Consider the following 144179-nt stretch of genomic DNA (forward strand, 5'->3'; position numbering starts at 1 on the left):
CACCTCTGCGTGATTGCAGTCACAGTCGCAGTAAAGGGCCTAGCAGCCAGCATTGTGATGTAACCCAGGTCTGTGGTTGGAACGGTACGGGTTGAACATTACCTGGGGACACCACAGTGATGTAGACAGCTTTCCCCGGATGAAGGATGTGGGGAGGGGGGTGCTTTCAGATTGTGTTGTGCTGTTACAAAGTAGAACTTTGTTGGAAGAAGAACTAGCAAAGATGAGGTGGCAGAGGAAGTATGTCTGAAAAGTTACAGGTCCGTGTATGAGCCTGCGCGTGTTTGTGGGTATCAACTTCAGTTTTGGAAAGGTCACATACTTCCTCTTGCCCCCCCCCCCCCCCCCAGTCCATTCCTTTGCTAGGCAACAAGACTTCTTCCATGAGCAAAAATATGAAGGAAAGTAGGTTTGAGTCTGGTGATCTTCATTTCTCCTGCATCTTTGGGGCCGAACGCCCCTCAATCTGTCCCTGAACTGTTCGTCGATGTTGGATATGCGCACAACCTTTGCCTCCCTCGATCAGAAAACAATGACCTAATTTTCTCTGCATGGCCAGAAGAAGCTGAACGGATCCTCAGTTCACAGACAGGTCTTCCTCGATGAAAAAAAAAATACATGGCAATGTCACGTAGCTAAAAAAAAAGGATTTAAATATCTTGAAAATGTAGTCTTGACAGAATAAAGAAGCATTATCGCTGAAGACAGTTTGCTCCACCCCTACAATGTTGATGTTTAACCACTTTTGATGCGACTTTCAGTCAAGCTGGCATGAGGAAAAGGCCAAGCCAGCAATGCTGGACCGGAGAGCATGACTGAGGCTTGCTGGGATATCGGCGGCATGGCCTTGTTGTTAGACGGACCCAGGGTTTTGTGGAATTGTAAGAAATCAGCTTGTGTGGAGGTGGGGGTAGTGGGGAAAGGGGAAAGCTGTCCCACTGGTGGTGGACAGCAGAGTCTTGGACATCTTGGAATAGGGCTGGATTTAGCACAGACACGCTCTGTGTTTTCTTATGGGATTCGCAGGTTACCACACAGGAGAAGACAGAGTGTAGAAATCAAACATGCAGTGATTCATTCCCAACTGGAGTTTCACCACCCCCTCGCAGAATAGACTGTGGTCCCCGTTCACTTTCCGCCTGCATCCGTTCTAAACTCCCCCTTCATGGTGACATGAGATTCTCTACCTGTGTTGCCAGGCAACCCAGGCCTGCATGGCCAGAAGCCTCCTACAGCTTGATACCTATGGTTAAGACCATAGCTGGATAGTTCAGGTCCAGAAAGTAAAAATCCGGACCAAGATTTTGTTTTCAACCAACCAGTTGAATATAATGAGTCACAGTCACAGGTTATTCAACTGGTAGGTTGAAACAAAATTAATATAGACCAAAACAAACAAACAAAACAATTATGAACAGCGGCACTCCCAGATCTTCAGAAGAAATGTGTGCGGTGGGTTAACGTAGACGAGCGACACTGTAAGATACACAGAACCCTGGTGGTGACAAGTGGGTGGACCTCAGGCTCCCAGTGTTGCTTTGACTAAGAAGGTCCAAATGGGATAGGTAACGGAGGAGCACAGCTGGGCAGACCGTGGAGGTGCTCGCTGCCCTCTTTGTTGTGGCAGCTGTCTGCCAGTGACACCTCCTCCACAGAGACCAACCCTAAACATGGGGGGTGTTTCTCAATATGCATACTTGACTGTACTTTTGTTCTCATGTCCCTGTTCTACGTCATCTTCCATTGCTGAAGACGAGTTCCAGTACTCAAGATCCGAAGTACACTGGACGGTAAAAATCCCCAAATGACGTTCTTGCCCTTCTCCAAATATCAAGGATACATCACTTGCATCCTTGTACAATATCAATCCCACGATTCATTGTGCCTCAAGTTTGTTCTTGAGGGGCAAGTTAGCAAGCGCGGTCTTGGTTTTCAGAAAGACCCAGGATCTCCCAGCTGACCCCTCTTGTGGGACCATGTGATGATGAAAGAGTCTGGGGTCTTGTGGCAGACACCTGCGGGCTACTGGCCATCTGAGATGCCAGACAGGGGGAGTCAGAATGAGGAGCATCACTAGAGGTTTATGAAAAGGGGGGGCGGCTAAACCTTTACTAGAGGGGGTCCTGATTGAAATTGGCCACATCCAGGTGAGGACTGGCCAACAGGAAGTTTGAGAATTTTTCTAGTTGGCCAAACTTTTTTTTTCATTTTTTTTATTTCCTCCACCACCACCCCCCCCTCTTTTGAATTAAGACAACAAACATCTACAGCAGTAATAGCAATAACAACTGCAGCTGAATATGTGATAACACTCTGCAAATGCCTCTACCTTTGTATGTGTGTACTATTGGCTATGTGTGTGTGTGTGTGTGTGTGTTGGCCAAACTTGGGAGGTCCTTCTGCCCCCACCCTGGCTTTATGTAACCCATGTAACAGGCTTTATGTGCTCAACAACCCGTCAGTTGATCTCGGCATGTTTCCAGGTCGATTGCGGGAAACGATTCATGGATATTGCTATTATTTATTTGATGCTATTATTTATTTGATGCTATTATTTATTTGGTGGCCAACCAGTTGGTTGTGATCTGCAAAAATATCCCAAGGTCAACCCTTCCCAGCGAATTCCTGGGCTACTTTTTTGTTCCCAGTCCATCCTTGCCCACATCATTCAGCGTTGGGGCTAAAAACCCCCTAAGACAGGTACAGTGCCACTCCTGACCAGAATCAACTTTATTCACCAGGAGCAGCCCAAGTACAAGAAAATTGTCTCAGTCTAATTGGTCACATTAAAGTAAAACATGACAAAAATAGCAGTAGCATAGAGCAATATCCAACCACCAATGGATGGGTGATTGGACGTCTATATCGCCCATTAACCTCTGCTTGATTTTGTCGCATTTAGAATGAGGTCACGGCCTGACCTTGTCAAGCTGTTATTGCCTGGTCTGAAATTCACACTCGCCCTCCTACCTACCATGTTTATGTTTCACACATACAGCAAAATCTAGAGAGCCCCAGTGTGCATTTCTGATACGTGGTAACAGTTCACACACCAGCCGCACTCGACCGAGGAGGGCCAATCAGGACGGCCTTCACGCTTACCTGGTTAATCTCATTCCTGACAGGAGCCCCTTGTGACACCAGCACCCCCATGGAAAAGAAGCGACGATGCTACCCTGGAGAATTTTATCCTGAGCTGTATGATGTGGGGACAGAATTTGCAAATGGGGGGCGCGGGGGGGCGGCGGTTGTTACTATTGAGAAAGGGGGTTTTAATCAGTAGAGAGATGACCTTTATCACAAGGGACATCTCTGTGTTTGCTGCAAACCTGTACGCAGATACAACATAGCTGTACAGTACATGGTGAATAGGCGACTCAAACAACGACGCTCTTAAGGCCTGACATGGATCTGGCTTGTGCAGAAAGTGGGTGCAGAGTATAAATTAGGCAAATGTAAGCACCGTTAAGTCAGACATGCAGCCCCGATAGTAACACAATTTGTTAGATGGAATAAGAACTTAATAAACAAGCTCCGTTTCGTGTATTTCAGAGGGATTTTGTTTCATAGAGCACCCTGGAATGCTACAACGCCTTAGAGACTGTAGAGTGACTAAATGCACATCCCTCCATTTTTTTTAACCAAATGATTAAATGCACATTCCTCTATTTTCATTAACCATGTGACTAAATGCACATCCCTCCATTTTAATTAACTGTGTGGCTAAAAGCACATGCCTCCAGTTTTGTTAATTATGTGACTAAATGCACATCCCTCAATTTTCATTAACCATGTGACTAAGTGCACATCCTTCCATCTTCAGTACCCTCTTATCCAGTTACAACCCTTTTTAGGACAGCAAATCCACCAGAGTGCACTTACACCCAGTCCCAATGCCTCACACAAACCAGTTTAGGGCAGCCAGTTTTAACTATAGAGCGATCAATGCAGAAGATCCAGCAGGGGTCAGACTGAAGCCCACAGCCCTGCAGCCCCGGAGCCCAGAGACTGGCGTCACCGATGGGACAGTTGTGACAATAGTAGCTGGCTGATTCCTTAACTTGGAGTCCGCTGAAGGAAATTACATCTGGTTGTCAGGGCGACATTGTTGACCACCCCCCTAGGACTTAGGATCAACCACTGGGAAAAAGAGGCGTAGATAAGGGGGGAGACAAAAAGCAAACTTCGGGATAATTTTTTTGCTCCGAACCAGAATTTAGTAGCTTTGAGGGATTTCTGGTACCTTCTTGTCCCATTCAGGGTTACCGGTGGTTCAGAGCCTGCAATGTCAGAGAAAAGAGTGCAGCCCTGATACAGTTTTGTTCCCCAAGGTACAAACAGCATTAATGTACCGCCAATGGTAAAAAATGTCTGCACCTTAAATTCGACTAAGAGCTAAATGAACCCATTGCTCGGGTTGCCATCCGCCCAGGATTTTCTGTGACCATCTTGGATTTTGGTCGTCTGTCCTGGAAAAACCACTTTCATTCTGGGACAGGGAACGTCCCCATGAATTTCCCTATCAAACAGACCTAAACAAACCTTTGGAACAGTGTCGCTACGTCCGAGATTTTTAGTTAATGACCGGGCACCTGGGATTTTATGGGACTGAGGTGGCAACCATAGCTAAGGCAAAGCTGGCAGACCCTTGCGGGTACAACCCCAGTGACAAATAATTGTCACCGGGAAGGTAGAGATTAATACTTTTTTGATACTGTTTCCCAGATATAGAAGATGTCCGAAAATGTAAACATTTCACCTTATATTACTTAAATATGTTTTGCTGGAAGCATGATAGTTTATCGAATCAGGGATATGGATTTGAATGTCTTTTTTGCTCTTTATTTAGAGTGCATGTGTATAGATACATGTAAACAACTTAAAATCTGGGTAATTGTGGTTGAGACATGAGTGATGTGGAGCTGTTGGTATGGCAGACAGCTGCGAAAACTGCCTTATGCAGCCTTGTCATGTTTATCGCCTGTCAACATTTGTCAGCGACGCCTGTGTCTGCTCGTGGGAGTTCGTCTGTTTGTTCTGTACCCGGACAACAATGTTGGCAGTAACCCCACAAAAGTACAGGTGGACGCCCAAACTGGCTCCCCAGTGACTCGACTTGTAAACATTTTTTTTTTTGTTATTGCCTTTCAAATGTGACCTGTGTCACTTGTAAATGTCGCGCGAGGCCACAGCTGCTGACTGGAGCTGATGCGAGTTTTAGTTTATTGACCTTGGGGGTCAGAAGAAGTTTTTGAAAAGGAAAATGTTTATCATTAGCCAAAGATGTACAAAAATTTAACTCAAAATAAAGAAAAAGTGATAGACGAGCATTAAAAAAAAATCCTTCACCGCAAAATAGAGCGACATTTTTTGGAAACTGGAGCTTTAGCGCCATCTTGGGAATAAAATATTTCGTTACATAACTTTTTAATTTGAGTAAAAAATGGTTAGATCGAAAATCGTCTTTAAATTAAACTAAAAACTAGACATTTCATATAAACTTGAGATTAACTTCTCCGTTTGTATTGGCTTCATACTGACAAAGGTTCTAACAAATTTGTCACAATACAGTGATATTTATATTAGATTTAATGTACAATTATTACAATACAAACTAAAGTGAAATAAACGAAAACAATAGAAAGACCACTGTTAATGCCTGCATTTTACAAACATTCACGTGGGAAGCGTTTTCCGGAATTTAGAAGGTAGCAGGAATTGTACCAAAACGTAACGACGAACTTATAAAACAAAGGCAATGCGTTAAAGTCTGTACTAATTTTGAATTGCGTTGCAACAAGATTGCACTATTAGTGCCACCTAGTGCTCATCTAAGGCATCGCTCTTAGGCCATTTGTTGATTCAACACGTAAGGGATTCACAAAGAAGATCGCGCAGGGTTACAGACAAATAGATATTCAAGGGAGCTAAGAATGAATGAGAAGAAGCCTTTTTCTTTCTGGATGTATGCATTTTCGAAAGTACAATGGAACTGGCAATGATTAAAACGGACAGGAATTGGGAAATGGAGATTTTGGAGAGTGAGGGCCGATAGTGGAAGCGAAGTAAATAAAGGCATATTCAGGCAACCGAAGTAAAAGCAAACATCTGCAAAGTACCAATAACCAATGGCCGGCAACCTGGAGCCTTCGAATGGGGCGAATGATTGGAGTTACTTATCAGCCAATTAGAGCAACCAATTACTTATCAGCTGATTAGAACACTCAATCACATATCAAGTGACACAGTGGTTCCTATGAAGGAAGAAAACCTGGTGATATATTCATAATAACATATAATGATATTTTATTCTGCCTTATTAATCTTTCATGCCCCATATATGACCTATAAAGACAAGGCAAAGTATTAATAATTTACCATCGAACATAATCATAAATCACTTTTGGAGTTTCTAAGGAATACAGCTGCATATTGAGGGCTATGTGGTGATCGAAACCATAACTACAGAACCATGACAAGACGTCATTCGATGCCCAAGGGAGGACTGTTGTGCTCCTGATATCATGAGACCTGGGTTCACCAATCCAAGACGCAGATGGTAGTTCTGCTCATGCAGCTCAATGCTTCCCCTAGTTAGGGTCACATGGGGAACTGCAGCCTGTCGCAGGCAGCACGGGTCACACGCTGGGGTCCAGCCCGGACGGAATTCCAGAGTATGACAGTGCAGAATATCAGCATATAAATATATTTAGCATAACAGCAGCATCGGCTTGGGAGGAGAAATATTTTGGTCAGAGAAATACACATATATATATGATATTTCTGTTTGATGCCATTATAGCAAACATACACTACATGGACAGAATATTGGGACACCTGGCCATTACACCTACAGGAACTTTTATGGCGTCCTATTTCAAATCCTCACACATCAGTATGGAGTTGCCCCCCCCTTTGCAGCCATAACAGCGGCCCCTCTTCTGGGAAGGCTTTATGGAAAGTTTATGGAGAGTGTCTGTGGGGATTTCTGCCCATTCATCCAGAAGAGCATTTGTGAGGTCAGGCACTGATGTTGGACGTGAAGGCCTGGCTCACAATCTCTGTTCTAGTTCATCCCAAAGGTGTTCAGTGGGGCTGAGGTCAGGACTCTGTGTGGGCCAGTCAAGTTCTTCCACACCAAACTCACTCAACCATGTCTTTATGGACCTTACTTTGTACACTGGGGCACAGTCATGCTGGAACAGAAAAGGACCTTCCTTCCCCAAACTGTTCCCATAAAGTTGGAAGCACAGAATTGTCCAAAATATCTCGGTATGCTGAAGCATTAAGAGTTCCCTTCACTGGACCTAAGCGCCTTAGCTCAACCCCTGAAAAACACCCACATATCATTATCTCTCCTATACAACCCAGTCAGGCAGGTTACGTTCTCCTGGCATCCGCCAAACCCAGACTCGTGCATCAGACTGCCAGACAGAGAAGTGTGATTCATCACTCCACAGAACACATTTCCACTGCCCCAGAGTCCAGTAGCGCTGTTCCAATACTTTTCTTCAATATGTGTGTAAAATCATATTGTGCAACGTGAGGTTAACAATACAAACCCAAGCAACGAAACTTTTGGCGCCCTCTAGTGATAGTATGAAGAAGCCAAATTGCCCTCAGTTTCCTACTCTTGCTGCTAACGCCGCTGAAGTTTTCTAATGAATAACAACATAATCCAAAACCAAAACTGCAAACAGTTCAAGAAAATCCTTCACTCCTTGTAAAAGACTTGCCACCACACCATGCATTACAGAAAATTCGAAAAAGAGCTTTTTTCCAGAAACACTGACTTTTCATAGACTTACGCTGAAACCAAGTTGAATGTAAACATGAAGACTGGAGGCCATGGCTGATCTGGTGCAACAGCTAATTCACACAGAAAGCAAGAAACTATAAATGGCTATGTGGCAAATGCAAAAGCCTGTAGTTTATCTTGGCAAAAAGCAGACCCAGGAAATGACGTTTGCCACTCACAGCATTTAATCGAATGTTCCCCTTTCTGTGTTTTGAGCTTTGAGTTGCTGCAAGGTCCAAATTAGGAATATGGGGTAACAGAAACTATGTTTTATTTACCATTACAGCAGATAGCAGGCAGACCAAAAGTTTTGGACGCCCATACATAGTAACATATATAAGGAGGACCGTCAGATGTCGTTCTGAAGAGATGTTGCAGCTGTTAACATAGATAAATGACATGTACCCACATGTCCCAGGAAATAGAACAAGGAAAATACAGCTTAAATTAATTAATCACAAAAAAAGGTTCCTGCTCTTAACTGGCAGGACTACAGCCCGAAATGAGTTTGGGGAGGGGAGGCTCCCTCGGTAGATTTTGTCGACCTGGGGAGAGGAAGTAAATTCTTTGCATCCCACACTTTCAAATTTCCAAAATACCTCTTCAATGGTCAAATCCATGTAAAATCACATGGAGGTTCCAGGAACATTTAGCCCCCCCCCCCCCCCAAAAAAAATAAATAAAAAATCACTATTGCAGAAACATGCAAAAAAAACATCACAAACAGCGATGGGTGGTAGGAGCCTCAATATCATTCTTTCAATAACGGGCCTATCACAAAGCTTCCTGAAGAGTCACATGACACACGGCAACCACATCCTGGTGTTGAATTCCAAACCGTTACTTCCACTATAGACTATTTCAGTACTGGGAAGCACCAGGTTATATATTATGATTTTTTTTTCTCTGTTTCATATAATGAAGAGGATTTTTTCACATGATGACTTTAACTCAAGGACGGATTTTAATGCACATTTAATGCACAATTAAACACCCATCAGGAAATTTGTGAGTTTATAAAATTATATGTAAATCCCAGTCCTGAAACTTGCAGAATTATAGATAACAACAACAAACAACAAATTTATTTTTATATAGCGCATTATCACAACATTACATTGTCTCTAGAGGACAGCCACTGACCACCTCTTAATTAGGATAATGGTTGTTTCTGCCAGTTGTGGCAGGACAACGGAGGCAAGGAATTTACAAAATGCTGATCGGATTTGCTTGCAAACACAGAAAATCCCGTGTTGGTAGGTCACAGTCTCATCTCAGGGACGGAATCGCACGGCTGATGCTCCATAAACCCGTTTCTTAATCCCAAAGCCTTTTTCATATCATGGAAAGAGAGCTTAGTCTGCTGCAAATCCAGTGGTCACCTTCGTCCAAAGACATGCTGTCATCAGCACGTTTTGCATTTTTTTTATTTAAATGACATATCTGTTCAAAAGACACATTATGGAAGGATGAACATCGGTAACATAAATCAGGAAAGATTAGTAATTACTAAGGATTGTAGGAGTGCAACTTGTGTGACCTACAAAAATAAAAGAGATTTTCATGTGTTATACCCCAAAAGCTGAGAGGTCGTGTACACACAGACAGCTGTAGACAGCAAATGTAACGTTTACGTTAAATCAGTGTCAAAGTAGTTGAAATAGGTCTGTTGAAATATCTGATTAAAATGCTAAAATTTGAAGTTTAAAACTGTGCTGTTTTCGGTAAACAATTATATATTATATGCCATTGTTTTTGATTTCTGAGAAAATTAAGTACTTAACCGGGGAGCTGGGAGAGATGCAACCCACCAGATATGGCCAAAATGTTTCTGAGAAAAAAAAGAAGTTATTTTTATGAATTGATCATTATAAAAATTAGTCATAATAACATATGGGGTTAAAGGTGTCGTCGAGCCGTTAGATGAGTTTTTTTTAGTCTTGTATTTCAGGCATGACTATGAGGATGCAGCAGGAAGGCGCAGGCCAATGAAACTCAGCGCGCCTCCGAAAGGGGATCTGTGAAGGACGAAGGCGCGCGGCCTCTGTGCATCACAAGCGTCCCGTCCCGTCCCGGCTCCTCAGGACACGGCACTCCGCTCCCCGGGGCTGACAAACTCCTCAAGCGAACTCACTGAATAGAGCATGCTTTCAACATCCCAGACAGTGATCGTCACAAAAAATCCATAAAGACCGCTGGCAATCTATAGAAGAATGAATTGGAGAAGACTGACCGCAAGCTTTTTAATTTTACTCGGTTTTCAACACTGCTCATCACGTAAGTCATGTACTGTTATTCATCATTTGTGCATATTCCATATATAGTTAAAGTGGTGGATTAAACCACCCTGTGCTGTGACAAGGAGTTAAAGTGAGGAAGTGCATCTGGTGCTGGAGAAAAATATTATAAAGGGGAGTAAAAGCGCTGCTCGCAGCTGAAGTCGCGGCTGCGCACGTCAGAAGTCGAAGTGACAGCAGAGTCCTTCGGCGGTGAGTCGCCCAGCATCTCTTTCTGCATTGCAGTGCTTTTTCCCGAAGCTCCAGGCATGAAACGCAGAGGAATTCAACTCCCGCGGAACATCTATCCATAACCAAGCATGCAATTAACTATATGTGTATTAAAGGTACCTTGGGGGGGAGGGGGGGGGGGGGCGTAAAAATGTCATTTATTTGCCGATGCAGCGTCCATGGAGCACCTCGTAAAGCGCATCCCTGAAGACGTGCTCTCTACCTGCGCTTAAGGTCCAAACCTGATATCGTTTTGGTCCGATGTGTGCGTGAAGGAGCCGGAACGAAACAATAACCCCTTAAGGGTCATTCGTAATGGGGCTGAAGGACGTGCTGTCATGCTTTTTAAAATATGTTACTCTACGCCGTCTATTAAAGTTTGTATGACTGCAAGGCATATAATAGACAATACTGCGTGTTTGTTTTTATCTTTATCTTTCTACCCCGACGCCCGGTATGACTCCTAGCTGTGTGTATGTGTTTTCCTGAGCTGTGATCGCGCTCCCGTGTTGCTCCGAGGGGGGTGACAGTTGTCTAGACGCGGATTATACTGAATGTGCCTTATTGGTATGGTAAAGTTTTGCAGTCCCTGTGCTTTCGAAGGAAGTTGCCGCTTCTTGCCGTCGACTTCCCCAGTTTATGTGCGCAGAAAGTGCATTTTATTTCTGCGCTGCTGCGATTTACTTCTGGAAAGAGGATATCGCTCTTACGATGGATATACTATTGCCTTCAGGTGTTGTTTTTTTCTGGGTGAAACGTGACTAATTTGTTGTAATCCTGCTATGAATCAGTTAGATATTGAGGCTTGTGTCCAGGGTGAAAGATACAGGCTGGAATTCCCTGGCTGATTCACCTTAATTGTCCACAATGATACCTGACATTCTGCAATAATATACCTTATGCATTGACTGCTGTCAGACTCCAACTAAGCTGCCGATGGAGCGCTAGACGTTGATAAGGGCGATGTATAAAACCAATAATTTGTCTGTGTGTGTGTGTGTGTTTGTAGTTGGCAGAGGGCAGACATAAAATTAGCTATTCTATTTTTACATGCTGGTAGATTATTTGCGCTACATGCGACATATATTTTTTTTAAATCGTGTTTTTTGTCCTTCTTTACAAAATTCAAATCCTCGTATTTCTGAGACTTGGATCGCCTTTACTTTGCATTGCAATATTTGCGGTACAGACCCCCATCCCACCAAAAGCAAGCTGCCGCTTGTCTACAGTCTATGGGAGAAGTTCTGACGGCTATTGCCGTGTCGACTTGCTTGCAGCAATGCTGACTCCTCCTGGAATTCCCATGCTGACCCTGAAATCCCCTTTGCTGGCACTGAGAGCTGCCTTCCTCGTGATTCTGTCCCTAGTGGCCGTGGGTGTGACCTGAATGTTTAAGGGCAGAGTCAGAAGACGTATCTCCGGATGCCCTTCACACAGGTGGAGCCTGGAGATAAGCAAGGGGGGGGGGGGGGCTGGAATGAAGCAGATGATCGTCTGGAAAGTTTAGCAACTGAAACAAGTAAAGTCGCTGGTATGAGCAGGGAAATAATATATATTAAAACACACAATTATCCTTTTACAGTTCTTGCTATTGTCATGTTTTTTATTAATGTATTTTAAAGCTGTTTATGCATGTTAAGGATGTTACGGTGTACTTATTTGTGTATGAAGGTGCATTTAATATACAGTGTTGCCATGTATTAATTTAAATGTATTGTAAAGATTTGAGTCTTTAAAGGATATTTATGTCCTTCTGCTTTGATTTAATAAGCTTCCCTCTGAAATTACATTAAATTGCTGACCTACAGATAAAATCCTCTTGCATAAAACGGTAGGAATTAGAGGGAGGCTTGTGTTGTCTGCTTAGCTTATGAGGCATTCAAAGGCTCTGCTTTGATACCGATCACACTGTGAAAGAGGCATCTGAGAGAGATTTTCAGTAACTCAGCTTGTATTGACGTATTCTATAAAGTTACTGAGACGGGACTGTAGTAACGAATAGGCTTGTAGGTATAACATGAATAAACGTAACAGATTCAAGTTTGCACTGGTACTGCGTGGCTCCTGCTGTGTATTTAGAAATCTGAAGCTGAAAAACACGAATGTGAACATGCGTGCATGTGCGCGCGCGCACACACACACACATACACACACACACGTACACACATTCATATCTTTGTGGGGACCATCCATTCATAAAACTATCAATTATTATTATTATTATTATTACTTTTTATGGGAAAAACCTTAATCCCAACAATGAAAAGCTATACCTCTACCCAGCTCTAAGCTTAACCATAAGTAACCAAACAAAATACAATACATTTGACATGTTTAGTTTTTGATTGCAATTTTGTTTGGATTTTGTTTCAACCAGTCAGTTGAGTATAAAGAGTCACAGTCACAGAGCAACTGACTGGTTGACACAAAATCCCGGTCTGGACTTTCACTCTCTGGACCTGAATTACCCAACTCTGTGTGTATGTGTGTGTATATATATATATATATATATATATATATATATATATATATATATATATATATATATATATATGTTATAAATTATTTGATTATAAAGAAGGCTTATAAATATTCCAGTATTGCTATGGCAATAGTTTAGTATTTCTGACTAATGCTTTGGTCAGAATGAAATATCTGGTGGTTATTTATGTTTCCAGAGCTTTCTGGTTTCCAATTGTGATTTAAAACTCATCCTAACTTAATATTTCTGAGTGTTAGAAAAAAAAAAATCTGTGTATTCAGAGAGTGAGGAATGCAGGGTGTTTTTTTCTCTCAGTATTTAGTACTCAGTTTAATAATAATTCAGTTCTTTGTTCATAACATGATCCGATTTTAAGGAAAAAATGTAGTGTAGTTAGAACCGACACCTATAAACGTTGCACTGAAGAATGGTGATTGTTTCAGCAGCAGATTAATGTTTTATCTTCAGCATCAGTCTGTGTTGCAGACAGTAATGTGGCATTTGTTTAACTGATGATTTCTTCCTCATCCCAGGCCTCAGAGCTTCTGTGCACCTCGTTTCCTCTTCACGGAACTTTCCTGACAGTTACCTCCTCAAAGTCACAGTTCATTATGTCCTGATACCACTAATATTTCGGATAGACCACGGGCCACATTATTCACCAGTCCATTCATTCCCACGGGGTTTTTATTGGAATGAGAACGGATGGAGAATCCGTGAATTCCGGTGTCAGGTGACAAAGCAGATTCCGGGGAGGAGGGGCTGCGTGACGTATGGGGCCGCATCGAGCAGCCGGGCACTGAACTAACATCCTAGCCTCTCCTGATTTGCTGTGTTAGTGCTCTAGAGCAAGTCCAGGTGGTGCAGAATAGGTGTCCCGGCTTTCACAGGGTCACAGACAGAGGGAGACACAGGTCAGATATGAACCATAACCCAACCCCCCCTGCCTCAACTATTGGCCTGTTTTAACATGGAAAGTCACACTATATATGCATATGTGTGTTTAAGGAAGGTTAAAAAGTAGAACTGGCAGCCCTGTAAAGGATACGTAGTTGTAACTTGGGTGGATGGATGGCTGGATGGAGGAAAGATTGATGACTCAACTACCTGATAGTGTCAGATAGCATCTAAATAGTGGTTGGAAAATGGATGGATAGATGGATGAATGGATGGACGGATGGATGATGACTCGACTACCCAGTAATGTCATAGCATCTGAACCGGGGGTGTCAAACTCCAGTCCTGGGGAGGCTGGCTCTCGAGCAGAATCATTCATGGTGGAACAGGGAAAGAGCTAAGATACACAGGACTCTGGCCCCCCAGGACTGGAGTTTGACACCCATGATCTGAACTGTGGTTGGAAGATGGATGGGTTGGTGGATATATATAAACTGGATGGATGGAGGAAAGGTTGGTGACACAACTACCAAATAATTTTGTAGCATCTAAATAGTGGTTAGAAGATAGGTGGGCGTAGGAAGCTGATATAGATGTGTGTAGGTAGGTTCCTTTGGGGCGTATTGCTTGTGAAGACCCTGAGAGTTTGCTGTCCTGCTGGGGGTGCCCCTTGCGAGAGGCGGAGCTTTGCATTAAGCCTGGCTGCCTCTGGCTCTCCTTTCCACCCCCCAGGAGACTGTGTTGATCCCTTGGTGTCCCCTCTCTATTCGTCCTCCTTCTTGGCCTCCTCCAGATATAACTTCCTGTACTCAGCAAACTTCGCCAGATTGTACGGTAAGCACTTCTTCCCCCCCGATCATGTTGTGTGCATTAGTTTAACATGTTCATGTGAAATGTAATCATGCACTCACCAACCAGCACATACATACAGGGGTGCAATGGGGGGGGGGGCAGATGAGGGAGGTGGGGGTTGGTGGGGGCGTGTACTCCCCAATATTTAATTTGGATTCATTCAGCCCCCCCAATAAATACACCTTTGTATTTATATTATAATTCTACCTAACACCCCCCCCCCCAACCCAATATCAAACTCTGTCCATACATATTTCCAGCGTTAAGTCACAAACCAAAATAAATGTTGTGTTGGGCTGGGAGGGAGGGGGTGTCATTTTTTTTAAAGCACACTCTTCACAACCCAGCGAAAATGGTCTCGCTTTTGTGTCATGACCTACCAGCTGAGAAACGCTGCTGTGCATCACAATAATGTTGGATACGATCACACTGGCATGTTTAGTGCATAATGCTTCTGTATCCACTCTGAGTCTGAATTCAGCTGCCTTGTTACTCTCACATGCACCCTACACGCGTGTTTAGGGAGCAGCGGCTGGTCCCCTGCCCCCAGCGACCGCCATCCCTGGCTGCAGATCGACTTCCGCAGGAAGTATCGCTTCGTGGCCATCTCCACCCAGGGCACCTTCAACTCCTACGACTGGGTTACCAAGTACACCGTCCTGTATGGGGACCGTCCTGACGCCTGGACGCCGTACATCCAGAGAGGGGGGAATTCGGTAACGTTAATACCTTACGAGTAAAGCGAGAAAAGGACAGATGGTTCGTTTTCAAATATAAATATGTCAGATACAACTAAATAACCTAAAAATAGGTGGCTGCAATAGAAACTACACAGGGGATCTACACACGGAATGCTAATTAGTAATACGGGATCTTCAGTTTTAATTGGATTTTGAGCAACATTGAATAAGGTTTCCTCACATCATTGCTAATAAAACGGCAGGCGTGGACGACCAAAGATTATGGAATATTTTAGGGAAGACCTTTCTGTCTCCTGAATTAGAGTTACCTGAGTCGAACCTACAGAGTCAACATTCATTAACCCGTTCGGTAACACTTTACTTAAAGCACCCATGTATAATTCATTATAGATACGTTCATAATGCATTATAGATTAGAGCTTCACAGACAGTTCATAATGCATAATAAACATGGCCAATAATGCGTTGTGCCTTTGTATAAACAGTTAAAGCTGAGCTTATAATACTTTATGTACGCAGTATTGTGCATTATGAAGGTGTCTATAATGCATGACTGCATATATATATATATATATATATATATATATATATATATATATATATATATATATATATATATATATGTGTGTGTGTGTGTTGTCCTTGTGCAGACGCTGTCGGGGAACTGGAACTACTACCAGGTGAAAAGGCATGTGTTCCATCATGCCTTCACCGCCAAGCACCTGCGCTTTATCCCCCTGGGCTGGAACACCGAAAACGGGGGCAAGATCGGAGTCCGCCTGGAGGTGTATGGGTGTGCCTACGGTGAGTCAGTCGTCACCCTGATGGGGCGGAGGCCCTCGTGACGGGGAGGTCAGGGGATGCGGGGAGGCCAGGGGATGCGGGGAGGTCAGGGGATGACACTGCGCCGTCATTAGGACTCCGGGGTGAGCAGGACAAATACCAGTGGCAGCTGTTTCTGCATTAGCAGGACACCAATAGACGGGGAAAACATGAGAGTCAGAATGTATGGACAGAATGTAACGTCTGATCTCCGTAGAGAGGTCTCTCTCACCTGCTCTCTCTGTCACCTGCTCTCTCTGTCACCTGCTCTCTCTGTCACCTGCTCTCTCTGTCACCTGCTCTCTCTTTCACCTGCTCTCTCTCACCTGCTCTCTCTCACCTGCTCTCTCTCACCTGCTCTCTCTTTCACCTGCTCTCTCTCACCTGCTCTCTCTCTCACCTGCTCTCTCTTTCACCTGCTCTCTCTTTCACCTGCTCTCTCTCTCACCTGCTCTCTCTCTCACCTGCTCTCTCTCGCTCACCTGCTCTTTCTCTCACCTGCTCTCTCTCTCACCTGCTCTCTCTCTCACCTGCTCTTTCTCTCACCTGCTCTCTCTCACCTGCTCTCTCTCTTACTTTCTCGCTTGCTGACTCTCAAGAGAGAAATCTCCTACTAATTTGTGACTGATTGTAGGTGAGCAGTAGGACTTGACGCACTGGGACTAGGAACACTCCATGACATACATTTAGCTTATGTAACAGGCACTTTTGTCCAATGCAATAAACATTTTGAGAACGCAAGGTGTGACAATCTCTGCAGCAATTGGAGATTAAGGGCCTCGCTCAAGGGCCTAAAAGTGAGATCACTTTACCAACTGCGGGATCTGAACCAGCACACGTCTGGTCACAGGCGTAACATCCCGCCCCACTGAGCCACACAGCGCCTCCACCCTGGGGTTTATTTTTGCACTAACATTGTTCGAGGCACCAGCCGGCTGGCCTCCTTTGGTGCACATTCCTGTGCCTATGAATTAAACGCTGAACGTGGTTTCAGCTGTCCATCCGGTGCCTGTCTTCCAGATTCCTACGTCATGATGTACGACAGTGACGACATGGCAGCCTACATGTTTCCGGGGAAGAGGCACCGCACGATAAGGGACCACATCGCCATCAACTTTAAGACCCTGGAGCGGGACGGGCTGCTGCTGCACAGCGAGGGCATACAGGGCGACGTCTTAACACTGGAGCTGAGAAATGCGCGTCTCTACCTGCACATCAGCCTTGGTGAGGGCTGATACATGAACAGTGGCCCACTGACGGACTGTACCACATGGATCAGCTGTCGAGGGGGAAAACAGCAGTGCTGAATCATATTCTCTCTCATATGCGGACCTCTAAGCTCTTATTGAGGGTCTCTGCGCTCTTATAATTCTGTTAAATCACTGATCATTGGTTAAATTTGGTCTGTCTCTGTTGGTGGGCAGATGGTCCATTTGGGTTGGCAGTGCCCACCCCGACATGCCCCCAGTGTCATGCTCCTGATGTGGTTGGACTCACATTGTAAACAGTGGAGCGAAAAGGCATCATTTACAATATGTTGTACATGCACACTCTACCTGTTTAGAGCATGTTGACTTAACCAAGTTAAGTATCTTGCTGAAGGGTTAACAAAGCAAGCTCCTCTGAAAAGTACTATTCACAAGAGGGTTCGTTTCTTCAGGATACAGGCTGGATGGTAACCATTCCGTGTCACGGAATCTGAGTTTTAGTTAATCTGGATAATTTTTTTCTAAAAAAAGCAACAGGCATTATTCTGAGTGTAGCTTTAGTGTGATCAGACTACCCCTCTGGAGCTGAAGATATATATTTTCACCTTTAATAGATATTCCTCTGAAATTATTTTAATTATGCAATAATTGTGCTTTTGTAAAGCTGAATATGTATTGCTTGAGGTGGGAATAACATTGATATCACTATATACTATACTATACTATACTATACTATACTATACTTTCATATTCCAGAAGCTCAGAAAATGTGAAATGAAATGGTTTTACTAGAACAGACGGTAATTTTTTATTTATTTATTTTTTTTGGGAAATGAAAGGCTCTCTCTTCATGCACACAATTTGATGTCTTTCATGGAAATTGTGGGGGTGGGCTTCCCATTTAATAGAATTTGAACAGAAAGGGTCCAGAAGACTCAGCGGGATACGGCTTGGCCCCGTCAGACCTGCCAGGAGACCTGTATTTCTAGGGGACTTCAGTGCAAGCTTGGAGAATCCCACCCTCCTGTGGACCAGCGTGCACCTGGCTTGGTGATTCGATGGTCTGTGTATCTTGCAGGCAGCAGCACGGTCCATGAGGTGGAGGGTTTAACCACACTGACCGCAGGCAACCTCCTGGATGACCAGCACTGGCACTACGTGACCATTAAGCGATACGGCCGGCAGGTCAGCCTGACGGTGGACAGCCAAACAGAGAGAGCTATATGCAACGGAGACTTCAGCTACTTGGACCTAGACGATCAGGTGGGGGGGGGGTCGCTGGGCGGGAGCCCCAGCTTTTGGGTTGGTTACATTTGACATCAGGCTGACCAGTCATAGCAGACCAGAAACTCATTTTTAGTCTTTTTAGTATGTCAGCAGGTTACTGACGAACTGTACGTCTTAACAGAAAACGTTAACAGAAGTTCAACATGCTGTCCTCCCAGCTCTATGTGGGGGGAGTGATCGAGCCAAACATGCCTCACCTTCCTGACAAGGACAACTTCCGCGGCTGCCTGGAGAACGTATTCTTCAACGGGATCAACATCATCGACATGGTGCAGAGGGAGGACCCACAGATCCGCCTCCCACACCAGAAGGTGCTGCTCCGTGTGACACCAGGCAGCATCCACCCATGCTGCTCGCCGCCCCTAAGCTCTCAACTTCCCTTATGTAGAATTTTCTGCATAGTCCCCCTTCTAAATATGGAGTGCAAGGAAAGACTGTTGATTGGGACAGAATGACTCTTATTCTCTTGCAATTTGCACTTTTTAGCGTCTTTGGACTGTTCTGCGGTGATCACTTGTGCTTCAGTCCCTGCTATTTCAACCCTCCTCCAGAAAACTATGGAGTTCGCCTGTGCGGACCTCCTGTTGAAACCACTCACCTTCATCGGGCCCAACAACTACCTCCAGTTGCCGGGGCTTTCCAGAAAGCCCCGCATGTCCGTCAAGTTCAAATTCCGCTCGTGGGACTACACTGGCCTGCTGATGTTCACCCGGTTTGCGGATAACCTGGGCTCCCTGGAGCTGGGCCTGAGCGAAGGTCAGGTGAACATCTCCCTCATACAGTCTGAGAAGAGGCTGCAGTTCGCTGCAGGTATGTTTTCAGGCGGTTCCTACAAAGCACCGATTCTAAGAACCTGACAGAAATACTTCTGTTGGAAAAATCCAATACAGTTTATTGAACAAATCAATATTAGACAAACACATTGTCGATGCTGGTGTGCATTATGGAGCCTGAGCCGCTTATTCTTAGACAACCTTGACTTGGTGTTTTTTTAAGACACAGGGAGAGAACATAAGAAATTTACAAAAGAGAGGAGGCCATGGACACCCTATATTCTATTTTCCACAAGTTGATTCTGCCAGTATTGTCCCATGGGTGCTTTAGCCTAAATTTCTGTAATTAAATTGTCCTTTATGCAGTGAACATGTCAACAACTTTCATTGTTTGCCCAGGTTACCAGCTGAATGATGGATTTTGGCACATGGTGGATTTGGTGGCACGGGACAACTTTGTGACGGTGACCATCGACGAGGACGAAGGCTCTCCCCTCAAGATAACCAACGTCTTTACAGTACGAACAGGGGACCAGTACTTTTTCGGAGGTACCTTGAAGAGTGACACAAAGCAAATGTACCTTAAATTGCTTCCCCGAATACAGCACATCCGTGACTTGAGCATTAATCAGCATTTCATGCTCCTGTAGATTTATTAATAAGCATCGATATCTTTTGATTTTCTTTGATGAGACTTGTTGCTTATTAAAAATGTGGATTTAACAGGAAAATGTCCTCATAGAGCTGGACATAAAACACTTGTGGGAGTTTTACTTACACAAAAATGTTCTGAGGGCAGAAGGAAAAATGATTGCTTCAGAGAGATAACCAATCAGACTGTAGAGAAAGTGGGACCAAGACTCTGATTGGTTGGTGCTGCCTCCTCTAGTTGTTTGTACCCACTTATTCTACAATCTGATTGCTTATCTCTTTGAACCAGTTATTTTTCTTTCTCCCCTCAGAACATTTCTGTGTAAGTAAAAATCCCATAAGCATAAAAATGCCCTGCTGGGGAGTCTTATGTGGGCTCACAATGGCCTTAAGGCAACGTAGAGCGACAGACGTGTTCTTTCCTGGTTCAGCCTGCACTGGGGCCCCTATGATTCCCTCTCTCTTCCCCCCAGGCTGCCCAAAGACCAACGACGAGATCAAGTGTGAGACCAAGCTGAATGCATTCCACGGCTGCATGCAGCAGATCTTCATCGACACTGAGCCGGTGGACATTGACGCCATACTGCAGGACCGCCTAGGGAACTACATGGAGGTGCTACTGGGTACCTGTGGCATCACGGACAGGTGAGGCCTGTGGGTGGGGGGCTGGGAATAATGGCCAGAGAACCATCACCCTGTGGCATTAGAGGGTATGTACCTTTGGTCGTCCACGCCTGCCGTTTTATTAGCAATGATGATTGTTCCCCATCAGTTTATGACCCCACTGGTAACACTTGCTATGAATTCCATGTCTATAAGAATCTATGACACATTCATAACACATTATAATGCATTCATAAAGCATTATAAACATGGCTATACATATTTATAAAAAGGCACATATTAGCCATGTTTATTTTATGCATTATGAATTCTTTATGAAGCTCTCATCTATAATGCACCATAGATACCTACATAAGGCAGTGCAAAACATCCATTATTTTTATGCCAACTATTATAATGCATTATGAAGGTGCATTATAGATGAGAGCTTCATTGGAGCTTATGAAACATTATAATCAGCACCATAATTCCTTATGACTGTCAGTTGAAGAGGCTGTAATACTTTATTCATTCTTATACCGGCCATTATAATGCATTCTCGGTATCTATAATGCAATATAGGTGACAGCATCAAGTTAAGTTGGACCATGCTGTTTAATTGCACCTGATCCGGCTCTTAGACTAAGGCATAAGCCGTTCTTTCTGTAAATGCACTTATGCGATGCTTAGTAAGGAACAACCCTCTGCAAGTATTCCAGCAGGCTCAACGCGAGTGCTGTGACTACATGCATTTTAATGTCAGGGGAGTACTGTCGAGCGGCCGGGGGTGAGTACGGGACACGCTTTGCTCTCCTGTAATGCGACTCCCCAGGTGCACGCCGGACCCTTGCCAGCATGAGGGCCGGTGCATCCAGTCGTGGGACGACTTCATATGCATGTGTGAGAACACGGGATACAGAGGAGAAGTGTGCCACAGATGTGAGTGTCACCCACTTCTCCGGGTCTTACTGTAGGTGCAGGACATGCTTTCCTGCAGAGTGGCTTCTGCAGCTTAGTGCAGTGCGACCCACACCCACGGGGGACCCGCACCCACGGGGACCGATACCCACGGGGACCCGCACCCACGGGGACCGACACCCACGGGGACCCGCACCCACAGGGGACCCGCACCCACGGGGGACCCGCACCCACGGGGACCCACACCCACACCCACGGGGACCCGCACCCACGGGGACCCACACCCACACCCACGGGGGACCCGCACCCACGGGGACCCACACCCACACCCACGGGGACCCGCACCCACAGGGGACCCGCACCCACGGGGACCCGCACCCACGGGGACCCGCACCCACAGGGGACCCACAGTCACTTCACATTTTTGCTCCCTCCCAGCTTCCTAGACCCAAACTGTCTGCGGGTCCCCGAGGACCAGATTAGGAAACATTGGCTTAGATCATCCTGTTCTCGCTATCTGTGCACTACATACACAAGAATTCCTAAAGATTAGAGAACTGATGAAGAACACGAAAGGCACTCATTAAGTCATATAATTCTTGAATAACCTGTCATGTTAAGACTGAGAAGGTTTGTAAGGCAAAGGCACAAAAAGATTGAAATAATGAACATGTGTATGTATGCGGTCTGTAACAGACCACTTTGTTCAGGATGTTACACACTCAGAAGATATGTTGGTTCAGCCTGCACTGGGGCCCCTATGTTCATGGCTGACAGATTACTGGTTAAGAACTCGATAAATGTAGTTTAAAGCCGTTTAATTTTCCCCACCTGTTCTTGGCTTTACAGCATCTTACTATAACAAAGTGACAGTAGCGTGCTAAAGGATTAGCACTGATCTTGCTCCACCGTGTGTTGCAGCACGTGGTGTTATTCAGCTTGACATGTGACATTATCAGTTAAACATGCTGAGGCCTCTCTACCAAATCCTTGGCCAGATATTGTTTATAGAATGTTTTATTTCGTGTGTGTTTGAGTGTCTGACGGCGCTCTGCAGTGGTTTGAATTCATTCCCAGTTAAATGAATGTTTGAGGAGATAAAGAAGTAATTCAGATTTTTTTTCTCCCTCTGTTGACAGCGGTCTACAAAGAGTCTTGTGAGGCATACCGACTCAATGGAAAGTATTATTCAGGCAATTACACCATCGACCCTGACCTTAGCGGACCACTGAAACCTTTTTCTGTTCTGTGCAATATGAAAGGTAGCCTTTTCTTACTGTATTGTGTCTCTTAGGGTCGGTTTGCGTAGTGATACTGCGTCTGATACAGTTTGAAGCGAGACAGAATATGACATTAAGCATTAATGTCAGGTAGCATGAAAAGCAAGTAAGTATATGCTGGTCTCCATAGTAACTAGCAGTAGATAAAAACCTACGGTATACTCCAAACTTTGGATCTAAAGTAGGAATATACAGTTTTGGAAAATATTAAGAGACACCTCCATATATGTATAGTAAGACAGCAGTACAGAAGAATAAGGTGAAGCAGGAGATACTGGGAACCACCAGAAACCAGCCAGGTAGAGGGAGGAACTTTCTAATGACCGTTAGCTTCTGAAAGTTTCTCATCAATTGGAGGATGACCTCAAGTGACCTTCAGTGCACTGCTAGGACGGTTGGTATCAGGCTCCTAGAAGCTGGACTGAAGTCCCATAAGGCAAAGAAGAAGCCCTTCATCACTGAGAAACAGGGAAGAACCAGGCTGCAGTTTGCAAAAGCAAATATATTATTCAAAGATACACAGATCCATAAAGTGAGAAATGAATGAAACAATATATTCTGCTGTGGTCTCTTAATTCTTTCCAGAGCTGTATATAAACCCAATTGGTCTTTAGCCTTAATTAAGGGTGAGTCAAACGAAATTATTGTCTTGTGGTGCTTTGAAAGATGTGGTCCATTAAAGGTGAAATGGAGAACCTCTATGCCTTTTCATTGCCCTTCTACAGCCGACAAAGCCTGGACAGTGGTGAGGCACAATCGGATAGACAATACCAAAGTGACAGGCAGCACAGTGCAACAGCCTTACTTGGGTGATGTCCAGTACTACAATGCTTCATGGGATGAAGTCACTGCCCTGGCCAACACCTCGGAATACTGCGAGCAGTGGATCGAATACGCCTGCTACAAGTCACGCCTTCTCAACACGCCCAGTTGAGTCTTCCGGCTGTTGGCGCCGGCATGGCTACTGTCAAGCCAAAAGCCGTATGGCGCCAGGCACCGGTTTAGCACCGATGGCAAGATCTTTGTTCATCTGGGCTCTGCTCCAGAAATAACGGGAGCCACCGCGAGTTAATCAGCTTAAGCTGATTAAGCGTTGATCTCTTATTATGTAATCTGCCTTGCAGAGGTAATTTAGCCTTGGGGTAATAAGATATGTAGGATTTCGTAAGAGTTTTGTTGAGGGCCAGCATGGTGACAGGGTAGCTGTGTTGCTTTACACCTACAGCTTTCGGGGTTTAAGGGTTTTGCAGTGTGTGTATGGAGTTTGCAATGTCTCCCCTTGTATGGGCTCCCTCTGGGTACACCAGTTTCCTCCACTAAATCGCCCATAGCGTGTGTCATGGACTGGCGTCCCAGATCCAGGCCTCCCATAAACCTGCCCAGGATAAGTGGTTAGAAGATGGATTTTTGTTATACAGTTTTTCAGGTAAAAGTTTTCATGCTAATATGCTAAAATCACATCCTCTAATGCAGTGTTTCTCAACCCAGTCCTCAGGACCCACAGGTAGTCCATGCTTTTGCTCCCTCTCAGCTCCCAGAGCTAGGAGCAAAAATGTGGACCGTCTGATAGGGAACTTGGACTGTGCGTCCCTGAGGACTGGACTGGGAAACGATGCTCTAATTGGAAACTCTTTCTGCCTGTCAGACGGAAGACCGTATAGTTACTGGGTTGGCCGCCACGGCGAGAGTCAGGATTACTGGGGCGGTTCATTCCCAGGTGTCCAGAGATGTGCCTGTGCCGTCAATAGGACCTGTAAGGACAGCAAGTTCTTCTGTAACTGTGATGCAGATTACCGCCAATGGTAAGACAACCGTATGTCCATTTCAAATGGGGCTCCATTGCTAGTGTGGCTACACTCTTGCATTGGCTTGATTTCTCATTCTTAAGACCCCATGCTCTTGAGTGCAACCACAGCTTGAGTATGCTTCGAAATAGGTACGCGGACAAGGGATGGCTGAACTACAGGGACCACTTGCCAGTTAGAAGAATTGTCATCGGGGACACCAACCGGACTGGATCAGAAGTTCATTTTAGCCTTGGGACTCTACGCTGTCATGGAGACCGTAAGTGACGTCGCTCACAATGCTGTTTTAGGTATGAACCGGTGGATAAAGACTAAGGGCTACAAATGACTATCGGAAAATGACTGAATTGCGGAATTGATTTGTTGGCTAGTCTGAAGAAAACGTATTTTTAAGAGACGGAGATGTTTTTCGCTGAGAAAGCAGTTACAGAACACCATAGTTTGGTTGGACTTCTAGGATACGCTTGGATATCTACGGAGAAAAATGCCCTGACCTAGGATTAGGAATCAAGTTACATTTTCTTGAACATGATAGTTGTCCAATTCCATGCTACAGGAAATACCTGGAACACGGTCGCATTCACGAAGCCCACCTACATCAAGTTCCCCACCTTCAGACCAGGCACAACTGCTGACATCAGCTTTTACTTTAAGACAACCGCTGACCACGGCGTCTTTCTAGAGAACTCGGATGACCACCATCGCTGCTTCATCCGAGTGGAGCTCAACTGTAAGTCTGATTACCCTCCAGCATTTTAGGCATGATATTCTGTATTGTACTTTATTTTAGTGTGCAGTCTTTAGTATGCGCTGAAAATACTGAACTGTACGTGAAAAGGCTATTCTGGTAGGTAGTTTATCGGTCTCTCTCCGGACTCATGCCCTGATTGTGTCACCCTCCTAGCCACCAACAACCTGCTGTTTGTCTTCATGGTGGGGGACGGCATCATCAACGTCACTTTGCGCTCCCCCATGGCCCTTAATGACGATGAGTGGCATTACGTTGAGGCCGAGATCAACGTGAAGCTAGCCCGCCTTAAGGTGGACGACCAACCCTGGGCTATACGTCGATTCCCAGGGCAGACCTACGTCACCATGAAGTTCACCCAGCCGCTCCTTATTGGTGTGTGCTGTAGGCCGTAGTCATTAATTCACTGTAAATATGGTAACAATTCACATGACCTTAAATGACTATTTAGAAGTATAGCTAAAAGTCTTCTAGATGGACACCGAGCGAAACTTCAGCAGCTCGCTCAATAAATATGCTAATGAATAGAGCATGTGGCTAAATATAGAGAATAATCACTAAACAGAGTAGAATTCTGAATGTGGTTGTAGTTAGCAGTGTTGGACATTTCAGGTCCAGAAGCTATAAAACCAGGATTTTATTTCTACCAACTAGTTGAGCATAAAGAGTCACAATCACAGAGTACTCACCGGGTTGGTAGAAACAAAATCTTGGTCTGGATTTGTAGCCTCTGGACTCGAAATGCCCAACACTGATAGTTCGATAATGTCACGTTTGCTCGAATCAGGTGCTGCAAAGGACAAACTGAGGGCCTTCCTGGGCTGCATCCGAGGCCTGCGCATGAACGGTGTGGCCCTTGACCTGGAAGGCAAAGTGAATGAGGAGGAAGGCATCAGGAAGAACTGCACCGGAGGGTGTCTCGACCCAGTGATACTGTGCCGTAATGGTGGCCGCTGCATGGAGAGTTATGCGTCCTACTACTGTGACTGCAACAACACAGCCTTTGAGGGCTACTACTGCCACGAAGGTGGTTCCACGCAGCAAGCTCTTTACCTACCAACACGCTGAACCATATATTCTGCTTTCAATATTTACCTGCTCTTTCTGGAGGTGCTTTTGAGAATCACACCAGGGAATGGCCAATAGCACACTGGGTAACGCTGTAGTCTCATACGCCTGGGGTTGGGAGAAGAGTTGCTAAGCCTAAATTTGTGATTTAACTGCCTGTCTGTTTTTACTAACATGACATGCTTTCTACTGACACCATATTTTTACTTTTTGTGAGCTTTAAAATGGACTTACAGATTTACAGGCAGGGTGAATCCGATGCCTTTTTTTTACAGGCTGCTTGTAAATTTATAAATGATTGACAGTCCTGGGTCTGTGCATGGAATTTGCATGTTCTTTGCAGGTGTTTTCAGCACTCTAGGGTCCTCTCATAGTTAGGTGCATTTGTGGCCCTTAAATTGGCCTAAATCTTGTGTGTCCTTTGGCCTGGAATCCCATTCGTGGAGTTTCCTTTGCTTCCTTGGATAGGCTTCAGGCTCATGTGTTGGATAAACAGTTACTGACAATGGATGGATAATTACACTGTTAGTTAACAGCATGCCAAAACTCACTATCCCATCTGACATGCTGTCATTTGTTGTGGATCATTGTCTTCATCATACTAAGATATCGGAGGCTACTTTGAGGCTGGTGCTTGGCTACGATACAACATCCGAAATGAGGCGATCTCCGATGAGGATCTCTGGGCCAACTGGCTCGATCCCCACAACTTCAGCCTGGGATACAACCAGACCAGCGACGAGATCGAGTTCAGCTTCAGTACAACCCAGGCACCTGCTGTTCTGATCTACATCAGCTCTTTCACGAAGGACTACATCGCTGTCATCCTTAGGAATGATGGTATGGACTGGCCGGGGCCAGCGAGGAGTACGAATGGTAACATGGCCAATTCAAACATACCTGGCTGCTCTTTTCTATAGCCATCCTAACATCCCTAACTCCTTACTTACAATTATTTCAAGCTGTGGCTGCAGCAAAATTAACCTATACTGTGATATCGGCTTCTAAGACATTTGACCTCCTTGCTTCAACAATTTTTAGTGAAACACATTTGCCGAGATCGGCAGACATTCACTGGGTATCAGCTCGTAAGAATAAAGTTCTTTAAAGAAAAAATTATTCAATTCAAAACCACTTATAGGTCACATGCAAGACACAAATAAGTAGCTAGGATGTGGAATGATCATTTCCTTTACCAGTGAGTGGTGATGTTACAATGGAGTGGATCCTTCTTTTGATCCTTGACAGTAGCACTAGCTCTCAATGCCTCCGATTACAGCCTCCTTTCTGGGTCCCTTGGCCAGTTTCACTGCCTCTTTCACTTCATTTCCCAAGGAAGGCCAGCCAGTGCCAAACCCGAGACTGACACACAGCAAGGCCTCACCCTGAGACCCAGGTTACACTCAACTGAGCCAGAATATCCATAGCTCTTCTTCTGTATGCTTAGACAGGCTATGAATTCATGGTCAGAACCAGGGGCATCGTTAGGCCTATTTCAGGGGTGGGGCTTTAGCCCCCCTAAAATGTTTCTTTGTCTCCCCAAATAAATGTGTATTTCTTGGTTTACACCATTAATTGTTTGCTATAACTCCCCCCCCAATCACCTGCTGAATAAATATTCTGCTGAAAACCATGAACACCGAAGAGATTCCACTTTAAAAATAGCATTTGGACATGCTCCCGGTTACAGGAGCCAAGGTGACTTCAGAAGCAAACGTCTTCCTGTCTGGGTGCCGTTTAACCTTGTTTACTTGTCATTCATCCCTCTCCAGGCAGCCTACACCTGCGGTATCGACTGGGCTTGATCGCCTACAAGTTCCAGCTGTCCTACCTCAACCTGGCCGATGGGTTTCCGCACTTCGTCAACATCACCAGACACAACCGAACCATACGGATGCAGGTGCGACACGTCGCTTTGCTTAAAACATGCATGTGCACCGGAGAAGCTTTTCATAATTCTGTTACTTTTATGATTTCTAAATTGCCTGAAGTGTGTAGCTGTACGTCTGTTTCTGTGTGCCCTGCAATTGTACCTGAATAAGTTTCAGGGCCCAAGACCTTATACTAGATAAGCAGTATGGAATATGAATGGATGGATGGATGGAATCCCCATAAACACCATCCATCCATCCATTTTCCAAACTGCTTATCCCACTGGGTCGCGGGGGGCCCGGAACCTATCCTGGAAGCAATGGGCACGAGGTAGGGAACAACCCAGGATGGGGGGGCAGCCCATCGCAGGGCACACTCACACACCAGTCACTCACACATGCACTCCTACGGGCAATTTAGTAACTGCAATCAGCCCATAAACACCAAACTTCCTTAAAAAAAAAAAATTATTATATATCCATAAAAAGTATTGTGTATTTTGTGTAGCATATGTGGAAATGATTTGCCTACTCTGCTGACTACAGTATCTTCACAAACGCAGTTAACCACCGAATATTGTCACAACTGCTTCCTGTCTATGAAAAGATGAAAACTGTTAAGAATGTGAGAACCCACCAAAGATCTCCAATACGGCTTTCGAGAAATTAGTCAGCAGGCTCTGCAAACTGCTCCACTTTAATCAGCAAGTGGCACTCAACCACATGTTGTCAGTTCATGGTTCCACAGTCCTTGTGAACTGATGTGCTCCACACAGGTCGATTATTCAGATTCAATTTGGGAGAAGATCCTCCCTTTGCAGGATTTTCGGTTCGATTCTCCCAAGGCCGTGTTCTTAGGACGGGTGATGGGTAAGTGTTGTCTCTGTAATTGGCTGTAATGAAGGACATCTGAAGAAACGTTCAGTAACCTCAAAGCAACAAAAGCTTCTGATCTCTACCTTCTATCATTCATGCTGTCTGTAGTTCTGTCTCAAGAGTAAAGATGACTGATATTTGAAAAGTTCATGTATTGCTTTTCTTTAGTGGACGTGGTCTTTGAACGGCATCTTTTTTATACTGCTGCAGAGATGGGGGACATCGATTATGAGGTCCAGAGGCACAACAGTCCTGGGTTTGAGGGCTGTTTGTCGGGGGTACGATACGACATCTACGCCCCTCTAAAGACCTACTTCCGGCCTAATGAGACAGACCCTCCAGTGACCGTCCAGGGTTTCGTAGTAGAGTCAAATTGCGGGGTCTTCCCCTCTGTTATGGGTGACATACCCCTGGAAGCGGATCCATGGTTTACAGGTTTTGGTGAGTCCACGGCTCATTAGACAGTCCTGCCAAACCTCGTTCCTGTTGATGACATGTGTGCTTTTCAAAATTAATTAAGAAGACTGAAATGCATAGCAAGTCGTTAAATGATGCATTGTGACACTTGAACGGTGTGATGATTTCGGTTAATATCTCAATCAAAAAAAACGTTAATGAGGACCCGACTATGCCGAGTGTCTCTAGTATGGGATTCATAAGCCCTGATTTTCGCTGTACTATAAATTTTCCAGTACAAAGGACGTATTTCCCCACGTCACACTCACAGTGGATTCCTGTTGTTTGCACCCTTTTCTATGAACCTGCAGGATTCAAATAATTAATTTAGCAAAACCTGTGTAGATTTTATACCTACAGCACTGTTTCTGGTAATTGTCATTACAGACCTCATCTACATTCACGATGATATGCCTAGTCCACCAGTTATGGCATGTAAGTCCTGCTGAACATGTGCAAGTTTGTGTATGTAAAATCACATTACCAGGCCCAAAATGCAACGTTACTCTGGATTGAAAATGTGCAATATTCAAAAGAATGCAATCAATATTTGTGAAATGTCAGGTCCTATACCTGTATTGCTATGGAAATGATAGAAGATCAAACACTAATAATAACGGATCAGCTACAATCATAACCCTAATTTTCCTCTTTCAGTCATCATCCTCCTCATGCTGGTGCTGGTGTTTGGAGGACTGTCCGCTCTCTACTTGTACCTGTACCGCTACAAAGGGAGTTACCACACCAACGAGCCCAAGAGCGTGGGGTCGCCGGGCAGCTCCCGGGCCCTCACAGAGTCCAGCCGCAGGCAGAGGAGTTTGACGGAGATACAGGAGGAGCCGAGGAGCGAATAACGTCCTGGGGTGGAGTGAGTGTGGGACAACAGCTGCTAAGCCTCTTCGAATTTTCTAGTCCATCGTTGCCCATCGAAAAGTTATTTTTTTCATCTATGTGATGTCGTTCATTTCTTCTCCCCCATGTTGTATGTGAGGAACAAAAACAGACCTGCAGTGTACGATGCACATACCTAACACTCTATATCTAATATAACATGTATTTGATTCACTCATAACCCCACTTTAATCACATACCAGTTTAGCCCAGATTTTAAGGGTTGACTCTCTGAAGTGCCTGAAACGTTTCACGCTTTTCCGTTAACGGTTCGGTTCTTCGCATTCGTTGCTAACTGGACTGTCATAACAAGTCCGATTATTACTAAGCATATATCTATAATATAGCCAGTACTATAGACAAATGGTTACAATTACGCTGTGCTACAAAGCTGTTCATATTTGAACTTCGGGCTACAGCCTTGAGTGCTCAGACGCACCCCGAACACCTATAGGGTATCTCCTCTTTGTGATAACAATGAACCGATTGCTTATGTTTGCGGTTTCTATCAATTCCGTAGTGCTCAGTTCAAATGGTGCTCTTGTACATTTAGAATGAACGACAGCTTTCTAGCCATTAGCATTGCATAATGGGAAATTTTGCAATAGATAGACGTATCTCTAGGAAGTCCTTGAATAAAGTCTAGTATGAGTAAAGAATATGTCTTTAGGCTAATGCACTTGTTATAGGCTTGTATACTTGCATCAGTGCTGTTGGTCTTAAGTGTGGTTGACGTGGGTCTTTTGTCGTCCGTGAAAAGGTTGGTTATCCCCTTATTTCAGTTGTCATTAGTCAACAGGCAGCACGATCATTGCTTTCTGCTGAAGTACGTAGTCGACGAGCTTTAAATGCAAACTATACGAAAATCAGTGTCACAGGGTACAACACCTCACCGCTGGGAGAGGTCTGATCAGATCCTTGTGAAAAGCAAACCACAGTAGGTTCACACTGTATTCCCGGTCTGATCTTGAAAGACTGTGATCAGAGCAATAGGATCTGTGATCAGAGCAATAGGATGTGTGACATGCAGAAAGTACAATTTTTTTGCCACCTTTGCAGTGTTGAGGGGTTGATTTGTTCTTATAAGTTAAAAAACTTACTTTACCATCTACTGGAGAATTTAATAATTTGGTTAGGCAACCTGGATGCGTCATGGATGTTTCATTCTGTTCCAAAATGGGTGGCATATGGCCAATTACCTGCTACCCTTGTGCCCCAGGGTTGGTTCTATCACTATTATATAGAGTCAGTCCGGTCCTCAGGGACCCACAGATGGTCCATGTTTTTGCTCCCTCTCAGCTCCTGGTAGGATGCAAAAATGTGTACTGTCTGGCAGGGAGCTCGGAGGGAGAAAAAGCATGGCCCGACTGTGGGTCCCTAAGGGTCAGATTGGTAAACACTGACGTAGAGAAGATCCACTCATAGATATTTGCAGCTCAGTGTTTATTAAAAGAAATGCAAATATTCTCCAGGGACTCCGTAAATCAAACTCAATGATATATCTTCAGTTCATTAGCGCACATGGAGTTTTGTCATACTTTTCATACAATTGCTGTGTTACTCCTACTTTAAACCAAACGATTTTGGGCTTATTTTTATTTTAATTAGTTTTATTACCGTAAAATCATGCAACAGCTGATCGACATGCAGCCGGTATCTGCTCATGTTGCACAAAGGGCACAATGGCGGAGTCACCAGCAATATTACAGCGGAGCATTTGAGGTACCGGCGAGAGTTTATTGGAACATACGTAGGAATTAGCAGTAGGAAATGCATATTGGAGAATGTGGCGGTGAAGCTCATTTGAATTTTACTTACACAAAAATGTTCTGAGGGCAGAAGGAAAAAGACTGGTTAACTCTCTGAACCAATCAGATTGTAGAGGAGGTTGGTCCAAGCAACTAGAGGAGGCAGGACCTTCGATTGGTTGTTGGCACTTCCTTTAGTTGCTATTACCCACCTCCTCTACAGTCTGATTGGTTATCTCTCTAAACCAATCATTCTTCCTTCTGCCCTGAGAGCATGTTTCTTTAAGTAAAATTCCCATGAACAGCAGTGAGCAATGCATAGGAGTCAAGCCCTGTTAGTTCACAGCAACCCAGTGGCATCTGGATTGGACAGACATTGATTATGATCTTTAAGGATTCCTTGTTCTGCGTTGCGTGATTTTGAAAAAGACCCAGCATACAGATGTAGATACATTCAGTGGTTCTTTCTTTGCTGTAGCAAAGGGATACAACTGCTGCCGTCTGACAGCAGAGAGAGTGGTGAGGCTTAGACCAGGTCCACACGCCGTTCCCTTGGAAACCAGAAGCATTGGTTTTCCGCTAAGTACATCTGCAGAGTTATTTTTCACAGCAAGCCCCGAGAATGTTTGAAGTGTTATGCAAGATGAGCCAAAAATATGAAAAATAACACTGGTAATTTAGCAGTATTTTAAGATCTAATTGATTGCGAGCCCAGCTGGCAGTCAGAGAACCGTATCTTGGGGTCGCCAAGATCTATAATTGGATGGCACTTACATGCTAATAAGGTATTTGTAAGGGTTGTCGGAAAAAATAACCGAGAACAATTGAGAACTGAAAGAAGTAAATCATGTGAGTTTGCTGTAAGATATTGGCATTCAGGCGGGAGTCATGTGTGACAGCGATGAGAACACTGCACAACAGCATATTATCACACCTGCTCTCATAAACGACATGAATCATCGATGTGATAGTTATGGTTGTTTCCTGACTATTTAATAATTACAAAAAACATTCCACGTTGTTAGAAATGGTTGTGCATTTTACCCATTTTATGCATCCGATTTTTGAAAATGACTGTTAATCCTACACAGAAATGCGGCATTAGATTGTTCATTGACTGCGGGAATACTGTGTAAGCGGAAAACCGCTATGCACTTTCACACAGCTGTGACACGCACTCTCATTTATATAAAAGAATTATTGGGATTTAGTGTCACGGATGATCGGCAGCGATAGCGGGCAGAGCGGCGATCGTGCGGGCAGGCAGGTAAAAAGCAGACAGACAGCCGGGAATCAGGGCAAACGAGGGGTTTAATTACGGAGACGAGGGCACGAACATCGACTGACATCAGGTAACATCAATGACGGACCCTGGACTCGGGTAAGACACGGACTGAAATACACAGGACTGAGCAAATGAACTAGTTACAGCTGGGTACAATCGGGAGAAAACACGTGGGTAATCAGGGGGCGTGGCACACAGGAGGAGCGGACGAGCCGGGCATGACATTTAGTCACACTTATTTGTTTTTCTATCATTCAAGGTCATTATTTGCAGTAATTTCTTTTGAATTCCATCGTAGCTGATGTGTGTTATTTTTCTCTGTAAATTCAAATGAATCATTTTCATAATTATTTGTGATGGTCATTATGGGTTGCAGGTCCTGCTGTGATAAAGGATGTGGCCTTGTAGCTACGTTCGCTGGCTCTCACCTTAAGATAGAATAATATTTAACTGTATGAATATTTAGAAACGGTTTTGGATAAACATCTAATAGCAGCTCTTATTGGGGAACCTCAGTTTCAAACATTACTTTTAGTGTTCAGGTAGCTATGAATAAGTCAAAATTATGCAAAAATTGCTTTCAAATTCTGTTCAATAATCAAGCCTACAACATTGATAATATTTGTTTATTTTGTTACAGTTGAAAGGGAATTAAGGGCAATTAATGGATTACTACTTATTATTCACTTCTCATTATTTAGGATCGATCCCATTCTTGTCTCTTTTGATATTTATTTATTATATGTTGATGTGAAAAATGTTGAGACATTGTCTGCATTGAACAATGAGCGATGGTGTTATGGTGCTTGACTCCTACAGCATTCAGATTTTAAGCATAACCATGTCATCAGCACGAACTCCAGGTCCCTTATACACCGTCAGTGTTTAAAGGCTATTTGCTTACTCCCACCATCATCAAAAACGAATCACTGTTGGAATCAAAATGAAAGTTATTTTTGTATTACGCAAAAGGATATATATTTTGAAGATAACTTTAAGGGATATATTTTTGAGGATGTGCAGGGAAAAAACCGAAATCCAGGTTGTTGTCGATTTTATTCTCATTCTTAACAAGGTCTCATTTACATTACCTAGGTAAAGTGACTGTTACTGGCAGAATTTCGAAACATTAACTGGTTTGGAGCGCTTAGCGAGATGTAAGGCTAAAGGCTAAATTAAAAACACAAGCCATATTACGCTGAAATTATTGCGACTAGCAGAAAAGGGGAGCAGGGATACTAGCCACACACATGTACTGAAATTCTATCCATGTACTCTGTCGCTCGCAGATAATGGTCAATTAACACAATGCTGACGCGTACAAGAAGCCTGGCTACGGCACAATCGCATCACTCCCGTGTGGCCACCAAATCCGTTGGTGTCTGTACACCGCCTTTACCGAAAAGTACCGATATTTGGACTTAAGAAGTGCATTTGCACGGATAGCGAAAAAAAAACCTGCCTTCCTCTTTCCCCCAAGAGCAAGAGGTGGGGAGGGTTGGATTTGCTCCAGATCACTAGTAAATGTCAAAGGGATTGTTTGTTTCTGTGTACGCAGATAAAAGCCCAGTGCATCTCAAAGGAGGTGCGGAGTGATGCGGTGGGTTTAATAAAGTGGTGTTATAAATGTAAAAATGGTGTCGTCTTCTTTTTAAATATACTGCATCATGTACAGTAACACACCAACAGAATATATTTAATGATTAATTATAACTAAATTGACGCAAACGTATTCATAACCTGAATGGGCTTAAATCCAAGCAAAAACTAAAAGGGTTTAATAAGGACATGCACACTCAAGAGATAGTTTTAAAGTAATTTTAATGGATTTTTTAAGCATTGTGAATAATTTGTGTGATGTTACTTTTTCTATAAGGGTACCTGCTGGAAAATTATCGCCTAAATTTTTTGGTAACGGGAAACATGACCTAGAAAAATTGCAGAAAAACCCAAGAGCAGCTGACCACAGTCAAAAACTCTACGTGTAGCACTAGGCTAAAATGTCAATCGGACAAGCATGAAGATGAAAGTCTTCCCCTATCCAATAAATCAATTCTCTGTTAATGTTTCTCCTCTGCTAACACCCTCCTTTTGACGACAAAAAAAAAAATCTAAAAAACAGCCCATTCTGAATCTGCATTTAGTATACAAGTAAAAATCATGATTCCACTCAATAACGGTGAATAACGTTTCTCTAAAAGATTTATACTGTAGTATAAAACTGTAGCATTTATACGTTTAACAAAGTTTTAAAAAATGTATACCTTTATCATTCAAATGATGATATGGAATGTCATATCTTGGAGAGGGAAACTGACAGAATACATCAATCAGAAAAAATAGATTCATATCCAAACAATTTCTATTAAAATGTAACAATTAAACAGACCAAAGTTTTACAAAAACTGAATGCAGAGCAACACTTTGGATAGTGAACTATTAAAATACCCTCAACTCGCTTAAATGAATACATACGTTTCGGCATAAAGGTCATTTGTGTGATGCAGAGTTTGACATTAATAGTGAATAAAACAACAACACGAATAGATTCTGGGTATCGGGTGTGAGTACAGTCCGTTGGACGACAGAAGGTATGCGCTCTCTCTCTCCAGGACACACAGGTACACAGTAAGGAACATGCGAGAATTCGCTTTGAGATTTATCTATTCTTGGACAGTCAATCTCTCCACGGAGGGCATGTCCTCTTTACTCTTTTTAATCCAAAATGTTTCTCTTTATTGAGGAAGACCGTTTTAAAAGGAAAACATTTATTATCCATAAGGAATCTGTGGGGTTTCACTGCTAGAAAATTACAATAAATTATTCAGATAATAAATGCATAAATGTTTTAGTCTCTTGTATATAACTGAACTTTTTCAAAAATCATATAAATGCTTAGATTCCTCTGCTGAAATGTAACATCTTTATCCTGTCAATCACCCCAATCACTAACACTATTTTACATATACATAGATAAATGGATATTACATGCTGCAGGGATGTTGTACAGCCAATATGGCCGCTTGGTAAACTTTTTTACAAATAGCAGAGAAATGAAATACAAACCCGTGTTACCCTGTGTGATGCAGAACGGCCTGCAGCCCTTTGAATGCTAGATGTCGCTCAGGTTTTCTCTGTACATGTTTAGCGTCTGGTTACTTATGAAACGTTTAGCTAAGTAAGCTTCTGCTTAACATTCTCCTCAAAGGAAGTATCCTTTGATTGGCTAATCGATATTTATAATGATGACTAAAGACAAAAGTCACATGTACATGCAAACATAACCTGATGGTTGCTGGTTTAAGTCCCATTAAAGGGGTAGAAGGGTGATGTTACAGAATTAATGTTAGAAGTTTATATTTAAAAAATCCCGTTTTACAAGTGTGGCCACATGAAATAGTATAAGACCAATTCTGGAAGAAAAGTAACTAAGCGAGTTATTGAAGGTGACGCTGGTTTGGAAGATGGCAGCGCCGTACATACACATTACATTGCTTATGTTCATTTATGCCATATGCCATCTCGACGGTCAAAACAGAACATGTCTAACCTGATAAACAAACATCTGAATATCTGATTTGATCTCCTTGCCTTGAAAAAGCTTTAAAAAAATGCAGTAATGAAGGGTAATGACTGGTGTTACATGAATCGCATAATACATATTACTGTTCCTAATAATATGCATCATTAATTAATATTGCGTTATGTGTTTATGCACACATACACACACTTATATAACAATATGTATGGCTGCTGCCTCGCTGGATAAGCGTTCCATGACGCACTGAACGGCGTAATGACCTCCGGGTGCATGCGTGTAATATGTCGCAGCTTTCTGGGCGCCCATCGTCCTTGACAATCCATGGCGTGCATGACACCGTGGGAAAGAGTACCGGCATTTCAGTCACAATGGGAACAAAGCCGAGCAGCACAGGGTGGTCACATGACATCGATCTCCCTTTCAATCCCAACATACTTCAGGGCATCTGCCTGACTATACCTACAGAGTGAACATACAAAGAACACGAATAAGTCACCTGCCGTCACTAGTCCCTAAACATAAAACACTGACGCACTCTGCATCGTCACAATTGTATTTATAGGGCTGGAACATGCTTTATACACGACAACCCATCAATGAACACGTGACAGCTAATGGTTTTAGTTTCACTTTCACTTTTTCAAAAGGGGTGTTAAGGGGTGCAGCAATGACGTAACTGTCAGGTCTCCAGCTCTGGTCCTGGAGAACACCAGGCCAGCATTTTGAGCTTTCTGGGCCCACCATGTTGGAAAGAGCAAAACAGAATTAAACTAGATTAAAAGTACCAGACAGGTGACCCCTATAGATCACTGTGCTGGGACTCCGAAGACAAAGGGAAACCAGATCCTACCTGTAATCAAAGAAGAGCTCCTCGCCTTGCTGTATGGCCCTTTTGGCGAAGATCCCTATCCTGTGCTCCCCGTTCACCATCACCACTGCAGCGGGACATGCACATTAGTGAAGGGACCCAGGTCGATTCATACAGCTTCAAGATGAGCTCCTTCTCCGCTGGAGGACCTTACCTTTGGCGTAGCAGTTGGGGTTCACGGAGTGATTCGCGAAGCGGATTTTGTTTCCCTTCCGCGTGGCGTCAACGACGAAGTCTGCGGAGAAGAGCAGTTTACGTTCTATCAGGGTTACCGTGGAGTTTACCATAAGCAGCAGGTGCTCTACCACAGTCGACTCAGACGTGGAAAAGATGGATCTAGCTTCAAATGGCATCTTTACCTATTAAAATAATAGTAACAATGCTATTAATCTTTAACGGGCTACATAAAGCCCTGATATTTAGCAAAAAACAGATGCTGACTGTTGGCAAGACTAATGTGCGCCAGCAAATATTTAATTCCCTTTCTCCTTTCAACAAAGGGCTTATTCTGAAGGTTTAGTTTGAGTTTGAAGTTAGTAGGTAATATAGTACAGTTAGTATAGTTTAGTATTTAATAAGAGAAGATCTGGTACCATTGTTCAGGTTGAAGAGGAAGCTGGACATGTATTTGTCGTAGATCCTGCCTCGTCGGTCCGCTTCATCCTGAGAGATAATCTGCAGAGACACAGAAGACACACAGACTGGCCATTCTATTCCATTCCACTCCACTCCACTCCATTCCAATCCACTCCATTCCACTCAATTCCACTCCATTCCATTCCATTCCACTCCACTCCACTCCATTCCACTCAATTCCACTCCATTCCATTCCATTCCAATCCACTCCACTCCACTCCATTCCATTCCATTCCAATCCACTCCACTCCACTCCACTCCACTCCACTCCACATTTAATGAATAAGTTGATGTAGTCCAAGAACCCAAAGCTGTTCAATGGGACTTGCCTCTCCACAGTACTCAGAGATGAACTCGTTCTTTTCCACGGCCTCCTTGATGAAGGTTCCCCATCCCGCCACGTCCGAAGGGGCCAACAGAAGATGCTGGCAATGGTCAAAGGGATTATGGATATATCAGCTTGTCACAAAGAACTCTCGATCTGAAGTACTTTTCTCGATCCCTAACAGGAACATTTACCACACTCACACCTCTTCCCTCTTTATCCAGAAAAGAAACAGGTGTAAACTGACATGTGATCAGTGAAAAGGACAATCATTAGCTCCTTTTATCTCCTTCACCTGATCCCACCTTCTTCAAGCCCCTCTGGATGCTGCAGTTCTTGCAGGACACGGTCTTGCTGTCCCAGTGTTCCGAGGCCCCGCAGGTCATGCACAGGTCCGGGTCGCATTCCCGAACTGCCAGGTAACACGGGCACTGCTTGGTGTTGCACTGGGTCTTGCATCGGCAGCCTGGAAAACGGTTTTGACCTAGAATGGAACCCAGAAACGTGGCAGCTCTTATCTACTTTCAGGAAATCAAACTTCCATGAGTAATATCATATCCTGCGCATTTGCCTGGACCGCATTTCTCAAAGACAGGCACATAACATCAAAGACAGACACATAACATCACAGACAGGCACATAACATCAAAGACAGACACATAACATCACAGACAGGCACATAACATCAAAGACAGGCACATAACATCACAGACAGACACAAAACATCAAAGACAGGTACATAACATCACAGACAGGCACATAACATCAAAGACAGACACATAACATCAAAGACAGACACATAACATCACAGACAGGCACATAACATCAAAGACAGACACATAACATCAAAGACAGACACATAACATCAAAGACAGACACATAACATCACAGACAGGCACATAACATCACAGACAGGCACATAACATCAAAGACAGACACATAACATCAAAGACAGACACATAACATCAAAGACAGACACATAACATCAAAGACAGACACAAAACATCAAAGACAGGCACAAAACATCACAGACAGACACATAACATCACAGACAGACACATAACATCACAGACAGACACATAACATCAAAGACAGACACATAACATCAAAGACAGACACATAACATCACAGACAGGCACATAACATCAAAGACAGACACATAACACCACAGACAGACACATAACATCAAAGACAGGCACATAACATCAAAGACAGACACATAACATCAAAGACAGGCACATAACATCAAAGACATGTACATAACAGCAAAGACAGGTACATAACAGCAAAGACAGGCACATAACATCAAAGACAGGCACGAAACATCAAAGACAGGCACGAAACATCAAAGACATGTACATAACTGCAAAGACAGGTACATAACATCAAAGACAGGTACATAACATCAAAGACAGGTACATAACATCAGCTTGGACCTGGTACCAGAAAATCATCACGGAACGATGCTTATACATCACTGTTAAGACTGTAAGGAAGAATATTAAAGAACACAAAACAAAGAGAAGTGACGCGAAAGAGTAGCCTAAACCAACAGGCAGAGTAAAGGACCCCTTCACAGTCCTCCTCTTCCTCCACAAATCCTCTCCATGCCTCAGTTAAGCATCTTATAGATATATCAACATTTATCAGCATTCAAGGACACCAGCAATAGCTTGTATATGTGACCCTCAGAGCTCATTCTTCAATCTCCTCCAGAACTGCCCCAAAAATCATCTACTAATCTGTCTCCCATCCCTGGAGATTTTGGCACACTTCCACACACTGAGCATGAACGGCTCTTTGTAAGTCCTGCCATAACGTTTCGGACGGGTATAGGTCAGGACATTCTCATGGTGAATGGGCTGTATTTTCGGGATACTCGTCTTGTTGCGTGAGCCAGCTGTACTTCAGCTCCAGCTCACGGACAGACGGCCTGCTGAGCTATAAAAGGAATTTCCTTAGACAGTGTGGATTTCATAGCTCCTTCAATGACAAGTCCTCCAGTCCCCAAGGCAGCAAGACATCTCCAGATAATCACTCTACCGTCAGCTCTACAATTGACAGCTGATAGCATGGTCTTATCATGGAATTCTGTTTTTGGTTTTCAGTGGACATAAAGAGGTCTGTGTTAGGAATTCATTCTGCATTCACGGATCTATATCTTGTCTAAGACTTGATAATAAGTGCTGGTATAAAATTTAGGACAAGAAATTGCCCTAATTATTCATAATAATAATAATTCCCCAAAGACTTCAAAACGGCCTTAATTATCTCTTTATTCTGTTATGTCTGATGACGGCAAATTTGTTTGGTTTGCAGGATAATCAAGCAAACGAACAATAACAGACAATGTCTATTTTCGTCTTTCAGGTTCCCAACACATCTACAACAAAAAAGTCTGGCAATATTTCAAGACGACGCAAAAACAGAAATTCATAATGAAACAGTTTGATAACTGAGGAGTACTTGGGTAGAAGTCATACACTTAAAACAGGTATTACAAGGGACCCTCCGTAAAAGAACAGGGATTTGCTGCCCTCTTACTTAGTCACCAGCAAATTCAAAGACGACCAAAGTTCCTGCTATGCCAGGGGGTGACTTACATGCATGGTCACACTGGCAGAACTTCTCACAGAAGTTCTGAGTCATCACACAAGGGCAGGAGCTGTCACATGGGTGCTCAGGATGGTCACATGGCTGGTAGTTGTACACCTGATTGGAGGAGTTGTCTGACAGTCACGGGGATGAGGGGATGCATCAAAAAGAAGGCAAAAACATGGGAAACTGAATTCACTGCAACATGTGCCTCAAACAAATTGCGCATCATACAAATGCAGTTCATGTCAAACTCACTGCATGCAGTTCAAAGGAAGAATAAAGAGGAAACCTGAACGGACCTTTTTTGAGCTGAATCTTTGCCCACAACCTAAAAAAGTACAGACCTTTTTAGCTGAGGAAACACTGAATTAAACTGTAACATAATTTATGATGTACATTGGATTCATAGATACACAACAGACAATAAGACAAATTAAGAACTGATACACAGTGTAAAAATACAAACAGAAAGAATTCAAATTCACAATCGAAAGGTCCAGGAGATGCTTGGTAATACTGATTATTTTTTTTGTGTTTTCACAATGTTAATTGAATTCCATGATGGTACAGATTGTCCTTTTAGTTATGCCATCCATATATACAAAATCATGCTAAATTTCAATATTCAGAAAATGCCTGGGCAGCTCGATGGCGTTTGGCAAAAAGCCCCCAACGCCGCAGTTAGTCGGCGGCTCCCGGAAGACCTGCCTGTGCTTCCGTTTCTTTTTCTGGGGGGAGATTCTGCCGTCTTCTACAGGTAGGCGATGGATGAGCACCTCCTTCACTGCAAAGGCGTAAACCTGGGGGCAAGGGCAGGGCAACTTTGCTCAAAAAGTGTCTTTGTCATTTTTTGCTTCTGTTCTCTTTGTTTTTATCATCTGCGCATCGTTTGCAGATGTTTTTGTACTTGTCTGCCACAGGTCACGTCTCCTATCGTCATGTAAAAAGGGAAAGAAAAGAGGTTTATTGGCAGCGATTCAACGGAGCGACCGCAAGCTGCGGCCTGAGCAACACAAACCCAAGTGCTGCGTTGATCGTTAGTCACTGGGGTGTCATTCACACGCCTGGCTGCCATCCCACCGACAAAACGGCGTCGCCGTTCCGGCACGTCGACTTCTGCGGCCGTTCTCATGTGAAGGATGAAGTGCGTCGAAGAACGAAAAGCGAGGAGGCGGGGCCTTCTCTCCACACCCACTAAGACGACACACCCCTGCGCTGTGACTCCCAAGCCTGCTCCCACCTGTGACCGCCAAGCCTGCTCTCAATTGTACATATAGCTGCGTGTTTTATGAAGATTCTATTCTATTCTATCATAGCCTGTCACAAGGGTTAATCCAAAGATTTTCATCCAAAGGTAATGTCTATCCATCCATCCATCCATCTTCTGTAACCGCTTATCCTGTTAAGGGCCTCGGCGGGGGGGGGGGGGGGGGGGGGAGAGTTCTGGAGCCTATCCCAGGGGCTATGGACGCCAGGCAGGGAACAGCCCAGGACGGGGGGCTAAGATAAAGTAATGAGTAGATTTCAGATAAAACGTTAAATTTAATGCCTGAACAGCTATTCAAATGAATCATTTTTTACTATTAAATGATTAATTCTACTATTACTTTAATTCTACTCTAACTACTATTATTAATTTTTTATTTCCCCTCAGGGGTTAATAAAATGTATCCATTAAACAAAACATTAACATTTAATGAATGTAAGGAGCGTGCGGTAAATTTATCTCGACAGAGGGAACCGTAGTGACCTTCTCATGAAAAGACCTCAGTCGTGGAAAGCGTGCACTGTCTGACACATGCAGCATAGCGTGTCACGTGCCGCAGGGAGTCCAATGAGGCAGCTGTGCAGCCCCTCTGCGCTCGCCTGCCCCCCCCCCCCGCGCGATTCAGCCGACATTCACAAGAGCAGCGTGGGAAGAGGAAGGGCAGGAATCGCCACGCGGCGTCAGCCTAGCGCCAGCAGAGCAGAGCATGGCGTTATGTTCCATGCATGCTGGTTAGAGATCTGGATTGCACCATTTCTTTTGTGGCGGGGGAGCGTGTCGTACACGACAAATACCATTTACAGCGGCCCCCGTCAGAAAAACCACAGAGTTAAATTATGCAAAATAAGAAAAGAGTGATTCCCCATCACTTCATCTTTGTTTCTCCCCAGAGGCTCGTCCTTTAGGAGCTTCTCAATAATCCACCTTCAGGTGCTAAACCGGAGAACTGAAAGGCTTCTGAAGCTACAAGGGGCACGACCAGGATCTCACTGATGTGCAGCTGACATTAATAAAGATTCATTAAATATTAACTAATCTCCCTGGATCCCGCGGCAGTGCGCAGGTTTTGATGGCCCACATCCAAGGATGGTACTCGGCAGCGAATCTAGGATTCGACCCTAAGGGCGGCTCAGTTCCTAGTAGAGTCGCCACGTTCAATCACTGTAAAATTTTTATGAAATGTGTATGAAATAAGGGCCAGATTGCTAAATAGATTTAGAAGAATTCAGAGGGACTGAGATGAAAAGGCGCACTGCGGTTCCCCTAAAAATGGTCAGGAATCATCTATGGTGGAACATAAAAATTTTCGCTATTAGCCAACTGGGCTATTTCAGTAAAAATGCAGTCTGACGTGCTATTTTTTTTTTTACTAGCCAGCAGGCTGCTGTTCACTTTACTGTACTTGGCCTCATTCTAAATTACTTGCCTCAGGTGAGTCGGTAAGTTTAATTTCCAGCCCTGCACACGTCCTTGAAGTTCCTCATGCACACAGACAGGCTGCTGCTTTGACATCTAAATACTCACCAGTTAGAAAGCTTAGCGCGCCTGGGTGATTGGTGTGTGAGCGAGTGAATGGTGTGTGAGCGAGTGAATGGTGTGTGAGCGAGTGAATGGTGTGTGAGTGTGCCCTGTGATGGGTCGGCATCCCATCCGGGGTCGTTCCCCTGCTTTGCACCCGTAGCCTCCGGGATAGGCTCTGGACCCGATATGACCATGAATAGGACAAGTGGTTACAGAAAATTGCAGGTGGAGGGTAATTCAAAGCTGCTGAATTGTATATATGAGCCACCTGCTTTGCATTGGTGGAACTGAATGGTAAATGTGACCTTGTACTGGATGGTCAGCAGTGAAGCATAAACAGACCGATGAATGAATTCAATGCATGTGAATGTGAAACCACATGAAGATGCAGAGATGTATTTCATATTATGCACATTCTTTTGTAAACAGCATACAGGTAACTTTTTCTGGATAAATAAAATGATTAATAAAAACAACCCGATTATGTGAAAAAGAAGCAACCTGCCCTCTTAAAAATCGTATTTTTTCTGACGCTCACACCCACTGTTGTAGAATCTGTGCAAGGGCGCCCCCCCGTGGCAGCCTACCTGTTTGCAGGTCTTTGTACCGATGAGACGCGCGATTGAGCAGAAGTTGTTGAAGTAAGTCCCATGCAGAACCCGGAAGAGTGATTCCTCTGCTCCACTCCAGCCCGACCCTAGCTCCGCCTCCTCCACTGGCTCCTCCCTTGACTCCTCCCTCGGCTCCTCCCTCGGCTCCTCCCCCACATCCCCAGCCAGCTGCATCCTGGAGGGCGTCTGGCACCGGGAGTTCTCCTCTGCGATAAACAGCCACAGCTCAGCACCACAGCCAGCACGAGTGTCCCTCTGAATTATCACAGACTGAAAGATCAACTTGTGGGGTCCAAAAATGAAGAGCGAACTTCTAAAACAGGTTTTGGGATAATTTCTGTGCACTTAGTGAATTCTGGAAAAGGAAAGTTCCTTGTTGAACTACACGAGGACCGAGTGAGTTTTGGTTCTCATCTTAATCTCATCTCAGAAACAGCAATAAATGCACTGAGCTTTGGAAGTCTGCTCTTCAGTTACATGACATGGATTGAGGTTCTTATATAAGCCATTTGTCAGGACCATTGTCATGACCATTGTCAATGGCTTTCTGAATCTTCCTTATCAAGGTGGAGCCAGCAGGATGGCGGACCTACCTGAAGAGCTGGTGGTCTCATGGTCACTTTCGGTCTCCTTCCCTTCCCCAGCAGAAACAGATGGTCCGGGACAGCTGGAGCTGGCCGGCCGGGGCTGTCTGCGCCGACGTCGCGATCGCTGGGACTTCAGCATGTTCTGATCTACAAACTCTCTTGCCCCTTTCTTTGGATGGAACGAGAAGGGAGAAGCCAGGGGATTTGCGAGTGACGTGACCTAACCTCCACTCCACAAGCACACGGACTGGCCACGAGGGGGGTCTCCTGTGATACCTTGAGCTCCTCCCCATACAATTCAGTCCAATTAATTAGCGCTGGCCATATGAAGGTTCATGAAAAACTTGCTCTGTCCAAGAAAAGAGCTCAAAGCCTGCCCCAAAGCAAGCCAAGAGCTCCATCTAGTGGGTCAAAAAAATATAGCAAATGGTTCATTAAGCTTTATTTGGATATCACTATCAATCTTCCTTCATTGTCTCCACACTCAACAAAAGACTGAGGCTCCAACACAATTTGGAACATGCTGGCAGCCACGGCTGGAACACCAGCTATGTTCCTCAGCTCTCACCTGCAGTAAAAAGCACTGCGTGCCACAGGGCTCTGTCTGAATGTGCATCTCCTTGCTCTTCCTCCGGTACATGTTCGGAGTTGCATGGAAAGCTGCACGGAAGGACAGAGTGATTAGTGCGGCCTGCGAGAGCATGGGACAGTGTCTTGCTTAGATAGATGCAGCAAGAGGATAACAGTTTGGCAACGGGAAAGACCAGGATTACGGTGGAGGAAGCAGTCGTATTTGAAGCAGCGCCTGCAGAACAGGGTGTGGAAGGAGTGGAGGGACTGCTCCCGCTGCACTGACTTGGCGAAGGGTCCGTCCATATTTGGGGTGCACAGAGGGGGTAACTTAACTGGACTGGGCGGTTCCAGGAGGTCCTTGTATCTGCAGACGAGTGGGATTTCAAGCAGTGACATGTCAATGAAAAAGCAGCCCGTCATCGACGGATAAGAGCCAATAACAACGAGGAGAAGATGTTTTTCAACCAATGAGCTCTGGTCCTCTCCCAAGGATCCATCGGCTTTTATTAACAGCTTAGTCGGCTACGGTCACGGTGATCCGAAGTCATCAGGAGAGACATTTGGCATAACGGTGCATCTGGGATGGATGCCAGTAAATCAAAAGGCACATACACGTGTGCAAACATGCTCAGAGCATCCGCCAGCAACTATCTCAAAAGTGAGCAGTTCACCTGGACTGGATGTCAATGGGGTGGTGAGCCTGTCGCCTCACACCGCCAGGTTGAGGTTTCAAGCCCTACAGCTACTTTTTGTGTGGAGTTTGTATGTCCTTGTACGTATGTCCCTGTGTTGGGCCAATTTCCGTCAGCTTCTCCCGTTGACTCCCACAGTCCAAAGACGTGAATAAGTGCACCGTTGTCTGAAAATTGCCCATAGTGTATGAAAGTGTGCTTGTGTTGACTGGCATCCCATCCGGGGTACACCCCTGCCATGCTCCATGTAGAATGCAGGCCCTCAAATACAGGCTCTATGCTCGATAAGCAGGTGAAAATGTACGGATGTGTGGAAATAATCCGACATAACAATATGAACGACATGCAGGCTACCTCAAGCAAATGGAAATGGAATGGAAAACACACCTCTAGAAGTGTGTTTGTACAGCCTCCAATCAGAATGCTTCAATTCATAAAAAAAATACATTTTAAAAATGCATTTTAAAAGCCCCACGATATGACCACAATTGGCCCTCACTCACTGTCCCGCGCTGTGCTCACACTTACTTTTCTTTAAGCTCCTCAGTGGTGCCCTTGTATGGGAACATAGAAGCAATAGCCATGAATATCTTATCGTGAGGTAGTTTCTTACTGGAGGACGGATCTTTTGCTGCAAAGCCAGAAAGAAAAGGGAAACACCTATGAGACTTCAAGGAAAGGACACAAAAACACAGAAAGCAGTTTATTAAAAAGGAGGGAAAAAGTTATGGTTCTATTTATGACGAGCCTGATAGGTAGATAAAAACACATTGTGTTTGCTGTACAAGAGACAACACAACCCCTCTCTGTGTCTTCCCACCCTAAGCAGAACCGTAAGGGCCACGTCTCCCAAAGAAGAACCACACCCAACATGGGTTGAACCAGAATGGCCAAGAGGCTCAGGTATTCACCTCGCCTAGCCTTCTGGCTTCCGAGACGTCCAAGTAAGCGTTATGCATGCTGGCATGGTGTCAGAGCTCCAATACATCTGCATTCTTTCTGCCGATCAGCCTGCCTGCGCTAGTCTGGGCGGCGCGATCGCACTGCTATCGCAGAGCTAGCCTGCCAGATGGGCCACTGAACAGTAAACGCTGGGGCCAGACAAAGGACAAAGACCCAGAGTCAAATCTATTAAACTCCCGTAACCTTACAAGCGTGAATGCACCGTGAAAGAGGACTATGACATTTCTGCTGATCTTGGCACTGTCCGGCACGCTGCAAGGACTCTAAACCGTCATCCCACTGCTCTTCCCGCAAATTCCTGGCTGCCTCGGGCTTGCCGAAGCCACAACTGCCTGAAATATGAGCGGGTGTGTTGTGTCATGAGCAAACAAGTTTCCAGGCTGGACCGGACCGGGACTGGGCAGTGTGGTGGGAGGGAAACCAAGGCACTCAAATCGCACAGCAACGTGGCACATGTGGCCCCATCTGGCACTGGCAGGAAGTTCCACTGGAATTAATCTGCGTCACTGTATGCTTCGGGTCAAAGGAACAGTGGGAGTGACCTCTAAGTCCACCTACATTTTGAAGTAGTTTCTTTTTTGTGAAATCATGTTAATTTGCCAATGACATCAGTTCTGCTAGTATGATATGCTTTCATACTAAGAACCAGACTCTACCATAGAAGACCTAAGGTTCAGCTTCTGGTTCTGCTAGCTCTGGGATCTCCTACCATCTGCCAGGCCTCGCTTCTTCTTCCTGACAGGGCCCAGTGGTTCTGCCTTGGTGTCTTCCACGCCGTTGCTGACAGTCCTCCTCCCCACCTTGGCTTCCTCCACCTTCGGCTCAGTGCTTTCCTGACCCTCCTCGTCCTCCTCCTCCCGGTCCGAGTATTGACTCAGAGCCTCCACTAGCTCCTTGAAGACTTCGTCGTTGATGAAGCCACCCTCTGGGACGTAATGCAAACACCGCAGAGAGCTGACCGGCTGTGATACTCAACATGCCACTGATAAAGAGAGCCAGGTCCGGTTCTTGGTAGGCCTGCACAACATCCATCCGTCCTTCCGATACACTAAAACCGCTGCTAAAGCCTCTCAAGACCTTACCAGGGGAAATTCCGACACCCTCGGCAACTGTCTCCACACAAAGCAGGCAATATTCGGGCTACAGACGGCGAGCCCATTCTGGCTGCTACTCAAAATCATAACGAATAACATTCTGAGCCAACATGTCTGCCCTCAAAAAACTGGGACTACCCCGGACGCTAAAAAACCGGATGCTAATTACTCTTCGCTCCCACCTCGGTCCCCGTGCACGCCATCATAGTTGTCGATGAGTTCCTCCAGAAAAGCTTCGTCCTGCTCCAGAACCTCGTCCCCCATGTAGGGAATATTGTGCAAGAATGTCTCATCCTCCACCTGTGAGAGGAACAACGGTGACAGTTTTACTACTTGTGTGAAACAAGGGCAAACTCTTCACAGGAATTTAATCCAGGGTTCCCACCTTCATACAGAACCTCAAGATTTAAGATGTTATTATTGTGCTGCTAGACCTGTATTAACTATAGAATTTGAGCAACACTTGACCAATATCCACTACAGGTTAACAGTAACCTCATTCTCTAGTAAAGCTGTTCTCTATGCAGATCTGTTGCTAATGAAACAGCATTGTAAGCTCATTGTTTTGTTGACCGCCGCTGTGTAGGGCTGTATGTCGGCAAGAATCTGATGATACAGTACATATCATGACACAGGGATCACGATTCAAAATACCACGATATATTGTGATACTGTAAGTAAGGTGATGTATTGCAATTTTTTTATCTGATTTTAGGAAAACTGTCAAACGTAGTATGAAGGACACATCACCATATGCATAACATCAGAGTTAACAGAATGGTTTGGTGCCTTCTTTATCGTGGAGGCCAAAACAAGGCTACACTTCAGCTCTGTATGCCGCAGAATCCGGTCAAATAACTCTCTCGGATTCAGCCATTTGGTGGCTACATTTCCAGTCAGCTAAGTTTGATAATGCTAACATTAACGGTGCGCTCTTATTAGTAACAGTGTTACGTTGGAGTGAAAGAGTCAAAGGGCTGAAGATAGGTTATAACACTGCCATCTAGTGGTTGGGGGTTTAAACACAACACAAAATGAACCAGTGTTACAAATCCTTCCAAGTAATTAAAAATCGATACATGGCTTGTATTGAGAATCGATACAGTATCACAAAATGTAATATCACAGTACTCAAATGTAGCAATACTTTTTCACACCGTTGAAGTAACGCACCATGAAATTCTGCTGCAGAGGGGACCAGGAGTACATGAAGGGGATGCCTGCTACAGTGCTGAGGGTCTTCATCACGGTGGTCTGGTTTTGGAAGGTAGGGAAACCAAACTCCACCACGCACTACAGTATCGGGCGGAAGGAGGGGAGGGGGGTAGGATTGACAAGCCCTTTTTATGAAAGGCGGAGAAATGAAAACGACAGGCAAACCATAGCTTACTGAAGCGATATGAACTCCAATCACAGGCTGGAAAATAACTGCGCTAATGCAGGTGAGAGAAATTCGGGGGGGTGGGTACAGACACATCACCAAGGAAATTCTAGTCCGAAAGGCGCAACACAGAATCAGCCATGACTAAAAATGTGGCAAAAAGATCCTATCACTAAAGCCCAAAAAATCACCATCACATCTTAGGGGGCGGACGTCAGACTGCATCATTCCTGACAACAAAGCTATTATTATTATTAATTTTTTCTAAAAGGGTAGCGGCTTGGCTGCCCACACATCGCTCCAGGAAATATTCAAGTAAATCACGTTCATGTGGTTTCTGAGCTTGGAAGAAAAGCAGCAGCAAATAGAGGATGAGCCACTAAGGCTGTAATCGTTCCCTGGGAAGCGGCTTGCTTGGGATCTACCTTCTTGGTGTGAAGGGATCCGACGGAGGGGGAAGAGAACGGAATAGGCTGCACCCGGAGCCTGGACCACTCCTTGTTCAGAAGGTCTGTCCTCCCTTTGATCTTCTTCCGGTTGGACATGAAGAGCGACTAGGAGGAGAGATGAGGGTATCAGAGAAGGCGAGCTCCCCCGCTAGCCCCCGCACGCAAAAAAAAAAAAAAATTATCCACACTTGACTCACTATTCAAAATGACAATGACGAGACCGAAGCGTGCAGCACAGAAAGGAAAAACCAAAAAAGCACAGGAGACGTAGTTACTGTGCACTGTACAGTGCTGCTGGAACTTCACAACTTCTTTGTTTTTATTTCTTGTACACTTAATTTCTAATTTTTTACTTTTAATTCCTAATTTTTATTTTCTAATTTAAGTATACGACTGAGTAATTTTTGTTTCTTTGTCTATTTACAAACAAATACTAAAATATATATACTAATATCCGTGTGTCTATCCTTTAAAATATCCTTTCTTAAATACGTGCCACAATTGTGCATGTTGATTCCCATGCAATATTTAGGAACAATCTTTTATTTCACAAATGCACATGGAACTAGCGTCCCATCAGACTCTTACCTTGACTTCCTCCGCTTTGCGGAAACGCTTAAGCTGCTGGAGACGCATGTATTCTGACTTGACCCTCTTTCTCCATTCCATCAGGCTTCGGACAGGCCTACTGGGCTGGGCTGCCGGGGTCTCCTCCATGGCCCTGTACCACAACGCAGTGAAACACTAGCTGTGGTTTAATCCGTGGATGCATCTTTTACACCAAGGATGAACGCAGGGATTCACCTAAACGTTTCTGAAAAGGGAACCTGACCTTGAAGACTTATAAATAATACTGCGCTCAGCTGACAAACTTTTCCATAAGTCCCGAGGCATTATTTTCACTAAAGCTTGCCGATTTCTTTTCCGAATTATTGTTGTTCCTAGAGATGCCACATGCAGTCACATAACGTCATTTATTCGACGTCACTTATTCAGCGCTTTTGCGACTGGCCGCCCCCTGCTGCTTGAAAAGCGGCATCGTGTCCCTGCATTTTAATGGTCCTTTAAAAAAAAAAAAAAAGAAAAGAAAAAGAAAAACAACAGTACGGCAACATCCTGGTCAGCCAGAACATCACACGCATGCGATCGGGACACGTTCGACCCAGAAGGCAAACGAGTGATGTAAAAAATATATATATTTAGTGGTGAAAAACCACCAATTTCCCCAATGCATTACAATGACCGTTCAAATGGCAGATCGGAGTAACCAAGTTGGAAAAACACGTTTTGTTCACAACGTTGTGCAGTGGAAGTGGGCGTGTCTCTTCGCTCAGCTATAGGAAATCATTACACAGAAGTGCGTAGCACACTTTTACAGACGACTTAGCCCATATAACATATTGTCCTGTTGCAAATAAGCACATATACTGCTCAAGGTTAAACATGCAGAAAATGACGGCGACGCGTAAAGGGCAGATTTAGGCAAATACGGACGGCTTATGCAATGTATCAGGAGACTTACCGTCACTTGGACTATTTGAAGAAGGCGAGAGAAAACGAAAAGCACAAATTCTAAGCAAATCAGACACGATCCTGCGGTTTAAAATAGCACTTCGGCTCCTTCTTCTCTTACAAAATCAAAGGTGATGCAGGAGCCCCGTGCAAGTCGAAATTTGACACATCGTGTCGCAGTTGCAAATGCATCGAAAACAGCCGAGTCCTGCCTCCTTAACTAGCAGCTACTGCTGCCGCGCAGAGACGCGTCGGGGAGAAAATGCGCTGCGGCCGATGGCGCTGAGAAGCGGGATCGATCACTCGGCTATGCGCTCGGAGGAAGCATCTGGGTCGCCGGAGCTGGGAATAGCTGAGACCGCGGTGCTGGCCGCCAGCACGCCCAGATTGCTGTCGTGCAGCTCGCAGGGTGGCTGCGCACTTTGCTCGCTCGGCCGGAGAAGTGGTGACGTCTTCATCGCGATCACACGCCGCGGCTGGCATCGGGGCTGCAACGTGCGCGTCTGTCAGAGACGCACCGGACTGGGTGGTCAGTCTACTGGAGGAAAGCAGTAGGCAGACGTATGTGGTGTAAGGTCGGATAAGCAATGAAAATGAAAAGGTACAACATATGCCGATTGCTGCGAAAGCTGGTGACAAGAAGACGGCAAACATTTCATTATGGCAAATGCACAATTCTGAATTCGGAGTTTATATTCACGCACTGTGAATATAAGCATAGCCTGCAGGGATTTAAATGCCACAAAGGGTGTTGCGACACAGTAATAACGAGGCAATTATCACACGACATCTATTTATTTATTTGTTTATTATTATTATTATTATTATTATTATTATTATTATTATATTTACAGATGTCATATAAACTGTACGGCAACTTTAACACTCATCTCAACCAGGTAGCGATTATTACGTTAACAGCTTTTTGTTATTTATTGCATTTCTGTAATGTCCTAATGGTAATTTTAATAAGTTTTTCTTGAAATTGTAAGCGACTAGAAACGATCTACTTCTTTAAGTGGTAAATGCTCTGTCGTTTTGTTTAGCCAAGAGATATGTACGTGATACCCGTAAGATCACAGAGAACAAAGTGTCCCTTAGTTACGGGGAACAAACACACAGGATAAATACGTTAACTGGAGGACAGTTGGTTTTATTGGCAACTTCGGGATGTATCGTGAAAGCAAACGGAAAGACGTGCAAACAAATTGCTTTGTTCTCGAATGTGAACGGACAAACAACACAATGAAAGCCATGCAATTGCTTTAAATATATATATTTTCTCAGCCACATAGTGGAATAACTTTATACCCAATGCAGTCAGTTACCGGTGAGTAGCGGGGCGTGTTTCCCGGCAGAGTCTCCACACCCGAAACATCCCGGCCATTTGTGACGTCCCAGGCAAAGTGAACTTGGCTGTGAAGTGGCGCCCTAGGCGGCCGCCTATGTCCCCTGTAGGATTGACCGGACCGGTTTGCAATCATATTTCTTTAAAAAAAAAAAACAAAAAAAAAAAAAACAATGTAAACATATGACAGATTTTTGCTGTAATTTTGTACCTGTGGTAAGGGTTGTATAGCCTGTACGCCTATTACAAGTCTTCCAAAATACTTTTACAAATTTTTTCAAGTTTATCTTTATTACAAACGTTTTGAAAACAGTGCTTAGTTTTTGGAATTGTGTTCACTGTTTTCAACTCGGGATTTCGGAAATGGAAAAAAGCAGCTGAACAGAAGGGGGCGCTAAAGTCCGCACCACATTTTTATGTCGAATAACAATCTCATTTTTAATAAGTTAAATTCCTTCGTGCTGTACAGAAAGTATTGTAAATAAGAACAAAATAGGCACACGATTTCGTCACGTTTTGAAGGGTCTACATATCAACTAGGCACAATCTATAATGCACTTGATTAGCAAAATCTATAATAATTCCAGTAAGCTTAAAGTTTGTTTGCTGAAACTCGTAGGATTTTCCCGCAGAGGAACGAACAGGCAGTAGTTTATTTGTACAGCTGTGCCGTTTACGTGAATCGTTTGACTTCAGCAGCTTTCTCAACAACACCTGCACCTCAAAAGAATAGATCCTTATTGAATAAAAAAATTATAATTACAATAATAAAAGTGCAATTAGACTTGTAATAGCAACAAGTGTCGGTGGAAGAACATTATGATCACGCCTGGGTCACGCAAGAATGATATGATTTCATACTTAATTTTGCGGGGTCATTTAATAGGTCTAACTGGTGTTTGCGGATGTGTTTATTGAAACTTCACAGTTTAAGTGTCTTTGTCAATGAATAGTGATAGCGATAACAGCTGCATTTGAGACAATAGGATCCCAGGCTGGAAAGCTATTAACGAACTCATGCAGAATAGGGAACTTTCTGAAAATGTTTCTGTAATGTCTAACGCTTTAATTATCTGCTGTGGGTGTTTAAACAAATCATACAAACATCTTTTGCGTAGCAGAGGCGATATAGCATGACTGCTGTGGTGTATCACAATATTGTGTTGCAATTAGGAACAGGTACTCGAATTGTATTATATTCTGTCAATTTCACGTTAGGTATCGTTAAGTAGAGGTGTTCTTATTCTCGTTGGGTTTTGCCATCATAGTGTTTATCGTTTCCCATTACAGGCGTTCACTCACTGGCTGACCAGCCCAGCAGACCAGTATAGCAGGTTTACTTCCACAAAAATGCATGTTGAAGTAAAACTCGTTTGAAAGTCTGATGGAAATCCAAGGGCACCTTACGTGAATTTTTTTTAAACATGAACGTACGAAATAACAATAATGTTGGAAACAAAAACTCAAGCCATTAAATATTGATGGATGAATTTTACAAATACGCGAGAATTAAGTCCGAATCTCCTAAGATTGTCCGCTTCCTTCTATATAATCAATGTCATTTCCTATGAAGAACGTTACAAGGGAAAAGGTGGTCGATGTGACTGATGCGCGGACTGGAGTAAACATGTTTTCATTCAGCAGCCTCCCCCAGGGCTAGCTGGTGAAACTAAATGTGGGAGCAATGTGGGAGCAATGTGGAAGCAATTTGATCAACAGAATAACTTTGGCTGTTGGAGGCTGAGACGTCCCGCTTCCATCATGCTTTCTCTTTACGGGAAAGCCGGCTGGCCTTCACTGGCGTCAGGATATTGTGCGTCATTTGCTGGGAAGGGCAATTCTGCCGAGCGCCGCAGAGGGGAAAAGCTTGTCATCAGGAAATCGTGCTACACAAAGGTTTTTTCTTTCTTTTGTCAAATGCTAGTCGTGCGGTCTGCTTTCTGTTATGTTACAGTTGTCTTTGCCCCTCCCTGCCAGCTACAAAAAGTCTTAAACAGACTCAGTATATCAAGCATACATTGTTAAGGAATTCTTCCTGCTTTATTCGTGCAATGTAAAATTCAAGATTAAGTTAAATCGTAGGAAATCTTACGAAGTCTAACACAAAACCCTTGTGCAGTGACTGTGCACATCTTATTACATGTATTATGCGTGTATAATAAATTGTGAATTTTTATCCAGGATACTACATTTTAAAGTTTGCCATGTTCATAAGGGCAGACATTAGAACTTCAAAGGCTGTGACTGACTGATGTCAGCGGGTCGCTGTCCTAAGACCACTGACACCTCTACCTCCAGACCCTTTGAAGTGGAACTGTAAAGTACGTGTAGAATTACACTGAACATCAATGTTTTTTTATATATATATACAATATATATAACAATATATTTATATTATATCTGACAGGACAGTCACGCTACGATTAATGTCAAAGGATGAAAAAGGATATAAAGTGCACTGTTTAAAATTCGGATTTATAAAAAGACCACTCTCACCCAGGAAGGGTGCGAGTGTAGAAGAGCAGAGAGACTGATCAGAGCATGGAGATCCTGAGGGATCTGGAGGTGGAGGAGCTGCACAGATCAGCTCATATGGAATGGAGACAGCTAAGTGGTTTGGGTAGTTTAAGGATAGCACTTGGATGGATCCCAAGGGGATGTTCCAGGCATATCCTACTGGATGGGGACCTCGGGGGAAAATATCTTCCAGCTGGCTTAGAAGCGTCTTCCGAACAGAAAAATGTGTGAGTGTCTTATGCGAGATGGGAATTGGCTGTCTCTCTGTATGTGTCACGTCTGATGGGGGGGGGCACGACCCAGAGGCAGCGTCAGGCTGAACTAACGAAGTGGAATAGGGCAATCAGACAAATCGGAGTAGGGAGAACCGGAACCGGAACTTATCACGAAAGGGAGACTCTGGGAACAGAAAACAGCAATAACAGGAACGATGACCGAGTTGGGGAACAGAGTGAGGGTGGGCACATATACACACTGCTTACCAGGGACTAACAAAGGCAGCTGTGGGTGATTGTAACGTCGCACTGAGAATAATTAGGTGGGATGGCCAGCACCCTCTGCTGGTCAAACATGGGTGTGACGGAGGCAGATCGTGACAGTAGATACCAGAAAGTAAAAATTGACCCAGGTTTGATTTAATGTCAGAATGCTTGATTTTGCCAAAGACACAAGAAATATCAAACCACAATCTTTAACAGTTTTGGTATATATGTGTTGGGGTTCTACCTGGCCTGGTCAGTGGGGGTCTCACTTTCACTTCCACAGCAGATTTAGCACCATTGCTTGTGGGACTTCCCTACAAAGATGGCAAGGGGGTGCAGTGGTTAGCGTCATTTCCCCACACCTCAGGGGCCTGGGTTCAGATCTCTGCAAGGCTTCTATGTGTGTGGAGGTGTGTGGAGTTTGCATCTTCTCCCCATGTTGTCATGGGGTTTCCTCCAGGTACTCTGGTTCCCACAGTGCAAAAACATGTTAATTGCAGTTACCAAATTGCTTATAGGTGTATGTGTGTGAGTGTGTCCTGCAGTGGGTTGGTGTCCCATCCTGGGCTACTCCCCACCTTATATGCTCTGGGCTACCTATGAGCCTGGATCGGGCTTACTGCTTACGGCTGTACTGAGGTTACTGAAAATGGATGCCCTGAAAACCTATATTTTGGTGTCTAGTTTGACTGGGCTTTTTGTAGGCTTGTCTGGGAAAATCAGAGTCAAATTGATCAGTACTTCAGCTGAAAAAAATCCTTGCATTTCAGTTTATAATCTCAGTGTGCTGTTTGACAACAAGGCAGAGCTTGGTAAAAAAAATTAAGACATGTCCTTGATCTCTGTCAAAAAAAAATTATTTCAATGTCATGTGACATTTACGGTGAGAGAAATGATAAGGTGTTCTGGGCCAATTTTAACACCTACACTCAGAAAGGAAGATTCCTCAGTAGTCTGCTTTTAAGAGCAAGCAGGGGGCGCTAATGGGTCCACCAAAGAATTTAAATCAGTAAAGGCTGTAAATTTGAGAGTCCAGAATACAAAGGCAATTGAAATAACAAATGACCCCAGAAGGGGAGAGAAGGTACAGCTAAATACAGAGAAAGTGTCTTGCCCGGCTCGTCCGCTCCTCCTGTGTGCCACGCCCCCTGATTACCCACGTGTTTTCTCCCGATTGTACCCAGCTGTATCTAGTTCATTTTCAATCAGTCCTGTGTATTTCAGTCCGTGTCTTACCCGAGTCCTTTGTCCGTCATTGATGTTACCTAATGTACGTCTACGAGCGATGTTTCCTGTGTCCGGTCCGTCCAATAAATCCCCGTTTACCCTTCTTTTGCCTGCTCGCCTGTTACCTGCTCGCTCGCCTGCCAGCGCACTCGCCCGCTTCCCGGACGAGCGTGACAGAAAGTAGCCAAGTTAGAAAAATTACTCGCAGTGAAAGGATGCGAGTGATTTAAAGTAATTTTAGTGATTTTAGTAATTCAAAAGCAATATCAGCATTTTAAAAGATTTCTGTACAAATTCTCCAGCCAACAGGTTTGATTTTAAATAGGGGCAAAGACTTTTCATAGTTGTCCTTATAAACAACAGGTGCAAGGCAGGGAATAACCCAGGATTGGACGTAAACTGCATTCACACCTACTGCCAGTTCAGCAAAGCTAATTCACCAGCATGCTTTTGACTGTGGGGGGAACCAGAAAACCTAGCAGAAACCCCACGACGTTCAGCCCCCACACCTCATTCTGGCTCCGCCCCTGCTGAGGGGGGGTCTGAAGTTCCAAGTTTGTTTTTGATGTTCTGAGGCACGTCAGCACAAGGATTGTACTATAGATGGGAGGGGGTCATCAGAAAGCGATTCAGCTTTAGCATTTGTATTTTCCTGGGCATGTCCCCCCCCCCCCCCCAAAAAAAAGAAAAAAGAAAAAGGACCAGTGTTTTTTCATACCATTACACCATTTACAGTGACACCTATCATGGTCTTATAGTCTTTGTGAAGATGTTGCTAACCAATGAATAAATGACATCCTAACAGAACACGCATGGGATAAGTTTAACTTCCTTGGGTTGCTGGCATTCAAACTATACTATTCATCGTTGATATCATAGAAATCTACATGCTGGAAGCAATTAAGATGTTAAATAATACATCTAATTTATTACTTTTTTTCTGAGCAAGTTCTCATTGGAGAACATGGAACTCAGAGTCCATCGCAAACATTTTAGGCCACGGTACTGAAAAGCGTTGCATAATTTTAATGTTTACTCTAATATGCCTTGTTCTTTAATAGCACTGAAACAGTGACTAGTTTTTATAGACGGAACACATGAAAGGTTGTATTTCCCAGCCCTGGTGCTGGCAGCCCATTGTCTATTCATGTTTTTTTTCCAGTTGGGGAGTTAATAATTTGGAATGATTCAGCTGTTAGTCAAATGAATTAAAGAGTTCATAGAACCATAAAACAGTCCAATGGCCACGGCTTTTAATTGTGTTTTTTATTTATTTATCGCAGCTTTTGTCCCCTGACTGATCTCACTCTATTGTACTACATTTACTTCTCGAAACAAGAATGACTTTCAACATGACGAGCGTCTTTTACCCACGTAGTGTACGGTACCGTCTCAGGGCACATTATTTGTGTTCTTCCTCTAATCCCCCATCCACGCCGAGCTCAAACTGACATCGGCAAACCCATTTTAGTGGAGATCATGATTCCGGCGTTGTTCAGTTGCCGGCGAGGTCTTATTTGTCATGTGACTGGAAGTTAGGGCGACTCAGTGGGTCGCCTCACACCTCCAGGGCTGGGGTTTAAAAGCTTGCCCCCCCCCATGCAGTTAGGCTAATTGCTCTGTAACTGCCCACCAGTGTTGTGCAAGTTCCTGAAAATTAGTAATTAGTCACAGTCACTAGTTCAAGAATTCATTACAAGACGTTTCATTTGTGACATGCACAGTTATACATGTTTACTGTATACACCATGGAGTGAAATGTAACCCTTAATCACTCCTCAGACTGTGCATTGGTTTAAATTAAAACAGATAACTAAAAACTAAAGATATACTATCTTAAATCTAACAAATATATAAATAACAAATAAGCAATATGTACTACAAATGAACAATATGTACTCAAATAATTAAGATACAAATTGTCATTGTGCTTTCTGGAACAGATGTGCAAAGGACAGTGTAATACTGCTATGGGTTAGTGGTAAATTATAAGCAGAATGTGAGTGAATGGATCTGAATCGAAATACACAATGAAATACACAGCTACTTACTTCAAAAGTAATTTGAAAAAGAAATTTGTATTTGAGTTACTGCATAATTAGTTACTGGGGAAAGTAACTTTTGTGTTCCCTCAAATCTCTTATTAATGCATACATAACCCAGACAGCACACAAATGCCCCCAGGTCATTGGTTTAAGATTCAGATTTTGTTAAATGATAGACTATTAACAATAGGCCTATTAACAACACTTAAACTATTACGTACACTGATGTGTGTTTCAGTGCCTTGAAAAGGCAATTGATTACATTACTCATTATCGCCAAGTGTAGCGGAATTACAGTAATGTGTTACTTTGTAACACTGTTGCCCACACTGTGTGGCTGTGTGTGTATGTGCCCTCATCCTGTCCAGAGGGTAACCCAGTCCCATCCCCTGTGCTGCCGAGGATGGCCTCAGGGTGACCCTTAGCAGAAAAGCGGCTAAACGATGAATGAATTTTAGTATTTATTTTTAATGCAAAAATAAAGTGTCAAGTAATCAATGCATAAAAGGATGAATACAAAGCAGATCCCAAACGAGATCCACTGCCTAAGCGCGAACTGTAGGTAGGTCATAAAGATAAGAATGTAGTACATAATGACAAATATTATGATACAGTAATAAGTAGAGTAACTAGATATATGAGGTCGCACAATATTGTCACGTGCATGACAAAGTAGCGTATTGTAATTAACCCGGATTTGTAATATAACAGAGTTATTATAGTTATAACAGAGTAATTCTGAGGTGTCCGGATGTCAGACACTCGTAACCAGGGACTGACTGTATGTCAGAGGAGTAAAGTGTGAAAATGTAACAAGGAGTTAAGAAAAGTAACAGTCAAGTAACAAGCACAGCGTTTCTGGCGTAGCGAAAAAAAGCCTGAATCAGCCTTGTTCTGGACGGGCATGGAAGTGGAAACAGGCATTACAGTCTCTTGGGGGCTTTCAGTGAAATCGCAGAGAGAAAAGCTGAGAAGGTAGAGCTTTGGTCAGCTTTCATTGTTTTTGCTTCAACAGCAGGGTTCAGAACTCTGACACTTTAGATTTGGGTGAACGTCATTAAATATACACATTAATATGTTTTAGATTCAGTTACCCCATACAAGCTGACAGCATGTTAGATTAATTTGCTGTTTGTTGAGGTCCAACATTACAACATAAAATTGAAATGTCATTGTCATGTTTTCAAAGGAACATGATTAAAAGATTATCGAAATATGAAATTAATATCTTGTGCTTCGTGGAGACATTTTGCACACTTGTTTGGTGGGTTCTTACACCTAGTGTCCTAACACATCACATGACGCATCACATGACACATCACATGACACATCACATGACAGCACATGCAAACCCTGGCTGTGTACTAATTCAAGGGCTGCATCCTCCGTAGGACACGGTCAGTGATGGTGCAGCCTTTGTAGGACTGAAAGCATTGTTAAATGGGACAGTCTGGCCTATGGATAATTTCCTATTTGCGTCACCAGCCGTTCCCGCTCTAACCCTTAAGTCACGAAGCGCTGCTCGTATGGCCTAACCGGGACACGCCCACTGTACCTCCGCGCAGTGAATCTTGGGATATGTTGGGCTGCGAAAGATCCATCGGGTGGATCCTCGACAAAAGGACGACGCGTTTCCAGACCGCGTTTAAAGGAGCCTTCGAAAAGTGACAGCGATGTCATCCTCTCTGAGGCTTTCGGACTCTGTCTGTTTGCCTGGCAATCTAACCGCTGTGCTCCTCAATGAAGCAAGTTTCCCTTCTGCATATGCGAGCCGCAGTTAGGCAGGCACTGCGCCTTATCGTGGTCAGCATGTCCAGCAGTTATTAGAATAGACTCATCTATCCACAGTCTATAGGATACCATCAAATTGGCCCTGCGGTCGGAGCAGGAGATATCTCCTGCTTCCCCAGGGCTTGTTTACATAACAGCTCAGCTCACTGGATGGCTGGAGGCCCATTTGGCACTAAGAAACAAATGCAGTGTTTATGTGATAATGGGGCACAGAGCCGGCCATTTGTCACTGTTCACATCGTCTGCTTGAAACTATAATCCTACAGTGATTGTAACCTTCAACATTCATACCTCTGGCTCTGGAGTCCAGTATATTTATGCCTCAGTGTATCAGTTAATGAAATTAAAGTAATTATTAGAAAAATATTACAGTACCATAACGGTTACTTGCTTTATTCATGGTTAAATATTGTTTTTCCCATAACCCAGAAAAATATTTCAGGATTAATTTATTTGTATGAATGACAGAAGTTCAGGAGAACCCAAGGAAAAAAAGCGTCCCTCAATTTTAGGTTATTTGTGATTTTCTATGTCTTTTGAGGAAATAAGACATCTTACAATCTAGATTTTTTAAAATTTATTTTTATTATTAATTTCACAGCATGTCCTCTTTAGTGTAGTACAGGAATAAATACGTTTCCTTACATCAGTGAAAAGATAGATGCAAAAACAAAATGTCTACAATGGACATGAATGAATGGGTGGGGGTCTCAGGAGGTTACCACCACGTCATTGAGAGAAGATTTTTTATGAGGAATCACTAAATAACATTTTAGGACCTGCGAACTTCTGGCATTGCACCTGAAATTAATGAATTCGCTTCAGTTGGGGGAATTGCCTGAACAGGACCAGTGTTCATGAAGCTAGGAAGTAAATTACTGCTGATCTTAGCTTTGACAACAACCAAGTGCAACTTCCTCCAGATCACAGGACACAGTTCATTTGACAGATAAATCAAAGTGCTTAAACATAAATCAATGCAAGAGAGGTAGTATATATGCATTGGAGGGAAATATATTGCTGGTTGTTGATTTCATTGCTTAGTTGAACATCTGCAGAACAAGAAATGAGAAACGTCAATCAAGGCAGTGGAAGAATAAAGGTACTGGAGGTCAAGTTTTGTGTGCACTCTTGCAAAACTGGAAAAATAATGTGGCACCAGTGAGCCAACAAACCTGTATGCCTGTATATACCACTAATATACCAAGTACCTGTATATACCATCTATACTGTATACCACGTACCTGTATATACCACCTATAAACCAAGTACCTATATATACCATCTATATACCAAGAGACTGTATACTGTATGCTACCTAAATACCAAGTGCCTGTATATACCACCTATATACCAAGTGCTGGCATATACCAAAACTTTCTGTGTTACGCATATAGACAATATTGATTCTTTGGAAATCATAATTACGCTTGCTTGAAAACTAAGAACTCATAGCAGAGATGATCCTAAAAGAGTTAAGAATGTTTTCTTAAAAACAGTCACTCAAATTGTACACAACAGGAACAGTGAAGGCACATAATCCCATTGTCTCATTTTGTTCTTTGTCAGAAGATTTTTCTGTTTTCTGTTCAAAGTATCTGGTAGAGAGAGAGGGAGAGTTTGGGGGAGAGGTAATCAACCTTATCTCAGGCTGCCCCATAGTGAAAATCCGCCCATTAGAGGAAACGAGAGCTTCCTGTTGTTTTTATAGAGCTTTCGTTCACAAATGTTGTGATATTTCATCTGTTTTCAGCTCTGGTGAGGGTCAAAGCATTATCCAGACATGAAAAGGGCTTTTTCTTCTTTGCCTTTTCTTCTAAGGATTCTCACATTTGAATTTTGGGGTAAGTGAATTATTCTTTAGGAAGCAATTAAAGACTTTTAAGAAGAAAGCTGTTGCGACTTGTAACTGAGAATAACTTTTTTAATGTTCCCTGCCTTGAATGTATTAAATACTCCCTGGAAATGGTTGTTCACTTTGACTTAGATCCAAGAAGCATGGAGCTTCGGGGACGAAACCATCATTTGATGCATGCTATGAAACGCACTGTCAAATTGGGGGCTAATTCCATTGTCAAAGTGTGACACGTAAAGAGAGACTGGATCTAAATGGAGGAATACATGGAGGAAGGCTGTTGACCAGCACTGAAATTCTCTGTCAACCGTAGGGAAACCTGTCAGCATTTTCGTTATTCGCATGTAGTATATAGCGGCTGGCATCCTTACCAGGGTGTTTCCCTGCTTTGTGTCCTGCTTTGTGTCCTGTGCTCCGGGGCCCCTGCGACCTTGGTCAGGATAAGCGCTTGAAAGATGGAAAACCATCGTATATGCAGCCCCCGAGACTGTTTGTGTGTGAAACAAGAGTCTGTAATTCCTAAAATGGGGGAAGAATCTGATTGCACGGGAATGGACAGAACTTGAAAAGAGGAAATACAAAAAAAATATTTCACAATATTGGTTTTTAGTGGTGGTGGGGGGGGGGGGGTCACATGTTAAAGTTTAATTTGGAGGCAGCGGCAGTTTAATAAACTTCATTTGAGTTGTTATGCAGCCGATTGACTAGATTATCTTGCACAAATATTCAACAGCTAAAAAAATAAAGGAACCGATTCAATGGAAATCTAACAGATGAAGCAAACTGATATTCTTCTTCTTCTCAGTGGCTTAGATTCTCTGTGCAGCTTTGCTGACTTGCCGTTTTCGATGTTATCGGAGTTATTTAGTAATATAGGGAGTCCCTGGGATACAAACCGGTTCCGTTCCGAGAGCGGGTTCGTGAGCCCAAAAGTCCAACAGAGTCCAAAAACGTCCAAAAAGCCTAGACACGCCGCTGAGGGAGCTCCAACCCCCAACCCTCTCCTCAACTCCAGTTCAAACGAAGCATCGGAGATAGGAACTAACTTACGCACTGTCTTAGAATTTGAAATTCACGTCTTTGAAAGTTTGCATCTTGAAATTTCATATATAGAGGATTTTCCGTGTATATGTAAATAGCACAATTTGTACAGGGTACATTTACTTGTCACTGGGATTGTACCCTCAGGAGTCTGCCGATTGTACCCTAGCTGCAGGTAAATGTACCTTTCAAGGTATAGAAATGCACCATTGTACCATTGGGAGTACTTCATTGTTCCTTGTACCTTGGGGCACACAACTATACCAGGGCCGTACCACTTTTTCCTGACAGTGTGTGTTTGTACCTTCTGGGATAGGCTCTGGACACTGCACAAGACAATCTGGTATAGAAGATGGATGGATATGCACCCCCCCCTCCCTGTATATTGGGAGAGGTTGTGGGGTTTCCTGAGGCCTTTTCGGTCGACTCTGCTTTGAAAGAGAAAATTTGGTCCCCGATGTCCATGTATAAACTTGCAAATTTAGTCACTTTCCTCTTCCTTGTTCTTTAAATACATTTGTGGAAAAAAAAGTGACCAGTGATGGACTCAGTTCTGCAGCGTGATGTTTCAGTGCACCTGTTTCCTGTGCCGGTATGTGGGCTGCGCAGAGCCATCTGTAATTTATACCGGGCAAATTTCATGTGAAAGATGCATCACCTCGCATGGCGTTCTTAGCTTAAATGCTGCAGCTTTTGCAGTGATGCAAAACCTCAGGGTTTGGGAGAGAGTAGATGGAACAAAAACCGATGGAAGGAACCTACACTGATTTTTTTTTATGTCTCACTGCAGTGTTGAACGCAGTGCTGGTGTCTGGGGAAGATACACATGTACCCACGACAGGTAAAGGCCGTCTCTCATTTCTTAGCATTTTTTTTGGCGAAATTCATGCAGTGTGAACCATAAAGTGTCATTTTCAGGTATGGCCCTATTTTCCTACAAAATATAACTGTGCCCTTGAGAGGTAAAGTGAAGTTTTGAGAAAACTTTTCAACAAAAAGAAAGTTTTGAGAAAATGAGCTCCAAAGTCGAAATAAAAAAAAAAAATCAGTGTGCTTATACCCTACAATTGATACAATATCATAGGTAGCACAGAGGTATGACTTAGATAATAACAACTTATACAATTGAAAATATTCAATAAAAAGGGGGTAGGGGTCAAAAATGTGGGATAGCTCACTTTACGTCTCAAGGGCACAATTAATGGACTCGGTTCAACGTTTGCTTCTTGCTGAAAAAGACATTTGTGCACTGGAAAGCAAATGGTCTGCATTTCATGCCTCCCATTCACCCATCCACACACTCATCCACACACCGGTGGCGGAGGCTGCCATGTAAGGTGCCAACCTGCTCACCGGGCGCAATTCGGGGTTCAGTGTCTTGCTCAAGGAGGCTTTGATGGGGTCAGGAGGAACCAGGGCTCGAACCTGCAACCCTCCGGTTGCTGAACAATAGCACTACCTCCTGCGCAACCATCTTCCCCCAACACGGCTGTCTATTTTATACTTGTTAACACATGGTCACATATGCTGAGATTTGATTTAAAGAAACCCTTCCAATGTTTGTAAACACTTTCCCGCATTAAAGCAATAATTGCATGTCCGGGCTGTAAAATTGTCTTTATCTATGGTTGCCTCTCCTCTTTATCTCAGCCCATGTCCCTATGGGTCCCTGTAACCCTTATCTCTGCACAGCTTCATTGCCTAACCGTTATGGTACCTCAGCCAGAGTGACACGTTGCCCCTCACCAGTGATTGCCCTTGGCCAAAACATCTGTCTAGCAGGAACAGCTTTGGGGGGGGGGGGGGGGGGGGCTAAGTCTGCGTAGAGGTGTGCGGCTTAATCTCTGAGGAACACACGCCCTCCATGTACGTCCCCAGGGCTGGAGGTTCAGTGCAAGGGTCAAAAACCAGAGCTGGGGTAAATCTCTGGGGGAAGAAAGGGCTATGAAGCCAAAAAGGTACCCGTGCTAAACACCAAACACAGGGAGCGTACATTAAAAAAACAAAGCAAAACAAATATTATATCAGTCACTTTTTTGGATGTCAGGAGTTTCTGTTACTGTGCATGTGGTTACAGTTTATTTTCATGGTTTGGTTGCCAGTCTTTTGATTTTATGTGGGTGGGTCTCCTTTAGTTGTGGGTTTTGCATCATTTCTTGCTCGGGGCAGGAGAGAATGGCCTTCAAACAGCTGGTAAGGTCTGATTACATCTATCCTGATGAACAAAAGGGGACTGGCGGCGGAACAGCCCAGAAATTAATACACATCATCTGCAGGAACACCCAGACTTACTCAAGATTACTTTCCATCAAGAAATCTGCTGGCCTTCATGTTTACTTATGTTTCTTATTTGGCCACAGCTGCTCTCGAGATAAATCACGTTCGAGGCTGGGAGGTTTATTGTCTGTGGGAAAAGAGAAAGGGGAAGAAGTGTCTTCGCATGTGCGTCTAACCCCAACCCAAATGTGCTTTTTCGGAGAGGGGGGCGCCTTCCTGGCCCTGAAACCAAACAACGACGAAATGATCACACATACGTGGAAAATAAAGTTGTCCAGTCAGTTCTCAAAGTCTAGGACAAACAGGCAGGAGAGTGAGACATCTGGATAGCCTCTCTGTCTCGTGTTCACCCCACCGAGCTTCCTGTTATGCCTCGCTTCGGTAACAGTAAAAGTTCAGACTCTGCCTCAGCCGCCATAGCTGGAAAAAGCGCAGCACCGTTGCGTTCTCTGACATGAGGATAATGCTCTGCTTTCTGGGAATGTTTCTGTCTGTAGCCTTGGGTGAGTTTCCGGAGCGCCGATGCGGCATGTTTGTCTGCGTAAACGGAACAGGCTGTGTGACAGTCCGCTATCAGTCCTAATGACGTTCTGCTAGGTAGGAGGGAAGAAAAAAAAACACACATTTTATGTCTGCGTTCACTGGAAGCTTCTCCAAGCTGCACTTATGCCTAGTTGCCTCCTCGGCAGTTGTGTGCTTGTAATGTGATATTTGCCTGCTTTGGAAATACTGTTTGCCAAATAGACAACTGTAAATGCAGTGCTTGCTTCTCAGCATTTGCTTCTGAGGTACCAAGATGTAGTTCATGACAAAGCAGTACTTCTTTGACATGACTGTGCTGTTGAATTGTTAAGCTCTTTATGGCACCTGTGCGAATGCTTACATGATGGCAAATGGTTTTGAGACTTTTGTGCTTTTCCTTTTGCATTCAGCTTCCAGCAATGAGACGATGAAAGGTAGGATGCATTACTTTTTGCATGCTCCTCGACGCTGAACACTTAACTGAATTAAACTGGAATCAGTCTGTCTCAATCTCACTGCAGCTACATCAACTGCGCTATCGGTTCTTACTGTATTACAGGCATGGTGCAGTGAAATCTCCAGTTATGAACTAACAGCAATGAAAATATTTTGATTCATAGTAAAAACCGCTGAAGTCGCCACATCATTGTACCGTGCTGTGATTGGTTGCATTAAATATCTCCTTTTCTCTCTTAGATCCTATCTGTCCGTCATGCAACCACGAGTCATGTGACTTCGGTGAATGCTACAAGGATTTTGTTGTAATGAAATGCCTTCCGAGCTTTGTAAGCATTTTGACGCATTATAATAACATAGAAAGGTGCACATGGGACACCATAAAACGGTGAGTGAATTTTTCACTCGCGTATTTTTGAAACAGATGTTTAGCTTTTTCATTGCTGTTATCATATACATTCAGAAAAAGTGCATATGTAACCCTAATTTCTTTACCACCATAGCTGTAATTAATTGTGTAATATGAGATTATAATGCAAATATATAAATTAATTAAGTACAAGTATAGTAGTAAGGATGCTGATTTGTTTTCCAAAAGTCATTAATAGTGAGGGATTGTGTTCTTCAAGGAAAGGGACTTTGGTCTTGTGTGGCGTCATGATATTGGGTAACAGTAAAGTCTAGGTCTTCAGAGTCTCCCGCTGATACTCCACACCAAACCTCCTCTTCTGTTCCCTGTGGTGCCCCATGCAGATCTTACACTGAATTCACCATGTGTACCGAGCTGTACGCCGACTCCCTCAGGGTCCCGTGGCCCAACCAGCTGGTGGAGGACATCTTCGTGGAGATTCACGCCACCTTCTTCCAGGATTGTCTGGTCACTGAATTATACGACCCTCCTCCCAGTATCATCTTCGTCCTCGTGATGACTCCAATCTGCCTCATACCCATCATGGTCACCTTGGTGGTGCTGAAGACCAAAAACGGCGACAGCACCTCCTGATCGCCGCAAGAACTCGAGCCCCATCCTTCCCGCTACTTCCTTCACTCAGGCGACCATATGGCCCACAGGGAACCAAATTACCGGCCCATGAGGTCTTCTGCTACTTCACACATCTTATGTGACCGCGGCTCCGTCATTCTACTTTTATACTCTGAATGAGCCTTCAGACCTTCTACGTTCTGCCTTGAAGTACCCTACGAAAAACATGTCAGGTCAGCTCTTTGGCGGAGAGTCAATTCATTACCGTCCACTCTACGGTTAATGGATTTGATGCAAGCAAGATAGCTGCTTTTTTCACTTTAAGGTGCAATTCCAACAATAGAACAAAGCCAGGTCTATCAATTGTCCAAAACAGCAAAAAAAAAAAAATCCATTAACCATTTTTTTGTTGTGGATACATCGTTATGGCTATCACTCTCAAGCTCAGCCTGGTCTTCCCCTGGCCACAGAAGTGAGTGATGAGGTATCGACAAATAGGGGACAGGACAGGATTCTTCAGGTGTCATTCTTGAATGATCTCCATCAGCCGACATCTGACTGGCCAGTCGTCTCAGTCATTTAACGACGTGTGCTAAAAGCATTAATGGATTGTACACCAAACTAGATCTGATGAACGAGGAGCCAGTTTTGGCTTTTAGATTTGAATTGCTAAATGTTTTTTTGTTTTTTCGGATACTGGTGGTAACCCCAAGGACAGCCAAAATATACTTGGAGTGTTGCATCAGACAAATGACAAGAGCTGGATGGCTTGCGTGTATTTAAGCAACTCAAAGATCATTTCATGGTTTTGACCCTTTAAGGCAGTGGTTCTCAAACTCGGTCCTCGGGACCCACTGCCCTGCTTGTTTTCCAGCCATCCCTGCCCTACACACTGCTGATTATCTGGATCAGGTGTGTTCTGTCAATCAGAAGCTGAAGGACAGCTGGGACTCGTGTGTGGGGCAGGGATAGCAGGAAAACAAGCAGGGCAGTGCGGCCCAAGGACCAGGTTTGAGAACCACTGATCTAAGGGATAGTGAATATTTCCTTTGCTACCCGCACTTGAAATTCTTATGGCCTGTAAGCAGTGCTTAATTTGTGCAGGAGTTCAGAGCAGTCTGCACTACACCAGCTCAAACGTAAAATTAATAATAGTTAAACTTTGGAACAAATTGGCCTACACACTTAGCTAAAGAAATGTATATTTATAAAATCAACTGTGCTGTATTTTTTTGACATACATCCACCTAAATTAATGTGTTTCACTTATTCGACTTTTGATTTGAAAGAGAAAAGTCACACCACCTGCATACAGTAAAATCCACTTTTTGGCCCCTAATATAGGCCAAGGTGAGATTATCGTCTAGACCATTAAACTCACCTAACAGGCTAAGTCATCTTACAGTGTGATGGAACTATCAGATGTAGATAGCAAACATTGCCAGATGTTTAAGTAGTTAATAGCGCATTATCGTTAAGACTGATTTATCTAGGTGACGTCATTCAAAGTTAGCGCTGCTGCAGCTTCTCATGTAACGGTGATCGCAGTTGGTCTCTGGGCTCTTAATGAGCTCCGACACCTCGGAGTTGACAAACTAAGCACTGCCTGTAACCTTAGCTTCCGCTATGAATTTTTAATTATTATTACCACCCCCCCCCCCCTAGTATAACTTTGTAAAACAGAAATGCTGGCAGCTTTTCTACTTAAATTGTTTAATAAGCTTGACACCTGAGAAGCTGTCGGGTTTTTCAGTAAAATCGCACATATGAGGACCAATGTATATTTTCAAGAGAGCTATAGAAGACAATAGCAGGAAGATTAGGGTTTCCTGCCTTTGTCTCCGGACCAGCATCCTGCCCCAGGGCTGCAGTACGCCAGTGAATACATTCCAGAATATTCGTCCAGGCATAATGTTGTACCTTAATGAGCAGAAGGCTTTTAAGACAATTGGTATTTCTGCCATGTTTTTCAGTTTTTTTATTTGTTAGCAAATACTGTTGAAATAAAAAAACGTATATTAAACAATACTTTACGACTAATTGGATTTATTTCCAGCGATTGTATTCTGAATTATGAATTGTTTTAGACAAGCAGATATAGCAGAAATATTCCATGAATATATTCCAGGTAATGCACAAATTTACATAGTATCTAGTTTGCAAGTGTGTGTCTCTCATAATGCATCATTGTTATAATACATATTATAATATATACAGTCACATACATATACAGGCACAATAATCAGTCATGTCATCTGCGACACAGCTGTGCTGGGGGGTCGTGTTCTTATGGGGACAATTTAAAACATTCTAAAAAAAATAAAAAAATCCGGCAAGTCAGCTGAAATTGGTTAATTTCGCCCGTGGTTTCTCTACAGTGTGAAATCTTCAATGGATTAATTAAACTCCGGCTTGTAAACAGTGATATGCTGGCGTAATTAATTGCTTATTGGCATCGTGCAAAGTAAATTCATAATGACGGAACCCGCGAATGTTTTTTCTGAAACTATTGTTCCTGTCTCTCTTCGCGGGTTTTACTTGGACGGCATTGCAGTGTCGCTGATCCGCTTAGGTGATGTCTGGACCTACATACATAAATTAAGGGTAACTATTCCCTCATGTTGGATTCTGGGTTTCCAAGGGAGTAGTGGGGAGGGGGGGGGGAATTTAAGAGAACACTGGGATTCACTAGCAATGACCTCAGCAAGTGCCCCAGCAGGGGAGTGTCCTTCAGCATGCAGGGCTGAAATATGTGCGCATTGTACCACGGTAATTACGTCTCTTTGTTTTGACAATGGGCGGCGCGGCGGCTCAGTAGGCAGAACTGGTGCCTCGCACTTCTGCTCCCTGCGTGGGGTTGCCGCGTTCTCCCCCGCTTGGGTGCGTTTCCACTAGCTGATCTGGTTTCCTTGTGCTCTGTGTTGCCTGGGGTTGGTGCCAAACCTCTAGGTAAGCAGATGGCAGATTGGATGTACATTCTCATAATGACAAAAGTAACAATTGAAACAATAAAACTAAAAATAAATATTACAATTACAAAAAAATCCGAACAATAACACCGCACTCTGCACAATTTAAATATTTCACCTACCATCCCGATCTCTCGCGGCTTTTATATATTACATATATAAAATAAATAGCATCCGCACACTACAAAATAATTGGTATCACTTTACTTGGAGGCACAAATGATGTAGTAATACACTGTTACTTAATGTATTAATTAACCAGAAACTTTTATGTACTGATCCCATGTTCGATCATCATTAATTGGCCTTAAGAGTTTATGTATTTCATGCAATTACTATGTTTGTTCATGATTTGCACTTCAGCAGTAACTGACTTCCTAAGTTACTGGTGCCCCCTCAAGTAAAGCGTTACCAAATAATTTTGGTAACGTTTTTGTCATATAAGACAGATGGAAAAATGATCAGTGTTGCAACTCTAATATGACTATAACGCTCAGTCCTGCTAAAATTTGATTCCTCAAAAGATGGCTGTGATGTGTGTTTACTGGGTGCACTTTTGGTCAGATGTTAAGGATGCCAGTAGGAATTAAACACTATAAAGTTAGCTACCATTATCATAAATAAATCTGCAGCATCCAGTCTCTCATGTTTGTAGTTAAGTTTAAGGTTTATAATTATCTTGCATCAGGGGTCTGCAGTGCTGGTCATGTATGAGCCAGTGAAAATACAAAGTTTCCTGTCACATGAACAGCATTAACCATTGCAGTTCAGGAAGTAATTTAACTGCTTTTTTTTTGTCAGACTGGAAATCTGTCCAGAGTGGATTTTTAAAACCCAGCCTGCACATCCAATCACAGGTTTAGAGATCAGCAATCAAATGTATTTATCTGGTGCTTTGATTCAAAGTGACTTACAGCAGAGGAAATGGTTACATTGTATTCATGATTCCTGGATTTGCCCCTGTTACAGTACGTTTGCATTAGAAGCACAATGCTATACTTTCTTAGCTACAGAAGCTAATGCCCACTTGCCTTTGTGTCAAAAATAAGCTAAAGCTAAACTCATTTAGGTGCGTTTGCGCAAATAATGTTGTCTTCACATTATTTTGAGGATCTTCTCTCTGACAATGTAATCCTTTTTATCCTAATTTGAATTAATCAATAATTACAGTTACTAGCATAGACAGGAACAATCAAACAGACATTGTTCCATGGAGTTACTGATTTTGAAACACAAAGAATTTTAAGTTACGAAACACAAAGAGTCATTTAAGTTACATTTTGTCAATTGTTATATCTAGAATGAAAATGTTCGGTGTGTCTCCCTGAAGTGGACCCAGTGAACCTGGGCTGTGTTAATGTCGGCTCCAGGCTCCACTTCTGCTGCTGTATCTTGCCCGAGCAGCAGCGCTTACTTTGTGTCCTGGGATCTCTCTGTTTCTTCACTGTCTGCTTTCCAGTACATATTTGCACGGATTTGCAGCTCTATGGTTAAAAAAAAAAAAAAAAACGTACAGACTAATTTTCTCGCTATTTCCTACCCTTTATTAGTTTAGATTTATTCAGACGGCATGATTCCAGCACCGTGTTTTTGTAAATGTTCCGGAACCTGCACCTGCCTCATCACCTCCCCACTCTCATATGACCTTCACATTCTGGCACCTTCTGACTGGCAACATAAGCCCTGTAGAGCAATGGCGGGGATGGGAAACCACCCTAGATGAAGGTACAAGGTGACAAGTACTCCTCTAGTACTATACCCGCAGTACCGCTCTCTGGCCTCCAGGGTCCCGCATGACTTCACACCTGGTAGTGCTGAGAGACGGCGGCTGGCCCCAGTCTGACGGGACCCTTCCTGTCCGGCCTGGGTCAGGGCAGGCTCAGGCCCACCCAGCGATTAGCTCATTCTGCATGCGTCACTCCCTGGCCTTATGTCCTGGACACACCCTGGCAGTCACAGCCAAGCACCCGGATAGGAGGCTGCCTGCCTCCTGCCTAACCCCATCGCCGGTCTCGGGGGCCACCAGCATTTCGTGCTGGAGGTGAGGGGTGGGGGGACCCTGATTCCTTCTGTTTTACCAAGCTATAGGGGGAGGAAGTAATTTGCAGATTTTTTTTTCTAAGATTAACCATGATTAACCGTTGGCTATTGTTCCCTATATAGTAAATATACAGTGTAGTGCAAAGGTCTTACACAGTCAAAGGAAATTATGTTTAAATGATCTTTATGCTGGTGTAAAACTGTGATATTATGCCTGACAAAGTGTCAGCTTAACCACCTTCTAAAGTCACTGCGATACTTTCCTACTCCAGGTTTATCCAGTGTTTTACAGTAGTGTACAGTTTTATAGTAGTTTTACAGTGTTTATATTAATCATCTCTGTTGTATGTATATGAAACTTTTTATCTTATTTGCTGCCATCTTGGCCAGGATGTCCTGGAAGAAAGGATACCGTATCTCAGTGGGACTCAGTACCTGGTAAAGTAAAGGGTAAATAAATTAAATTAAAAAAATTGTATTTTTTAACCAGACTGGTATCATCTTGCATGGATAATCAATATCTGTTGGATTTTTTTTAACTAATTAAATTCATTAATTAAGTAAGCTGGTGGTGAAATTTAATAGATACATGGAATGGCTGGGGTGCCCCCCGAGGAGAGGTTTGGGAACTGAAGCGGCATCTAGGCATCCAACAAGGAATCAGTAAACTGTTTAGTGAACAGAGGAAATTCGTATAAGTTTTATATTAACGGCGTGAAGCATGATGGGAGATGTGTAAATTGCCCCTCGTCTGTGTCCTGTAAATAGCTGTACTGTGGATGCGATTGCCGTGTGAGCCCTTACCTGTGTTTGTGTTCCGTCCCTGTTCCCTGTCTGATCCTCACGTGTGTCTTTGTAATTTCTAGTTACTCACCGCGTGTGCGACCTACATGCCATGAGATCTCCCTGCGTTTCAGAGGGTTGTAGTCAGTATTAGTCCTTTCGAGGATTTTAATAAAGCATCGTGATCTACTTCTAGAACAATCTCATCTTCTCCGGTCGCTGCTGCTGTGATATCTGGGTCTGCTAAGTGCAACAGTATGTTCTAAGTGTGAATAGTGCTTTTTGTTTCTGGAATATATACACTTACCCGGACAAACTGATTTAAACATTTTCCTTTGTGTGCTTTTTGCACTTTTTTTTTACTTTTGCACATTACTGTACCTTTAGCTGTAAACTGTGTTTGGTATTGTACTCGCTAAACTGGTGTTTTACACTGTGCATGTGTGGTTTGTCTTCCTACACAGCTAGCAGATGATGTAGCTTCTGTAGCTGTACAGCTAAGGGATTCCCACGACCATCACTATAGGTACCACCAATAATCAGAATGTGCTAGCAATGTCATTTCAGTTGAGTTAGCTACTTGTTCATGAAACATTTTATTTACACTCAAGTATTGCGGCACACCTCTTAATCACTGAATTCAGGTGTTTCATTCAGACCTGTAGCCACAGGTGAATAAAATCAAGCACCCAGCCATGCAGTCAGGTTTACAAACATTTGGGAAAGAATGGCTCATTCCGAAAGACTTAGTGATTTCAAGCGTGGTACTGACATAAGCTGCTACCTTTGCAATAAGACAGTTCGTGAAATTTCTTCCCTGCTAGATATTCCATGGTGAAATGTTGAGTTATTGCTAAGAATTATTATTATTGCAAAGTGGAAACATTTAGGAACAACGGACACTTAGCCATGAAGTTGCAGACCACGTAAAGTGACAGAGCGAGGTCTTCGAATGCTGACGAGCGTAGTGTGTAAAAGTGGCCGACGCTCTGCTGACTCAATAACTGCAGAGATCCAAACTTCCGCTGGCATTAACCCCAGCAGAAAAGCTGTGTACCAGGATTGGCCTCCATGGCCGAGCAGCTGCATGCAAGTCTGGCATCACCAAGCACAATGCCAAGCGTCGGATGCAGTGGTGTAAAGCACAGTGCTACTGGAATCTCGAGCAGTGGAAACGTGTTCTGTGGAGTGACGAATCACGCATCTCTGTCTGATGGACGAGTCTGCGTTTGGCGGGTGCCAGAAGAACGCTACCTACCTGATTGTGGTCTGCCAACTGTGAAGCTTGGTGGAGGAGGGATTACGGTATGGGGTTGCTCTTCAGGGGTTGATCTAGCCCCCTTAGTTCCAGTGTAAGGAACTCTTAATGCTTCAGCATACCAAGACATTTTGTACAATTCTTTGCTTCCAACTTTGTGGGAACAGTTTGGAGAAGGAAGGCCCTTTTCTGCTCCAGCATGACTGTGCCCCAGTGTACAAAGGAAGATCCATAAAGACATGGTTGGGTGAGTTTGGTGTGGAAGAACTTGACTGGCCCACACAGAGTCCTGACCTCAACCCCATCAAATACCTTTGGGATGAACTAGAAAGGAGATTCTCGCCAGGCTATCATGTCCAACATCAGTGCCTGACCTCACAAATGCTGTTCTGGATGAATGGGTAAAATTCCGACAGACACACTAGAAAATATTGTGGAAATTCGTCCCAGAAGAATGGAACCAGTTATAACTGCAAATGGGGGACCAGCTTCATGCTGATGCCTGTGGATTTAGGATGGGATATCGTAAACGTTCCTGTAGATGTAATGGCCAGGTCTCTCAATACTATTGTACCACATAGTGTATGTGACACAAATAATCACCTGGCTTTTGGAAGCAGTATTTTGAGAATATATTTTAAAAGACATGGGCATTTCTGCTGTAACTAGGTGGAATGGTTGTGACTGACAAATGGATTAAAATTTTTATTTATTATATTATATATATATATAATAATATATATATATATATATATATATATATTATTATATTTATTGTCACGGGTCACGGTCGAGCGAAGCCTCGATCGTGCGGATCGGCGGGTAGGTAGCGGGAGACAAGGCGTAATCAGGGCAAACAGGGGTTTATTCAGGGGATCCGGGGCAGGGAACAGAAGACGCCAACTAACATCAGGAAACATCAATGACGGACACTGGACTCGGGTAAGACACGGACTGATATACACAGGACTGAGTAAATGAACTAGATACAGCAGGGTGCAATCGGGAGAAAACACGTGGGTAGGCAGGGGGCGTGGCACACAGGAGGAGCCGACGAGCAGGGCATGACAGAACCCCCCCCCAAAGGCGCGCTTCACCGGGCGCGCCCGTGAGGAGGCGACAGACGGGACACGGGAACCGGGACCTGGAGCAAAAAAAAACAGAACCATCAACGAGAGACAGGAAACAGGACCGAGGCACAAAACACAGCCAGGGACAAGACAAAGGACAAAACCTGACAGAGGGTCGGGAAAGCAGAGAGACAGACCAGGAAGGGAGACACAGCGGGAACAGGAGGAACAAAGGGGCCAGGAGTGCAAGGCGGGGACACCGGGGCACAAGGAACAGAGACGGGCGGAACGAAAGGGCGAGCAGAAAACGAAGGGGCAGAGACAGGCGGGACAAAGGCAGGGGCGTAGGGAGACAAGGAGGGGGAACAAAGGGGAGCCCGAGGGAGCCCAAGCGGGTGACGGGAGGCAGCCAGAGGGGCCGCAGGCGGCCGGGAGGCCGGAGCCGGAGGGGACCTCGGAGGGGCCGAGGAGGCAGGGCGAGGGACCCGCGGAGGGGCCAGGGAGGGAGCAGGAGGGAGCACCGGGGAAGGGGACGAGGGAGCAGGAGGGGCCCACGGCGAAGGCCCGGAGGAGGGGGGAGCTGCAGCAGGCGGCGACGTCTGGGGGAGGGCCGGAGGTAGGGGCCCCACAGGCAACCGAGGAGCCGCCGTCGGGGAGCCCGCAGGCGACCGACCAGGCTCTGGAGAGGGGAGCGAGGCGGGGCGACGAGGCCTCGGAGGGGGACCCGCAGGCGACAGCCGACCCGGAGGGCCAGGACCCGCAGGCGCCAACCGAGCCAGAGCGCAGGCGAGGGAGGGCGAGCCAGGGGGCAGGGCGGGCGGGACCCCAGCCCTGCGTCTGTGTCCCCTTCCCCTGCGGGACACAGACAGGCCGACCCTAGGTCGGGTTCGATGTCGCCGGGGCGAGGGACAAGGGGTTACAAGTTCTGTCCCCGAGGGGTCCCATTCCAGCTCCTCCACCTCCGAAGAGGGAGGAGCCAAGATGGAGTTGTCCGGGACCACCTCGGGGACTAGGACAGGGACTGGAGCTGCTGCAGGCGGAGGGGGCGCCTCTGGAGCTGCTGCAGGCGGAGGGGGCGCCTCTGGAGCTGCTGCAGGCGGAGGGGGCGCCTCTGGAGCTGCTGCAGGCGGAGGGGGCGCCTCTGGAGCTGCAGCAGGCGGAGGGGGCGCCTCTGGAGCTGCAGCAGGCGGAGGGGGGCGCCTCTGGAGCTGCTGCAGGCGGCCGGGGCGCCGGGACAGGAACACGGTCAGGCGGCCGGGGCGCCGGGACAGGAACACGGTCAGGCGGCCGGGGCGCCGGGACAGGAACACGGTCAGGCGGCCGGGGCGCCGGGACAGTAACACGGTCAGGCGGCCGGGGCGCCGGGACAGTAACACGGTCAGGCTGCCGGGGCGCCGGGACAGGAACACGGTCAGGCTGCCGGAGCATCAGCCCGGAAACTGCAGGACGCTGCAGTGGGGGCCTCGGCCCAGGTGCTGCAAGCCGCTGCCGTGGGGGCGCCCGCCCGGGAACTGCAGGACGCTGCAGAGGGGGCATCGGCACGGGCGTTGCAAGTCGCTGTCGTGGGGGCGCCCGCCCGGGAACTGCAGGACACTGCAGTGGGGGCGCCGACCCAGGCGCTGCAAGCCGCCGTCGTGGGGGCGCTCGCCCTGGAACTGCAAGACACTGCAGTGGGGGCGCCGGCCCAGGCGCTGCAAGCCGCCGTCGTGGGGGCGCTCGCCCTGGAACTGCAGGTGACTGCAGTGGGGGCGCCTCGGAAGCGGCTGTAGCAGGTGGGGACAGGAGCGTCTCGGAAGCGGCTGCGGCGAGATCAGGAACTGGGGCGAGATCAGGAACTGGGGCGAGATCAGGAACTGGGGCTGCAGGCAATTGCTGTGGGGGCGCTCGCCCGGGAACTGCAGGGGACTGCAGTGGGGGCACCTCAGGAGCGGCTGCAGCAGGGCGGTCAGGGACAGGAGCGCAGTCAGGGACAGGAGCTGCAGGGGGCTGCAGTGGGGGCGCCTGCCCGGGAGCTGCAGGCGGCTGCAGTGGGGGCGCCTGCCCGGGAGCTGCAGGCGGCTGCAGTGGGGGCGCCTGCCCGGGAGCTGCAGCAGGCGGCTGCAGTGGGGGCGCCTGCCCGGGAGCTGCAGCAGGCGGCTGCAGTGGGGGCGCCTGCCCGGGAGCTGCAGCAGGCGGCTGCAGTGGGGGCGCCTGCCCGGGAGCTGCAGGCGGCTGCAGAGGGGGCGCCTGCCCGGGAGCTGCAGCAGGCGGCTGCAGTGGGGGCGCCTGCCCGGGAGCTGCAGCAGGCGGCTGCAGTGGGGGCGCCTGCCCGGGAGCTGCAGCAGGCGGCTGCAGTGGGGGCGCCTGCCCGGGAGCTGCAGCAGGCGGCTGCAGTGGGGGCGCCTGCCCGGGAGCTGCAGCAGGCAGCGAAGGCAGCTGCGCAGGCGGCGGCGGCGGCGAAGGCGGCTGCACGGGAGCGGGGTCCGCCGGCAATGGCGGCTGCACGGGAGCGGGGTCCGCCGGCAATGGCGGCTGCACGGGAGCGGGGTCCGCCGGCAATGGCGGCTGCACGGGAGCGGGGTCCGCGGGCGGCAGGAGCGGAGGGAGCTCCTCGGGTCCGGCCGTTGCAGCGAGCAGCGGAGGGAGGTCCTCTGTACCGGCGATCGCCGGTTTCCTTCTCCCTCGCTGGCGCCTAGCGGTGACGGGAGGCGGCGCGACGTCCGTAAAAACGGACGGCGGAAGAAAGGCCTCCGGCTCCGGGTAAGGGTAGAGGAAGGGCTCCTCGTCCTCGTCCTCACTGGAGAACCAGTACTTCCACACGGGATCGGGGTCGCGTGTGGTCAGCCTCCGGGCTGGAGGTAGGGCGGGTACTTCCCTCTCGTCCCCTGTCGGAAGCCAAAGCCTGGAGAGCGAGCAGGCGCCGAGACGGATCGTCTCCTGCGGGACTCTCTTCCTCCCTCTCCGCTTCTTTTTGTGGTCCGTCATTCTGTCACGGGTCACGGTCGAGCGAAGCCTCGATCGTGCGGATCGGCGGGTAGGTAGCGGGAGACAAGGCGTAATCAGGGCAAACAGGGGTTTATTCAGGGGATCCGGGGCAGGGAACAGAAGACGCCAACTAACATCAGGAAACATCAATGACGGACACTGGACTCGGGTAAGACACGGACTGATATACACAGGACTGAGTAAATGAACTAGATACAGCAGGGTACAAATCGGGAGAAAACACGTGGGTAGGCAGGGGGCGTGGCACACAGGAGGAGCCGACGAGCAGGGCATGACATTTATAGTCTTGAGGATGAAATAAATTAAATGTTTATGCTAGCAAGCAAAAAGGTTACTATGGTGAAATCAGTTCCAAGATAATTGGTGAGCTTTTTTATTTATATAGTGCTTATATACATTTGACATTTTTTCGTGTGATTACATGCGTAATTCCATTACGTTTACGAGGTCTGTTTGATGGACAGTACAAATTGATTCCAATTGTGAATATAACTGTTTAACACTCGCCTCTTAAAAAATTGCAGGATTTTGACAGCAAGCTGCGGATTTCAGCTATCTGCAAGTATATCTTCACGTGACAGCTTCATTTATGTAATTTGTGCAATTCGTATTGTATCTTTTTCAGGCTACTGAGAAATTGTTGTTTTTAACAACAATTTGCATTTGCATGCTTAAATGGCTTATTGTTCAACAGCCAAGCATTTTAGACGGAGTATGTTTCCCCAAGGGTACAACAGATGTTCTCCCTCCGGAGACCATTTGGGTCGGAATTTGGGCTAATAATGATTACACCACCTGGCATCCAATGCAATAATGTTTTGGTTCCCTAATTTTCATTGGCTCTTGTTTTTCCGATGCCAGTAGTGATGGTCTTTACTGGCTTGCACTGCTGGAAATCTCTATCAAGATCATTCCATACTGCGCCCTAGGAATTTTTACGCGGTGACCTCACGTTAATTTGAATACAATGCTATTGCAGTTGTTTTTTTTTATTTCACTGCATTACACTCAGCTTTGAATTTTCACTTAGAAAAAAAAAGATAAAAACTGTTATTTCAATTTTTTTGATGCTAGAAACTGGAATTTTAAAAAAATGAAAGATAATACTGCCATCTACAGGAAATAAAAGGACCAACCATCCATGCATCCATTCATCCATCCTCTATCTCTGTATTCCGCTTACAGGTTTACCATTTTCAGTGGGTTGTGGAGTGTTTGGTTTCCACAACACCCTTCCCCCCACATTCCGAGCCCCTGGTCGGCAAATCCCACTATTATATCCCCCACCCTGGGCAACAAACTTGGCCTGTGCTTTTTGATGACCAAGGAATAATCTGGGTGCTGAGGCCATATGCAGTTTATTGCCAGACACAGTCCTACAACCCGACTGCTTGTTTCTGAGCTGCGTGAGGATGCTGGTATGATGTAAGACGGGGAAAACTCCCCACACTCAGAGGAGGCAAGATTCAGTCTTCTGACCCTGCATACATGAGGCCGTCACCTATCTCTGCCTTTGAGGTCTGTGGAATATGCTAGTGCAGTACATACCAAGTCCAGGCAAACCTTGGTCATCTTTACGAATTCAGAACATAAGAACTATACAAACGAGAGGAGGCCATTCGGCCCAACAAGCTCGTTTGGGGAGAACTTAACTAATAGCTCAGAGCTGTTATAATCTTATATAGCTCTGATTCAAAGGAACCCAGGGTTTTAGCTTGTGCTACACTAGCAGGAAGACTATTCCATACTCTAACTACACGCTGTGTGAAGAAGTGCTTCCTCTAATCCAGCTGAAAATGTTCTCCCGCTAATTTCCACTTATGGCCATAAGTTCTAACATTTAAACTAATGCTGAAGTAGCCATTTGGCTGAACAGCATCCAGACCTGTTAGAATCTTATATACCTGGATCATGTCCCCCCTTAGTCTCCTTTGCTTGAGGCTCAACAGATTCAGCTCAGCTAACCTCTCCTCATAAGACATTCCTCTAAGACCAGGAATCATTCTCGTAGCCCTACACCTTATTAAGGTGTGGTGACCAAACCTGCACACAGTATTCTAGATGGGATCTTACCAAGTAATTGTATAATCTTAGAATCACCCCCCTTGTCTTAAACTCCACACACCTAGAGATGTAACCCAAAATACAACTGGCCTTTTTAATTGCTTGCCCACGCTGGCAACAGTGAGACATGGAAGCATCAACATCACCAAGAGAAGATGCATCTCAATCTTCTTGTAGAAATGACAGATGAAGTATTGTTTTATTTTCGTTTTAAATGTGGGGGTGCGCGGGGAGGGGTATATATAGATATCCTCCAGGAAGTGGTGAGTAGTAGGATGTTAACTGAAATTCTATCGCCAGGCTGTAAGATAAACCTCATGGGCAGACTTCACTGCAACAACTTCAGTCTTCTCATAATCTGTGAGTATTTCAGAAATTTAACTGGGCAGAACTTTACAGTACTACTCCTATTATTGGTTACTGGTATGAGTAATATTTGTTTGCGTTATTCTACTGTTAGAAATAATACTAATAAAACACATATATTACACGTTACTTAGATGCAGTTCGATTGTTGTAAACGACCTTAGAAATGATTCCAGTACTGATGGACAAAATTTAAGTGAGAGGTTACAACATGCCATTTAAAGTTTTGAGTGCGTCTAAAACAATGAGATGACATACTGCACAAAATCAACATACTGGAAGCAACTACACTATCACTTTATTTGATAGATTTTTCGATAGGTTTTTTATTCTTGTTAAGCATTGGAAAGTTGAGTAAAGGACTATAAATGACAATATAAGTCAAATAAAACAGGTTTCCTTGACAACACGGAAAAAATGTGTAACAGTGCATGTCCGACATCCTATTAACTGTTTGTGTGGTGATGGCAGAGTCACATTCTAAGCTGTGATTTAACTTTAAATGCACTAGGTAACTGTTTCAACCATTGACACAGAGCAGTATTTAATGTCCCTTATAGACAGAATGCCTTGATTTTTCTCTGCTGTTATAACTGCTAGAGGAAGTTACTTTGATGAATCAAAGATATGACACTTTCTTGTTAATAAAGGTACTCAAATGGTGAACATACTGTAAATGTATTTGTTAACAAAGAATATTGAGTGTACTTTTAGTAAATATTAAATGAGTAACGTGCAAATGTAGAAATTCTGATTTGTTATGATCTGCTGTGAAAGATATTACAAGAGGGAAACAGCTATAGATTACTAGCTTCGCCTCAGGTTGATGGATCTGTTTAGACGTGATTCTGACAGAGAATCTGAGCAGGAGAAGTTCTATTAGATCTAATCCAGAGATAGCATGTTGGCTGCTTCTCTTCTGAGCACCGGCATAGATTTGGGCACACGCATGTCCCTGCCAGTATTATAGTGTGTATTTAGGAGGCGGGGGCTCGAGGCTGATTTGAATCCTACCAACTTTGGAACCAAACCTACGTCCTCATTTCTGAGTTGTCTAAAGGTTGTGGAGATATACACAACGTGGTTTTCTTCCATGAAAGACAGTGTAGAGTCTACGACAATATTTTATGTTGAAGTAACACTAGCCTCACACCTACCTAGAGCTTCCACCCATCCCCACCCAGGGACCAATTATTCCCCTACGTCTGTGTGGAGTTGCATGTTTTTCCCTATTCAGGCGGGTTTCCTCTGGGAATTCTGAGTTCCTTCTGAAGTCCAAAAGTATGTGGTTAGATGTAATTGCCCGTAGCAGATAATGCATTTTGGAGACTGAAACTTTGAATCGTTTCTGTTCTCCTAAGGCACTTTTCTGCAGATGTACCCAGCTGCTGTGCTGGAAGACGCGTGCCGGGGAGGAGATGTTCTCATGCACTGCAGCGTGAAGTGGGAACATGAGATCTACTGGTTCACCTTGGCAGCCCAGACGACCCGTACCACAAACATAGCGGTAGTCATGAACAAAGTCCGGAATATGACACGGGGCAGGTACCGGTTCAGCGAGTCGCCGGACAGAACCATCACCAACGTGATGACCATCACCAACGTAACCGCGGGTGACCAGGGTTTCTACCTCTGCATGGGTCGTGTCAACGGGAAGATGGTCATCAGCGATGCCACTCAGCTCATCTGCAAGAACGAGAGCGGTATGTGTAACTTAGGAGCTGGAAGATTCGTTTCAAGCCACAATTGTACTGAGGGATGAATAGGGGTGTTTGTTATAAAATGCAATACCTGAACACCCTCTCCATACAGAATAGCAGCTATTTCATATCACTGTTACTGCAACTTCGGTTTTTAAAGTTTTTTTTTTTTTTTATATCGTATTTTCAGCTTTTTTAAATCCAGTTTATTTTTAGTTTTCAATGCAGTTTCATTCGTTTTTATTTAAAAGATTTGTTTCTATTTAGTTTTCTGTGCATTTAAGGTTCAGCAGTTTTGTTTCTAGATACACTGAAAGCGGTTGAGCTATTTTTTGTGTCCGAGCTTTAGAGAATCTAACCCATTATGTCTCCATTATGTCCCCAGAATGGCCAAAACTCGTCCCAGGTAATATTAATAGTCATTAAAGATGAACAAATAATTAATTTAGCAAAAAGTATTAAAAAACAGTAACAGAAAATGTTTGAGGTTTGTTTTTATTCCGTTTTAGTTATTTCAGAAGCATTTGCTTTAGTTTTCATTTAGTTGTAGGTTTTATTTTATTTTCGCATCTCATTTTATTTGTTTATGAAATTTTTTTCCTGTAGTTTTAGTAAATGATTACCCTGCCTCATATATGTCTGAGAACTTCGCCATCAATCTCAGCGTTGAGCATGATATGCCGGTTTGATGAGATCATTATGCTTTGCATTAATTCAGTCCCCACAGCAACCTGGGAGTCCTCCACCAAGACCTTCTCGCTCTGCTGGACGCTGATGGGATGCCTCCTGTTCACCACGGTCTCCACCATCTGTGCACACTGTGGTTTCCTATGGTATAGACTACGGTTTATTCATTTAGGTACATGCGTGCTAATTCATGAGAGTAGTGCTTACTTAACTGGACTGTGTAATGGAACTAGGCAAGACAAGATAGGTCTTAAGAAATCAGAATGCACAAAGTAGCAGTAACATGTCTTCCATGTAGATGTTTTGTACATAGAATGATGTGTAAATGAATAAGAGGGTGGGAATGTCCAGACTCCAGGCTCACTGCGATGTTGTGTTTGATGGATAGTTATGAAAATACTATGATATATAACAAATTTATAATTTTTTTCATCTTGCATGCAGGTACTTTTACAAAGACTAGACGCTATTTAAAACTGGATTCAATAAAACCTTTATTTTCTGTTAAACGGATTCATGAGTCTGTCTTGCCACAAAAGACCTGCAAGTAAGTAAATGTGTCTTTTAAGGAGACAAAAGGCAGCAATGCGAATTAAATATCTGAGACAACTATTTAGTCATATCCATTGCAACAGCATGGATTACGCCGGCGGTGTACCGTGTAACATTAATAAGGTTTTATAGTATTAACTGATGCTTTCATCCAAAGTGACGTACATTTGGGGAAGCAGAGTCAGTCAGTTCCCCAGAGCACTTGTGGTTAAGGGCCTTGCTCAAAGAAGCGATGGAGAAGTCACTCTGACAACCACAGAATTTTGCCTGGTGACATACTATCCCTCATATAAAATAAAAATAAACAGTTATAAAGGTAAGTGCAATGAAAATTCAACTGATTGTTTAATTGAATTCCATTTTTAAACGTAAGACTAAAACTATTCAGAGTGAACCGGTGTCGAGTGTGTATGTTGAATCTTAGCTTCAGTACATTGTCGTGCTCAACTTCCTACGAAAGGACACCATAAGAGAGCTACCAGAGTGTGGTTTGCGGTATCCTGTAAACTCCTGTAATTACACAAGAGTTTCAGCTACTGAGCTTCAGTGTAATAACTAAGCAAGACACTAAAACGCAAAAGGAATCGAATCATTCAAATCTGAAATTCCAGAGCACCCGCACAAATTTTAGAAAGGCTAGGGGGCTTATTTACCATCCATAAAACATCTCGAACCTGACTGAAGAGATTTGTTCCTTTTGGTAAATTACTGGGCATTTCTTCCCTGGTGGCTCAGTTGCATTCCAGTCGCCTCGTTATCTGCGGATTTGTGCGGGAACTCCACCGCCATGATGGTTGAGCGTGCAGGGCGTGTGTCATGCTGTTTAGGGGGAAAGCGATAGGTGACTCCTTCGGTGATTCCAAAGAACTGATCTTAGAAAGCGGATCACATCTGATGTCCAGGGTCTAAAGGAGCTTATCTGACTGGTGTCTGGAGACACAGAGCACAGTACTGCAGTTGGAGTAGGACTCAATGGGGCTTTTTTACATCAACATTAGCAGCACATGCATGATTATAGGAGACTGATTATCTGGCCACCCTGTGACTTTCAGGGTTGAATTCATATTAATGCTGCACTCAGACATTCCAATCCGTCATGCCAACTCGGGATGTGCAGGTCTATTTACAGATATTGATACTGTCAGTCTAAATTTCATTTTGGTAATCGATTGTAACATTTAACTATCAGTTATTTTTTTATAGGGAGTTGGACATGAACTACTACTACTACTGGGATTGGTACCAGCCTTGCATCAAATCGAAATTGGTTAGAAAAAAAGACCAGTGGTCCCATTCCTAATACCAACTTCTTGTCAAACTGGAACTTATCTGCAATCTGATTGGCTGATGACAATAATGCCGTTTTGTTAATCTTGCTTGTTTCAGTCAGTTTTTGCTGTTTACTTTTTACAGTTTCAGCCTTTACTGCTAGTTTTGTTTAATTGCAGTTTTCATTGACTCCGGATATATATATATATATATATTTTTCTTACTTTAGTAGACGAAAATATTTTGAAATCAATAGTTTTCATCTTAGTTTCTCTTTCGTTTTATGATAATCATCCCAGTAGTCACTTGCTATCTACTGACGCAAAGATTCACCATGGATGCCGTTCGGCTGTGGGAGGAAAGCAGAGGAGGTCTGCACACAGGAAGCACATGCAAAAGTGAAAGTGAGCAATGCCGCTCATTCCACCGTAGAACAGACACACATTCAGTGCAGGCACAGCTGAATAGGTCAGGGTCAAAAAAATAAAATCCAGGCCAAAGTTTCTCTGGACCTAATCTATGCTGCTCTGACTATATGCTGGACTTTCTCTGGTTATGGGGTATTATTTAACATACTGGTGTAGTATTCTTGGTGAAGAGGTTCTGCAATGAACCATATTATGTCCACACAAGCTTTAAAAGCGACTGTTAAGCTTACTGATATGAAATAAAATAAAAAACAAAACACACAAATTTGAAAGTTCTTATATTCATGCACATTTCACAAACATTTCAGACATGAGAAAATCACAACTTATTTTAGTTTCAGTGAGGCAAATTAAGTTAGTTAATTGTAATTGTAATTGCAATTGAGTTGTAATTATTAATCACAGAATGCACGTTTATGGCGAAGATGAGTGGGACACATAATGAGAAAACCCCCACAAAAATCCCAATTAAAAAGTCTTCATTGTCCATAAGCTTCTAAGATCTCAATCAGGATAAATGGCGTCACTTTCTTGGTCACTTACAGATACTGTACTAGCCTTTTTTTTCCAATTATGATGTACAGATAAAAGTCATTAGTGGTAACCCTAACCCATGGTCAAATCCTTTCCCCTTCTATCAGAGAGCTCTGGAATTATACAACTTGCAGAGTTTTATAATTGTGTATCTCCCCTCACATCCATTTATTTACTTCCAGGCTGCAGTGTCACGTTTCAATTTTGCCCGATATAACATTATATGAAAGTACTATTCAGGTTTCCGAAGATTACATTGTTAAGGGAAACCTGGTCACGGTGGTGTTGTGAAACCTCAGCTTCCATTGAAGCGTTGAAACTGTTCCCAGATCAGTTTGCCACCATTTTCAAGTTTGCCAAAGAGCAAGCCTGGATCTTGGAACAACCCTGAAGGCATTTTTTGAAGAGTAGTTTCACAGTCACAGTACATGCACACTGAGAGCAGCACGAATATTTCTTTATAGCAAATGTAGTGTTTTAATCAATTTTTTATCCTGTTTTCCTCATTAAAAATTGCGAAACTATATCCTGAATTATATAGTTATAATAGCATTTAATTATTCATGTTGCCTTCGGTTCCACAACCTGGTATTAGATAAACACTTGGAAGATGGATGGATGGGTGCTGCTTACCAGATGCTTAGTCACTCTTCATAATCATTTAAACAGATGAGACACTTGATTTATTTTGCAAAATGCTGCAACAGCAGGGTCCTTTTGTGACTCGAGACATTGGCTGTGACCGTTGACCTCTGGACTGGGTCTCACACTGTTGCCTTATCGCCGACTTGGGTGTCTTAGAGGCGTTTATCGCTCTCCCTGCCGTCGTTCCTGTGCGGTCGGTTAAAGCAGTCGGCAGTAATCGCAGGGTTTACGTTTTGGCCGCGGCTGCGGTTCGCTTTAGTTTACTGCAGCCTGTGAGCTAAAGACTCCAGGAGGAAGCAAGGCTAGATATTTTTCCCATTTGTTTGTGACAGTTGGGATATTACAATAAAAAATAAGCAAATTTGCCTGTAAAAATATATAAATATGTATAATTTTTATCGTATTGTTTTTCATTTTTGCTGCTCTATTCTTATACTGTCCACTTTCTGCCGTGACGATGCAGATTTCCCAATTGTGGGACTAATAAAGGATTATCTTATAATAAGGAATTGTTACGCATCTTATTTCAAGTAACAACTGTATTCACTCCTTCACTAGTAACTGAGTTATTACTAAGTATTTGTGCCCCGTCAAGTTTCATTACCGAAACAAACGTCATTCTCCTGCTGCAGCTGTCTGCCCTCTACAGGACGTGAGGGAAGTTGCAGCCGGTGAAACTTCAAATCAAATGTGTTTATGCAGCCCTTCATCTTCCAGCAGCTTTTCCAGTACTAGGTCACATGGGTGGGGGTTGGTGTATTCTATCAGATTCTGGAAATTCAGAGAACACTCTGTCTAATTTTCCATTGACTTTCTCACCTCCCATTTCTGTTGTACTCTTCATCATCGGCTGCGGAAGCACATGCACTCCTCTGGATGGCCTGGATGCGGAGGAGCAGGAGGAGGTAAAGTCCAGTACAAGCAGCTGCATGGAGCGGAAAAAGGGCCGGAGCAGCAACCTGGAGATGGATCTACAGTAAAACTAATAGGACAAGGTGCAGCCCTAGTTCTCTAGTGCCCAGGTCAGGAATGTTTCCTGACGCTACATCACAGAGCCAGGCTAGTCTGGGGGCTGTTACAGAAGGTGCCAGTCATTGGAGCGATGGTGATGATGCTCTTTTTAAGATCTCAAAATCCATCCATCCATCCATTTTCTCTACCCACTTGCCCTACGTTGTGGAGTTGTGGGGGTGGCCAAAAATAAATAAATAAATAAACAGTACGCAAAGTCCGTTTGGATAAAACTGGAAAAGTAATAGTCAAAGACAGTTTTCTATGTTTTTTGGCTGGGAAGGTTTATACTCCACAAGGGAGACGGGGAAAAAAATAAAGAACAGCAACCGGCATGTGACCTTCTGCAGGCTGCTTGGGCCTCACAGGAGATCCTGCTTGGAAGCGAGCCTGGAGACATACTACTCTGGCTGGCCAATCAGCCTGGAGACATACTACTCTGGTTGGCCAATCAGCCTGGAGACATACTACTCTGGCTGGCCAATCAGCCTGGAGACATACTACTCTGGCTGGCCAATCAGCCTGGAGACATACTACTCTGGCTGGCCAATCAGCCTGGAGACATACTACTCTGGCTGGCCAATCAGCCTGGAGACATACTACTCTGGTTGGCCAATCAGCCTGGAGACATACTACTCTGGCTGGCCAATCAGCCTGGAGACATACTACACTGGTTGGCCAATCAGCCTGGAGACATACTACTCTGGCTGGCCAATCAGCCTGGAGACATACTACTCTGACTGGCCAATCAGCCTGGAGACATACTACTCTGGCTGGCCAATCAGCCTGGAGACATACTACTCTGGCTGGCCAATCAGCCTGGAGACATACTACTCTGGCTGGCCAATCAGCCTGGAGACATACTACTCTGGCTGGCCAATCAGCCTGGAGACATACTACTCTGGCTGGCCAATCAGCCTGGAGACATACTACTCTGGCTGGCCAATCAGCCTGGAGACATACTATTCTGGCTGGCCAATCAGCCTGGAGACATACTACTCTGGCTGGTCAATCAGCCTGGAGACATATTACTCTGGCTGGCCAATCAGCCTGGAGACATACTACTCTGGCTGGCCAATCAGCCTGGAGACATACTACTTTGGCTGGTCAATCAGCCTGGAGACATACTACTCTGGCTGGCCAATCAGCCTGGAGACATACTACTCTGGCTGGCCAATCAGCCTGGAGACATACTACTCTGGTTGGCCAATCAGCCTGGAGACATACTACTCTAGCTGGCCAATCAGCCTGGAGACATACTACTCTGGCTGGCCAATCAGCCTGGAGACATACTACTCTGGCTGGTCAATCAGCCTGGAGACATACTACTCTGGCTGGCCAATCAGCCTGGAGACATACTACACTGGTTGGCCAATCAGCCTGGAGACATACTACTCTGGCTGGCCAATCAGCCTGGAGACATACTACTCTGGCTGGCCAATCAGCCTGGAGACATACTACTCTGGCTGGCCAATCAGCCTGGAGACATACTACTCTGGCTGGCCAATCAGCCTGGAGACATACTACACTGGTTGGCCAATCAGCCTGGAGACATACTACTCTGGCTGGCCAATCAGCCTGGAGACATACTACTCTGACTGGCCAATCAGCCTGGAGACATACTACTCTGGCTGGCCAATCAGCCTGGAGACATACTACTCTGGCTGGTCAATCAGCCTGGAGGCCATGGTTACAGGACTGCCAATCCCAGCTGCATGCCGACACTGGGATTCTTGCTTAATATATGGTTTGACTTAGCAATAACTTAGACTGAGCACCATTTTTAAAGCACTTTAATGCTGGATCTGTGATGCAGCAGGACATTTCTAGGGGAGCCTCGACCTAAGCGATGGTAACCGTGAAGAAGGTAGTCCAGGATGGGATGCTTGGCGTGCTCTTTCTCCTCCTCCAAGACCTCGGCTTGTAGGTGATCTCCCTCAGGAACTGGTCAATAAATAACATCAACAGTGTTATTTATTGGCCAGTCACAAGCATTCCCTGGACATGCATTATTTACAGTTTGACCTTAAACTCCATTGGTGCCTGTCTGTGGTTGTAAGTTTATAAAAATAGCTTTTAAAATATTAATTTAAATATTCAATTAATACTATTTTAACTAATTAATAGTATTTAAATCTCCAGGGGATGAGGGCATGTGGCACAGTTCTGCTGGTAACCACTGACATCCAGACACCACGTTTACGTTCGTATGGGACCTTCAGCTAACGTGCAAACCGTGCTTTTTCCCTTCTGTACTGTCAAAGCTTCCCAGTCTCAAACTCTCCCTTTGAATCCGCACAGAAACCACCCCCCCTTCACAAACCCAAATAGCCCTATTTGTCAGCACACAGGGAAATGTGAGCGAGGGTCTTTGTCATGGGGAAATGTACTACAGCCGCCACACGGCCGGCAGAATCGCTAGGCGAGCTGTCGCACGGGAGAGTGCAGGAAGTGCAGCGGTAGATCTGAGGCTGGCGGGAGTCGGCGGGATGGAACCCGTTCAAAGCCTGAAAACTCTCGTCTGAAGCACGGAAAGAAGCCATCTGCTCCCCCTCTCCAGTCCCTGGAACGAAGTCAATAAAAACAACATCGCCGCTATGACCAAGTTTCCCATAAAGTCTTTCCTCTTTGGTTTTTTAGTTTTTTTTTGATGTTTTCGTGCAAATGCCCGGCACTAAAAACGCCTTTGATCAGCTACACTTTATTATGACTACCAACTAACGCTGGGCAGACATTAATAATTACACTCAGACCGGGCTACGAATGTTTATAGTGCAATGAGGGCTTTTCCTTTAGGGACACTATGCGTACATTACACGTGACTGCACAGCGAATGAAATCCCGCAAGGCTAGCTGCAGACCTTGTGATGCTCAGTGAGATTATGACACGTGGCATTGAACAGTCTCAGTTAATGTTACTTCTGATTAACTAGAGGATATTCATATGGTAAAAAGGGGTAATTTAGAGTCACCAATTCGCATCATATTTGGAATGCATGAGGTAAGTGGAATACTCAAGAACAAGCTGCACAAATACAAGGAAATGTAAAAACTCTCAAACGTTGAACTGTGATGAGGCAGCGTGACCCTTTGTATCAACCTTCACTTTGGTTCAGACCAATTTTTTTAAAGGTTATTTTTATGGTTATAAATTGAAAATCAAGCCAAATGTTTTGTTAATTCTGTCATAGCCAGGTTGCAACACACAGCCTTTGATCTTCAAAGAACATTTCGTACCATGAGAACAGCAGGTGCGCAATCATCGCTGGTCGTGATTAGTTAACTTTCCGCGGATGTTAAAAATAAGTCGCATCAGATGATTGCATCCGCGCAGGCCCTGCAGGTGAGAGAATCCGAATCGCTAATAGTAATAGCGAGAAATCCGGCAGCCGATGGCCCAGCGGGGTGGGACCGCCACCTCCCCGTTCCAGACTCGCCGGAGCTCAGACTGCTTCCCAGTCTTCCCAGTGCCCCCATGCTTTCCCACGTCCCAAAAACCATGCTACTCAAGATAACTGGTGACTTTGGGTGGTACGTGAATCTGTCAAAGGACGTGTTCGTGCAATATTAACAGAAGTAGGTACAATTCCAATGGCGTGTGTCGGTAAGTTGATTAGTGTGAGGACTTAGCTACATGTCGCAGCGTGAGAAACGGACCTTCATGTAGACTGGCATCCCATCCAGGAAGCGTCCCATCTTCCATCCCTTTCTTCCAGGGATGGTATCTGCATCACTGATACTCTCAATGGATAAACTGCCACTAAAAATTGATGGAACAAAAGAAAAAAAAAAACTACTTGAATACGAACCTATATGAAATGTATAATTTAAGCACTACCATTAAAAAAAATCATATTTACTAGCAAAACACCCTAATATATATCTTTATCCTTAAAATACAGAAATGCACTGGTGCAGATAGTTATTTAGAAGTTCATAGGGCCTCATATACTGATCTCCACATATCATGTGATGGCCAGATCAGGTCAGGTCAAGTTGGGAAGCATGTTGCCACCCCCACCACAAGAAAATACACTTCAGGATCCCGGTTGGCAACCCTCCGGAAATGAGTGTCTACCTGCCACAGCCAGGTATTACGTGGGCGTCCCCTTGGTCTGGTCCAGCCGCTTGGGTCCTCAGAAATCACCATCAGGGAAACGCGCCACATGGCCATAGTGCAGGTGATGTGCCTCAGTTGGACTTCCTCTAGCAACCGCTCATTCAACACAAAGTCAAACCAGCGGCACCCAAGGATTCCCCAAGGAGACACAGTACCGAAGGAGTCCAGTCTCTCAGCTCAGTGCATAGTGTCCATGTCTCGCTGCCATACAGCAAAAAAGGAAGCACCGGGACTCTTACAAAGATATCAGTGTCGCACACCTCTTTCCAGTGACCTCATAACCCCCCCATGCTCTCTCAATCTGTCTACTGACTTCATAGGAAGAATCACTAGAGACATGAATGCTGCTGCCCAGGTAAGTGAGCCTCTCGACGAGGTCGACATTCTCTCCGCAGACAAACACATTGATGGCTGCGCCCAAGAGGTCATTAAAGGCCCGGATCTTGGTTTTTATGCAGGACAGTCGCAAACCCAGACACTCAGACTCCTCGCTCAGTCTCTCGAGAGCCCCGATCAGAGCCTCCATTGACTCCATGAAAGTCACAGCATCATTGGCACAATCAAGATCAGTAAATCTTTCTCCACCAATAGATGCCCCACAGCCACTGGACCCCATGACCCTGCCCAATGCCCAGTCCATGGGAGCACTGAAGAGAGTATGAGCAAGAGCACACCCCCCCGACAAACCCCAGAATCAACTGGGAAGAATGAGGAGGTTCTGCCTCTGCTCTGCACAGCACTCACAGTATCGGTGTACAGGCCGGCCATGACGTCCAGCAACTTCTGGGGGGGGGGGTCCCACGAAGTCTCAGGATGTCCCACAGTGCAGCTCGATCAACGAAGTCGAAGACTTTAGGAAGATCGGAAAAAGCTGCAAAGAAACTCTGCCAATATTTGTATTTGCACTCGATGAGAACCCTCAGTGCCAGAATGTGGTCGATGGCAGACTTCTTATGTGGAAAACTGGACTCACCGGTACGTGAGAAAGTGATTGTGGATCTTGCTGAGGATGACCCTAGCAAGGACCTTACCCGGCACTGAGAGCAGTGTTATCCCCCAGTAATTGCCGCGACCGAGGCGATCACCCTTCCCTTTCCAGATAGTGACTACAAATCCCATTTTCCAGTCAGTCAGAATGATGCCCGTCTCGAAATAGAAGCAAAGATTACTTGCAGTTCCATTTGGACAGCCTTACCACCAGCCTGGAGAAGTTCACCCCGGATATCACAGATCATTGTGACCTACTCTACCCAAGTTGATTCACCACCCGTGCAGTCTCAGTGACTTTGGGTGGTTCACAGCTGACCGGAGGATCACTCTCACAAGATCATTCTAACAAACACCTCTTTATCAGAGTCCTCGCAGCCGCCCTCCTCAGTTCAGATTCACACCGGATTTACCATCAGGCTGTGTGTCGTGACTCGATAATATCCAGGGTGCCCTGCGACATGGAACACCAACACAACCCTCGGCAACTTTCAGGGTCTCATCAAGGAAGGTCTCCCACGTCGCCTTAGAATCAGCAAGTTCCTGCAAGTTCCTCACACAACCTGCATGCAAACTCATTACAAACAGCTTGATCTTGGTGTCTGGCTAAGTCCAGCCTCATTCTCCTAGTAGGTGGTAGCCTATTTGGCCTAAGCTGAATCTTCAGAATATCAACAGTGAGTCTGTGGTCAGAATTTATAAACTGGGCACTTCTGTACAGCCTGCAGTTGTGAACTGAAAGTGAAGTGAACGTGATTAATTGTCATTGTCGACATACCACGGCACACAGTGTATACCAATCGCGGCATAGCAGGGGTCAGCTAATTCAGCGCTCGGGGAGCAGTGCTTGGGGGCAACACCTTGCTCAGGGTACCTCAGTGGTACTTCCTGTAGGAACATTCAGCATTTGCCCACAAAGATGCGGTCGATCCCCTTGGCCGCACCACCAGAAAATGAAATACCAAGTCCAAGGATACGACTCAGAGCTCTGCAACCAGGATCCAGTGATCCACAGCACCGGACATTTTTGCAAAGTCAAGGAACATATGTGATGACTATTTAAAAAAATATATATTAAAAACATTTTAATAAAAAAAGGTGAATGCTGTCAAGCCAATGAAGACTCTCTTTGTTTCTGCAAAAAAAAAGAAATGAATGTTTCTTTGTGCTGTGGGCACTGTAACAGCCTGAGATCTCCAGGACAGTCATTAAAATAATGTCTGAGAACCATCATCCACTGCCTGAGGATGCTTCAAAACATCCCAAAGCCCAAACGCTGCCCTATAAAACATTTCACGGTCATTACATAAAACATTGTGATGTTTTATGTAACATGCCCAAAGTTTCCTGCAACATTGTGCTTTGCGAAATTTTTTTCCTGAGGTGACTGGAGGGAGGACCGTCGAATCTATCTCGTAGCCAGTGTCCACTAGATGGCAGTCAACACACATACATACTCACTGGCGCGCGGGCACACGCATGCTGAGTATATTCCTGTCATTGTGGGGACTCTCCATTAATTTCTCTGGGCATAACCCTAACCCTAACTATAATAACCCTAACCCTAACCCAGCCCGAACCTGAACTATAAAATATCTAAATAACAAAATTCATGATATTTTCCTATTTTAGTTTTTTGATTCCATCACAGATTTTTATGAAATTGAGGTTTATATTGTGCAGACATTTTTCTGGTAACAAGCCGAAAAGGAACAGGTTTTACCACATTGTGGGACACACACACACACACACACACACACACACACACACACACACACACACACACACACACACACACACACTCTAGGTTACCTTCCAGCAGTGTGTACTTCCGAATTTCTGTAGTATAGAACACCCAACAGCAGTTCAAGCTAACCATGAATAAAGAATTATCGCTTGCTTTGGAAATTTCCAGAAAAGTTTAGTAATATGAAACAATGCTTCTGCTACAGTTTTTATGCACATAACCCAGTGGGAATATTTTTATCCATGCATTTTATATGACCAGTGTAACATACACATCACAGGGCACATACGACGTTAAAAAAAACAGCTGGTCTAAACTGCATAGCGTAGGAGGACTTCAGGAGAAAACCCACATGGGTATAGAAAGCAAAATCCACACACAGCACTGGAGCAGGAACTGAACCCACAACCACAGTCCAGGCCACTGAAGCCACTGCCCCTTGTCTTGAGCTGACCATCTTTGGTAAAAACAGACGCAAAATATTCAAATATGAATTTGAAGGAATAAAACCATCTAACAAGCAAATTAAAGCTATAAACAGTGAACAGACAATATCTGGAAAGCAGCCAAGTAGTTCTGAATCACGTGTGTTTTTACTTGTTTGCAGTCTTGTGTTGTGGTGCGCCAAGGACATGATTTGGAGAAGCTGCTCGAAGGTGAGTCGCATGCGTTCCTGCCACGCAGCGAACAGGAGGCAAGAGATGGGTCAGCGCTCAGCAGCCGCTCAGTCCCCAAGTCCTCGGCTCATGTCTGGCCGAGGGTGTCCTCGCTGTGACATCACGTACTGTACGGCACGTGCAAACCTGATATATTGAAATCGAGCTTTCGTGCAGATTTCTGAGTTGTCTGCAGGCTGGGACAAAAACGGGGCGATTACGGAGGTGGGAGGGGGAACCCGTCTGTCGTTAACAAGATCCTGACGGATACACATCGTGTTCCGGTGGACCTCCTAGGTAAGGACCCCGAAATGGTGGTGGGGGAGCAGATTATGCAAACTTCACTATGATTAATACCGGACTAAAATTTATCTCCCAAGGCGCTGAAGAAGCTTGGACTGATTGATTGCCGTGGGGGGTGCTACGTTTGGGCATGCTCAGACTGATGAATAGGCTGTCAGAAGCCTGAACAAGCAACGAGAGACATAAATGAATGTTTGAGCGATTACCCTGTAAGTGCAAATATTAAACGTCCATTAAACAAGATTATAGGTGCTGCCACTTAAAGGGAACACTGTGAGTGGTCGGTGGGGGGGGGGGGGGGGGGATGGGAGGGACGCCAAGTGGACGTTTGAGCATCTCTTCCACGTCTACTTTTTCAATTTCGGAAAATGCTCGACATGAATCTCCCCTCAGAAAAAAAAAAATTCCCCAGATGTGCCATCCGTGGTTTGGTTTAAACACCTCAGTCCGAGGTGAAGCATCATCCAAATCGCACGCGGCAAAATGCTAAGGTGAAGGACACTCAATTTGAGTGTGAGTAAATGCCTGGTAACTGGCCGGCGCAGGGCGCGATGATTAATTCTTTCAAAAATCGATAAGGCGGAATGTGAGAGGAATACGCTTGTTTGGCTGTGCCGCGGAAGCTGCCGAGATGCATGCGAGGAATTACGGAAGATGGCAGCGATACGTCGGCCGTCCTTCGGTGTCTCCGCCCACTTTTCCTGGACTCGAACGCATTGACGGAAACTCTGAGCGCTTCTTTGCAAGGGGAAGTTTAATTGATCGTCGCGAACGATCGAGTGTGGCGCGGACTCTGCGCTTTATCCTTAATCACAGGGTCAGGCCTGAGCATCACGCTGACAGGTGTGCGTGTTGTGGACCATCGCCGGCGATCTCGGATGCCCCAGGGACAGCATGCGTGGCTCGGCAGGGTTAGGGTTCACACTTCCTGTGAACGGAAGGGCACCAATTCCGGCCCTGGCCTCAGCAGAATAGCAGCATCATCATTGAGCTATTCAACAAGGCCTTTAACCCTCCTGGAATTCTCTGATAAATGGCAGACTACACTTGGACTCCAAGCTTCACTCTCGGCTGTGTGTGTGTCTCGACGGAGAGCAAGCTGGGATATGTGAAGAGAAGCACTCTATCACTAAGCCTAACCCTAACACATCACTGACCCCTGTGGGGAAACTCTCTTTGTGCCCAACCCAGCTTGGTCTTAATGACAAACATGTAGTTGAGGGCAAGCTTGGCAGACACCTGCAGAGGCCCCCATGGAGGGGGAGGGGGGAATTAAGGACCAATGGACAGGTGACTATTACCAAACCCAGGCATGAACCGGTGACCTTCTGACCACATGTACAGAGATTTAGCCAACTGAGCCACCTTCTGCCCCCAGGAGGTTCTGTATTGTATCTGCCCCCCATTGTATCTGCCCCCAGCGCCTCTGTATTGTGCGCAGTGGTGGCTTAATGGTTAGGGAATCATGCTTGTAATTGAACGACTGCTGGTTTGAATCCCCGACCAGAATTCGCTGCCCCCTACTTTGTCGCGATGTCACCTATGGGTTAAATGTTGAGGATGCATTTTGTTGTTGTGCTGTGGTGTGTCAACAATTTCTAAATCTAATTAATCCATCCATCCATTTTCCAAACTGCTTATCCTACTGGGTCGCGGGGGGTCCGTAGCCTATCCCGGAAGCAATGGGCACGAGGCAGGGAACAACCCAGGATGGGGGGCCAGCCCATCGCAGGGCACACTCACACACCATTCACTCACACATGCACACCTATGGGCAATTTAGTAACTCCAATTAGCCTCAGCATGTTTTTGGACTGTGGGGGGAAACCGGAGTACCCGGAGGAAACCCCACGACGACATGGGGAGAACATGCAAACTCCACACACATGTAATCCAGGCGGAGACTCGAACCCGGGTCCCAGAGGTGTGAGGCAACAGTGCTAACCACTGCACCACCATGCCACCCCCAATGTAATTTATGCATACGGCAAATAAATCACCATTACAGAAAAGATCTTTAGTGTGCAAGGTGACGATTCTCTGTGAGGAAGGGGACTGGAGGGACGTTGTCTGTATTTCTAACGGGGTTCTGTGTTTAAGTAACACAGAACTATATGTGCATCCATATTATGAAATTTGCCTAAAAACCCTTGCTAAGAGTTCTGTGGTTTCAGACTGGCCCCCTTCTGATATTAAGTGCAGGTCATGGTGGCTTAACTTGATTTGTAGAGAGTTCAGGTTTGTGTTGAGCTTAGTGGTGGTCAGGCAAAGCCCCCTGTGTTCCCATTAGAGGAGATCTCAAACTCTGAAGGATAAAGTGTAGCTTTGGCTCAGCCACGCCTTGCTCAGCCTCTTCAGGGACAAGTGGCAAGCCGCCGTTAAAGGATCACGAGACGCACAGCGGTCAACGTCCGCAGACTGTGCAGCATCCGCCAAACACAGATTAAAACATTTGTAGCATTTTGTTCTTCTTCGGTTTTCCTTACTGAAGGTTATTGAGTTTCCTTTATCTCACGAAATATTTGTGACGCTGCCTTTTAAGCACATAATTCTAATACTAATTAATGCTACGACACATATAATCTTCTGGCTAATTTGTATGCGTGGGTGCGCTGTTCACACCACTAATTAATTACGTTTACAGTCATGGGAGAATAAAGAACAGACTGGTAGCTGCTAAGTGTGGTAGTAAATGCTGAATAATAACTAATTGTTCATTATTATGTAATATTACACTAAAAGCAGTAGATAAGTTCATAGGTACATTTAAATAGTAAAAGGGTCGGTGTGTGTGCGGGTTTTCTCTACAGCTCCGTAATTAGATTACTAATTAGAGGGGTGATTGGCTGAGGAGTCCTCATACCTGGGTTTGAACAGATGACCTAAAGGTCATCCCGAAAACCTGCATACATACCGGCCCTAAGCGAATAAGATTGGACACCGATTTGCAAGTAAACCTGGTTTAGAGCATCAGGCCGTTTGCATTTTGTTTTTAAACCGGACTTTATCATTCAAGATATTTCAACCAATTTTGAATCATTTCGGACTATTATTAAACCGGATGAGATGAGTCTTTCCTAGAAAACAGTAGTTCAGTGAAACATCGAGCTCAGAAAGTGAAGGAAGTGAAGTGCCTGTTTACCATAGCACTTTGCCGGGTCCTTCTCAGCTCTGCATGTTGCCCATTTCCAACTTCAAACCGCACGTCGACGCCTGTCAGGTATTGGATCGATATCTTTCTGTCCTACCTGTTTGAGCAGGCCTTCTCCTCTGTTTGCTTTTCGTCATTGCCAAACCTAAATCACCAACCTCTCACCCTTTCCTCACCTTCGTCGGCAGTTTTCCCCTCTAACTGTCCACCGGAAATATAAGTCGATGGATCGGAAATACCACTCCATGCAGTTCTTCACAAACGGCTTCATACTTGACTGCGGTTGGTAGCAGGGTGGTGAGGCCACGGGGGTGGGGCGGGGTGTATGGGGGCGGGGTGTATATCCAACACCTGAACGGCGCAGATCATTTATCAGCTTTATTGCTTTCCTGTCACGTTGCTTGCAGCGCTGCCCTCACCCTCCCGTGGTGTGGTCGATCATCTGGGCTTCTGATGCAATTAAACGGGAAGGTTGGCGGAGGCTGGAGGTGGGGCTGGATTGGATGAGGTTTCCCGCCTGACCGAGGATGAACTCCAGGCCTGGAAGGATAAGGTTCTTTGGGTCCTTGCTTCCGCTACCGTCTTCCTTCTCCTTGTCTGTTTCCATTTCTGTTACCGACAGCCAACTAGGCCTGGCCAAGGACAGAAGGGCGAAGAAACTCCGAACTGGAGGCTGGAGGTTTCCACGGATACCGGACCTGCAGCCGGCCAGTCTCTGCAGTCCCAGCTGGGGTGCCTTTCCTTCAGGTGTATTTTCTAAACCCGCAGCTAGAAGGTGAATGAGTTCACCAAGAAGGTCAGAACCTGCTTGTTATGGGGTCCAGGCCAGTGGAGCTCGAAGCAGAATACTAGACTGAATTGTTAATGAGAATTTTGCAGTGCGGAACTGGGCCTTCCTCAAGCCCCGCCAGGTCTCTCACTTCGGCTTTTCTGGCAAAGTGAAAAAGGCAACTGGGCAGACAAATATGCACATTTCTCACCACAGCTGGGGCTTTGGCACTAACCTACAGAACGTTAGCAGTGGAGGTTGCACTGAAAAGGATCCAAGCAAGGATACCGCGAATTAACAAAACTGAAGTCTGATTCCTAAAATCTTTCTTTGAGGCATTTTCCCTGCTTGTGTTTATGTTTGCATGTTGTCTTATTTTCTCTATAGTTATATGTAATTATACATTTACATAACTCTATGTCTGATTATATTCCTGCTAATCCAGTCGTTTAAAATATTAATATATCTAACACACTAAGGGAATTGCCTAAATAAATAAGAAATATATCTTTTTCTGCTTCTGATTAATTTTGAACCCTTTCGCTTTTCTCGGCTAAGTGAAAATCGATTCAGATTTTCCTGAACACTTCCAGACGTTCAGACGTCCATTTCTGCTGTAAATACCAGCCATCTCTAGATAATCTTTTTCTGTCTGTTTTTCGCTCGCCACTTTTGCCAGCCATCGTTAGACTTTTGTAAATGTCAAGTCATCTGGAAAGTAGCTCACGCATTTGAAATAGTTTCAAGGCTTTTTTTGGTATTATAAAAAGGCACATACGGCAAGTTTGCTATCATACAGGCATCCAGGTCCCAAAAGACACAATTTGTACAATTAATTAGCTCGTATTCTCACAAATTCTGGGCAAACAATCGCTCTCGTGTGGCACCAGTTGATTACAGAGCAACAACATACTGAACCTTCAAAAACTGGCTTTTGAGAAAGTTAGAAACGTTTAAAATGCATTTCCAGTATAACATCAAACCGTGATTAGCTGATACTACGGTCCTTTGGAAGTTGCAGCTTTTCACAGTTTGAATGACAGCAGGATTCCATTGGCCAGCCGCACTTCCAGGCACGATGATCCAATTAGCTGCACATTATCGCTGCCAAATGACTGAGAAACAATATGGAATACTGCCGCTTACAATAGGTATGCTTTTGAGTGTGTATCGGAATAAAAATCAGAAAGACTTTTTTACTGCTAACTTAAGCACTAGAAAACTAGCTACTGCTGGTGATGGACACTGCCGTAGGAAAGAAACCTTTAAGCACATGCCCATCAAAAAGTTTTTGCACAACCCTGAAAGGGACAGAATTCCCGTCCAGCCCGTCTCCCTGTGGCCTGTGAGGGAGCAGCATTCCCGTCCAGCCCGTCCCCCTGTGGCCTGTGAGGGAGCAGCATTCCCATCCAGCCCGTCCCCCTGTGGCCTGTGAGGGAGCAGCATTCCCGTCCAGCCCGTCCCCCTGTGGCCTGTGAGGGAGCAGCATTCCCATCCAGCCCGTCCCCCTGTGGCCTGTGAGGGAGCAGCATTCCCGTCCAGCCCGTCCCCCTGTGGCCTGTGAGGGAGCAGCATTCCCGTCCAGCCCGTCCCCCTGTGGCCTGTAAGGGAGCAGCATTCCCATCCAGCCCGTCTCCCTGTGGCCTGTGAGGGAGCAGCATTCCCGTCCAGCCCGTCCCCCTGTGGCCTGTGAGGGATCAGCATTCCCGTCCAGCCCGTCCCCCTGTGGCCTGTGAGGGAGCAGCATTCCCGTCCAGCCCGTCCCCCTGTGGCCTGTGACGGACCAGCATTCCCGTCCAGCCCGTCCCCCTGCCACATTCCCTCAGCTTCTTGGGATAGACTCCAAGCCCACAAAACTCCAGATTCTAGATAAGTGGGAAATCTAGTTACAGTTTAAGGAGACATTTACACTATAATAACACACTATACAGTGCATGAATTAAGCTGGGCTGTGAAAAAGAAGCAGCTAGATGAATTTCCCTACTTGCCTTTGCTAACAGCATGAGCGACATACTGGTGCTGTCTCTCTTCTCCCAGTATCACGACGGCAGCTCTACTGGTTTTTCTTTTTTTTTTTCCAGTTTCATCTATTTCAGGGCTGCATTTTTGAATCTGTTCCCACATTTCTGAAAAAGGCACCAGGTGACCCCCCCCCCCCCCCCCCAGCTCTCTTAAAAGCGGCCTATTGATCTCACCGTTGCCACACGACGCCGCCATTGGGATCTCCAACACTCCCGCATCTACATCATCACCCGACAGTCACTTTCATTCCAACAATTGTCACTCACCCCCCCCCCCCCCACCACCCACCACCATGACGGTACTTTGCTTCAATCCCCCAAGTGGCTTTGGCTGCAGATAAAATGAGATGCTGCATCTCCAGGAATGATCCAGAAAGTTGCATAGGAGTTGGGTGGAGACGCCGACCCCATTCCTCACATCCATCCATCCATCCATCCATCCATCCATCCATCCATCCATCCATCCATCCATCCATCAAAGCAACAAACACTTATCTCAGTCAAGGTCTCGAAAAACCTACCGCAGACATTACAGAGCACATGATCAGGACAAAACCTAGACAGGATGCCAATACAAAATAATTTTTTGAAGTTTAATTTCTTACTTTTAATTTTCAAATGATTTGTTTTTTATAACTAAGGCAGTTCATACGTGCTATCCTACGTGACTGACAAGCAGGGTTACTTGGATTTGAAACAAAAACACAGACTGTAAACAGACAAGGGTATTGGTATGGAAATGGCCTTTTGTGATGTTTATTTAAACATAGAACTGTTTGCTGTAGTAAGGCTCTTAATCTTAATTGCTTCAGGAAATTTTCTCATATAAATTACTGTGTAGGGGCGGCATGGTGGTGCAGTGGTTAGCACTGTTGCCTCACACCTCTGGGACCCGGGTTCGAGTCTCCACCATGTGTGTGGAGTTTGCATGTTCTCCCCATGTCGTCGTGGGGTTTCCTCCGGGTACTCCGGTTTCCCCCCACAGTCCAAAAACATGCTGAGGCTAATTGGAGTTACTAAACTGACCATAGGAATGCATGTGTGAGTGAATGGTGCGTGAGTGTGCCCTGCGATGGGCTGGCCCCCCATCCTGGGTTGTTCCCTGCCTCGTGCCCGTTGCTTATGGGATAGGCTCCGAACCCCCCATGACCCAGTCGGATAAGTGGTTTGGAAAATGGATGGAATGGATGGAAATTACTGTATTAGCCGGCTTTATACAAAACAAAATTATTGCCATAATCGAAGATTGATCCCCATAAAAGGAAAAGAATGCTGGCGAAGGGAACCGTCCTGCATCCTAAACTAACACTGAAACATAAAAAGGAGAAAAAGTCCTTAACTGAGAAGTTTTCATTCCAGATACAAAGTGAAACGTTTCCTAGCTGCTGCATGGAGTTTGTGGACCGGTTTTACGGTACATTCCCTAAAAATATAAGAGAACTATAAAAACACTCGAGAATTTAAATGGAATGGTTTTCTGTCCTGATGTTTATGACGCTGACTGCAAAATCTCCTAAGTGGGAAGCTAAAGTCAAGCTAAGCCCCCCTGCAGTCATCGATTAATGAGGACCACTGCTTTCTGGGATCATCTTGATGGTCTTGACTCTAACATTGTTACGCTCACAGCAGTGCAAATGAAGTTTACCCCCTCCAAGCAGATAATGACATGCTTCCTTAAAGGTGTTTGGGATGAGGTTCTGAAAACGCATGTGAACAAAGTGTGGCTGCACAGTCAGAAAGTACAAAAGTTTAAAATCTCCCGAAGGCCCCCATCACTCTCAGGCAAACCAAACGGCATGTTTGACAGCTGAGGGAAGTTTCTTCATTCTATGGCGACTGACCCCTATGGTCCTTATATTAGCTCAACTTCAGGTTTCCACACTATGCGCCACATCAATGTGTAAACCTGCTCCTCAGTCACAGCCAAAGCTAATCTTCCTGGCACATGTATTAATTCCATTCCTCAGTCTATAGTGTAGGTCATGTTCGTGAGCTAGCTGGCCGTAGCTAACGCTGTTCTGATCCCGCTGTGTTAAATATCAACAGCTTTTCATTCACAGCACGCCTTGGCCCCCGGTTACGGGTCTCCGTGACGACGCGCATGGATGTCGGCATGGGAACTCATGCCGCAGAAATATTTAGGATACATTTATAACGACTTAGGCTTTAAAACGTTGCATCACCAGCAAGTCATGGGCGGTTCTTGGGGGGGTGGGTTCAACGACACCCCGTGACATCATGGCCCTCCCGTGGCCCCCCAAAATATGTATGCTAGTTGTGTCTGAAAAACAATTATTATTATTGTTGTTATAATTATCATTATTATTATTATTATTATTATTATAATTATTATTATTACTATTATTTGCATTTATCCATCCATCCATCCATTTTCCAAACCGCTTATCCTACTGGGTCGCAGGGGGCATTTATACATGTGGGCCAGAATTCTGTGCACTGGGCATAGGCGAAACACAAACGTAAGCACAGTTTCTTGATAAAATCGCGGCACAGGTGCACCGTGTGATTGAGTCACTTCAGCTGGTGAAAAGCGAAGTTACTGACAATTAAGCTTTTGGAAGCAAAACAGTGTAAAGGAGTTATGTATCTGTAAAAACTGTAAAATACGACGCTACGCACTGCATAGATAAGTTATGGGTTTTCGGAAGTATCTTTTGCTTCTTAATGCTGGCAATCTAGTGTAAGTAATGCTTGGGCGACATTAAGGTCAAATGCGTCTCTCCCGACTAACAGAACAATGACCCCAGTCTGCCCCCCCCCCCCCCCCAAGTTGAAAGGGTTTAGAACTGCCACTGCAGCAAGATTTGCTGAATCCGTGCTAACAGAAGCGATACGAATGTTAGCAATAGCGGCCCAGATGAATCGGTCGGCGACTGTAACGGAACCCTGGGTAGATGGGTGCTAGGGACAGAATATGGAAACAATAGGTAATTAGCACGAGCTTTGCCTGCCTTGGGAGATTAATTATACTGGAGCAGCATGCAGAGTCGGGGACAGTCAGCCCCCGCCATTGATCCACATGGGCTCCAATCAGTAATAATCACTGCACCTTAGCTTCAACCTGTGCCTAGTTATTGATTCCAAGACGGGCCCCACTCCAGATAGCTGTACAAGCATTCATTCTAATTTACAAGCGAGAAGGCAGAGCAGAGCAATGGCACCACCTGCTCCCAGGCACCCAACCCCCCCCCCCCCCCCCCCAAAACTGAGGGCCATGTAAAAGCAAGCGGCGAGCTGCCGGATCCACGTGCCGGATCCACGTGCAGCCAGCAAGTGAATTTCGATAATACCTCCCTGGCTTAGCCAAAGCCACAGAAAGGCCAATTATCTTTTTTTAGTTGTTGCCAGGAAGAATTGAATTTGAGTAAAAGTATGTGTACAGTGTGTGTGTGTTTTCTCAGGGCTGTGCAGCCAGAGTGAAAATCTCAAATATCTAGGCGTCTTTCATTACTTTTTACTTAAAAGATTTGCTGAAAAAGGTTACGAAGTTTTTCATATCGTTCGGCTTCTGTAGAGTGCTTACTTACAACAGCCCTAATCTGGATTATCGATGAGCTACCGATGGCCAGGATGGAGAGAATAAGTAAAGAGAGGAGAAAAGGAAGGAGGCCTGGCATTGCCAAAGCGACATACCTTTCTTGGGGTAAACTGGGGGAAACATGCAAAGTCAGTGCACACTGAGTAGGGCAGGATTCAAAATCCCAAATCCTGAAGTACGATGTAATAACAGTGTCCCGCAAGTGATCCCCGTAAATCAAAACCTAAGATCACTGTAATAATTCATTCAAAAATGCTCAAGTAAAATGTGCAGCAAGATAAAAACATCCCACATTGGAGTGCATCTCACATAAGACACATATAAGCATCACAAGATTATCTCCACGGATTTTGACGACTGACTGCATGGTGAGTTTTCACTGGGAGATAAGGTTGGAGTTTCTTTGCTAATTGGCTGGGATATCGTGCTCCCTTTCGGGCTGCTGGTTTTGTCCCTTTGCGGGCAGCCAACGAGATCAAGACATCTAGCGAAGACATCAGCCGACGAGACTTTTACAGCATGAATCCTCTGCTTCTAAAAGTAATTAAGTGTACACAGGCAAGAAAAGGGAAGACTGGGCTGCTAGGGCAGGGAGAGCGATCGCGGGGCGGCGTGATGACGCTATCAAGGGTGCCCTCAGACAGCTTTTCTGTAAAGTATGGCTGAAAAAGGCTCAAGGTGAAACTCGCAGTGCTGCTATGAAGCAGGGTATGAGAACATGTGATTTTGCTCACTTGTTACTCAAACGGTAAGATGGCCTGACGATGCAGGTACGGTGGCTGACAAGGGACAAAACACACGAGTGACAGAAGAGAGATTTACTTATTTGTTTATTCAAGGGAGCACTTATTGCCATACTTACCTGAGGAATGGGGTCCTGTCCTGGGTGTTCCCCTGCGTCGTGTCCCATTTTTCCTGCGATAGGATACCGGCTTCCCACGAGCCATTTCAGGATAAGTGGCTGGAAGATGAATCGAGTGCTTGATGGATGGGTTTAGCTGAGATAAAAATCATGGCTAGCTAAAGGGAAAATAAAATAGATTTGTTGTTGACACCCTCTGTATCCACTGTCCATTCATGAGGATCTCGGCGAGAGGCTGCCTGTGCTCACATCGCAGAATGCATGTTATATATTCCTACATGGTGTTTCAAGACATTTTGTGTTAGTGGTATTAAACATGCAACATTAGTTCAGTTTATTTGAAACAAACTTATATTTTGAAATGTGGAGCGAAAGGATTCAGTTATCGAGATACTCTTTACATGTGTCTGCTCTGGATTAAGCAGAAGTGCCGTAGTGTGACTCGTGCTGTATGGTCGTTTAACAAATTTCAGCTAATTAAAACCGGTTATCCTGTTTAATAACCCTCACCCGAGGGGCGGAAGGTTGAGCGACTGCCAACAGGACAGACTCCCCCCCAGCCCCCCACATTAATGATTACAAATAGACTGAATAGTAGAGTAATACCTTAAAGGAGCAGAATGCATTTATCAGACTCGTATACACAATGTAGCTCACAATTGCAGTACTGATTAGACAGAACAATGTAAGGGTGTTAATTTAACATATAATAAAACTACATCGGAGGACAATTAAACCGTAATATTAACTTGAAAAGATACAGCAGTTCTGTTAATATCTTTTGTGCATTGGGCTTTAAGAGGTTTAAAGTTACAGCAGGATCCACCACTTAATCAATTTATGATTAAATTTGTTACATAAATAAAACCTATGATTGGTCTAAAAATAGTCTGCATTTGCATCTGGAGGCTGTGTACCATAGTCAGCAATTGCTCGATGAAAAACATATTTATTTTTTCTTTATAGACTGAACTCCATTCAGATTTCAGGGGCTGCCTCTGGTCTGAGGATTTGGGAATGTGATATGCCAGCTCTGACCACTGAGGGCGGCTTTTTGTGTCATCAGTGAAACTCCTTCATTGTCCACCCTCCTCACCGTCCAATGGGACTCCTATCTGGCCTTTAGACTTGCCTGGGTTCTCATGTTCTAGAGGTTGGGTTCTAGGCACTCAATTCAAATGGTGGCAGTTCAAATCCCAGGGCCAGCAGAATAGTTTCCCCTTAGGGCCCTAGAGTCAGGGGCCGTTATAAGATATTTTTTTTTTTTAAGAATGGGGGCATAAGTGAGCCATAATCGATATAAAGGGGTCTGCAAATGTGCTTTGAAATCCAGCCAATTCACAAACTCCCACACACACACACACACACACACACACACAAATGTTTGCCTGCTGTGGAAGCGAGAGGCCATTGCAGCGTTTGTGTGAGTGTGATCGGCAAGATAATGATGTTTTGCTTATTGATGGGCCGTCCGTCAAATCTCATTTTTCTAAAACTCGCAGAGCCAAGAGTCAATAGCGAATGTCTGCAGTTAAGTGGAACTGACCAGGGGCACACGGCAGAGAGGGAGAAGTGTGAGAGATTTTCACCAGTGACACCAGTCCAGATTACATACCCAGAATTATTAGATCCACAAAGCTGTTTTTGTGCTATGATCTCCTGTTCAAAGACCTTAAAGAAGAATATAGCCTCCATTGTTTTCTGTGAGGCTTACTTTTCTTATTTCCAGAATAACCATGTGATTCTGTGACAGGTTGGTGATTCACTTCCTGAAAGATGTCCTTACAAAATCTGACAGTCGGAAATGAGAAAAGAAAAGCTTGGTTATTGTAAGGGCCGAGAATCGCTCTATCCTTCTGCTACCGTGAAGGTGACAGACTTTAGAGTGACAGAATGGTCAGGTTTTATTGAAAAGGTTCCTTTTACACCTTTTGCTTTGCTTTTACGGCAAATTGAGAATGTGTCCAGTTCTGGTAAGACTCTCATTCCCTGTGGTGTACAAGCCACACTTGGTTAAGCTCCCCAAACTGGGCATATGAGAACCAACACAGTGGCATTTTTGGCCAGAATTTAGCAGCTCTTAATAATGCATTTTGATCTGAGGTCTGTGATTGGGTGATACTTCAAGGCAACATTTATGAAACTTTGAAGCATAGAATCATAAAGTTAAGATGGTCTGCTAACACTTTACTTAAAGCCGTTTCTCTGATGCATTATAGATGCCTTCATAATGCATTATAGATGCCTTCATAATGCATTATCACTGTCAGTATAAGAATGAATAAAGCATTACATTATCTTCTATTGACAGTCATCAGGCAATATAATGTTTATTATAATTATTATAATTACTTCATAAGCTTCAATGAAACCCTCATTTATAATGCACTATAAATGCCTTCAAAATGCATTATAATGGTCAGTATAAAAATTAAGGGTGCTTTGTACTGCATTATGAAGGTACATTATATGGACATAAGTATTGGGACATCAATATGAACATTTATGACATCCCATTCTAAATCTATAAGCATCAGTATGGAGTTGCCCCCCCCCCCCTTTTGCAGCTATAACAGCGGCCCCTCTTCTGGGAAGGCTTTATGGAAAGATTATGGAGAGTGTCTGTGGGGATTTCTGCCCATTCATCCAGAAGAGCATTTGTGAGGTCAGGCATTGATGTTAAAGACCTTTCTTGCAATATCCATTCTAGTTCATCCCAAAGGTGTTCAGTGAGGTTGAGGTCAGTTCAGGCCAGTCAAGTTCTTCCACACCAAACCCACCCAAATATGTCTTTATTGACCTTGTTCTGTGCACTGGGACACAGTCATGCTGGAGCAGAAAATGGCCTTCCCCAAACTGGTCCCACAATGTTGGAAGCATAATAGGGTCGAAAAGGTCTTGGTATGCTGAAGCATTAAGAGTTCCCTTCACTGGAGCTAAGCACCTTAGCCCAACCCCTGAAAAACACCCCCATACCATTATCTCTCCTCCACAATGCAGTCAGGCAGGTAACGTTCTCCTGGCATCCACCAAACCCAGACTCATGCATCAGACTGCCAGACAGAGGTGTGTGATTCGTCACTCCACAGAACACATTTCCACTGCCCCAGAGTCCAGTAGCACTGTGCTTTACACCACTGCATCCGACGCTTGGTATTGCGCTTGGTGATGTGAGGTTTGCATGTATCCCAATATTTTTGTCCACATAGTGTATCTATAGCCCATTATAGAGGAGTCATTCACAAAGCATTAATAATGTGTAATAAACAGGCTAAAATATGTTTTATACTTATAGCCACGTTTATAATGTTTTACGAATGCATTATAATTTGTTATGAATGTGTTCATAGATTCTTTATACACATGACATTCATGAAAAAGGTTTACCAATGTTTTCAACTGGTTTAGCCACAGTACCCACATTTATCCTTGTTCAAAAACTGCCAGTTGCCACCAGCCGAGAATCACTGGTCCAAAGAATATGATTAAAAATGGCTGCCAGTTACTTGTTTAAGGCAGGGTGATCGTGCCAAAGGAATGGAGTGTCTTGGAAATGAACGAATTCTGCCATGATTCTGGGTGAAAGCACGAGTGCTATGGATCGGAACGAAATGCAAGGTGTTTCGTGACATGGACAGTTGGCTGATGATTCCGCAGCGGGGTTGTGCGGCCGCAGCCCGCCGCTCGGCTCCTGCCCTGCCGTGATGATGTCGGCCTTTCAGGCACATGTTTCTGAGTCCTCAGCACCGGAGCCTTTCTGGCTGGATGATGAGCAAAAGCCAGCAGGACCTTCGCTGTCAGGGGCGGTTAGTAGTGGCTGCCTACTGTGACCCGAACCTACTTAGATGGGCTTTGCGTGGGGGCCACCCCCCATCTGCACCTCCATTGTCTAGCTTGGTGCCCCGCTAGCGTTCCAGGAAGTAGCCGGAGAGAATCTGCAAGCGGCCATCAAACAAAGTAGGTGTTTGCTCTGAAAGCTAGGAGCATGCAAGAGAGAATACCCTAACAAATGCTGAGGCGTACACGAAGTTTTTGCAAATATCAAATATTAATTTCTACACTTTCACATTAAAATTGCGCGTTAAATCATAATATCGTTCAGGCAAGTTTACCGAAGCGGCCATTAACCTTCAAGAGACAACTTGACCATAAACATGCTGCCGTAGATCTTGTTCACTTGATATATTTGACCTAATTGCATATTTATGGAATTTTTCCTGGGAGGCATAAATCAGCGTTTGTAACTGCCTGTTCCGACCGGCAGCTTTGTTTGTTGAAAGACCAAACACCTGAGCAAATAGCCACTGCCAGAAGATGCTGAGGTAAGAATTGCTTGTGTGCAGATGTCAACATGCCCAAGATCAAACGAGACAGCTGCACTGAAACCCAGACTTCTCCAGGAGCCGGTGTCCTGCACACGCGAATTAGACAATAAGGAAAGACATGGAGTGAACGAATGAGAAGTACAGTCTCCAGTGCTATAGGCGTCCAAAGTCACTTCACATTACTTTGTGATACCAGCGACTTGGGTATCCTGTCATTAAGCAGAATACAAAATAAGTAACATTTTACATGAGGGGCCACAAGTAATGTAGTAACTCAGTTACTCCTGCATGAAATACAGTTGTGAAGTGGTGATGCTTGTTGAGGGGGGTGCCGACGGTGATGCGTGTAGGAGGGGCGCCAGCAGGGACGCTTGTAGGGGGGGCACCCATGATAATACATTGTGGGGGGGGGGGGTAGTACCGACAGTGATGGTTGTAGGTGGGGTGCTGCAAGATTGAAGGGGGGGGCACTGGTAGTGATGGGTGTAGGAGGGGAGCACTGGCAGAGATGCTTGTGGAGGGGGGGGGGGTGCTGGCGATGGTGTTTGTGGTGGTGGAATGGGAAGGGGCACCAGCAGTGACCTCCATGTGGACGCGGAGCACTGGTTATGTAGGTATGATTATTAAAGACAGACACAAACCTCCACAGTAACCCAGCAGCATTTCTGCTTGAGAATATTCACTGTCTTCGCTGAATTTATATGTGCTCTGATATGCTGGGCTGTGTCTGTAAACAGGTCAGCACAAAGACACGCTCCCCTTCCCCGCCGCGCCACATTAGGCCCGAATTTTGCCTCTCGCTGTTAGACAACCTCTGAGAGTCACGGCCTAATGAGACCCAGGTACAACTGCTGGCAATATAAATCCGCTTCCTGTACTTTCCCCTCAACATCACTCATGAAAAAGAACAGGTTTCGCCGTCCATGGCGGCTATCCGACGGCCTTCCTGCGACTCGCACGCCCTCTCGTCTGTCATCTAATTGAGGGAAGATGGAAATGGGACTTGGGTGGAGGAACTTTCGTATGGGCGGAGCTACGGAGCCAGGGCACATGCCGGGGGAAAGGGGCCGCGTGGAAGCAGAGGTAAATATAGGCCAGCTATTTGCTGCGTTTTCAACAGGATCTTCCATTAAATGCTGGTGTTCTGGGCCCCTGGCTTTATTGCTTTGCTGCGCTGGGACCCCCTTCAGCATTATTAGCAGCTCACAGCACACGGTCCCTCATCTGACACATATTCATCTTCTCAGACTGAGTGTCCCAGTGCCGGGGCGGTTCGAAGGGAAGTCCTCTCATCACCGACAAAGCACCCCGCTGTGGCCGCGTTTGACGAGCGTCCGGCGTGAAAGGCCGAGGGCCGGCCATACGGGGGCTCTGTCTTCATACGGCCCGTTTTACGCAAATGCTTATCGGCCCCGATGCTTTTCCACCGGGCGAGGCACCGGCCCTGGGAGGAAATCCCATAGCAGAACCGACAGAAAGGAAAAGGGAAGTCATTCATACAAAGATTTCTCCTTCTGTCTGCAGTAATGCGCAGAAACCTGAGGATACAGTCGTTTTAGCCAGTCCTCTTGGAGTACATGTATATTTTTGGAAAGGGGTAGAATTCGTATTTAAATCTCTCCTTTTATATTCACTAATTTCGAAAAAAGTAATTGCCAGCCCAATCTTGTCATTTATATTTTTATGTTTTTTTTTTTTCCTTTGTGTTTATCTTTTTAGTACCGTAGATGCATTTGTCCAAAGTGGCATAAAACCGTGGTAAATAGCGCATTACAAACATATGGCTGTCGAGGGATCGATTGGGCATAAGTGCAGCTAGGCTGAGATTCCGACGGACGCCAAGATTCAAGCGTAAGCAGTATTAGAGCCGGAGCTACACATCATCTTACAAAGAAGGCAAGGACATAATAAGACTGTTCAATGACTGGGAGCTCAACATTAAGAACATACCATGTAACAATACTCCTTTTCTGTTGTGGATGTTTAAGCTAAGAGTCTTACAAGTTTATTTTGTAAGCATTTTCTGCACAGATATATTTAGGTCCTGATGAACATCATATACAGTGTCCTTAATAGAGGTGTGTACTCTGGGCTAGTTTTCAAATTAACGTCATCATGTTTCAGGAATAAGAAAAGTTCTGTGGGCATTTCTCTAGTGACATCATCATGCAAAGCCAACCATTCCACTGCTTAAGATGAGTGAGCCCCCCGGATTATGCGACCACCTGTTACTCCGGGTGTATTCTTAGGACGGCAAAAGCCAGAGATAAGCGGGATTGGCTGCTCATTGAAGGGCGGTTTAGAAGAGAGTCAAGTTCTGAGGAATTTTGCAAAATGTATTGAAAAAAAATCAAACATTTGCACTTCGTCTACAAACTCTGGGGGCTCCAAGGGGAGATGAGGTCCGTTAGCGACGCCACCCAGCATTTTGTGATGTGGACGTGCATCCCTTTGTCCTGCTGCCAGGAAGGATTCTTCTGTAACCTCCTCCTGATTTGTCCTGTTCTGAAGGTCTCACCATCTGCAATTAAAGGGGTCGTTTCTTGCTTTTTTCACTGTCATGGTCCAATAGATCATGAGGCATAAAGGCTTCAGCTCCTGTCCCATCTGGCCCAGCTGAGCCTGGGAGGACAAGGCGCTGTATACCATCTGCAAATTTGTTTTTCTCTTTGTCTTGCTAGCCAAGCTTTGTATAAACACACACAGTCCATGTAGCCATATCTTCACGAGGACTCTCCATTCCTTTCTATGAGCTTAACTGTAAGCCCAACTATGACAACCTAAACCCCTACCCAGCCCTAACCTTAACCATAACCCTAAACCCCTACCCAGCCCTAACCCTAACCCAGCCCTAACCCTAACCCTAACCCAGCCCTAACCCTAACCCAACCCTAACCCTAACCCAGCCCAAACCCTAACCCAGCCCTAACCCTAACCCTAACCCAACCCTAACCCAGCCCTAACCCTAACCCAGCCCTAACCCTAACCCTAACCCAGCCCTAACCCTAACCCTAACCCAGCCCTAACCCTAACCCTAACCCAGCCCTAACCCTAACCCAGCCCTAACCCTAACCCTAACCCAGCCCTAACCCTAACCCAGCCCTAACCCTAACCCTAACCCAGCCCTAACCTTAACCATAAGCACCCAAAGAAAATACAAGACTCTGGCATTTTAGTTTTTTGATTGCAGTCACAGATTTTTATAAAATTGAGGTTTTGTTTGTAGGGACCGAAAAAAACGGTCCCCAGAACATCAAAGAAACAGGATTTTATTTCAGTATCACAAAGCAATCTATACATAACACACACACACAGACACGCACACACACAAGAATGTTCTCCAATCTCTCCTGCACCCCCTCATTGCAGGAAGGGAATTTGGTCCATGGGCACAGACTTTGCTTGCGATTCCTTAAGACAGGTGCTAATGTATCTCCAGCTTGTGTTCACCCCAAGATCGGGTGCAGCTTCAACCAGCTCTGATGCTTCTGTGACTGCCTGCCAGCCTTTGAATTCCAGCGGTGCTCCAACCCGTAGCCCCAGAGCCCTTCCTTCCCGCGGGAGAGGAAGAGACCCAGAGGCAGATGTCTGGGAAACCGCGCAGATCTTCCTTTCTCTAGGACGACCCCTCCGGCCATCAAGGCGTTGCCAACGTGGCGAAAGGTGATGGCAGGAAACATCAAGAGGCGTCAGGAAAATGTAAGCAACAACACCAGCTGCTGACACACGTGACATTTTCCATCCTGACCTTTTTACGCTTGTTTCTTGCCCTTTGCTTAGATTCAAATAACTAGGAACCAAAAATGTCAAGAGGCGCGCAACGAGAAGTTGTATTACACGTTTTGCGCTGTTGACCCTAATCCATTACTCAGAAATTGTGTCTCTGGACATAGTAGGTGTTTAGTTACAATGATTAGAAAAATAGGCTTTTTACTGAAAGGCTGCAGTTTAAATTGCTGGGAAATCACGCTAATCGGTCCGTGATTGCTCAATTTAGCCTCAGTGCAGTTGTTGTACATCTAGTGGTATAAAAAGACTGGGTGCAATACTGTGGGCTGTTAGGCCTGTCTGTGAGCGGATTCTACGGACTGCCAGTAGTGGGCGCAGTCAGGCCTGCTTTTACTGCCAGCTGCGACCAGAAGGCCGGAGGAAGGCCAAGCTCCACCTACCTTTCCCACAGTCTTTAGACCCAGCACTTCAGGCAGGCTGAATACGTCTCTCGATCGATACGATCCATGACTGCCTTTTATTACTCTACAGAGCAGGGGAGAAAAGGCAATATTCACTTCATAAATCATTCAGTAAAAAATGTCAAAGGGTAATTGTGATTTTCTAACAACCTTTAAAGAAGGCAGAATTCATTATTCAGTTATTCCCTTTTCATTATTTTGTTATTAGAAGGATATTAAGCGTCTAACGTCTGTAAAACCTTGAGAGGACTCCCCTTAATCACGGAGGATTCACTTACGAATTTAGCCAAATGTGCCACCTTCTCTGTAGCTAACAGACGTTGGACGCTTCTCAGAGCAAGAGAAACCAAGTGTTATGGGTAACAGATGCAAGTGCCTGGGCACGTGTTGCCCTTGTGGCATGTGACACCCCTTTGACGGCCTGGTCGGGGTGGCAGTGGAGGTTGTCGCCACATCGACGAGACTCCAGCTTTCTCTGCAGTTGCTGTTAAAAAGAGGATCCTGAGCTCCGGCTGCCAGGAATCAGTGGCTACTGGTCTAATCAATGTCAGCTGCTGTTTATTGAACTCCAGCCTCTGCGATCTCCCACCCCCCTTTTTTCCTCTCCCCTATTTATTATATTCCCTCCACCACCACCACCCCCCCTCTGTGGAGGACTGCTCTATTTTTAATTTTCATTGCAAAAAAAAATGAAGAAAACAAGGAGAACGCAAAACAAACAAAAACAAAATGAAAATGAAAATGAAAATAATAATAATAATAATAATAATAATAATAATAATAATAATAATAATAATAATAATAATAGTTGTAGATATACAAGTAAGACAGCGAGTGATCCTGGGCTGTCAGTTGGAACTGAGTTGCACTAAACTTCTAAAAATAGTTCATGATCACAATCGAGGCAGATTTATGACAACAAATCTCTTTGCTAAGAGTTGCATTTAAAAAGTGGGTCATCAGACCAAGCGAGTGGCTCTCAGCTGCTGGTTTCTCTCTTGCCGCAGCATTTTCAGGTGTCGAGCGCTAAAGGTTGTTCTTGTGATCCCTTCGTTCCAGGCGCCCTAAATCGTAATCTATGACAGGCGCCGTAGAATCTGACTTTACCTGGGCATAGCTGACAAAGGAGGCTTGGGAATGACATAATGTGAATCCCAAACACCATCGATTTTTACTTTCTGGACCTGAAACTGCCACCTCTGCCAAACACAATTTCTGAGTATGTAAAAGAAGGAAGCGAAACAGGCTGTTTTGTTTTAACCACACCCCCAAAACGTAACATATGCCAGCCCACTTTCAAAGTCAAAGGTCCTGTGTATTTGGACAACAGTTCTGCAGGTATTGTGAAGAAAGACAACACCAGGAAATGGCAGGCTGGTCCCCCCCAGGGAACCAGACCATCGACAGGCAGGTTTGATGTTTAGCAAAAACTCCTGCTAGCAACTTATATAGTTGCAACCATCCAGCTGTGTAGGTCTGACTATGTAATGCTATGCTTTTGGGAAAAAGTAGCTCAATTTAGCAGGAGAGCAATAAACGACATTACAATGTCTGTGATACTGACATTGGCAAGAAGCTTCTTTACCTCTCAGGGCTTACTTCTGGTTTTAGCTAAACAAATATGCAGAGGTGGAGATTTCAGGTCCAGAGAGTACAAATCCAGACCAAGATTTTGTTTCAGCCAACCAGCTGAGTCCTCTTTGACTGTGACTCTTTATACTTAACTAGTTGGTTGAAACACAATCTTGGTCTGGATTTGTACTCTATGTTCCTGAAATTTCTACCTCTGGAAATTTAAATATCTAATCAACACAGTAAAAAAGATAATAATTGAAAGCAGAATACCAAATTTATCATATTTAAATATTTACAAGTTGCCCGACTTGCTGTTAGGAGTTCTTGAGAATCCACGGTTTCTTTATTTGTCTATTAGGTGGAATACATTTCTGCTTCCTTGTGAATTATTTTCAAGAATTTTAATACAGCTTTCCACTTAAACACCGTGGTCTTGAATTCCAAGAATTTTTATATCTAGCCAATCAGATTATCCTGAATACTGAAATATGATAACGATTTAGGGTAAATTACATATCTCTGCCCATTGCTGCTGTTGAGAACTATGTAGCGTGCGTGTGGTCATGACTCAGGTAAAGTCTGTACAAGTGAGTAAATACTTTTAAAATGAGATAATCACAGACATGACGGGTCTTTCCAACTCTCTGCCTTGTAGTAAATGAGCCCTAAAGCCACAATTCCTCAAAGACAGGAGTCAGACACTCTTGCTAATAGCAAACAGCTTTGCATCCTAAAACATGTGCTCTTTACGTTGCTGTACGTAGCCAGTTTTAATCTGATAATTTGAGAGGGTGTCGCCATTTGACTGCTATGTTTGTTGTGATCCCTGAGTAGCGACTTAAATCAAAGTTAATAGACACTGTGGGAAATCCTAGACATGGGATGTTATGAGGATAACCCAGGATACTAAGTCTGAGAATATTCTAGACCTGAACTCACACCTCCTGCAACAGTCATAAAGTCAGATGTTAACCCGGATTCTGAAATTATCTCCCATCTCAACACTTGCCAGACTCTTACATCTTCCAGCTCTTTGATGGATAAATCAGTTTATCCTTGCTGGGATGAGTCTTGTTGCACAGTGCTTACTTCGCCCACATAATAATGTATCATGTCAGACTCATTCATGAGCCTAGTGAGATATTAAGCATAGATATGCGAAAATAAAGTGGAGGAGGCATGTTAAGAAGGGGAAGATTGTAGGCCCAGAGTTGGAACTTGCTTAACAATAACACAGGAGTCAACTGCCAGAAAGAAATCTTAGAACGACACATGATTCTCTCACATCTGATCGCAGAGGTAACGTTTCAACATATGCCACTCATTATAAGGCCCCAGAATCCTGACAACATGACTCATCGACCTTATTGAGTGTACAGTACCAGTTTTAGACACACCAAGCCAGCTACAAAGGAGAGTGATAGTGTCGCGTCACATGATCTGGTCACCTGACCTGGACACAGCAGAAATGGTTTTGGTGCCGTTTAACAAGAGAGTGAAGGAAAAGCGGCCAATGGGAGCTCAGCATACGTGGGAGCTCCTTCAGGACGGCTGGAAGAGCATCTCAGGAGGCCACCTCATGGAACTGGCATAGAGGAGACAGTAGTGACAGCCAGTGCCTGGGGCAAATGGGGTTAAGGCCCTTGTTCAAGGGCCCAACGGTGGGATCACTCTGCTGACCCAGGGATTTGAACCGGCAACCTTCTGAGTCCCAACCCACAAAGCAGCCCACCCCGCCAAACAAATTAATAATTTTGTTTAAATGTCTTTGATCAGTAAATTATTTCATATTTGTTATCTTATATTTTTGATGTCTATACTTATTCCAAAATGTAGACAAGAATACAAACTTTTCTATGGGTCGGTGTGTCTAAACATTTGACTGCTACTGCATGTCATCCAGTGGAAGTGGAAACCTTCCCTTCTGGATGACCTTGCCGATGTTCAATATTACCGAGAGGGTGTCAAAACGGCAAGAGTCCTAACGATTTTTTTACCTGACTCCATTGCAGTATTTTCGCAGCGGTATCCTGCAAAGAAGGTTCACAGCACCACAGACAGCAAGCCTTCCTCCGGAAGGATCATTTGCATGAGTAACCCTGTGATTAAATGATTAAAGCGTGGCGACACATTTTTCTGGGCACGATCCCCGGCTGTAATAACGTGCGGTAAGAAACAGATTACTTGCAGGCCTGTTCCTCCCTTTGGCAGATAGGAGTAACAGTTCCTGCATTTGGTGCTCGAGGGAGATTTAATTATGCAAAAATGTTCTGAGGGCAGAAGGAAAAGTCATTGGTTCAGAGAGATAACCAATCAGATTATAGAGGAGGTGGGTCCAAGTAACTACAGGAGGCAGGACCAAGACATCTTATTGGTTAGTCCCGCCTCCTTTAATTGCTTGGACCCACCTCTTTGACAATCTGATTGGTTATTTTTCTGAACCAATCATTTATCGTTCTGCCCTCAGAACATTTTGGCCTGAGTAAAACTCCCATGAGTGAATTTGGTTTGGGGGGAATTGCCGATAATGGCAGCAATTGCTTCTCAGTCTTTGAGGCAAAGTTTACTGGAGGCTTAGGGTCACTTTGCAGTCATGCACTGCTGCACGCGGTAAGACAAGGGCAGCCTTTAAGCTCGTGGACAAAACGCGCCGAGGTAAGGAAGCGAGTTCGAGCTTCACCCAACATCCGTGTTTGAAGAGAGATGCATGATGACTGCTGCTGCCAAGAAATGAATGCAGCAGATGGCATGGCTTTTGTGAGATGGGATATGGGTCTGAAAGGTTACTGGTTGAGGGATCTGCTATGGTTAGCCTTTAGCTAGGCTCTTAATTCAAATTGCTCTGGTAAACACACTACAATGCATGCAAGATCATGGGAAAAGCTGAAGAAATTAATCATAACCAGTCAAGATGCATATGGAATAAAGATATCTCAAGGATAGACTTCAGCTACCCTCCCCGAGCTGCTGGCTGTGCTCTGTCAACTGGTCTGAGGAAATGTTGGAATAGTGGGGGGTTCAGTGGGGGAGGGGGGAGAGGGCAGCTACCGGCATGTTGTGACAGAAATGGTTACGTCAAGAGCTCATAACACAGCAGTTACTGTGCCGGATTCCACTAGCCTGTGTCACCCCAAGGCCAGGAGCTTGTAAATCCTTCAGGTGAGAGTGACATCCTTCCTGTAGCCTTTCATCCAGCTAAGAAAAAAGGAACAAAGACGACTAAATCTGGCATTACTAAAGGTTTACATCTGACTCATAGCATTAAAATGCGCATCTTGAGACGGATGTGTGCCCTAACTGAAGGTAAAAGCCACCTTTCTATATGATAAGCCTGATTAAATGCAATGTGGATTACGTTAATAGTCAGTTTTCCAAGCCTCTGGGTTACAGTGGGCCTGGAGACTATTCCAGGAAACAGGGAGCATGAGGCAGGGGACACAGAACTGCATGCCTGGCTACCCCCGTATTAAGACAAGCAGTCACACACCATGGCACACTGGTTTGCCTAAACACCAGTCCTGTGGACTGATGGCGCTTCAGAAACACTGGAGAACTGAGAAGACCCACACATGAACACATGGAAGCTGTACTTCACGGGATATGGGACACACACACACACACGCACACGTTTGTGTTCATATCTTTGTGCGGACCATCCGTTCATTTCAATGGGAAAAACCCTAATCCCAACAATGACAGGCTTAACCCCCACCCAGCCCTAACCTTAACCATAAGTATCCAAACAAAATACAAGACTTCTGGCATTTTTAGTTTTTAGATTGTAGTCACAGAGTTTTATAAACAAAGAGTGTCCCAAAGATATGCTCCCCAGAATGTCAAAATAACAGGTTTTTAATCACATTGTGTAACATATTATAATATATAGACCCCCCCCACACACACACACACAAACACAAGTCAAGTCCAGAAATAATAATTAAATTATCTTTTTCCAAATCATGCACTTTATTTTTGTGTCCTGAAATGCTTTAAACTTACATTCGAACCCACAACCCTGGAGTGTATTTATATCTATTTATATTCTGTCATACTCCAGACTCAAGAAACCTGTGGAGCTCCTCCAGTCATATAAATGGCTGAACTGCATTGAATTATTTCTAAGAGTTTTCTATGGATACAAGGCCTTTCCGGAAAATTCATCAAAGAAGAAGGTCGGTAATCAATACAAACGTTATCAACGGCTCCCTCATCGGCAATGAGCGTGAAGCAGAGGTGATGGAGCTTCTTGTTTATCTCTGCCAAGCTGCCCCGCGTTTGCGCTCATGCGGGACTAGTGACAGCATACAGGCGAGGCGAGGTGGGGGGGGGACCATGTGTCAGATCTCATCACTCAGGGCTGGGCCGCAGAACCAGGAAACAGGCATAGTTTGGGGGGTGGGGCGCCTGGGGGTTTGAACTTCACTCTCCTTACAAAAGGGGCCACGGCCTGTCTTTCCTGGGGGGCGACCGTAGCTACTCCCGGGGCCACGATCCCCGTGATCCTTCGGATGCTTGGCTGACAGCGGGCCCGCCCCTGTGGAATTCCGTGTCAAGGGCGCGACGCGGAGTAATTACTTTGCCGCGAAATGCGGCTGAATCCGTAATTGCTTCTGGCTAGCCCGGGGGTCAGCGGCTGCCATGCATTTCCAAGGAGTCCAGAATCGAGGCGCGGAGTCGGCACTGAATTAAGATGCGAATTGGAATTTGCTCTAATGGCGCGCTGTTGGCTCCCTGTACACATCAGTTCCAATAACTGTGCTCCTTCGGTTTTTAATTTTTTTTTAATTTGCAGCTTTCGTTCATGAAATAGGAGGAGGAGGTAAGGAGCGCGCAGTGATTACAGCGCATTACCACACCCACCACACCACAACCCAGCTCAGGAATGAGACCCTGAGTGCATCCGGTGATGCCTCAGCACCACACTGGTCCAAATGGAACAGTGGGAGATTTTTCCTTTGACTAGAGTATCAATCATGCCATCAACCCTCAAATTCCCTGTAAAGGGGATGACCTGCTTGCAGGGCTGGATGTAGATTAATGTCATACCCAGGATGAAACTATTCCAGGATAAGGGCTTTGCTCAAGGGCCCAACAGAGTAGGATCACTCCTGGTATTCACAGGACTTGAACCAACAACCTTCCGCTTTCTGGCACAGATCGCTAGCCTCAGAGCCACCAGTCCACCCTCAAACCGCATTTGTCATCATGAAATAGCCTTAGAATACATCAGAAATATGTGATTCAAACAAAGCAACGCATAGAATAATTTCCAGGAATGCTGCTAAATGGAGATATTGAAAAATTAGACCTTGGTTCTTTTACCAACTGTTTATAAAAAGGTTTCGCAATGAGGATAATGCCATTACAGCACAGGGCAGCAATGCAGAGAAGGTGCCTATGGCTTTTAGTAAGGACAAGTAGGGTTCCAGTTCAGGTGGAAGGACAGAGATGCATTATAACCTCCCTGCACACGCAAGCCGTGACGCAACCACTCAGTCCGCCAGCAACCTGAGCTCTGTTTTTGTGTCGTCCCACGTTTCTCCGAAGTGGGTAAAAAAAATCTCCTGGTACAGTGGTGAGTTTCCCCCATTAGTCAGGATGGAGCTGATTTATTGGTTCCCATCCTGCAAAATTTAAATTAGCTTCTCAGAAACAGCACTGCTACTTGCTCCCGTTTTGTAGAATATTGCATTCTACTTTGATATCCTCTCTCAGGACAAATTAGCGTCTTTTGTACCAAGTGACCCATCATCCTCTTTCCTGTTATTGGCCCAATGAGAACAGGAACTCGAAATACTAAAACTACAACTTCAAGACATGAAGGGAGGGGTCCCCTGTTTTCTCTCGGCCAAATAAGGAAAAACGAAGAATCAATGTCAGAATGAGCAGCATTGAAGGGTCATAATTATATACGTTCTTATGTCACCTGATTAAATTGCCTGCCGCCTTATACACAACTAGGGGAAATTCATCTTGATACAAACTATTTCAGATGTAAGTCTGAAACTATTAACTAAGTATTAACTATACCTTAAATAATATTACATTTATAGTTTTTGAAAAGGTTTTTTTTTTTTAAAGTAATTTCAGTAGAACTAGATCATGGTTGGTAAGTTGCAGGTTTACATAAAACCTAAGATTTTTTCTTTCTAACCAGCGTACAAACTACTTAGGCTACATTCAGCTGGGACTTCTTTTGCTCAGATCAGATCTGTGTGTGTTGATGGTTCATGCTCATAATTAAAAGTGACCTGTATCTAAGTGCAACGTGAACGCGTCTGTCCTCTGAAATGACACACATGCACCCACTTGTACGATTTTGCTCGAGTCCTCTGCGTCACTAACAACAAAAAGCGCTCAGCGCATGTGTACACTGCGTGAATTCCAATCCGATTGTTCTCATTCATGCTGCTTGCGCACGAATCGAATACATATCCGATCTAGGACCACATATGAAAGTGACTCAAATCCGATTTCAAAAGAATGGATTTCTGTGTCTGCACAGCCCTGAAAACATCAGATCTGTGTTACATAAAGCAAAAAAATCTGATTTGAGTCACTTCGGCGTAGTAATGTGAATGTAGCCTTATTCATCCGAACGAAGCAGACAGACCATATACTGTGTATATATGAACATTGTTTTTGAAATATGAAAATATATAGGCAGAAAAAAATCATATATCCACTGATGTTTGTTAAACGAGGCAGATATTCATGCCTCTGCTCTCCAAAGACGTCTACTTTAAACAAGAAGAGCATCCACACGGACTGAGACGCTGATGTGTGATGCATGCAGGATACTACTGTATGTGCTGGGGCACTGCACAGCGATTGAATTGAATTGAACTGAATTGAATTTCTTTATTGTCATTCCACATGTAGAACGAAATTTGATGCCAACCTATTAGTGCAAAACAGCAAAGACATATTAAACTATAAAAATATATAAATATGAAAAGTTATAAAAACATATGAATAATAAGACTTATAAAAAGGAGTTCTAAAAATGGAAATGCAAAACACACATCTTACCACACATACAAGACATTTTTCACATTCTGTTGCTATTCATTCCATAATTAGTTTCCTTTGCAGTTACACAGTGTCACCAGCATTTCACGTCTGCTCTGAATTACTGTTACTCGGATAGTTTAACCTCTTATACATCAGTTACTGCACCTGGTTAACTCTAAATTAAATTAAATTCACCTAATTTCTTCTATTGCTTAGTGCACAAGCATTCAATTCATTTTCATTTTGATCGGTAACCAGACATTTAGTCACATTAATATTAATTAATGAAATTAAAGAAAATTCAGGAGAAATATTTACCTCAGTGTGGTTTATGACACTTTTAGCCATATTATAATAATAAGAGATGTGCATTAAGAAAGATAATATCCGTATCCGTTGACATATCTCAAGATATTAGCTGCTTAAGTCATGTAACTTTCTTTAAATACTGATGGTGGCACCTAATTCTTTAGCCTGAAGCGAATGTATTCCGCTCAGTGACGTTAGCTGTTAGTATTGTGGCATTTCTAGTCATAACTCTCAATCTGACTTCACATAAACGAATGAAAGAATTTGTTTCGCCTTTGTGTTCTAGACCATACTGGGTTTACATTATTAAAACCACCAAAACCAGCCTTTCTCTCTCTGTCTCTCTCTCTGTCTCCCTGTGTTTCTCCATTTGGGATCACACCCATTTCTCCTTTTGCTGACACAGGCAGCATACCCACAGAGGCTTCCATAACTCACATGAAAAATAAATATTCAAAGTGAGAAAGATTTCCCAATATTTTGGGATGATACCCTGCATGTTGGCAAATATAGCTAATAGATCTAACGCACGCAAGTCGTCTCAGGCAGCCACACGGTGCCACTAACAGTGAGGAGGAACAAGTAGCGATAAGGCTAAGTGTTAGACAGGGCTATCATGGAGAGCTGACTTCTAAGGATGCTGCGTGACGTGTCAGGGAGATGAGCAAAGTTGGTCTGGGAGAGGGAGGCGACATAACAAGGGAGATTCAGACTTTTTGAAGTCCCCTCTAGAGGCAGAGGCTAAGAGAGTCTGACTCTCGGCACTTCCATGGTCTGTGAACATTCCCTGCTGGAGTGTGACCCAGCCGGACTCCAACAGAGGCTGTGACGGACCTGTCTCTGCCAGGATGACGGTGGGCACTCTGGGCCGTCTCCCAGGGTCAGGCGAAAAACGGGAGCATTTATTTTTATTTTTAACTGACAGTTACCTGAGGTCCCCATCGGGGTAATCACATCTAAAACAATGATAGCTGAAACTGTTCAGATCGCTAAACTCGATGATGAACACTCAACCCTCTACTGCCATTTAGCCACGAATGACTGTTTTTCCGTTGCACTGTCAACAGTTAAAGTTTGATCTTGAGAAAATATCAAGCACCGGTTACTATTCATATCTGCTGTCAAGCACATGTGGACTCTTGCAATTACGCACCGACAATGTTTTGGCAACCAAGTCGTTGTGTAGCCAATTTAGAGAAGCGATAAAGCTGAAATATCTTTCTCAGAGGCACAACATCTGCATTTTAATTATGCTTTAAGCCCAGAACCACCTGGGCTGGAGTTTGGAACTTTCATTGCCTCATTGTGAGGATTGGCTTAGTTTTATAGCTACCGGTTGATCAAAAACTTTGTATTGCACTGAAATTTCTTAGCGAGAATGAAACCTGAGAACAGGTTTGGTTCCTGTCACGCCGCACGTTCGCACTTCATTAGAACACTTACTTCTCTGTGACTGGCTCCATCCAGCCTGTTAATGGGTCTGCATGTGTTTTTTTTCTTCAATTTCTTCAACTGAAGCGACAAAATAGGAGGAATTAATACATGATCAGAGAGCTGATGCTTCAAATATTCATTGAGACAAGTGGCACTTGATACATTTAAATCTGCTTAACCTTGAATAGGCTGAGTCATAGTGTATGTGTAACTGTTACTGCATCTAACAGTAGCAATTACTATATTACCATTCATTTTATTTATTCGTTTTAAAATTTGCATACTGTTTTAGTATTATGTTATACAGTCATGTGTTGCTTAGCAACAGGAATACGATCTGAGAAATGAGATCATGAGAATCTCAAACATATGTATTACTATGCATCTAGGCTATATGGTATAGCCTACGTAACGACAAAAATGACAGTATAGTAAGTACATAAACAGGTAATATGGTTGTCGATTATCATTATCAAGTATTATGTATTGTACATAATTGTTTGTGCTATACTTTTATATGACTGACAGAACAGTAGGTTTGTTGACACATCACCACAAACACCTTTCTGTTGTTGTAGAAATTGTTTTTCACTCAGCTGTACCGTAACAAGTGTCAAGTGATGTGACAAAGATAGCGATTAAATTAGATTTGAATAAGTTAAACCAAATTAGGTTTATTTGAAAACAAATAATTTTCCGAGCAAATGAATAAAAATTTATTGCTGTTTTCCCTGTTCGGTGGGTCGGCAGAAGTCTGTAAGGGGTCTCCTGCGACACGTGGTTAATCCGCAGGGGTAAAACAGCAGAAGCTCCAAAAGACCAGCTCTTCTGACTGCAGATGTTCCATCCAATCCCAGTTCGAGCATCAGCACCATGGTGAACAGATTTGATGAAGTCTGGCTCTCTCATTGTCACCTTGCTCCAGTACTCTGGTATAGTGGTGATGGAAACATTCCAGGAAGACACAGAGAATTGTTGAGGTTCAAGTCATCTTCAAATGTGGTGGAACCTATGATCAGGATTCCTGCCCTGCTGAGCAACTCTGCTGGATGTAAGTAGAACCTAGATAACTATATGACGAAATGTTAATAACAGTGACAAGTGATGTGATACTAGTTGCAGAAGTAAATCAACTTTAATTAACAGCGTGAAGGAACCATGTCAACGAGGCTATTCATCTATATTACATGCAAAGCACACTTCTGTTTTATTGGGACACTGTTGGTAGCGTAATCCTACAATTTCATTAATTCCGGCAGTGACACACGAAGCGCTGGAAAAGCTTCTTCAGTTATCAACGCAATATTGTTAAGCCTTAATGCTACGATTAAAACACAAGGCAAAGATTCTTCATTTGACTTCAAGGAAACCACAGGCAAACTCACTGTCACAGTAAAGTTTGAAAACAATCTAAACCGGTGAAGAAACTGTGACATGTTCTTTTGAACAGGTAGATTTTTTTCTAGTGATTAACACAGCATAGACTGATTGATAGACTTCGTGTTACACGGGGGACTTGTCACATGAGTATCTCTCTAAGAAAGCATGCAATGGCTGAGCTCATTGGAATTTTACACAAAAATGTCTTCTACAACCTGATTGGTTATCTCTCTGAACCAATCACTTTTGATTCTACCCTCAGAGTAAAATTCCCATGAGCAATGACTGAAAAGTCAACCACTTTTATAACTGTATGCAAGCACATGCTGATTTTTTTCACAAAATTTTAAAGTTAAAAATTTGAAATATACAGTTGCCGACTGACGACAACCATCATCAGTTTTAAGCGCAGGAAATTTTTACCCGAGCATTTTATGTGATATAGCCACAATCTCTATATTTTTGAGATAAACCGAACAGCAATAAAAAATATTGCACAGACACATGCTGCAGGTGGTAGAAAATTTTGTCTGATTTCACTGTTGACTGAACAGGATATCGCCAATGCGATGATTTCACTGCTACCGTTTTCAGTTAAAGTCTTTACATTTTTTGCAGTTATGTCTGTATGTACTTTCATGCACATAAAAGAGGTGCCCTCAGAGGAACGGATGGGCTGGGGACAGATCAAACAGGGTCTCCTTTGCCCAGTCCCCCGAGACCAATCTCCACAGACACCATGGGCACCTCTCCTCCACATTCTCCTAATCCATCCCCTTCAGTTTGACTTCTGAATGAGCCTGGCTTTGCCTGCTGCTTCCTGAACAACCGGTGTGCTTCGGAGAGATCGGCATTGCAGCCGTTTTAATGCTGAGTACCACTCAACAGAGGCTTTAAAAATTCAGCAGACATTATTTTCCCTCCATCAAATCAAATAGATTTAGTAAAAGTCGGCTCCCCACTTTAAGCTCCCAATTTTCTTTCAGTCCAAAGAGCCTTAAAGACGTCACACCTGTATTGCCTGGTCATTATGACGGGCCCCTAATATTTTGCTTCAGATTCGGGCTACATGTGGCACACGCCAACTCACAATTTACGTCACGTCATTTACTGGATGCTTTTATTCAGATCCAGACTGGTAAGGGTAGGGAAGTACAGCGAGTGTGTGTAATAAAAGACAGGTAATTAACGTAAACGGAAATTTGGCAACACAATGAAAGTTAGTGCTGTGATGCTTTCATCTGGTTCTAATGCTGTATAAAAAAAAATTAAAAATATATACAAAGTGCCTGGAAGGCCAACAGACTTCAAGCCTGTAGTGTTTCTGCACTAAAGTGCAGGTAAGCGGCGAGTTTTGAATTTTTATAGGTGCAGATCCTATAGAGAATGTGGTCTTCTGCAATGTCACCCGTCATACACCAAGGTTTACGGTCATCCATGGTGAAGCCAAGGTTCTGATTGCTTCCGGATAACACTGTTCTGAGGGAAAATGGAACTTGGTTTGCCACAGGCAGGGGTGCGGGGGATATCTGTCTTGGACAGGCTGATTATCTTACAGCGGTCACTTGCCCAATATTAGTGAATTAAGAAAGGATGCAAGAGGGTCCAATTTGCGAACTATATACTAATAGCATTTGATGCAAGTATGCATGCTGTATTTTTTCTGGACACAGAACATGGTGAAGGCTGAGTGCAGCAGCCAGGAACATGCAAAATAACAAAACAGCTCATGGCTAATTAGCACAAACCAAAACACCCAAAGACCATTCATTTCTCTTCGCAAAAATGCATGAAATCTGTCCTATTTTCTGTTTGCTTGGAGAACGTGCTATTGAGGTCGCGCAGATTCTCTGCACATACTGGGCCAAATGGGAACCTCAGGGCAGATTTCGTTGGTCATTTGAAATCTGGTGTCGGAATATTTTTTTTGTTTTTTAACAAAAGTGGCAGAAAAATTTGTGCTGGATGATACTGCAACAGCTGCTCGGCTGAGACACCTTGAGGGCTGCTTAATGTAAATGAGATCCAATCGGTGCCTGGTTGATATTTTTTGCAGGCGAAACTTTTATGCGCCATAATAGTTCTGCACGTTGCTATTTGCGCGTGACGAGATTCAAAGTCGACTTTCAGACTGAGAGTGTCTAATATAAGCAGAGAACCGCAGCTTACCGGGCAATAAAAATCAACAGAGAATAGCTCAGACCTATAGCACGTACAGTGCGTCAGGAGCTACGAGCCACTGCTTCACTGCAATCGCTCGTAATACTTACCTTTCCTTTTACCAGACTTGTCAACATCACATATATACCGATAAATGGCTGGCAGGGCAGCGTCCAACAGCAAAATTAAAGAACACCATAAAGGTGGGTGAGGGGGGGGGGGTCACAGCGTGAGATGTACAAACTGCAACAGTTCCCAGCTGCAGTTAACCTTTAAACCGTAGAAGCCGTCGTTCCATCCATTTTAATTTGGTGACAACGAATCGTAATAAAAACCATCAGCAGCGGCAGGAGATTCGCGGTCCACTTGTATTAACTACAAATTACGGCGAAAACGACAAATGCGAACCCTCCCGAGATGCCAACATGTTATCCTTTATTTATTTATTTATTTATGATTCTGGCTGCTGGTAGATAAACTGCGGAGGGAGGTTAGGGATGATCTGGGGATGGACACCCACCCACACGAGGCCGGCCTCCTGAATTCTGCGGACGTTTGTTCCTGGCCTCGGTGTCTGCTCGGGGCTTCCAGTGGGAGGGCGCAGTGGGTTGGCGGCGTAAGGTCCAGCCTGCGTGACATTTTCACAGATGGACGGGCAAAGCGTCGAGGCAGCAGGGACACTTCTCTCCACCGCTGAGAACCTCCCTTAGGTGGACTTGAGGATAGGTGCTTTTTTTGCTAAACGGCCCTCCTGACAGGAAGCAATTAGTCGCCGAGACCTTATGAAGAGGTCAGGATGACTGTGAGGGGGGTGGGGGGGGGGGTCATTCTCCAGAAGACATAAACAGAAAATGAAAGGATGTTTCTTTTTTTTTTTTGACCTCCACTGTCGTTGAAATGCATCAACCCAGCATCTTTGATATCAGCTCTCAGGCTAAAACCGCAACATCCCGTCTATTGACGATCAAGGTCTGCGCGCATGTGGGTGCCGGTGTGTGATCGAGGGAGGGATCGTCTGATTCACCTTCGGCGTTCATGTGAGAGGCGTCAGAATGCAGTCCATCTGAGGCTGAGCGATGCGTGGTGCTTTTGTCCGCGAAAGAGACGCTTCCTGGCGATTCAGCTAAGAATTATTTCATCCCAGTCTTTGTCCCGCACGCTAATCACAAACAGCGGCAGTCGTTTGGGGGGTGGGTGGGGGGTATTATTAAAACTCCTTTCTATGGTGAAAACAACTCATACCACCATTCCATGCACACAAATCTTGATCTCATGTAAGTTTCATTTCCTGAAGTTGCTTGCTGACAGTTGACTCAATTTAGCATTTAATTTAACTAATTCTAGTCAACTACGTCCTGCGCTTTACAAGGCTTTATCCTCCTTTTGCACATCCAAGTCTCTGACCGCTCTACCCATTTTGCGCCTTAGCCTTCACATGAACTGAGATAACGCAGCTATAACGTATAACATATGGGCTTCCGAACCAATGGAGTTGCCAAGTTTTGTGAATTACCCATAATGCACAGCGCAGACAGATTACGGTGTCATCATTCTGCTGCCTGGAATATACGGCGTATATGAAAATACGAATCATTTACTGCTACTTAGTTCTGTAATTTATGGGGTGGCTTTTGCTGACAGGTCAATTGCAATAAAATTATGACAGAAACACCCATTGATTCTCCCCCCCCCCCCCGCCTTTCCCCACCCTCTGTGGAAATGCCACGGCAACCGCATCCTCCTCCCTCTTTGTTTGGCCTCAGCTGCGCATCGATTTCCCAGTCACTCAGTGACGGAGGAGGTTCGCATAAAAGCAAACAACCAGACCGCAATTCAGGAGACAGGAAAGGTGCTAGAGGGTGGATGAGGGTGGATGAGGTCACTGACAATGGCACCTAAAAGGCAAAAGCTGTAAGCATGCATGGACACTGAGGAAAAGCCCACTTCCTCTATTCAGAAACCGTCTCGCAAACATACAGGAATATTATTGCCCATTCATCAATTTTCTGATCACTTCCCCTGGCCAGGATTGGGGGGGCTGAAGTCTCTCTCAGGCAGCACAGGGCCGGGTCACACCCTGAGCAGGATGCCAGTAGTTGCCAGCATGTTTTTTCGACTGAATCTGTTTGGTACAAGTTGAATTTTCCGAGTCTCTGTTTGCACAAGAAGTTTGCAGAGAGCCAAAGCGACAGCGCGAGGGAAAGATTCGGTTCTGCAAAAGCGAGAGGAGTAAACCGGCAACGATGCTCGAACCGCACACAGTGTTCCAAACGCGACCCTGCCATGGGATCAGACTTAGCGCCCGACCCACCATCGATCCACGCCGGCAAGCGCAGCCTCGCAGCTACGCTTGTGTAACTTTCCCGCCATGGTGCCTCGGCGATGTGCATGTAGGAGTGATGGAGGAGGCACGCGCGGCTGTCCTTCGCTCAGGGGCCCAGGGACACGGCCGACGGGTTCCCCAGCTGGGGCCCCAGAGTGCCTGCAGGCTGTCGAAAGCCGCCGGCTGCACATCGAGGGTCAGCGCGCAGGTTGCCTGGCAGGCCGCTGGGGGTTGGTGGAATGGTGTGAATTTGTGAAGTCAGGTGCCTTCTAAGTGTATTTGCCACCCTGAAAATAAACAGTGTCATCTCACTGAAATGCACGGGTGAAAGCACAGGCAGATAGATAGATAGATAGATAGATAGATAGATAGATAGATAGATAGATAGATAGATAGATAGATAGATAGATAGATAGATAGATAGATAGATAGATAGATAGATAGATAGATAGATAGATAGATAGATAGATAGATAGATAGATACATGGCACCATGAAAGAGTGTAATGGGACAGCTTTGGCCTATCAGGCTGTCTGTGGAAGGAACTGCAAAAAGTATTCGATTTTAACATTTCCTTCCTTGTGAGGCATTCCTAAGAAGTCAGACACCTCCAATTGTTCCTCTTCAATCTCTGACTTTGTTTAATAAAATAAATCAATGGCCCTACCTGATATTAAAAAAAATGGCCAATACGTTAAAATGTCAGTAATGTGAAATGCTGTTTTTGTTGGGGGTTGCGGACGTATATACACAGCAGCGAACACAAGTGAATTACAATAATACTGCAACAAGGACCGAAAAGATTCAAAGACGTCCAGAGGGTATACATTAAGGAATTAAGTATTTTTATTTGAATGCCTGCTTAACATGTAATGCGCCTGTACGAAAATATTAACATAAACCGGCTATATTACATCCACCTCAGGTGACTGGAATGTTGATTGCTGTAGCAACACATCAGCAATGGAAATGAAACCCAGTGCTATACAGTATGTACTCCCAGTATACCCAGTGTGTATCATAGGCAATCCCATAATTAAGGACCAACCTTCAAACTATCAGGCTCTAAAGTCAAGAGATGCTGCTGTTATTCTAACCTTGAGTGAAGGAGACTCGGGAGATGGTCCCAGTGATAATACATGCTCCAGTGTAATACCAGTAAGTTTAAGATGGTAGGAACAGTACCAACGGCAATGGCGTTACTGCTATTAATAAGGGTAATTGCTTGTTAAATCTTCATAATTAAATGACTGGGCAGCTAAAAGAAGATGGACATTATTTCCATTTAAAGGGTTTTGTTTTACAATAATTGCTCATTATTTTCGGCTGCCGGAAAGCTCCTGTCCTTTCAAAACCAAAAGCACAGGGCGAGCAGCGGAACCATGGACAATCGGAGAACCCTGCATGGCATCATTATTCTGATGCATTACCAGCCCAGCAATAGGCATTTGGGGCGTGAGGTGCCCTTACATTTACAGAACTACTTTATTTAACCTTTGCAATTAAGACGTAATTTAGATAACATGCTCTGTGATGTAGCTCTTGATCTCTAACCCTTTCTTATCAAATAGCCAGCAGCTCAACAGCAAATTTCCCGTCCTACGTTCTCCGTTTTTAATACCTCCATGGTCCTGTCCATTGGTGCTGCCGTTACTGGTCGTGCACATTCCTCTTGAGTGTTTTCTTGTCTGGTTCCCATCCGGGTGTGTGGTGCTGATTCTGTACGGTATGTGACCTGCCACACCATGCTGATAGGGGCATATAGTGGCTACTGTAGACTCATCCCTCCATTGCATGAATGTAGGCGTCACATAGGGACGGGGAGGCAAATGAAGGGAGGTGTGAATACGGGCAGATGGGGTTTAGTCATGGAGACAAACTTCGAACATGCAACGTTAATGACAGACCTGGGCAAACAGACTTAAACGCGGACTGAAATACACAAGACTAAAGGCAGGAAACATAGAACGGAAGGATTCCACACGGGGTTAACGAGGTAGGCGTGGTCCACAAGAGGGCTGGACAGTAGGTTTCATTCCGTGTGGTGCTTGTATGTTTCTGTGAGTAAACACACTCTGGTAAAATGGATGGAACTTCACAAATGTACTCATCTATATGTCTGGCTCATTTTCCCATAGCGTTTGGTACAGCAGCGGGGAGAGAGTGGAGAGAAATTGGCCGATTCTCCAGTTCCTCACCTTTGTTTCGTGTTTGTGATTACTTGATTGACATTTGGCTGAGCATGTGACCTTTATCTCTTCACAGTGGCGACGTGTGAGGAGTTCGAATGCATGGTACACAAGGCCCCCCCCCCCACCCACTGAGCCGCGCCGTTCACGGTGGGGCACAGACACAAAGTGCTGGAGCACGCGGAGTGAAGGGGAAAACGGAAGCAGTCCGTCACAGGAACGCTCAATCAATCATCTAGTCAAATACCATCAATCTCATACCCCTCAAGATGAAAAGTCGAGCCACAGTCCAGAAAACATTCTGTGGCTATGCCTGCCAGCCGGCATCCACGCAAGTAGAGCTGTTATTAATTAAAATTTTACATCGCTGTTGAAGGCTTTATTGCAGTTTTTTTAGAGATGTGTTTATTTTTTACTAATTTCTGCCAGACTTAGGTAACCTCATGACAGTTTATAAACAGACTGTTCACACTTAGTGGAAATTAAATCTAAAAAAATCACACATAGTTCTAGTAAATCAATTTTCTCTGAGACCCTTCTTTGATCAATGCAGATTTTTCTTATTATGAATGTCTTTGAAAAGATGTTTGTCCAAATATTTGTTTCCATTCACGTTCTTTTTGGATTTCCGCCACTTTCACAGCGTCTGCGTTTCAGCTTTCGTTTTACACTGGCTTGTGATCCTGGAAAATCTCATGCCTTCATCATCCGTCGTCCTCAGCCCTTGCCTCGATCTCGAGAAGCACGAGGGACACTCTGTGACACAATTTGGAATGACACATGTCACCTTGTGCCAGATCGATCCGCTAGCCGAGGGCCGAGTCGATTGATTTCACCCGATCCAAAAACTTAGCCTGTATCTCTGTGCAGGTTTGCCTATGTGGTTTTTGACACTCCCTTATTTTTTGAAAAAAATTTCAATTTCTGAATAAACAGAGAAAAAAGATGTTCGAAACGGGGGGGGGGGGGGGTTGAAGAACACTAATTACACCATTGGGAGCATCAAGGGTTAGAGACTAATGTTATGTGATGGAACTCCTCCGACCAAGCCCGCCTCCAGTCTGACAGGGGAGGCAGGAACCTCTGCACCTCCCTGCATCCCTGCCAGGGCCCTACCAGAGGGGGGGCTCCTCAGCTGCCTTTCTATAAAAAGGCAGCCAGTGAATCAATCAACACAAACATACTGTGATTCCTCAGATCGGGTCCATCCCTCGCACTCTCTCCCTCTCTCTGCACCCCATCCTCTCTCCTCTGCCATCCTTTCTTTCTTTCTCTCTCTCTCTTGCTCGCTCTCCTTCCTCGGTTTTCTCTCTGGCTGGCGTGCTCCTCTCCGCCTCCTCCCTCTCCCTTCCCTCCCCGTGCTGGAGTGTGTGCACGAGCGTGTCTCCGCTTGAGAGCAAGTGGTCGCCGGTCCGTCCCTCTCCCCTCTGCGCCGGCCGTCGCTCCTGGGATCCGCGTGTCCCCTTCTTTGCCGGTCGCAGGTCGCCTGAACCCACTCGTCACCATTTCCGCCCCGGGGAGACCCACGCTGGCAGCGCAGCCACTTCCCCGACTCAGCATCGGGAGGAAGACCCTCGTGGCGGCCGCCGTGGGGGTCATGCTCATCCTGGTGCTGGTCGTCCTCATCCCCGTGCTGGTGAGCTCCGTGGGCACCGACGCCGGGCACTATGAGATGCTGGGCACCTGCCGCATGGTGTGCGACCCCTACCTGAACAAGGGCACAGCCACCACCAGCTCCAACGGCATTGGCACAGAGCCCGAGGCCCTGAGTGACCACAGCAGCTTGCCTTCCACGTTGGTGCAGGGCCCACAAGGGAAGCCGGGCCGTCCCGGCAAACCTGGACCCCCGGGGCCTCCTGGAGAGCCGGGACCGCCGGGGCCCATGGGACCTCCAGGAGATAGGGGCGATCCTGGGAGAACCGGGATACTGGGTCTTGGAGGGAATAGCGCCATAAGCACAGCTACTTACACCACGATCCCACGTGTGGCTTTCTACGCCGGCCTTAAGAACCCACACGAGGGCTACGAGATCCTCAAGTTTGACGACGTGGTGACCAACGTGGGCAACAATTACGACGGCACCTCGGGGAAATTCATCTGCAGCATTCCAGGCACCTACTTCTTTGTGTACCATGTACTAATGAGAGGCGGCGATGGCACCAGCATGTGGGCAGACCTCTGCAAAAATGGCCAGGTGGGTGACAACCCGTCCCGCCTCCCCCCCTCGATGTTAGCATGCTTGCTTTCACCCGTCGGGAATTCTGTTCATGGTTGGTGACACACCGTAGCTTGCTTTTAAAAATAAACGTGCGACTTCTGTGCGACGTAAAAGTTCCCTCTAGCGCTGTCTTTGCCATGGAAGTGGGAAGTTGTGCGGTGCATTTTAAAACCAGAGAGCAGGCAGCTGAACATCGCACAGCTGCACCAGCAAATGTGTCCTGAATGACGCCTGTGTGTTCAGCCCCACACTTATCGGAAACCCTAATGGACTTACTATAGTCGTAAAATCACTGATATCTGTATCATCCATACAAAGGGAGTGGAATGAGGAGAGGGGCTAGTGATATTTCTCCGAGATATAACACATATTATATTGCTGATAATTTGAAGCTGGAAAGTTTGGCAGAAGTTGTGCTTTTTGTCAGAGGCAGAAGATGTCTTTTGTTCCTGGTGAACTGGAAAGATTATTAAACGGCACTAGTAACTGAGAGAGTTAGAAGAACTAATTATTAAGCATTGCTTTATTATGGGATGTGAGAAAAGTTAAAATGTCACTGGCAGGAAAACAATTAAAATCTATAAAATAAACCACGCGTTTACCTGTTGCTGATAACAGACGCTCGTCGGATATATTTACAAATAGACACGAAGGAGAATAAGAAAACCACAGCACGCTCTGCGTTTCTGGCTTTATGGAAAAATGAATTTTTAAATAAAAATATTTATTCATTTGGGAGAGGGGGGGGCGGTCTTCCACCAGGAATTACAGTCGTAAAATTGCTTTCGACTTCGCACATGTCTGCGGGGGGGGAGGGGTGGGGGGCAAAAACCACCCAGTTACTGCGATATGAAACAAGGCAGCCGCCGTTTTTTAAATGAGTGACTGAACGTATGACAGGTGAAATCGTCTTGCTGTGCGACTTTTACAATATTACAACGCCATTTACAAACTGACTTCGGTAGCGTGAAATCCCTCGCATAAACATAAGCTAATGACAGACTGCCGACGGGAAGCTGCATTTGTCGGATGTTACAAATAAATCAAATTATTTAAAGTTGATGTTCGAACGAAAGGACTGTATGCTTGCCTGTTATCGTCGCATTTTGTGTCGGTGTTGATTACAGGAATAAATCTTTTATTTACGTATAAACATGTCAATTAGATGTAAATATTAGAGACAATATAGGTAAAGCCCGTGGTCACCGTGAATCGCATTATGAAAAACTCCAACTCTGGGGCACCGCTGATTCGGAGGAACTACGGACATGGATGTTGTCGGATGTCTCACATGCACACTATAGGGTGGGGGGGCGTATAGACTTGCATTTCATGTGAACAACTTCGGCTGGATTTTGGATTTCAAGTCGTTTATTCAAGTCGCCTATTTTACATTTAAGCGAAATATCGACCGTTTTCTGCTGTATTTCAGTTGCCGAATTTGCAGTTCGATCAATTAGTTCCATAGGTGTTCGTAATTTTAATAGTAGTTCGTCTGTTTTTATAAAACAATTCGTTAATTCTTAGAAATGTAATTTCATTTTTTTTTAACCAAGCAGTCTATTGTGTTTCTGAAACAGGAATCATGATTAATAACAAAATCCCTCATCCCTGTAGATATTTTACACTAAATATAACTCCAGATTGCACGTCAGTAGTCTTTTTTTTATGCCGTGCAATGTTTTTGTGCGGCGGTTCTTCTATTTTTTTTACGCGACTGCTTGAAACATTTTCAGTTCATGTGCATTTCTTGTTGGCTGGAGGTCACGTAAAACTCTGAATTGAAGCAATGCATAAAGAGGGGGGTTTTGCTGAATGAAATAAACAATCCGAGGACTGCAGTACTGTAAAACTTGTCGTAACTTTTATCGACACGGGCACGTGCGAAGTGTCCTGTGGCAGCAACGCTGTTCTGGCGTTGCTGTTCTGCGAGGCATCAGACAGTGTTTCCGAGGATAATACAAGCTATTGGAATATAATGAATTCATGCAGATTTATATTATATTGCTTTCATCTATCTAAATGTTTTTAGCAGTTAAACAATACTACTGGAGTAAATCCTCAGTAGTCACATTCTCAAGTTGAAACTGTGCTTGACGCAAAACTGGTTAATTATATATTATAAAGAGGAAGTGTTCACTCAGATATACACAACTAGACTGCATAGTATAAACAGCGCTAGGAACAGATGATCATACAGATCTGAAAATTGGGTGAGAGACAACATATCGCCTCCCTAATCAAGCAATCTGATGTGTACAGACTGAACCATATAAACATGTAGCAAAAATGCATATTTAAAATCCGTGTGATATTTCAAGGCTACCTGAATGCAGGAAACAGGTTGAATTTGGCCTCTTCTTGACTCTTCCTAATTGCCTCCCCAATCCATGCGCCACAGAGCAGCTTCGCGTATGGTGACTCCCATCCTCGTAACATTTAAGGTCGCCGTAAAATTGTTGACAAATCAATGTGGACAGATTTGAACACATGTGCCGATAAAATGCCTTCTGCTCTTGCTTCGTTGGGCTGCTTGAGAAGGACATAAAGATTCTTCAGTTAAATGTATGTAGGGCGACTCTCGGGGGAGGGGTCTTGTAACCCCCCCCCCCCCCTTAATTAAGCAGCCACCATTAAAAAATGCACAGAGTTGGCACTCCTGAACCTCCTAAATCGCAAGGGAAGCAAAAGAAGATCTTGCAAAGCTACAAAAAGCTGCGGGGGGGGGGGCTTTCCCATTGTAATTGTTGGCTGTAGCCCTACAGCATTGTGGGACTTGCGCTATTGTCATCAATGGACCGCGGCAAGGAAGCCGGTGCACATTTCCCGACACACTAGACATTGCTCACGCAGCAAAGGGTGAGGGAGTCGTGGGGGCTGTTTTAGAACTTTTGTGTTGGCTGACGTCCAAGTCTCCGGCCCCGTGTCCCACTTTGTCATTGACCTACCTTGCCGATGTTGCTCATTACGGTCTTGAGGCTATGGCTCGGTAAAGTTGGGTAAACATAGCCGCGTTGCCTTGACCTAGACCAAGTCCTTACAGGAACTCCCCTACTGGCGGAGGCCTCTCTCTCGGTGGTGAGGGCCAGTTCTCTGCTCCAGCGCCTACTAAGTATTCCTACAAATCCCTGTCAGGGCCCGACAGACAGCAGACATGTCCGTCTCACCCCGCTGAGCTGGATACCACGGGAGACAAAAGCACACAGCAGAAAGCAAAGCGGCTTTCATGCGTCAGGGAATAAGATGAGCTGAAGAGTCTTCTTGGTCGTAATTAAAAACCTTGAATCAGGTCCAGAAGATATTTGTGTTCATTCCTCTGTTCCTTTTTAATAATATTGTTAATAAACTGAAAACCATTTCAGACTTAATTAAAACGGATGACTTTGACATGTCTCTCTCTAGGGGAGCGAAGGTGAATAATAACGCCGTCACTGTCTTTAATAATCCCTGCTTTCCTGGCACATGTGTCTTCCTTGGCAATTACAGCTCCATGGCTGCCGAAATCCTGGCTTTCCTTTCTCTCCGGGGCTTCCTTCAATGCAGTGTGACTTTCAGCTGATTGGAGGGGTCTGTTTGCGGGTGGCAAATGACTCTGTCTCTTTATATAACGGCATAGTACATGTAGAAGAGGTCTATCTTCCAGCTGCCTGCTCATGACAAGGCTATGGGGGACCTGGAACAGAGGTGGAAAGTTCAGGTCCAGAAAGTAAAGATCTAGACCAAGATTTTGTTTCAACCAACCAGTTGAGTATAAAGAGTCACAGTCACAGAGCACTCAACTGGCTGGTTGAAACAAAATCTTGGTCTGGATTTGCACTTTCTGGATCTGGAACTACCCACTTCTTACATAGAGCCTTTCGCGGGAGGCACAGCTCATAATGTCAGTCCATCACAGGACACGTGTGCTAAGGATAATTTGAAAAGGCAATTTAGGCTTACTATACATCTTTGGACCGTGGGGAGCAAATTGGAGACCAAGTTAAGAACAAGTTGGATACAAAGACCAAATCCTGAGCAAATGGCCAGCAATTGAGCCAATAGGTTGCCCTCAATTGCACGTATAAACAAACAACTAAAGGACATATCATCCTCATGTAGAAAAGTTTACTTGTGTATTTTGTTTTTTGTGCCGGGACGATCCTGACATTGCTGTTCACATTCTCACTCCCTAAACCACATCCTGTTCAGGGTGAACCCCAGCCTTATACTCTATGCTGCTTGGGACAGTCTCCAGACCCACGGTGGATGGATTTAAAATCAGAGGGTGTTTGATAAGGGATGTACAGGAGGCTGCCACTGTGACGAATGTGTTTCACTTTGGACAAATGACGCCAAACCTTAGCAGTAGCTGTGTGAGATGTCACTGTCTCCAGTACCTGAAATATTTGGGGGGGCGTCAGTGGTGGTTAGGGACACAGCGAGTACCCCTTTATTACTCTGGTTAGTGCTTTCATTAGACATTAGATCATCATGGTATTATTGGGCAAGCCGAGCATTGATCTACATCACCACCGGAGGTGGGGGGGGGGGGGTCATCGCCTTGTCAGTGTAACAGCCTGATGTGGCAGGACTTGGGTCACGAATTGGCCTTGCTGTGTAATCTGGCACCAAGACGGACCTTTAGCCTTGATCCGGTACGTAATTGGACACCCGACTTGACGAGTCGTTGAGCGGAACACTAGAGGAGGCCTAATTAGACACGGCTAGGCCATTACGGCCCGATTCCCTGTTGTTACGAAATACCAATTGATTGGAAATGTCAGGCTGTGACATTCACCGGGAGCGTCGATGGGTGCGGGTGGGGTTCAGTGCGCACCTTGATAAGGTTTCAATACTTAAATATGCAACGATAAACCTGGCTCCTCCCTCGTTCCACCGGCTCCTATCAAGTCAGCCAATCGTCCTGTAGCCTGCCAGAGGGGTCACAATATGTCCGGAATATGCGACAGCTGTGTGGAAAGCAGATTGTGGTAGTTGTCGGTGTCACAGATCTGTGGGTGGGCATGGAAGCGTCTCCTCGTTACAGTCACTCGTGCGTAGCGGCAAAAGTAAGCCATGTGTTTTCAGGACGCCTGACTCAGTCATGACGGGGGGGGGGCTGACTCATAGGGCTTCTCTGTCGCTGTTCTTATAACGGACGGCTGAAAGTCTTGACTTTTCGGGTAGTTCTTGTGTCAGCCCCAATCAGTATCTCCTTCTTGGGGAGGCTATACTGTAGCATTTATTAAGTGTGCATGTCAATTGTGTTAAAAAAAAACGCAGGCCTAATTTTATTCAATCTATTAATAATTTCCCTTTGTAAGGACTTATCTAGGACTCAGATGAATGATATTCTAAAATTTGTCTGATACCACTATGCTAATATTCGTAAACATTCCAAATTGCGGATGTAAACTTTACGTGCTAGTGGTGTCTCTCTGTCAAATTCCAGAATATTGTGCATAATTATGTGTGGAAAAGCCTACTCTGTCATGACAGATCCACTGGGCATGATGAGTGAAGGATAGAACTGGGGCAATTTTACTGGCACCTTTGGGATATTTTGGGCACGCGGACATGGAGAACACAATTTTGCTGTATGACGTAAACACATAACGCTTCCCGGTCTTCCTTCTGCCTCTAAAACATAAAGCAAATTTGTGTCGTTAATAAAATTAGTTACCGTGAAGTGGAGGCGGTTTCCCCTCTCAAACCACGCCCCTCCCGCGAAACATATACCATATAGTTCCACGTCATGTAGTTTTAATGGACAACAGAGTATAAAAACTTCGCTTTGTTCACTTTATATACTTTCCAAACAGACATAACTTTTATAAGCTATGTGTAATATCCACGTAGAGTGAGTGTAAGTTTCTCTGACTGGAATGACGTACACAAGTAATAACCCATGTCTTTCGGCTTGTGTGAACCGAGAATGAGGCACTTTAAAAGGTGAAGGAAAACAAACAGATTCGCTTTTCGTCACTCGAACAGTCACTGACAGTCTCTCGGCGCCGCTCCGCCATTTGTATTTGTGGAAACGGCGGGATTCTTCCCCGAACGATCATTCAGGCGGCTTCCCACTATAGTGTGACATTGGTGCTGCTAATGCAAAACCTGCAGCCTGGTCGGGGGGGGTTCAGTGGCTCCCAGGCAGAACTGGACTCCGATTCCGTTTCCGCCCCCATAATGGGAGAGTAGCGAAAGGGCTTCCGATCTCAATCTCCGCAAACCCCGATTACAAATGCTGCCCTTTAAAGCTTTTCAAGCTACTCAAACCGTAATAATAATAATAATAACAACAGTAATAATAATAATCCTTAATGTGCGATCGCTGCCATTTACATCGTCTCTGTATAATTTTCGTATAAAGTTCGCATTCCTTGTTCAAAAACACAACGACGGTATTGTTTTTATCGCCATCAGTGTAGAAACTTAGGAATTATGCAGCATTTTTATCGTATCAGCTTTTAAGTTTCCCCACTTTTATCAGACTCCATACCGTATGATTTTTCTTTTAAAAAATGTCAAGGGAGCTAAAATAGTTAAAAGCAGAAACTGAAGATTTTCCAAAGTAAACGGGAAGAAACCACGAGTTTCCTCTAAACAACAACAGACAGTCTCATAAACCTGATCATATGTGCAATATGGTCTGAGCTACACTTAAAGTGAACATGACAGGAGAGGTCTGCTTTGGAAAACTACTCTTAAACAGTAGCTAAAGTCTTTGTGACAGATTCCTTTCTTTTGTTATTGGAACAATGGGAAGGAACCAAAGCAGTAGGGTACAGGGAAATCCTTTGGGGCTCTTTAATATGCACCCGTCGGTATCCTGTTCAAACATAATTAGACCTCTGTACACTTCAATTTGGCTGCTGATCTCCAAACCAGTTAAAACCTGAAGGTTAACAACAAATCAGCAGTGCCTGCCAAGCAGATGGGGCGCGGTGTCTGGGTAATGGGTCCTGCTTGCCGCGTCCAGTGATTGTTCATTCCCTACGAGAATGAAATCCAAGGAATGAAGGTGTCACTGACAGAAACCAGGCTACAGAGGCACTTTGGCGAAATTACAGGTGCGTGACGTTGGGAAGGAGACCCCAGACACAGATGTGAATGAAAAAAGGAACACAATTCGTCGGTGTTCACAAGGGATTCAAACCTATCTGTTTTTAATTAATTCGTCGCCTAGCTGCTGCTTCTGCCTTCCCTCACTCAGAGCGTTATTAAAACTCATAAACATATATATTCACAATTAAATACGAAATACATGCTTTTTCCTCAAGGGAACTTTTAGATGTAGGCCTGGGAATGGGTGTGTGGCTCAGTGGGTTACAATGCTGTAGCTGGCATCAGAAGGTTGCTGGTTCAAAGCCTAGGGTTCACAGAGTAGCTTCACTGTTGGGCACTTGAGTGTGGTCCTTAATCCCCAATTGCTCCAGAGACTGGCTGTCCCTACTTCTTCTTAAAAAAAATGCTTTGGATAAAACTGTCTGCCACATTCAGAAAGAAAGTAAGAAAGAACTCAACTTCCAGGACCTAATACTGTGAAATATTGGGCCATTGCTGGTTCAGTACTATACGGTTCAGCTCAGGGATGTATGGAAATTCTTGTGTAGATGCATCGATTCACTGCATCCTTTGCGCCGCATCCTGGCATCGCATGCGCCGGGAACAGTCGACTCGTGTTTAATTTGAAGCAACACCAAACAGATCTGACAGACTCAATCCCCCATCAGCAGCTATGAAAAGCGATTGTAGGAAAACGCTCCCGGGGGGAGGGGGGGGGGGGGGGGGTGACAGGAAACCTTTGCCAGGAGGGCATCTTTTGTTGTTTAATGCATTTTTTTTATCCCTCATCG

At 44.8% G+C, this 144179-nt stretch overlaps 5 protein-coding genes across 13 annotated transcripts in view; 4 read left to right on the forward strand and 1 right to left on the reverse strand.

Annotated features, from left to right (window-relative positions):
• Nucleotides 1-9701: 9701 nt before the first annotated feature.
• On the forward strand, nt 9702-35162 carry cntnap1 (contactin associated protein 1). Its single transcript, XM_048990331.1, has 24 exons — nt 9702-10075; nt 14417-14518; nt 15059-15252; nt 15888-16041; nt 17080-17283; nt 18346-18530; nt 18713-18865; nt 19106-19364; nt 19727-19876; nt 20452-20623; nt 21414-21520; nt 22639-22761; nt 23505-23708; nt 24425-24581; nt 24716-24843; nt 25141-25314; nt 25489-25707; nt 26120-26359; nt 27007-27240; nt 28173-28300; nt 29048-29141; nt 29358-29588; nt 29991-30038; nt 30261-35162. The coding sequence occupies exons 1-24, from the start codon at nt 10012-10014 to the stop codon at nt 30455-30457; spliced, it is 3921 nt and encodes a 1306-aa protein (XP_048846288.1). The 5' UTR covers nt 9702-10011; the 3' UTR covers nt 30458-35162.
• Nucleotides 35163-35331: 169 nt separating this feature from the next.
• ezh1 (enhancer of zeste 1 polycomb repressive complex 2 subunit) lies at nt 35332-52955 on the reverse strand. Of its 5 annotated transcripts, XM_048990332.1 has the most exons (20): nt 52156-52951; nt 51222-51354; nt 50610-50738; nt 49977-50096; nt 48986-49103; nt 48419-48634; nt 47275-47377; nt 46255-46418; nt 46050-46141; nt 45488-45650; nt 44871-45100; nt 42204-42295; nt 41795-41823; nt 41501-41626; nt 39203-39381; nt 38902-38997; nt 38530-38611; nt 38091-38171; nt 37919-38003; nt 35332-37527 (listed from the first exon to the last, which is right to left on the reverse strand). In XM_048990332.1, the coding sequence occupies exons 2-20, from the start codon at nt 51348-51350 to the stop codon at nt 37467-37469; spliced, it is 2295 nt and encodes a 764-aa protein (XP_048846289.1). In that variant the 5' UTR covers nt 51351-51354; nt 52156-52951; the 3' UTR covers nt 35332-37466. The 5 variants fall into 5 exon arrangements, 2 of the variants coding, with proteins under 2 accessions (XP_048846289.1, XP_048846290.1); XR_007384539.1 differs by lacking the exons at nt 35332-37527; nt 37919-38003 and having other exon boundaries at nt 38116-38171; nt 39193-39381; nt 52156-52955; XR_007384540.1 differs by lacking the exons at nt 35332-37527; nt 37919-38003; nt 38091-38171 and adding an exon at nt 38712-38740 and having other exon boundaries at nt 38538-38641; nt 38836-38997; nt 39193-39381; nt 52156-52955.
• Nucleotides 52956-62199: 9244 nt separating this feature from the next.
• On the forward strand, nt 62200-70714 carry ramp2 (receptor (G protein-coupled) activity modifying protein 2). Of its 2 annotated transcripts, XM_048990340.1 has the most exons (5): nt 62200-63399; nt 65242-65292; nt 67661-67684; nt 67947-68094; nt 68460-70714. In XM_048990340.1, exons 1-5 carry the CDS (start codon nt 63339-63341, stop codon nt 68707-68709), a joined length of 534 nt encoding a protein of 177 aa, XP_048846297.1. In that variant the 5' UTR covers nt 62200-63338; the 3' UTR covers nt 68710-70714. The 2 variants fall into 2 exon arrangements, with proteins under 2 accessions (XP_048846297.1, XP_048846298.1); XM_048990341.1 differs by lacking the exons at nt 62200-63399; nt 65242-65292 and adding an exon at nt 65446-67231.
• Nucleotides 70715-82107: 11393 nt separating this feature from the next.
• LOC125717430 (uncharacterized) lies at nt 82108-89260 on the forward strand. Of its 4 annotated transcripts, XM_048990334.1 has the most exons (7): nt 82108-82217; nt 83585-83926; nt 84309-84329; nt 84642-84782; nt 85055-85157; nt 86731-86835; nt 88898-89260. In XM_048990334.1, the coding sequence occupies exons 1-6, from the start codon at nt 82133-82135 to the stop codon at nt 86831-86833; spliced, it is 795 nt and encodes a 264-aa protein (XP_048846291.1). In that variant the 5' UTR covers nt 82108-82132; the 3' UTR covers nt 86834-86835; nt 88898-89260. The 4 variants fall into 4 exon arrangements, with proteins under 4 accessions (XP_048846291.1, XP_048846292.1, XP_048846294.1 ...); XM_048990335.1 differs by lacking the exons at nt 84309-84329; nt 88898-89260 and having other exon boundaries at nt 86731-88521; XM_048990337.1 differs by lacking the exons at nt 86731-86835; nt 88898-89260 and having other exon boundaries at nt 84642-84756; nt 85055-85119.
• A 46056-nt stretch (nt 89261-135316) lies between these two features.
• The window catches only part of LOC125717431 (C1q-related factor-like), a 16370-nt gene continuing 7507 nt past the window's right edge, over nt 135317-144179 (forward strand). Inside the window, exon 1 of the mRNA XM_048990339.1 lies at nt 135317-136317. Within this exon, the coding sequence (XP_048846296.1) occupies nt 135721-136317 (597 nt within the window). The 5' untranslated portion in view covers nt 135317-135720. The remainder of the gene's footprint in view (nt 136318-144179) is intronic.

Source organism: Brienomyrus brachyistius, chromosome 22, assembly GCF_023856365.1.
Source record: "Brienomyrus brachyistius isolate T26 chromosome 22, BBRACH_0.4, whole genome shotgun sequence".
In the NCBI taxonomy this organism is placed as follows: Eukaryota; Metazoa; Chordata; class Actinopteri; order Osteoglossiformes; family Mormyridae; genus Brienomyrus; species Brienomyrus brachyistius.

What these genes read in the sequence shown, in the direction of transcription:
- cntnap1 (XM_048990331.1), top strand. Translation starts at nt 10,012, where the DNA reads ATGAATTGGAGAAGACTGACCGCAAGCTTTTTAATTTTACTCGGTTTT. An exon ending in TTTTCAACACTGCTCATCAC is followed by an intron (nt 10,076 to 14,416) that starts GTAAGTCATGTA and finishes TCCACCCCCCAG; the next exon opens with GAGACTGTGTTGATCCCTTG. An exon ending in CTACCTGCACATCAGCCTTG is followed by an intron (nt 17,284 to 18,345) that starts GTGAGGGCTGAT and finishes TGTATCTTGCAG; the next exon opens with GCAGCAGCACGGTCCATGAG.
- ezh1 (XM_048990332.1), bottom strand. Translation starts at nt 51,350, where the DNA reads ATGGAGGAGACCCCGGCAGCCCAGCCCAGTAGGCCTGTCCGAAGCCTG. An exon ending in AAAGATTCAGCTCAAAAAAG is followed by an intron (nt 41,627 to 41,794) that starts GTCCGTTCAGGT and finishes CGTGACTGTCAG; the next exon opens with ACAACTCCTCCAATCAGGTG. An exon ending in CCTCTTCAACCTGAACAATG is followed by an intron (nt 38,172 to 38,529) that starts GTACCAGATCTT and finishes TCTTCTCCGCAG; the next exon opens with ACTTCGTCGTTGACGCCACG.
- ramp2 (XM_048990340.1), top strand. Translation starts at nt 63,339, where the DNA reads ATGAAAAGGGCTTTTTCTTCTTTGCCTTTTCTTCTAAGGATTCTCACA. An exon ending in TCTCACATTTGAATTTTGGG is followed by an intron (nt 63,400 to 65,241) that starts GTAAGTGAATTA and finishes GTCTCACTGCAG; the next exon opens with TGTTGAACGCAGTGCTGGTG. An exon ending in ACATGGGACACCATAAAACG is followed by an intron (nt 68,095 to 68,459) that starts GTGAGTGAATTT and finishes TGCCCCATGCAG; the next exon opens with ATCTTACACTGAATTCACCA.
- LOC125717430 (XM_048990334.1), top strand. Translation starts at nt 82,133, where the DNA reads ATGTTAACTGAAATTCTATCGCCAGGCTGTAAGATAAACCTCATGGGC. An exon ending in CATCTGCAAGAACGAGAGCG is followed by an intron (nt 83,927 to 84,308) that starts GTATGTGTAACT and finishes TTATGTCCCCAG; the next exon opens with AATGGCCAAAACTCGTCCCA. An exon ending in ATGGCCAAAACTCGTCCCAG is followed by an intron (nt 84,330 to 84,641) that starts GTAATATTAATA and finishes GCATTAATTCAG; the next exon opens with TCCCCACAGCAACCTGGGAG.